The sequence below is a fragment of the Humulus lupulus genome, chromosome X (genome assembly GCF_963169125.1).
Source record: "Humulus lupulus chromosome X, drHumLupu1.1, whole genome shotgun sequence".
Lineage (NCBI taxonomy): Eukaryota > Viridiplantae > Streptophyta > Magnoliopsida > Rosales > Cannabaceae > Humulus > Humulus lupulus.
Genome location: NC_084802.1, coordinates 76137525 through 76258120, shown reverse-complemented (window position 1 = coordinate 76258120; position 120596 = coordinate 76137525). Strand labels below are relative to the sequence as shown.

The window sequence follows — 120596 nt, the reverse complement described above, 5'->3', positions numbered from 1 at the left end:
TCATTTTTGTTTCTAAAAAACCACCAACATCTATTTTATTCCTACTACATATATCTATAATTGTTGTATGCTTATTTGAACTATTCAATCCTCTCAAGTTCCAGCTAAAAATATTGTAATTATCCATAAGAAGAAGTAGAAGCAGATATACCTCCTTTCTCACCATTCACCTGCTCTTGAAGCACCTCAAACGAATTCATCTGTTTCTGTCCCTGCCCAGTAGGAAAAGTAGCAGAAAGAGAACTAATTACTTCGACCATCCCTTGTTTGGACAGAGTAGCCACTTTCTTTGGAGTTTTCCATTTAGCTTTACTGTCATTTGGACCCTTAGCATCAGTAGTGTTAGAGGAAACCTTAAGCATAACACACTCAGTTTTGCTATCATTTGGACCCTCAGCATCAATAGTGTTAGCCAAAACCTTAGGCATATCATGTTCAGTTTCAATAGTGCCCTTATCCCTCCCCTCCTTTAACTCTTCTTTAGACATAGCATCCTTTTTGACTCAGTGGGTTTTCATTTCCTTACGACAATCCACCATGGAATGACCATATCCAGAGCAAACTTTTCATTTAATAGGCAACCATTCATAATCCACCCCCTGTTCCACAATATGTCCATTCTCATTAAGAAACTTTATACTTCTAGGGGGGCTATCTGTTATATCCATCTCCACAAGAACTCTAGCAAATTGAACTCTTGAGCGCTCCTGAGTGAATTTGTTAACCATGATCGGTTTACCAAGTGTACTCACAAGTGCACTAAGACATTTACTTCCCCAGTACTGAAGCCCTAAGTCATGTAATCGAATCCACAGTGGAACTGAATGAATTAGACAAACTGCACTAAGAACGGCAGTCCATGGTCGTATGATAACAGGTTTCCTATCAAATTGAAGTATACCATTTTCCAGAACATGATCTCGTATAGCATCATCATTAAATTTTACCATGGTCAGCCCCATTGTCATTCTTGCAATCTGAGCAATCCCTAAATGGCCCCAAACTCTTTTAATGAAACCTTCAAAAATAGCCATTGGAGGATTAGCACCAAGGACCATACAAATTACTACCAAACTCCAATTGGCAGATTGATATTTGACCTCTTCAACATCAACCCTAGCAATTTTCCTACCATCTCTAATCAAAGGTTCAGCAAACTCAAGTTTCTGGTCACAAAAGGAGAGCTTACTTGCCGTGAACTGCTGCCATTGATTGTGAGCTGAAGTTTGATAGTCCCCTTCATCCACCTTATCCGCCCAACTAGTAGAGTTCGACACTGGAGTGGCCATCCCAACACCCCTAATATCAGCTTCCTGGTTTCCCCTAACTTCTGTCACTCGTTCCTCTTCAGCAGCAAGATTCAAACCCTTAGATCTATCCTCGTCTGCATTGTTCGTTGCACCAGCCACAGAGCCTTCAACAACCATAGCTTCAGCAACGGAGCTAATCTGATCCTTCTCATCCTGAGTCAACAGATTGTCTTGCTCACCTACACGAGTCACGGGCTTCCAAGTCAATTTCTTCTTCTTCGCCATGGAAGAGAGCAAACCGAGTCACAGCCCCATTTTTTTTGTAATGTGAATTGTGTTTATTATTTTTTTATTTATTACCAACATTTTTTTCTTTTTTCTTTTCAAAACCTGGGTAAGGTAACCAGTTAATTAATTTATTTTTCAAAGTTATGTAAAAAAAAAAAATCCTACAGCTAGGTTAAATAACATTTATCCAGAGGGGTAATCAGTTACTTGTTTAATTTTTCACAGTTATGTAAAAATTAGTCTTAGAGGTTAAATAACATGTATCAGGAGGGGTAACCAGTTACAGTGAGATTAGTAACTTACTGCCATAAGAGGGGTAACCAATTACCATAAGAGGGGTGACGAGTCATAGAAATGAAAAGAAACATCACATTTGACAGAAAAAAAAATGGAAGAGTAAGTATGATTTAGTAATCTAGGTAACCAGTTACCATAAAGAACCCACAAATATACACACACATCAGAATGTGAAGGTAACCAATTACCTCCTGAAATATACACACAAAGAACGTGAAGGTAACCAGTTACCACAGATCTGAAGATAGGAAAAAAAAAAACAGATCTGACCACGAACCAACCTTCTCCCTCGCCTCCGACCACCACCAGAAACCCCCATCCCCTGTGCGCAAAACCCCGTCGCAAACCCAACCATCCCTATCATTTTGCGCAGCTCCGAGCACCACGAATCGCACTCAGCCCAGGCGCCACCCTTCTTCCTCGCCTTCGACCACCACCAGCACATCCCTCTCCTCAGCCTATCCCCGTCGTTTTGGATTTGGGGGCTCGCAAATGGAATCACGTAGAGATGCACAGATTAAGGTTGTGTTCGTCGATGGTGCGGCTGGGGTGTTCTTGGCTGGGTTTCACAGAGGTGCGCTCCTAAGGTGGTGAGGGTGGCTGGGTTTCACTGAGGTGCGGCTGGGATGTTCTTGGCAGGTGGTGAGGATGGGTGGCCGGAGATGATGGTGGAGATGGTGAGGCAGGCGAGTGGAGGACAGGGAGGTGGCGGCTAGGGCAAAATGAAAGAGAAGAAGTGGCTTGGCTGAAGGAGTTTTGGCTATGTTAATTACCATAGTACCCCTCATTTTTCTGATTTTTTTTGTTTAATTTTGATTTCCAATATGGGATTAGTTTTCCCATAAACTAAGTTTTTGTTAATTAAATTTTCCCATACAAATTAAGGAAAGATTAACTCCCATATTTTTGCACATTAATGGCTAAAAAGCCATATTTTTAAAAAATTCCCTATAATTAAATGAGAAATTTGACGGGCCTAAAGCCCATGATAATTTCGACCTAATGGCTGATATTACCTATTATTTTATTTATTTTTAATTAAAATAAGTGACCTAATTGAGCTTGTAAAAGGAATGTTAAGTGAGAGTTGAAAACAGATGAACAGATGATCAGAAGATCTAGTTTTGATGATTTAGGGTTTTAGACTCTCTCTACAGCAAAAGTCTTTTTCTAAGCCTCAATATTCTCTTTTCTTCTTCTCTTTGTATCTATCTCATGTGTTGAGAATTGTCCACTCTAGTCTAGGTGATTCTAAGGATACTTTGGAAGGCTGTGAAGAAATTTAAAGATTGGTTCAGTTTCTTGGTGATACCCTGCGACAGAAAGGATACAAGAGTTAGAGAAACTGGAGGAATGACTTATTCACTCCGCTGCATATAATGTAAGTGTTCTTATCATTATGTCTGTTTAAATTCAATTATAGAAACATGTTCTAGGTTTTCTTATATTAATTTTTTTTAATATATGATTTACATAAAAATAAATAAGATTCTGTATAAGTATTCCCAACTTTGGCAACCAACGCAAACTAGACCAGTTGACTCGGTTCATTATGATGAGAAATATGGCCTAATCACCCCATGGAGGTCACCAAGTGTCACCTCACTCATTTTGGACGTTGCCAGATCAGTCAATGGCGAGGTCATGGTTAAATGACGCTCGAGTTGCTTTTGCTCACAGACTTTCATATTCCGAGGTTACAGCCTCCTTCTCTGATTATGTGTGTGATAACTCTATGAAAATAGAGTTATTTATCCCTTTTTGTGCATTGAATTAGCTTTTTTCTCAAAAAAAATTTAGTTTATTTTAGTGACTTTTAATTAGTTTTAAATTAGTTTTTAATAAATATTTATTTTAATATTTTCATATTAGTTTTAATTAATTTTGAGATTATTTTTATTTAGTTTCCCATTAAGTTATTAATTTACCTCAAATATGTGTAATTTTGAAGATAGATAAATTGATCTCAAATGTTAATTTTTGGTGCAAGAATTTCACGAATGCTGCAAAAAAAATTGTAACAAAATACATAGCAAAATTACAATGACTAATTTGGGATGGTTTTAAGTGGTTCAAATGAGGGGAATGGGTCTTGCACTTGATAACAAAAGAAATTAGGCAAAAATATGGTAGTTTCCCTAATTTGTGGTGCCCTAGCTTTATACAAAAGAGAATCTAGCCATTTGAAGGGAAAGCTGACATTATAGAGAGAAAAACACACAGAAAATGAAGAAAAATAAGAGGAAAAAATGGAGAAGAAAACATAGCAACAAGGAGAATGACAAGAAGGAAGAAAGACCACTAGAGACACTATTTTTGGGCTTGATTTCTTCTACCCTTTTCTCATTTGCATTTGGATTTTGATTTTTGTATTGTGATTGAAACCATGGCTGAGTTTATTGTTGTTATTTTATTGGTTTTAATCATGAGCTAAACACTCTTTGAGTTAGAATTATTAAGGAACCCTTATATGTAATTTTTGGAGAAATTGTGGCAAGCATGTTTTAGCAATTTGATGTTTGGTTCAATCGAGAGTTATATTATTGAATGCTTGCTTTTTGTTTGGCCATATTGAGTGAGTAATTGAACTGGTATTAATTCTAGAAAGGTTATTATCAATTTACACAAACTTGATTGATGCAAGTTCTTAATCTTTAGAGTTTGATATGTGATAATATAGGAATATATAATCACCTTGTATGACTTAGAGGAATTAGGCTTAATTGGGTATTCTTGAAATTAGTTGGGCATAGGAATATGTTAATTAATTAGAGAATCGAACCATAAATACTTTGGAAAAATGATTATGAAATGTTAAATTCCTAGTTGACTAAACTCATAATTGCTATAGCATTTCTCTGCAGTATTGTTACCATAATTGCATTTTTAGGTCAATTAATAATTCTAGTTTGTTTCTTCTCTTAGTTTTTGTTTGTTAATTTATTTTCTTTTCATTAATTTAGTTTTATCTCCTTATTTTATTTTCATTGAAACCAAATTGTGAGTAATTAGTTTTGTAAATTTATTTTCAATTTTCAATCCATGCGGGGACAATACTTAACCTATCACTTTATTACTTGTTTGATGACTGTGTACACTTGCACACACTAATGAATTTCGCAACAAGTTTTTGGCAGGAACATTGCCAAATTAGGTAACTGTGGTGTCAAAAACATCCTCACTCTTTTAGAAATTATACCATATCGGGAATGGAGTTGTCATATCAAGCCCAACCACCATTTTCCACCTATAAATACTAGAGTCTGAAACCACAAATGTGTCAGAAAACATTTCTCCTTAGTGTGCAGTGGAATGTGATATATGTAGGAACTTGGAATTTAAATCTAGACGCATGTTTCCTATTATTTTTCCAAACACATAATTGAAACATAAAATAATATGACATACATATGAACATTAGATTCATAAATTAACACAAACGCGAAGATGTAGAAACTTACGAATACGCATCGGAACTGGAATAACTCCATCCTTCAATCTCTGTAACTCTTGATTCCTTTCTGTAGCAGAGTATTATCAAGTGATTGAACTAGATCAGCAACACAATCTTCCTCGCCAAGCATTTGATCTAGTGTGGGTTGGTTCTCAACACATGAGATAGAGATCTAGAAGAGAAGAAGAAGAGAGAGTGGCCAAGAAAGGTTAGACTGTCTAGGTTTTCACTTCCCCAATGAATCAACTGAGACTGACTTATGAAAACCCTAGATATCATATTCATTATATAGACAACTTAATGAGTTTTATTTAAATTTAAATTAATTAAAATAATAAACAAAAAAGATAAAAGCCTTGAGCTCCCACAAATGGACTTGGGCCAATACCTTTATTTTGAATTTAAATCCCAATTAGGCATAAATTCAAAACATTTATTTTTTTTAATCAATTAATTAAATCCTTATTCAAATTAACTAATTATAATTTGAAACTTGATTTAATTTTATTTATTTATATTGACATCAATTTATCAATATTAATAAATTTACCCAAAGATTCTCTTTTATTCTCTAAATCTCACATCTTTGTAAATTTTCCAAAGTTGACCTAGTCAACTTTAAAAATTCCTAATTGATAATTTAATCAATTAATTGAGACATTCTAGATGATTTACTCAAAAGTGATGCAGGGACCATGGATCTATGAAATCAAGCTCCAATAAGTTACAGTGAATTTATTTACGAATAATTTCACTATCTTTTTAATTCCTCGTGACTCCACTATAGACTCGGAATTCAACTCTTGAATTCATAGAACGTATTTTCCAAACCATAAATACGTTATCCATTGTTATAACCATTACAATTAGTCAATCCTCTATCGATGACTTACTAACGAGCTAGGTGAAAATTACCGTTTTACCTCTCATCAGTATTTTATCATTAACTCCCACTAAGTTCCTTGTAAATGATATTTCCGTGAACTTAATCACAAAAATGAGATCCCAATCATTTAACCTTTTGAACAAAGCAATTAAGGAAATCATCTTTTCAATTCTCAAACAGAAGTTATAGATTTCATATCTATGAATAATACTCCCACTCAATTACACTACTAAATCTCCAAGATGTAAGTAAGGGCTAGACCGTAGGGTAAGCTGATAACGAACAAGTCAAAAGATTTAAATAATATAATTAGCATAATATTATCATTCAGAATTAAGATCGATTTAACTTATGGTCAACATTGTGACATTGATTAGATTCGATAACAATGATACTTATTTATCAATCAATAATCAATATCGGTCCTAGTCCGATGTAACCAAATACATCCGATCATATCTACTTGGTCAATGCCTTGGACAAGACATCACACCCCTAATGTGTAAGTAGATCATATCGTAGATTTCCTAATCAGTGAAAATCCAATGCACTGATCTAATCTTAGGACTCGTTCTTTTGAATATATAATTACAATTATAATCCACTGTGACCTAGTCACTATAATTGTAACTATCCATATATTCGGAATTTTATGAATGTTTGTATTAATTGAATAAACATGTAATAAAATAAGCGAACAATGCTATTGAATAAACAAAATGATTTCTACTTCTTTTTATTGATAATAATAACATATTACATAAGAAATATGATTTTATTAAGGGCATAAAACCCAACAATATATGGCGTAGTTAATTACAAAATTTTTTATATATAAAACTATTATATATACGATCCTATGATTTATATATATTAATCTAAATAGAAGATTTACCTCTTGAAGTCTATCAAGTGTTCTTGTTATCTTCTAGTATAATAAATTATCATTCTATCCAAGCATATATGAAAGACTCACACCAAAGTTTTCCAAATTGTAATCTCAACACAACAGGGCATGTGTGTGCATGTAGAAATTCAGTAGGACAATTTAGGACTCCATTGATATTTTCAACACATGAGATCATTGGAGTTTGGGTAAAGAGAAGGGTTGGGGCAATTTTTTTTTTCTCTCTTAGAAAATCCCTCTTTCCGTCAAAAACAAAATACCATGTCATATGTGTTGTAGAGAGAAAGATAATAATAATATATATATATATGGAAGACTTCTCAATTGTTACTGCATATAAATGGGTATTAACAATTATGATGATGTGACAATATAGTGACTTGGTATGACAAGTTGCCAAGAGGTAAATATTTTTTTTCTACATTAATTTTGAATTTAGTTATTTTTTTGTCATAATTAATGTTGTTTCCAACCAATGAGAAACGCTAGCTATATTTAGAAATTGACATGCATTTGAAAAATGAAAAATTTACAATATTATATTTTCATAATAAATACACGTTTTTCATTAGTTGACCCTTCCAAAAATTTGAAAAAATTAAAATTTATTTTTAGAAATATTAACAACTATAGATATGGACCGTTGATCTTAATCTAATGATTAATATTAAAGTAACCATCCATGGGTAATAACCATTAAAAGTGCACCCATATATATATTTATATTAATCATCTATGATTTTATTAATTAAAATATTTTTAATTAAATAATTCAATTAAAATAGATCTTATCTATATATTTATATATTCAAAATATATTTAATTGAATTCAAATTGAATAAAAATCAATCTAACAACCTAGATAAAGTATCTAATTGATTCAAAATTAGTTTTCTGACTTTAAATTTCCAAAATTTAAATATTAAATTAATTTATCAAACTAATTTAAAATAAGATGACATAATTAATTCAAAACTAATTGTTTTATTTAATTAATTAATGATTAATAATTACAAAAAATTACAATTAATTAAATAATAAATATAGATTTTCATAATTTTATCATAATTATGTATTTTCCTAGAAACTAATTTTCTTGACAAATATACCCATACATGTTCTATTGTTATTCTTACCCTATACAATATTTATATAGCCGATTCAAGGACATATGAACCTATAATTCCTAGCTCTAATAAATTTATATTATTAATTAAACTCTTTAATATAATAATCTTATTTATAAATCTTAATATTATTCTACTAAAAATATGAGATTGCACTATTGTAATTATAAATTATATTTACTAGGTACTTTATTAAGTGTCCATTGATATAATCACTTCATGCAATTCAATCCTCCAATAATTGGTTCATAATTAGAGCTAAGTTAAATTACATTTTTACCCTACTAATTACCTCTTTATCCTAAAGTATCATTAATTCACTAGCGAATAATTAATTTATTAATTAGAGGCTTCAAACTGTTCAATTCCAAAATTAACACTTAAGGAATCATTATTCAATCTTCTTATGAAAAAGGCTTGGATTCCATATCTATAAATGATGTCCTCAGCCATCTACATCAATGAGTCTCCAAAAGAAAAGTTTTTAGCCTGATCACTCTGACAGACTCTAACGAGTGAATCAAAGGACCCAAATAACATAAGCAAGAGTTCTTGATACCTTCGAGATTTAGATTGATTTGCATATGATTATAACTCTTTATGGTATACATATCGGGTCTAATCTTGTACAATCTTATTATATAAAATACTTCCACTAAGATGTCTATCTACATCAGTGATCCAGATCTAGATCACATGTATTAATAATACCAATGGACTGTACTAACAGTGTTTGATTAAAGATTCCATAACTTTAATATAAATTGTCACTACAAGAAAAAATGCTTTTAATAACACCGAAAATGTGTTATCAAAACATACGATAACACTTTCTGATGTGTTAAGACCGACTATGTTATCGTAGGTCAGGGTACTTTACATAACACTTTATCAGTGTTATACAGATGTGTTATTGTGCTGTCAACGATAACACACCTTCTGTGTTATTTTAATATATAGATAAGTGTTTAATTATGTTATTTATAGTCGATTATATAACACATTTCAATACTTATAAATTTGTGTTATAATACACTTTAGTATAACACTTTTTTTGTGTTATACTACACTTTAGTATAACACTTTTTTTGTGTTATACTACACTTTAGTATAATACATTATTTGTGTTATATAATAAAGTATGCATAACAAAATTCTTTACTTATAAAAAATGTTATTGTAATAGATATTATAACACATTTTTTATATTATTTTAATATTTAGATAAGTTTAAATTCTCATTATATATTCATTTATATAACACTAATTTATTCTATTATATTTTTATTTTTTATTTATATAATTAAAATTAGCTTTCTAATATACACTAGCATCATCAAATAAACTTGATTTTCAAATAACAAAAAATAAAAACATTCAACATTATATTAACAATCCACAAATTAGTTTAAAATATTCAACATTGTCATCAACAACAAAATGTTCTTTAAGTATTCAAGTATTCTTAAATATTCAACATATTGAAAAGTTACTATAACAAGAAACTTGGAGAGTATTTTCTACTATAACATCCTCCAACTCTCACTCTTGCTTTGGCTCGTTCTCTCCATTTCCCATTCCAACTGTTTCATATAGCTTCACAGTTTCTGCATAGGAAATAAGCAGCCACAAAAGTCTTTTTTAAAAAATACTTCAAGAAACTATGCTACAAAAAAAAAAAAAAAAAGTTATGCAAAATAATACAACTTCACATATATTCCTGGTGAAAAACCCACCAATTATTCTGATGGTTGAACTCCAAAACTCTAGTAGTGATTCAACAGCCCTAGATAGAGTATCTTGTAATTTACAATCTGAAGTGAAGTTTTCAGGCAAGCCATCTGGCAGAGCAGATTCTACAGTGTCCAAAATAACTTTGCACGATTGAGCAGCTTCTGCAAGAAGTACAGGAAGAAAGATTGGGAGTTTGTGTGGATCATAAAAGTTTGCTATTTTAATAATCTTAAACTTTTTAGATATCTAAGAAATGAAAATCAACAAGTAATAATCCAATCATCTTTTCTATCATTTTACTAAATACAATAAAAATATCAGGAAAAGAAAAAATACTTTGACTAGTACTAGACAGCAGCAACAATAATGTGAAACAGAATTCCAAAGCTATGAACTAAGAATGAAATTATAGTTAGGTAAAGGAAATACCTTCATATCGTCCAAGGCCTTGCTATATTTGATGACTGTCATAAACACAGTTTTAGAAAGACCACAGTACATTCCATGATGTTAGTAGCTAATGTAATTCCTCTAGACTGTTGTAAGAGTGAACTTTAGAATTGAGTGCTCTATATGTCAAAAACTCTTAAAAGATTACACTATGTATATAAATAGATTCAACAAGGGGAAAGAAGGAGTAATTTAGCAGCATTGGACTGAGCTTAAATTTATATATAGGATATGTAGAATGTGGTTTCACAAATTCTCAATCTCATGCTTCTTTGGCCTAACCACATCATATATCTGAAACAATTGTTGCTTTAGGCCTTTTCCAAAATATGAAAGGCAATATTTGAACAACTATTATTTGAACAACTATTAGTAACCAATTAGTAAGTCGCACAAATACCTCTGGTATCAAGCATATATCGATTTGTCCACTAGCCAGGGATGCATGCATAGCAATAAATCCACTGCTACGACCCATCAACTTTACAATTCCTATACCATGGTATGCACTATGTGCCTGTAATAAGGATTGAGAAGTTAACAAAGACTGTTTTTCCCACTGAATTCTTTAACAATGATATTATAATGCATGAAACTTAAGCAATCAAAATGAAATCGAACAAATCACAAAATATAATGAAAATTTGTACCTCGATGTAAGCTGAATTAATGGCTCGTTGTGCATATGAGTTAATGCAGAATTAAAAGAAGTCAAAGAATTAGAAGAGAGGAGGAAGACACTTGATGCTCTGGCAAAAACAACAATTAGTTACTCCTATTGCCACTGCTAACAAACTTATGTGTGAGATATGAATATGAGAGAAGGCATAGCTCCATACCTAGGGAATCTGTAGAGTGCCAGAGGTGTTGTTGCCGGAAGTCTTAACTTTAAAGTGAATAACAAGATTACTGTAGTAGATTGTTGCTGCAGAGTTTTATATGTTTTTTTCTTTCTGATTCTTTGATCCCTGAAAGTTTAAGATCCTCAACTCAGTTGATTAGTAAGAATGACCATAACCAATTAACCAACCAAATCAGAATGCATATGAGACAAAAAAGCACAGAAGAAAATCTTACTATCAATGAATATCAGCTTTACCATTCTTCGTAATAGAATAGGAAACAGACCTATCATGTTTTGACCCAATAAAGCTCCATGACTTAATCGATTTTTAATGAACACATCTTCTCACCAATTTCCAAATAAACAATAATCCTATTAATTCAAGCAAAAACTTGCAGTCAAAGCCTACAAGTAAACACAGAAAAAAATACCTTACCTTCAACACATAGTGAGCAATTTCCTTCACTGTCTTATAGTCACCTTTAGACATATAACTTGCAGTCAAAGCCTACAAGTAAACAACTCATAAATCAACAGAGACAAATCATGTGCAGACGCTGACTATGCAGAGAGAAATTTCAACAGATTTAAAACTAAAGTATCCCTCTATTATTGACCAGTATGAGCAAAAAAAAAACAATAATAATAAGCAGAACTTTGCCAAAACTAGTGGTCCAAAACTTGGGCAACTTTAGTAGGATCAAAACATTATAGCAAGCAATATAAGTCAAAGAAAGAGATAATACCTGTGCAGATGCACCTAGGGCATCAACCAGAAGCGAAACAGCCAACCATACTTGTATGCATATCTGATGAGCAACCATTGCAACCGGGCCTTGACGAGCAGCCATTGATGTCCCCAAAGTCATGGTTGTTAGAACATCAAGAGTTCTTCCAAGAAGAAAACCACCTATAACATCCCAAAATATATGAAAGAATCAAATAAAAATATAACACCTTAGTTATAACAGGCAAAGAAAAAGGTCAACATGTCTAAAACAGAGAAACATGTAATATTTTTGCTAAAGAAAAGTAAACTAAAAAATAGAACATACTATATATCAACTGACTGGTTATGCTTCAGTCAAATTGTAAGACAAGAAAGCATCTTCATACAAAAGAGGGAAGTTCAACAACATAAGGATTATTTTTATTTTTTAATATTTTAAGAAAAAAAATGAAAAACAAAACCAAATTTACCAGATTTTATGATATTTAGAAACAAGCCAGATCCCAAAGACAAGGCTAAAGCCTCAAAAGTACCAATCATAACAGCTAGCAGTAAAGCTGTAGACACGGATGGTAATTGTTCTCTTTCTGCTATTACATCAAAAGGTCTACTACCATTGCTAACCAGGCTAAAAAAATTCTATTGATAGCAACATGATAGTTACAAGAAAATATGACTAAGGTACTTTTAGATTAAACATTTTCAAATATGTTAAAAACTTTAAAAACATAAATATAAATAGGAATACAATACATCATAAACATAAAGAATAAATAAATTGTGATTTTAGATCATAAAAAAACAATAATGCTAGCTACACATGTCTATGAAAACTGGAAAAATGAGGATTAATACATAAAAAAAACAATAATGTGAGTACAAGCACTAACGAAATGACGTGCATAATCATATGTATGAAAACTGGAAAAATGAGGATTAATACATAAATTACATGTTCAAAAATTCATATAGTCCAAACACTTAAAATGAAGAAAGTAATATAGAGTCAAATTACCAAATAACATTATATTTAATCAAACTACTACTTAAACCAACAGCATTCAAATAGAAGATGTTGAGTGGAAAATAATAACACTTTATTAATATTGAAGGGCATCACAAGATGTTTAGGTTAGAGCACTCATGACAAAAGAACTCTCTAAGGCACTTTTACAACTGACACACATGCTATTTTCCAATTGCCCTCTAAGCACACACCACTCTGCTATTAGGCTACAATGAAGAAATCTAAAACTTTCTAGAATTTTCCAAGTCATTAACTAGTTTCTACTATTCTCTAAATAATTCTATAATAATCTATATCATGTCTAATTAATTCTAGGTTTCTCCTAGAACACTCTAGAATACTTTTAACAGAAGAACATCATAATAAGTGAAGCACGTTTGCATATGAGAACATCCAAACAATTTTAGAAAGGGGACCAAAAACACATTCAAAGCTTTAGTTTATTTCTTGCAATTAAGGAAAGAAATTTAAACAGCCAAAAAAAGAAAGAAAAAAAGAAAATCCAGGAAAGAATAAAGAAAATGATTAAAAGGGGTGTGAATTATTTGTAAAACGATAGAATAAAAAAAAATTAGATTGTCTCTCAATAAAACTGTTATCTTTCTCTCTAGTTCTTTGTCATTTCTGTCAATGTCTATTTCTCTCCCTAAATTATCCTCTTCTATTGCTCATTCTTTTTTCTTTCTTGGTTCTGCATCAGTAAAGAGGTTTAATTCCAATGTCAAATTCAATTAAAATGTTCAAAAAAACTAATCTATGGTTTATTACTTGATATTTTATATAGGAAATTCTAGAATGTGCTCATAGAATCAAGCATACAAAAGCTTGTGCTAGTAACAGGAAAATAAAACCCAGCCAATTTATACAGAAAGAAAGCACTTTAAAAAAAAATCGACATGTCCTCCATAAGAAATCAAAAAACATTTTACAAGTCCTCTAAAGCAAACCACAGAGACATACCTACTAGCACAAACATAGATGACATACATTTTAAAAGAAATCATAAACAAAATCAAAATTTGGGGTGTGGGCAACACAGGGAAGGTCACTCTTCTAAAGTAACATATCAACAAAAAAAACCAAAACTTACCTTAATAATAATGCGGTAAGCTCTGATACATTCCACTAGAGTAAGAACATTGCCAATGTACTCTAATAGTGAGAAATATATAGAAGAAATGGCTTACCTCACCAAGGTGTTGCAAAATACCATAAAGTCCACCAAATATTGTATAGAATACCATATCTGTGTGTCCATGAAATATACCTGTAAAGTAGAAATAAAATAATGTGTCAAGCATTTATGCTAGACCAGGTTGATCTATAAACTAAGCTTCTAACTTCTTCCCTAATTCTTTGTTCAAGATATTTTACAGTGTTCGTCATTAATAAATTTAAACTAAGATGGGCTTCCATAACTAGTGCAGATATTATCAAGAAGCGAGTATGACAAACAACACTCACAACTACTATAGGAGCCCATACTGCAATTATTACACCAGCGTTATTCTGTACTGCAAGAGAAGCAATTTTTTTGGGGGTTAGATTTAGTAGCTATACCAGGTTTCTGATTAATTTTTTTGGACAAACTATATACAAAGGAATAGAGAAAACCTTTTGGGAAAAGCTCATGCCAGTCATAACTTTTCACACCAATTTTCATGATCTGCTTTGTTGGTCCTATGAGAGGCTTTATCTGCATTATTCCACTGGCTGCAGTTAACAGTAATGTTTACCGAGTTTTTCGGAAACGAATACAAACAGAATAATAAAAAGATAAGAACTGTAGAAATGCTGAAATGTAACTAAACAAACAGTGTTTTTACGTGGTTCAGGCGTTAACAAGCCCTAGTCCACGAGTCGATGTTATTATACTTGGAAAAGGTTACAGTAGATGGCTGGTGCACAAGAACTTCACACACTCACAGTGTTTCTCTCGGGTTCTCTTGAAGAAGATGAAGCTAGAGAGATTTTAGTAGAGTTTTTGCTATGTGATTTGTTGGTCGTCCCTCTTCTTGTAAAATGAAGGGGTCTTTATAGCTAGGGTTTCGGATTAGGGTTTTTCTCTACGTACATGAGTCTTAATTACACCAGCCATAAATAGGGATACAATTACTGTAGTAGCATGGCTACAAGACTCTATGTGGGTATATTTACGTGAAAGTATGGGGAACACACAAAGTCAGCCGTCTTTTCCAAGTTGTCAGCGGAACAGTAGGCGAAAAGGTACCCTTAGGCGTGCTGGGATGTGTGCGGCTTTGACCTGACGGGCGTGTCAGGCGGGATCCTGTGTCAGGCGGATATCATTCCAAATATGCCTCCTCCAGGACTCGACCGTTTGGCTTTGTTTCGTGCGAGGCACGGAACTGTTTCCGCGGAGACCACTCGAAGAGCTTCTCCTGGAAAGGGCTTCCCCGAAGGATACCCCTTCGGGAGTCCGGGAGGGTTGACGAGTTTCCGTGTTGTGTTTGCTTGGAAGAGTAATCCGGACACTAAACGGGAGAGGCGAAGCCTTTCTGTTCATCCGCGAGCTCTGGTCACCTACCGTGAAAGACATCGATAATTCTGCTTCCCCGAGGACATCAATCTAAACGCTATCCGGAAATCTGGATAACAAGTAAGTATGCTTTCATGTTTATATTTAACTAGCATAAGAATCAGAAAGATTACAATGAACATAAATGCTAAGAATTAATTAGCTCTGATTTTATATTTAACTAAAATCTGTTTCTTGTCAAGAAAGCGAAATAATAGCAAAAATATGAATTCTAGTATATTTCTTAAACCTTCAAAGTAATGCTAGTTTCTAAATTCAACATCTAAGAAAAAACTTGGTGCAAGATTGATCTAGAACTTTTAAAAGAAGAAAAAATGCCTTTGTGATGAACTTACCTGTGTCCAAGCAAGTAGAGTGAATATTCTCGAATTCAAAGAAAAACAAAGAGATAACTCAAGTGATAGTGCAAATTGGGTGGCAGAAGTAGTCATAAGATTCTCTGCCATTCAAGAGCCACAAGTTCACAGCTAAAGTAACAATTAACACCAACTAAAGTTTTACTAGTCTTAAAAATACACATGGAAAACTTTTTAAAACATGAAAACACATCTTAATTTCTTTAGTGTTAATTGAAGATATAGAGGACAAGGTGATTGTTCTTTCTTCTTCATCAAATTAATAAAAGAAACATAGGAATAGGATAAGTACATGGCATATTCAAATTGCAAAGAATAAACACAAATTCATTATAGAAGTAACAAAAGCAACCCATTAAATGTAACAAATGTATTATTAGAGAGCCCTCGGATCTCATAGCAATATCAGATCATTAACAATATTAACCACAGATTATTTTCAAAGCCCATTTACATCTTCACCCACCTCGTAAGAGATAGAGAGAGTAGTAGTAAAGAAGGAATGAAAGAGAGATAGATAGATAGATATGATGGTGGTGGTGGCAATAATGAGGCAGCAAAGATGTAAAGGGCAATTATGAAAAACCAAGGAGAATTTGTTTCCAATAATGAGTTTTTCCATCACAGGGAAGAAATACTATTATACATGATATAATCATCACTAGAAGTCAATTGAAAAGATCAGTGAACAATACAATGCAGAAATAAACACAAAAATGAAGTGAAAGTTCCTTCCTTTAAGTGGGTAGGTTCATATAAAGCTTTCTAGGCTGCATGTCCATCAATTAACGCAGCAAAAAAACTACTCATAAACATTTGCCATCATCTATTAAAGAACCCATTAACATACCAAACCAGAACAACAAAATAAACATTGAGTGAGAAAAATGCAAAGAAAAAAGCTCAAACTAGAGCCATAATCATAGAGATTGAGTTCAGTTGGAAATTAAATATGATTTTTCAAGAGAATGCGAATGAGGACGAGAGCTTAAGGATTGCAAAACATAGGTAGAGCGAGAGTATGAGAGACAATTAAATTTGCAATACATGAATGTTGATAATGGTGGGAGCAGAAAGATAAAACCAAACCGAAGACTCGTGTGTAAAACTATCATCATCAGGCCAAAAAAAAAAGTTCATAATCTAAGAAACAAAGATGGGCCAAAATAGATATTGACAAAATCAAATCCAATGTAAACAAGAATGCACTGCAAACAGGTTCAAGTTACTTGATACAAAAGCATCAAAGGCATTGTCAAGTAGTGTTCAAAAACATGCATTATAAAACAGATTAATAATAAAGGTAATCTTTAAATAATTCTTCCTCTAATCTATTAATAGGTGATAAAGCAAATAAAGCATTATAAAACAGAGAATAACAAACTTAGATATTCAAAAGCCCTCAGATCTCATAAGCTAATATGGTCATTAACAGTGTACATGAGAATTTTCATTATAAGCCTTAAGAGCACTCACAATAGATTCTGTAAAATAGACTTTTTCTGGTGAAAAAGTAGAGAGAGAGAGAGAGAGAGAGAGAGCAATATATATGTATGTATGTATGTATGTATAGAGAGAGAGAGAGAGAGAGAGACAAGGCTTATAATGCAAAACCATGAAACTGCTTCTGAAAATTAGATTTTCCATCACAGGGCAAATAAGCATGCAAAGAAAGTGAAAACTAACAAAAAAAAAAAAAATGACAATATCTTCATATTATTACATAAGGCAATAAAATATATATTTTGTAGCTATAAAAAGAGACCATTTTAATATATAAATGCCCTCAAAGATTAATGCTAGAAATTTCATGAACATTGAAAATTCATTAAGAACCAATCACATCTTCAAGGTTTAAACACCACCACTTCAACCATCACCTTTGGCATTCACCACCACCAACAGCAAACACAGATCATCATCACCACAGCCAACATGAGAAAATAGTAATAAATAAATAAAATAAAATAAAATAATGGATCATGGTGAGTACCAAAGATGGTGAGAGCAGAAAAGATGGAGGCTCAAAATGAAATCAATGCACATCTCAATACAAAAATAAAAGTTTTCATCATCAGGCACAAAGTAATCTAGAAACAAACTAAAGACTTCTATAATACCACTTCACGATTGAGACCTCCACACATCCTCAACCCTGAGCCAAACACAAAAACAGAGAAGAGAGAGAAAGAAAAAAAACAAAAGCAGAATGAGAAGAGATACATACTGCTGTGCCTACCTTCGTTGAGCCCTTCGGCTATGCTGAGCTCTGCCACGGTCGAACCCCACTGATGCACCCGCCCTAACGAGCCCCCAAGCCTCCATGTCCTGCCCAGCCCCTGCGCCGTCGAGCCCAGACCCGAGACCCCCCCACCCACCGTCGAGCCCAGCCCTCGAGCCACCAGTCGTTGCTGTCGAGCCCAGCCCCGAGCCCCCTGCCACCGAACAGCCCGACCCCGACCCCCTTGCCGCCGTCGACCACCATTCCCCGAGCCCCTGTCGTCGCGTCGTTCGGGCCTAGCAGAAAAAATGCGATAGAGAGAGGGAGAAAGGAAAGTATAGGGATCGGGTGGGAGAAAGGGTTTCTTTCTTCTATATTTTATTTTATTTTACATGTGAAATTTTTTTAGAGAGTATATATTATTTAGCAGGAGTCCTAAAGGTGCCGCCTTTTTTACATTTGGTTTTGTACTTTACCACTTTTTAACCATCCTTACTATAATACTTTTTAAATAGTCTTATCTTCTTGTGTTATGGAAAGAGGTGTTTGGTGTAGTGTGTGGGCTATTTAATTCATTATCTATAATCTTAATCCTCTCGTATACATACAAGATTATAAATACATTAATGAAATATGAATTTTCTCATATTTATATAATTATTATTCAATAATAATAAACATTAATTATATAAAAAATATTTCTTTTATCAATTTCATAAGTAACGAACTACTTTCATTTCTTTAAATGCACCATGCCCAACAAAATGGTTACTCAAAATTCGAACTTTTAAAGAGAGATGTAATACTATTAGACTATGCATGATCATCATGTTTCATTTATATGCACATAAATTGCAGTGCAATTTTTTGTCTTCGTCGACCGGTTATATTAGAGATATAGGCTTTTTCTTTTATTTTTTTAAGAAAATGAACATAGCATTTAAAAGAAAGAAAAAAAAAAGACTTATTTGCAGCAAAAATCCCCAACCAAATCCACCATTTGCATATAAGTTCCCAACAAACTGCCATCAATTATGTGTAATTAAGTAATTACATTTGAATTTGGATAGGGAAATTTCATGTTCTATGCATGATAACTTAGTGAAATTTTGTAATATGCCAACATAAGTTACTATCCCAAATATATAACAATTTCAATTTTTTAGACAAAAATACCCCTAAACATTCAAACACTTATTTTCTCTCTCAGTCTGAACTCTTTCTCTCTCTAACATCTCTCATTCTCTCACTCTCTCACACTCTCTCTCATTCTTATCTTGTAGATCTCGAAAAAATACCAAAATTTAACAAAAAAAATAATTTGAAATGGACATTTGAGTGAAAAAATATGAATTCCCAAAGTTTTCGTCAAATTTCAGTGCAGAACATCGAAATTGCATCGAAAAAGCATCGTTTTGGCCAAAAATAAAGTTTTCATGATTACATCGTAAAAGCATTGAAACACCATTGATTTTGCATCGAAAAGCATCGTTTTGGCCAAAAAACAAGTTTTCATGATTGCATTGCAAAATCATTGAACACACCATCGATTTTGCATCGAAACACCATCAATTTTCCGTCGAAAAGGCATTGTTTTGGCCAAAAATCAAGTTTCATGATTGCATCATAAGAGCATCAAAATTTTAGTGATTTTGCATTGAAAAACATCATTTTGGCCAAAAATCAACTTTTCATTATTGCATCGCAAGAGCATCGAAATACCATCAATTTTGCATAGATGGTGTTTCGATGCTCTTGCGATACAATCATGAACACTTGATTTTTTTTTGCCAAAACGATGCTTTTTCGATGCAAAAATCGATGATCTTGTGATGCAATCATGAAACTTGATTTTTGGCAAAAACGATGCTTTGTCGATGCAATTTTGATGCAAAAATTGATAGTGTTCGATACTGTTGCGATGCAATCATGAAACTTGATTTTTGGCCAAAACGATGTCTTTTCGATGCAAAATCGATGGTGCTCAATGCTTTTGCGATGCAGTCATGAAAACTTGTTTTTTTTTTTCTGCCAAAACGATGCTTTTTCGATGCAAAATCGATGTTTTTTTGATGCAAAATCGATGATGTTTCAATGCTTTTACGATGCAATCATGAAACTTGATTTATGGGAAAAATGATGCTTTTTCGATGCAATTTCGATGCTCTGCATTGAAATTTGACGAAAACTTTGGAGATTCATTTTTTTTCACCCAAATGTCTGTTTCAAATGATTTTTTTTTGTTAAATTTTGGTATGTTTTCGAGATCTACAAAATAAGAATGAGAGAGAGTGAGAGAATGAAAGATGTTAGAGAGAGAGTTCAGAATGAGAGAGAAAATAAGTGTTTGAATGTTAGGGGTATTTTTGTCCAAAAAATTGAAATTGTCATATATTTGGGATAGTAACTTTGACATATTAAAAAAATTCACTAAATTATCATGTATAGAACATGAAATTTTTCTTTGGATATTATATAATTGAACAGTTTTAATAAATTAGTAAAATTTAATTAAGTTTAAGATAATAAAAGTTGAAAATATAAAATATTAAATAAGTATTACTCAGTCAAAGAAAAAATATTATTGTATACGTACGGTAAAAATCATTCTTTACAAAAAAAAAAATCAGTTAACACGTAAAAAAAAAATAACATTGAGATGGGGCTGATTGCAGCCAAAAAGAAATAAATAAAATACTGCAAATTTTCTGGCAGGGCGGTTACATTCGCTAAAACATAGAACAATGGCATGCTTTCTTTTTCTTCACTCGATCACTTTTCCTATCATCGCTTCTGCTTCCTCCATTACTAAACCTGATTGCCATTACTTATGTACATATACAATATATTTATCATCAGGTTTTCCTCCACCTAATTGCCTAACTCTGCAAGTTTCGCGTTTTGTTCGAAGCCCAGAAGCGAATCGAGAGCAGTGCCACTCAAAATTATGCAAAATCCGGACTCTTTATCGTATCTAACACAGCGTCAAGCTTTGGAGATCGACGAGACCCTTATGGCGGTTCTATTAATTGTCAGTCTTTTCTATTTTTCTTCAAGAAGTTTCTCTTTTTCATTTGCGTTCTTAATTTGAAATGGGTTTGTTCTTGTTCACTCTCCATTGTAGGAATTGGTTGGTTTGAGTGTGGCTGCTGCCATAGCGGAGGTAATATATTGTTCTCTTTTTGTTTCCGATTGAGTTAGATTAGACTATGAAAAATTCCTATCAAGGGGTTTTAAGAATTGGGTTTTCTTTTGAAAATCCATACTTGTGGATAATCGTGAACGGCAACCAAATCCAAAGTTAGTTGAATGTAGTCTTATACTTTTATTGTATGAACGGAGAATTAAATTCTGATCGTGCGTAGAATTGAATTGTGTAAAATTTTATTGCCTTATAGTTTATATTTTGTGGGGAAGATGTGATTGGATGGTATTCATTTATCATACCTTGCAACACGCCTACTTACGGTGACGGAACATGAATTATTTTTGGGGCTATTGGCTTTTTCAACTTTTTGTGCGCAAGCAGAAGACTAAGAGAAGAAATAAAAATATGAGATGCTAGAAATGAACTGGTCCCAAAAAATTTTATATAAATTTAAGGGGCTTCATTGCCTTTATTTATTTATTTATTTTAGCTTAGAAAATTATAAAAGAAAAAAAAGAGGGGCTACCAAGTGGCTCCGTTACTATCTTCTTAGGCCTTTTAATTCTGTGAGAACTCAGTTGTGGAAATTCTATGCTTTCCACTTAAGAAGCATTACGTATTTGTTTGGAAGGTCTACAAATAAAGTGATCATAGTCGTGTGCTTGCTATTTGTGGCCCTGGGAACAATGGTGGTGGTGGTCTTGTTGGTGCTCGTCATCTGGATCACTTTGGATATAAACCTGTTATTTGTTATATGAAAAGAACTCCCAAGGCTCTGTATGATGGGCTTGTTACTCAGCTATGTTCCACATGGAGTAAACATTTTATTGTTGAAGGGTTTAACTTTCACATTTATGGATTGATAATCTTCAGCTTCTTTTATATGTTTTTCTTTAGATTCTTATCTGATTACTATCTTTATAGTTGGATCACTCTGTCTCCCATTCATCTCTGTTGAAGTTTTGCCTTTAGACTTGTTGTAGGACTCATATTGCAATGTGAATTTGATGATTCGAGAAAGACTTGGCAAAGCCGCTTGCCAGAGGCAATTTATCATGCATCGGTAACCTTTTTTTGAAGATCTATTTATTAGGTATTCTTTCTTTAAATTTGTATTATACAGTGTTGTAGAAGAACGAAAAGGATAAAAAAGTTAGAGAAATTTTGGTACGAGTTTTTCGTCTCATGGCCTCAATGGCCATGGAACGTATGCAAGAGTCAATCATGATCCCAATGGTCATGATGGTGAAAAACTCCATAACCCCACTGGTTATGGACATACTGGAGTCTTAGAACAAAGCACAAAGTCATTATGTTGTTAACCTTGTCTAAAGATGGTACATCAGTTAGACTCACTGAGAGAACGAGGTTGTCGGGATACAAGATTTCAGTTACTGTGGACATTGCTTCCTGGTTAATGGAGTCTACAGGAACACTATAAGTTTCAAGAAGCAATATAGAAATATGTACCTTAGTCAAGCTTTCAAGTTTCAAGAAGCAATATAGAAATAGGGAGATGAGCCTGTAGTGGGAATGCTTCCAAATCAAGAAAGGGGGCTTTTGAAGATTTTTTTTTTGAAAAAGAGATGAAGACCACATGTACATGAGTGATCTACTCCCACAATTTATTAAGAGCCTCACTTTTGGCGGAGGAATACCATGATTACAAGTGAAAAACTACAAAAAACTACAAAAATAGAAAAACCAAGGACAATAACTGCGAACCAAGACACAATAAAAACATTACAGAATAAAGTTCCAATCTCTAAGAAAACAAGAGAAAGGAAACTCTTTGAAACCCTTAACTTCGTTTAACCACCAAGCAACCCATAGCCTGATCTTGTCCCACAAACCATTTATATCACTGCTCTGTTCCTCAAAAATCCTTCTATTCCTCTCTAGCCAAACACCCCAGAATACTGCGGCCACCGCGGTAGTCCAAAGAATGTCCTTCCTTGCTTCTACCGACATAGAATAGGAGTAATTTTGCGCAAGAGTGAGGTATTTCCCAACTCAGCCTAAACTCATCGAGGAGTCCATGCCACCGACGGAAAGGATGGCGCCCAACTTTCGGCAACCACAGAAGGAAATAGAGGAAATCAACCGTCATCGAACACTCAGCCTTAAGCTCCAAACGTAATCGTGCCTCAGTTTGGAAGCACACTAAACCAGCCTTTTGCTTTAAAGCTGGACAGAAACAATTACACGCTTTGGAAGACTATGGTCTCAGCCATAGTGCGTGGATATCGGCTCGACGGCTACCTCAAAGGCACCCTACCACGACCACAGGAGTTTCTCGTTGAAGATGGAGGCGAGAACTCAGTTTCTCAAATAAACCCGGCGTTCGAACAGTGGATCATGAATGACCAGCTTCTTCTTGGATGGCTGTATGGTTCTATGACAGAGGGGATAGCTTCGGAGGTTTGGGGTGTGAAACTTCTGTATCTCTTTGGCGTGCTCTTGAAGCCCTTTACGACGCTCATTCGAAGTCCAAGATGGACGAATTCCGCATTAAGATTCAGACCTCACACAAGGGGGATCTCACCATGGCTGATTGTCTTCGGCAATGGGCGGACCATCTGGCTATTGCAGGTGACCCATATCCTGAATCTCAACTTGTAGCTAATGTTTTATCTGGTTTAGACCTAAACTACTTGCCTATATTGTTCTCATTGAGGCCAGGCAGTCCACTTCCTGGCAAGAGCTTCAGGATATACTCCTAAGCAATGACAGTTAAATGGAGAGACTTAGCGCAATCGTAGGTTTTAGCAAACTTGCTTCAAACCCCTCAGCTCATGTTGCAAACAAGAGTAACACTCCTGGTAGTGGTTGTGGCACTGGAAATAATAGAGGAACAGGACAAAATAATGACAGAGGTGGTGGTAATCGATCTCGTGGACATGGAGGAAGGATGAAACCTATGTGGGAACTGCACCTGGAAGAAATACTACTCAAGGTGAAAACAGTGCTGGAGCTTCAGCATATATTGCTTCATCTGATTCCTTGGACCATGATGCTTGGTATGCGAACAGCGACGCAACCAATCATATCACTGTCGAGACCAGCAAAATGAATCAGAAGGAGTATAATGGTAAGGAAACACTAACAATTGGGAATGGTAATCAATTAACCATTCACCACATTGGTATTGGCTCTCTAAAAACTTGGCATCTGTAATTCTGAAAGAAATTCTTCATGTTCCCAATATAACCAAAAATCTCATTAGCATTTCTAAACTTACAGCTGATAACAATGTGTTGAATTTTTTTCTGATTTGTGTTTTGTGAGGACAAGGTGACAAGGTAGGTGGTGCTCCAAGGGAGATTTAAAGATGGACTCTATCAACTTGAGATTCCTCACACTCATTCATCCACTCAATCACGATTACCTTGTAGTTTTTTCTCTGATTCAGTTTGTTTGAATGTTGTTTTAGTATGAATTAGCTTTGTCCACAATATAGTAAGGTGTCTTCATTAGATTGTGAGTCGTGTCAATTTACCAAACGCCATCGTCCTAGTTTGAGTCCTAGAGTCGATAAACGTGCTAGTGTTTCTTTTGAATTAGTTTATTATGATGTTTGGGGTCCACCTATTTTGTCTAAACTTGGATTCATGTATTTTATTATTTTTGTGGATGATTATTCTCGTGTAACTTGGCTATTTTTAATGAAAAATCGTTCTGAGTTGTTTTTTATATTTTGTACATTTTGTGCTGGGATTAAAACTCAATTTAATGTTTCTATTCGTATTTTGCAAAGTGATAATGCCAAAGAATATATATATCTGTTTTATTTCACTCTTATATGGTTCAAAATGACATACTTCATGAAACTTTTAGTGTTGATACTGCATCCCAAAATGGTGTAGCAAAATGTAAAAACAAACATCTTTTTGAAACTGCACGTGCCCTTTTGTTTCAAATGCATGTTCCAAAACCTTTTTGGGTCGATGCAGTTTCTATAGCACATTTTCTCATTAATCGCATGCCATCCTCTGTTCATAATGGTGAGATTCGTTATAAAGCTTTTTTTCTCGACAAGTCATTATTTCCAATTGATCCGAGGATATTTGGTAGTACTTGTTTTGTTTGGGATGTTCATCCACATGTCAGTAAGATCTCAAATCATGTTTTTCTTGGCTATTCTCGTCTTCAGAAGGTTACAGACGTTATTGTCCTAGTCTTAATAAATATCTTGTCTCAATTGATCTTACCTTCATGAAAGATACACCATACTTTCTGTCCTTGTCTCTTATTACTCGTCAGGGGGAGAATGATGATTTGTTGGTCTATTCTATCACGTCCTCTGCACCTATCCCTACACTAGCTCTTGCTAAGCCTCCTATCATTCAAGTCTACTCTAGATGTCCACCTCCTGATTCTTGTCCTGCACCTGCTCCTTCATCATCAGATCCAGATCCGAGCGATGATCTTCTTATTGCATTTCGTAAAGGTAAACGCCAATGTACTTATCTTAATTCTTTTTTTTTTTCGTATAATGGCTTGTCGTCTTCTTCTTGTTCTTTTATTGCTTCCCTTGATTCTATATCTATTCCTAAAACTATTTGTGAAGTCATCTCTCATCTTGGTTGGCATAATGAAATGATAGAAGAGATGAATGCTTTAGATGACAATGATACTTGGGACTTGGTAGATTTACCTTCGGGGAAACGAGCTATAGGATGCAAATGGGTGTTCGCAGTTAAAGTCAATCCGGATGGATCAGTGGCTCGATTGAAGGCTCGTCTTGTCGCTAAAAGCTATTGTCAAACCTATGGTGTGGACTATTCAGATACTTTTTCTCTTGTTGCGAAATTGACATTTGTTGGGTTATTTATTTCGATGGCAGCTACTCAAAACTGGCATTTGCATCAACTTTACATTAAAAATGTTTTTCTTCATGGTGATCTTCAGGAGGAGGTGTATATGGAGCAACCCCTGGTTTTCTTCAGGAGGAGGTTATATGGAGCAACCTCCTGGTTTTGTTGCTAGGGGGAGTATGGACGGGTGTCGTCTTTGAAAATCTTTATATGGTTTGAAATAGAGTCCTTGTGCTTGGTTTGTAAAATTTAGTCAAGCTGTTGAGAAATTTGGTATGATGAAAAACAAGTTGATCGGTAAAAATATAATGTGCAAGTATACACAATCGATTCAAGTAATATAGATTAATAAGAATACTATCAATCAAATACCAATAATCAATTCTATCTTTCTATTTGACTGTTGAAAATAGAGTTATTTTTAAACTAAGACTTAAAATTGAAATAAACTTTGCAATAATAAAGATTGATTCAGTAATTAAAACCTAAGGTATTAACTTCATCAACTTTTCATTCTATTAATTTTACTAATCAATTCTAAATTTATTTTTTCTATTCTAATAGCAGATTAACAAAAATCGATTCCTATTCCTTTTCAAGATATAAGATCTCAACCTATATGCAAGTTTTCTACATCTTTGTGATAAACTTAAGCACATAGCATACATTAAGAATGGTAACTTAATTGCTACACAATTCATATAGGTACTCTCGTCCAATATGTAACCAATGTCTATCTAACGATAGCATATTCAATTCGCATTTTTCGAATTTTGAATCAAAATCATAAATCAAGCAAATATTGATAAAGTATTTAATATCATTAGACAAACATTATATAAATTATAATACAGAAGTATCAATAAAACATCATAATAAAATTAAATAAAAATTCTGGCGACTACGTTAACGCCTAGATAGAGAGTTCATATCAGACATAACTAAAATCATAAAATGATTATCCATACTCATACAATTCAAAAGCTTTAAGAAAAGAATAAAAATATGAAATTGCAGAAAAATAATGTGTCGGAATCAGAATTGCTCTCAAAATTCGTAGTAAAAATTTGACCTAATTCTCTTTTTAAAACCTTAAGCTTGAATTTATATATATAAAAAAAAACGAATTCCTCTACTTTGGCAAAGGCAGGTCGCGTTTCTTAAGTCACGGCCCGTGTCTTTTTTAAGGCACTTCAGCATTCATCAGGATCTTCAGGCGCTGCGGCCCTCTTCACCCAGGTTGCGGCTCGTGTCTCCATGCCCCTCCTGGAATTGCCTCTGTTTCTTCTAGCGCCGCGACTCTCTTGACCAAGTCGCGACCCTAATTCCTCTCAGCAGGTTATGCAGCCTTTGAATTTGACCAATTGCAATCCTTCCTTCATCAACTTTATCAAAAACTTCTTGTAACTCCTCTTTAATGCCAATTTGGCTCGAACAACCACCAAAAGCTTCATTTTTCCATAATTTCATCTTCTTTTCGCATGTAGCTCATAATTCATAGCACCGACCTACAACAAAGACAAACACAAGCGTAATCTTACACAAAACAAACAAAAAGACTCAAGATTACCATAAAAACACATCCTAAAATGACACTAAAAGGGAGTTATCACAAGTCTGACCATTCGGTGTTTTACAAACAATCAGAGGCTGGTATTATTCTGTTAGTTGTGTATGTGGATGACATTGTTATTACTGGAAGTGATGATACAGGAATCTCATCTCTCAAGTCTTTCATTCATACTCAGTTTCACACGAAGGATTTGGGGGCTGAAATATTTCTTGGGTGTTGAAGTTACGAGAAGTAAAAAAAGTATATTTCTATATGTAGAAATAATTTGAATTATTACTTAGTATTTTACAGCTAAGGTGTAATTAATGTAAATTAGTTTATACTAAAGAATATTTCTTTGTACTCAGCCTATTTAAAGGCTATTCCTTTAGAAGTAAAAATAACAATCAAGAATATATTTGCACATGGTATTAGAGCTTAAAAATTGAGTTTTTTTTTCCAAAGTAGGCTTATTTTTCTGCCTTTTCTTCAAAAATTAGCATTTGGTATTCTTGAGGTTCAACCTTAGAAAACTATTTTGGAGTTGCTTTCTCTTCTCACCTCCACCATAGAGAGATTGCTCAGCCTCTGATCAACAAAAACCCAGCATCCACCTTCCAGATCACTGGCGAATACTGTTCACGCTCGTCACTATTCACGCGCGGTACTGTTCACGGATTTTTTTTTTCTTCCCAACCGGCACCTTTCCTCTGATTTTCAATGGTTCTGGGCTCTATTAGTTGATTTCTCTGCTGCACCACTTCCCAATCCTCTCCTCATCGTCTCATCATCTTCTTGCACTTCTGTTTTTTTTTTTTTTGGGTTTGTTCAGTTGTTTTTATTTCCTTTCTGACCATTGAAAATCAACCATGGTCACTTCTCCAACTGATCTCAACACCACTTGTGATAATTCCACCATCACTGAAATCTCAAAAACGCTCTCAAAAGTTGTTACCCATCACTTTGAATAGCCTAATCTTCACCACTCAGTTGCTGAAAACAATTTTAAAGGGCGCGCTATGCTCAGCGTGATACATTCCCTTTCACCACAGATCATATTGTTCCACTTCATAGGTTGCTCAAGTCAACTTCTGCACCAGATCTGAACTCTCCGAGATTTTTCTCCACTCCAAACACTTCTGCTGCGTTTAATGCTCAAACTTCGTCGTGGATCGTCGACTTTGGTGCATCTGACCACATGATTTGTCAATCTCATCAGTTCATTACTTACAGTCCTTGTCCAGGTACTAGTAAAATAAAAATTGCTGATGGCTCTCTATCAACTGTGACTGGTAAAGGTTCCGTTTATCTATCTTCTCTCTTTACTCTTAAAGATGTCCTCCATGTGCCAAATCTATCTTGTAATCTCCTTTCAATTAGCAAACTTACCCTTCATCAAGGTTGCATTGTAAAATTCTTACCCATACATTGTGATTTCCAGGAATTGTCCTCGGGGAAGACGATTGGAAGTGCGAGAGAATGTAGCAGGCTGTACTACTTTGATGTTGACCCTTCATCTGCTCAAGGTAATAAAAGGTTGCATTCTGGTTGTACTGCTTCTAATATTGATATTATGAGATGGCATTATCGATTAAGACATCCTAGTTTTCCCTATCTGAAACATTTGTTTCCTGGTCTGTTTAAAAACAAACACTTGAACATGTTCCAATGTGAAGTGTGTCAATTTGCAAAATATACTCGAAGTGTCTTTCGTTCTCACCCCTATAAGGCATCTCATCCTTTCACTCTCATTCATAGTGACATGTGGGGGCCATCCAGGGTTACAAATATCTCTAATACTCGCTAGTTTATATCCTTTATAGATGATCATACTTGTTTAACTTGGGTGTTTCTTTTAAAAGACAAATCTAATGTCGCTGCTACCTTCAAAAAATTTCATTCAATGATTGAAAATCAATTTCAAGCTAATCTCCAAGTTCTGCACACTGATAATGGTACAAAATATTTTAATTCCATCCTAGGTGATTATCTTATCGCTAATGGCATTATCTATCAAAGCTCATGTGTTCGTACTCCCCAACAAAATGGGATTGTTGAAAGGAAAAATCAACATCTGTTAGAAGTTACTAGGACTCTCATGTTTACTACTGTTTTTTGGGGAGAAGCTATTTTGACAGCAGCTTATTTAATCAATAGAATGCCTTCTCGTGTCTTACACTATCAAACTCCAATATCTTCTCTTCTTAAGATTTATCCTTGGACTCACCTACTCTCTGATATTCCACTAAAAACGTTTGGTTGTATAGCCTATGTTCATGTTTTAGGACCTAATCATACCAAACTTGACCCTCGTTCTCAAAAGTGTATTTTCCTTGGGTATTCTTCCACCAAAAAGGGCTACAAATGTTACAACCCTCTCACTTGTTGCCTTAGTGTCTCATCAGATGTCACATTCATTGAAGAACAACCTTTTATTCCAACACTTCGCTTCAGGGAGGGATTGTTAAGAATACTCACTGCTGGGATACCTGTTTACCAATGATAGGACCTGAATTCAATCCACCCATTGAATCTAATCCACCAACTGAGTCCAGTCCGCTAAATTCTGAACAAAACACTTTTGAAATGGAAAAGACAGACCAAATAAATTCAGAAAAAGAGTTGTTGGTTTATACTAGATGATAGGATAAACATCAAGTAATATCGCCAGCTATGGATCTCGTCTCCCATGAGTTTGAACCAGTGACAAATCCCAAAGTAAGTGATTCTGAGTCCAATTTCATTTGATTCTAATCCTAGTTTGAATGTGATAGAATCAAATTTGCCCATTGCAAAAAGGAAGGGAGTGAGGAATTGTACTTTACATCTTAGTATATCTAAGTAAATGTACTACAACAGACTCACCAAAATTAAGAGCTTTTGCTACCAAAATTGACTAGACAATAATTCCGAAGAATATTGATGAAGCCTTGTCCATTCTTGAGTGGAAGAAAGCGGTTGAAGAAGAAATAGGGGCGTTGGGAAAAAAAAGTGCTACCTAGAAAGTAGTTGTTGAGCCAAAAGACAAACATGTTGTAGGATGCAAGTGGGTATTCACAGTGAAATACAAAGCTGATGGTACTATAGAAAGATACAAGACGAGACTGATTGCAAAGGGGTTCACTCAAACTTATGGAGTGGACTACACAGACATTTGCACCAGTGGCAAAACTAAACACAGTAAGAATTCTCCTATCAATAGCTGCTAATCTTGATTGGCCATTGCAGCAACTTGATATTAAGAATGCCTTTCTAAACAAAAATTTAGAGGAAGAGGTCTATATGAAGATTCCTCCTGGTCTCGAAGGAAAATATGGAAAAGAAACCGCATGTCACTTAAAGAAATCTCTCTATGGCTTGAAATAATCACCACGAGCATGGTTTGAGAGGTTCAATCAAGTGATCAAGAAGCATAGGTACAAACAAGGTCAGTCGGATCATACTCTATTTTTCAAACAATCACAAGATGGTAAGATTGTAATTCTTATTATCTATGTTAATGATATGATTCTAACTGGAAATGACCTTAATGGAATGGAGGAGCTTAAAAGACTACTAGCCCAAGAATTTGAGGTAAAAGATCTTGGTCAGATGAGATACTTCTTGGGTATGGAGTTTGCAAGAACCAAGCAGGGGATTTCAGTCTCTCAACGTAAGTATGTTATTGATCTACTCAAAGAGATTGGTATGCTCAGATGTAAACTAGCAGCAACTTCAGTGGAACCCAAAGGGAAGTACAAGAAGAAAGAAAATGAGAAACCTGTAGGCATAGGGATGTATCAACGACTAGTGGAAAAATTGATCTATTTATCTCACACCAAACCTGATATTGCATTTGCAGTTAGCTTGGTCAGTCAGTATATGCACAACCCTTTTGAAGAACACTTGGAGGCAGTTTACATGATATTACGGTATCTAAAGAAGACACCTGGAAAAGGTCTACTGCTCAGAAAAAATGGAGAAAAAGGCATAGAAGCTTTCACTGATGCAGACTGGGCAGGTTCAATTGAGGACAGAAGATCAACATCTGGATATTGTACCAAGGTATGGGGAAATCTTGTTACTTGGAGAAGCAAGAAACAACCTGTTGTTGCAAGAAGAAGTGCTGAAGCTGAGCTTAGAGCTCTTGCTCAAGGAGTATGTGAATTGATCTGGATTAAACAAGTTCTTGAAGAACTACAACTTCAAAGAGCGAATCCTTTGAAACTATACAGTGACAATAAATCAGCTATTAATATAGCACACAATCTGGTTCATCGTGATAGAACCAAACATGTGGAGGTGGACAGTCATTTCAAAAAAGAAAAAATTGAAGAAAAAGAACTGTGTCGTTTATGTGCCAAGCAAACAAGTTGCTGATTTGCGAACAAAATGATTATCAAAAGAAAGCTTTGATGAGCAAGTGCTCAAGCTGGGCATGCGGGACTTGTATGCACCAGCTTGAGGGAGGGTGTAGAAATAATTTGAATTATTACATAGTATTTTACAATTAAGGTGTAATTAATGTAAATTAGTTTATACCTAGCATATTCCTTTATACTCTGCCTATTTAAAGGCTATCCATGTAGAAGTAGTATATTTTTCCACACTATCTCAGAGAAAATACGTCCTTGATTTGTTAACTGAGATAGGAAAACTGGAAGCAAAGCCTTAGTACTCCAATGACTTCGAACATGCACCTTACAGGAGATGGGGAACTATTTGAAAATCCTGAGAGATATCAAAGATTGGTTGGAAAGTTGACTTACCTTACTGTGACTCGTCCAGATATTTCATATTCAGTCAGCGTTGTAAGTCAGTTTATGTCACCTCCAACAATTTATCATTGGGCAGTGTTAGAGCAAATTTTGTGTTATTTGAAAGGAGCACCTGGACGTGGTATTATACAAATCATGGACACACTCATATTGAATGTTTTTCGGATGTAGATTGGACATGTTCCAAAATGGATAGAAGATCCACTTCGAGTTATTGTGTTTTTGTTGAAGGGAATTTGGTCTCATGGAAGAGTAAGAAGCAAAACGTTATGTCACAATCCAGTTCAGAGTCAAAATATCGAGCTATGACACAGTCGGTGTGTGAGATAATATGAATATATCAGCTCTTGACTGAAGTAGGACTTAAAACTTCAGTACCAACAAATTTGTGGTGTGAAAACCAAGCTGCACTTCGAGTTATTGTGTTTTTGTTGAAGGGAATTTGGTCTCATGGAAGAGTAAGAAGCAAAACGTTATGTCACAATCCAGTTCAAAGTCAAAATATCGAGCTATGACACAGTCGGTGTGTGAGATAATATGGATATATCAGCTCTTGACTGAAGTAGGACTTAAAACTTCAGTACCAGCAAATTTGTGGTGTGAAAACCAAGCTGCTCTTCACATTGCATCTAATCTTGTATTTCATGAGCGAACTAAACACATTGAAATTGATTGTCATTTTGTTCGCGAGAAAATTCAGCAAGGCTTGATCTCTAAAGAATATGTGAAGACGGGAGAACAACTAGGGGACATCTTCACAAAAGCTTTAAATGGGGTTCGGGTTGACTATCTTTGTAACAAGCTGGGTATAATTAACATTTATGCTCCAGCTTGAGGGGGAGTGTTATAGTATGAATTAGTTATCAAATTAGTATTAATTGTATTTATTTAGTATCCCTTATTTTCCTATAGTTTCCTAGAATAACTCTTTAGTTTGTATATAAATATATGTTCAATACAATACAAAATATACAATTCTCTTCACCATTTTGTACAAATGTAAACCAGCATTTGGCTGTCAGGTCTTTTATTTCAATAAAGGATAAATGGCATGGGAGGTTAGACCACCCATCCAATCGAGTCCTAGAGTCTGTTTTACGAAAATTAAATTTTAGGAATGTTTCAAATGAAGGAATTTTTTGTGACGCTTGTCAACTTGGGAAATCTCACTCTCTAGCTTTCAAAACCAATCATAGCCGAGCACTTTTTCCCCTTGATCTTGTGCATACTGACATTTGGGGGCCAGCCCCCATCATGTCAAACACCAATTTTCGCTTTTATATTCACTTCATTGATGATTGTAGCATGTACACCTGGATATATCCCTTAAAGGCCAAATTTGATGCACTCACTACTTTTATTCAGTTCAAAAAATTGGTGGAAAAACAATTTGATCGAAAGATTAAAAAGCTCCAAACGGATTTGGGAGGCGAGTATCAAACTTTCACACGCTTTGTAACTGACAGTGGCATAGCATTTCAGCATCCATATCCTCATACCTCAGCTCAAAAAGGTCGAGTCGAGCGCAAACATAGACATATCGTGGAGATGGGCCTTATTCTACTTGCTCAGGCAGGGATTCCCCAAAAATATTGGTGGGATGTCTTCCATACTTTTGTCTATCTCATAAACCGTTTGCCTTCATCAGTTCTTGATAACAAAACTCCATTTGAACTCATACACTCAAAGCAACCCGACTATCAATTCCTTAAAGTGTTCGGGTTTGCTTGTTTTCCTTGCCTTCGACCTTATCAATCTTACAAATTTCAATTCCATTCCACTAAATGTGTCCACCTTAGTTACAGTGAAAGTCATAAAAGTTATAAATGTCTCAGTAGTACTAGTCGGTTGTATATCTATCGAAATGTCATTTTTAATGAGAATGAATTCCCCTTCCAAAATGGCGTTCTAAACACTCATCGACCTGAGTCTCCTATTCCTATTTTGGTCTACATCTTTACAACCTCAAACAACTTCTACTAACCCTTCAACTGCAGGATCTCAAGTTGATCGTGTTTATCCAGGGGAAACCAGAGCATCATCAGAGTCGTCACCTTCATCTCACCACAAGCATCAGGTAAATGACAATGAACACCCTGTTACTAGTTTTGAAATGTTTGATACTGCTGGTAGTTCAGTTTCTGTGCATGACCAGCCAGGTTTGTTCCAACAAGAAGCTGATATTGAGGCCCCCAGTTCAGGTCCCAATGATGGTGACACCACTCGGCCAACTCACCCTATGATCACACGTTCTAAAGTTGAGATTTACAAGCCTAAAGTGTACATGGGAAAATCAAAGTGGCATTCGGTGAAGGAAGCTCTTCTTCATACTGGCTGGAAAGGAGCTATGTAGGAAGAGTTTGATGCATTGATCAAAAACAATACATGGAAACTGGTTCCTAGAACACCTCAAATGAATATTGTTGGAAGCAAATGGGTTTTCAAGGTCAATAAAAATTCGGATGGGACATTTCAAAGGTTCAAAGCACGATTTGTCGCAAAAGGTTTTAACCAAAGGTTGGGTGTTGATTTTGGTGAGATATTCAGCCCAGTGATTAAGGCCCCAACTATTCAGATTGTGCTTACAATTGTTGTAGCAAAGTCTTGGGAGGTGAGACAACTAGATATCAATAATATCTTCTTAAATGGGCATCTTAAAGAGAATGTCTATATGAATCAACCTCAAGGCTTCGAAGACAATACTGTTAGAATGTATTAGCTGTATATTAGTTGTAGAAATTTGAGTTAATTGTATTTAGTTAGTTTCCTATTTAGCCTCTTTAATTTTGTATATAAATACATATTATTCTATTGAATATATACACAATTCATTCACCATATTTTACATGGTATCAGAGCTGATTTTGGAATTGGGAATTCGAAATTCGAAATTAAGGTTCATTACAAATTAGGGTTTTTTAATTAGGGTTCATCACAAATTAGGGTTTTTCAATTAGGGTTCATCACAAATTAGGGTTTTTCAATTAGGGTTCTTTTTCAGCAACAATCTTTAGAGTGATCATTTGTTCTCATCGCCCACTCAGAAAGATTGCCCAGTCGCCGATCTGCCAAACCCCAAAGTCCGGTCGCCGGATTCCTCGCGCGTGTGGCTCACACGCCGCTTGTTCCTTCTGCCACCTACCCCACGCGTCGGCGCGTGGAGGCGCGTGTGACGGGGATTTCGACGGCGAATCATCTCTGGTTCGTTTCTCGGCTCCTCTTGAGCCTACTCGCATCTGTCTCAGGTTGTAGTTTGGTATTTCTCACTTCTTCGTATCTGGGTGTTCTTTACTTGTTCTTCGTTGTTCGATTCTGTCTTGTCTCTTCCGATATTTGTTTTTGAGGTTATGGCAGAGATGAAATCAAATCCAAAACCACTAGTTATTTCTTATGTGGTTCCCGTGATGTCTAAAATCACAGACCATAAATTGATTGGTTCGAATTATTTGGAATGGAGTAAGACGATTTGACTTTATCTAAGGAGTATTGATAAAGATGATCACTTGACTGATGATCCTCCTAAAGAAAAAGACGATTCAAGAAAAGTGTGGCTACGTGAGGGTGCTCGCTTGTTTCTTCAAATTCGAAATTCTATTGATAATGAGGTAATTAGTTTAATTAATCATTGTGAATTGGTTAAAGAACTAATGGATTACTTTGAGTTTTTGTATTCTGGAAAAGACAATCTATCGCGTATGTATGATGTTTGCAAAGCCTTTTATCGCGCGGAGAAACAAGATCAGTCTCTTATGAACTACCTTATGACATTTAAGAGGACATACGAAGAGCTTAATGTGTTGTTGCTATTTAGTCCTGATGTGAAGGTTCATTAGCGCTAGCGAGAGCAAATGGCTATCATGAGCTTTCTAGCAGGACTCTCATCTGACTTTGACTCTGCAAAGTCACAGGTTTTTTCTGGGTCTGATGTCTCCTCTTTACAAGATGTCTTTAGCCGTGTTCTTCGTACAAAAACTACTCCATCTGTTTCTCTTAATAGTGCTTTGGTTGGTCATAATAATCATGCACCATGGAGAAACTCTACTCCAAGTGGTTCCAAATGAGGCAATTCACAAAAGCCTGACAATCGAACACCGGAATCCGGGAGCATTATGTGCAACTATTGTAAGAAACCAGGCCATACCAAGTTCGAGTGTAAGAAGCTACAGTTTAAAAATCAGCAAAAACACTATGCTAATGTTGCAAGCACTAGTGATGCACCTGACAAATCGGTCATTATTTCTGCGAATGAATTTGCCAAGTTCTCAAGGTACCAAGAATCACTCCAGTCTTCATCTCCTTCTGTCACTGCAATTGCTGATTCAGGTAAATCTAATGCATGCCTTCTTTCCACATCCTCGAAATGGATCATTGATTCTGGTGCCACAGATCACATGACAGGTAATTCCAGTCTCTTTTCCACTCTTCAGTCTTATAGTCCCACTTCTTCTGTTACCTTAGCTGATGGATCACCATCTTCTGTTCTTGGATCTGGCACTGTTACTCCTACACCTTTGCTTACTTTGTCATCAGTCTTACATTTATCTAATTTATCCTTTAATTTGCTTTCTGTTAGTCAACTCACTCGTAATTTGAATTGTTGCATCTCTTTCTTTCCCGATCATTGTTTATTTTAGGATCTTATGACGAAGAAGATTATTGGTAAAGGACATGAATCTGGCGGCCTGTATGTTCTTGATCCACTGTCCTCGACTCCTATTGCTTGTCCGAGTGTCTCTTCCGCTTTTGAGGCTCATTGTCGCTTGGGCCATCCATCCCTTCTTTTGCTCAAGAAGCTTTGTCCCCAATATAGTAAGGTGTCTTTATTAGATTGTGAGTCATGTCAGTTTGCCAAACATCATCGTGTTAGTTCGAGTCCTCGAGTCAATAAACGTGCTAGTGTTTCTTTTGAGTTAGTTCATTCTGATGTTTGGGGTCCTTCTCCTATTTTGTCTAAACCTAGATTTAGGTATTTTGTTACTTTTATGGATGATTATTCTCGTGTAACTTGGTTATATTTAATAAAAAATCGTTCTCAGTTGTTTTCTATATTTAGTGCTGAGATTCAAAATCAATTTAATGTGCCTGTTCGTACTTTGCGAAGTGATAATGCCAAGGAATACATATCTGCTCAATTTCAATCTTATATGATCTCTAATGGCATGCTTCATGAAACTTCTTGCGTTGATACTGCACCCCAAAATGGTGTAGCAGAACGTAAAAACAGACACCTTCTTGAAACTTTACGTGCCCTCTTGTTTCAAATGAAAGTTCCTAAACCTTTTTGGGCCGATGCAGTTTCCACAGCTTGCTTTCTTATTAATCGCATGCCATCCTCAGTACTTAATGGTGAGATCCCATTTAAAATTCTTAATATGGTAAGTCATTGTTTCCAGTTGCTCCTCGAGTATTTGGCAGTGTTTGTTTTGCTCGAGATGTCCGTTCACATGTCACCAAATTAGATCCTAAGTCATTAAAGTGTGTATTTCTTGGTTATTCTCGTCTTTAGAAAGGGTATAGGTGTTATTGTCCTGATCTTAACAAATATCTTGTGTCTATTGATGTTACTTTTGTGGAAAATACACCTTATTTTTCATCTTCACCTACTCCTACTCGTCGGGAGAGGATGATGATTTGTTGGTATATTCTGTCACATCCTCTGTGCCTGATACATGTTCTGACGAGTCTCTTGTTCCTTCACCTGCCTCAGTCATAGCTCCCGCAATGCCTACACCTCCTAAGCCTCCTATTATAGTGTACTCCAGGCGTCCACCTCCTCCACCTCCCGTTTCATGTCCTGCACCTGCATCTTCGTCATCAGATTTGGAACTCAACGATGATCTTCCCATTGCACTACGTAATGGTAAACGTCAATGTACATATCCTATTTCTTCTTTTGTTTCTTATAATCATCTGTCCTCTTCTTTGTGCTCTTTTATTGCTTCTCTTGATTCTATCACTATTCCTAAAACTATTCGTGAAGCCATGTCTCATCCTGGTTGGCTTGCTGCAATGATAGAAGAGATGAATGCTTTAGTTGCGAATGGTACTTGGGACTTGGTTAATTTACCTTTAGGAAAACGGGCCATAGGGTGCAAATGGTTGTTTACGGTTAAAGTCAATCCAGATGGAACAATTGCTCGCTTAAAGGCCCGTCTTGTTGCTAAGGGTTATGCTCAAACCTATGGAGTGGACTATTGTGATACTTTTTCTCCTGTTGTTAAACTAAACTCACATCTGTTCGACTGTTCATTTCTATGGCATCTACTCATCATTGGCCTTTGCACCAGCTTGATGTTAAAAACGATTTTCTTCATAGGGATCTTGAGGAAGAAGTGTATATGGAGCAACCTCCTGGGTTTGTTGCTCAGGGGGAGTTAGGGCGAGTTTGTCGTCTTCGCAAATCTTTATATGGGTTGAAACAAAATCCTCGTGCTTGGTTTGGTAAATTTAGTTAGGCTGTTGAGAAATTTGGTTTGTTGAAAAGTAAGTCAGATCATTCTGTGTTCTATAAAAGATCAACTGCTGGTATCATTTTGTTAGTTGTGTATGTGAATGACATCGTTATTACTGGAAATGATATTGGAGGCATCTCATCCCTTAAATCTTTCATTCATACCCAGTTTCACACGAAGGATTTAGGGGTGCTCAAGTATTTCTTGGGAGTTGAAGTTACTCGGAGTAAACAAGGTATTTTTCTGTCTCAAAGAAAGTATGTACTTGATTTGTTAATTGAGACAGGAAAATTGGTAGCAAAACCTTGTAGTACTCCAATGAATCTAGCTGTGCATCTTACACGTGATGGGGAACCATTTGAAGATCCTAAGAAATATCGCAGATTGGTTGGAAAGTTAAATTATCTAACTGTGACTCGTCCAGATATTGTATTCTCAATTAGTGTTGTTAGTCAGTTTATGTCTTCTCCAACAATTCATCATTGGGTAGCATTAGAGAAAATTTTGTGTTACTTGAAAGGAGCACCAGGACGAGGTATTGTTTACAAGGATCATGGACACACCCAGATTAAGTGTTTCTCTGATGCAGATTGGGCAGGCTCCAAGGTAGATAGACGATCCACTTCAGGTTATTGTGTCTTTGTTAGGGGCAATCTAATCTCTTGAAGGAGTAAGAAGCAAAATGTTGTGTCTAGATCCAGTGCAGAATCAGAATATAGAGCTATGGCACAGTCTGTGTGTGAGATAGTATGGATTTATCAGCTTTTGACTGAATTCGGGTTTAAGACTTCAGTTCCAGCAAAATTGTGGTGTGATAATCAAGCTGCTCTTCATATTGCCTCAAATCCTGTGTTCCACGAGCGAACTAAGCACATTGAGATTGATTGTCATTTTGTTCGTGAGAAAATTCAATAAGGCCTGATCTCCACAGGATATGTGAAAACTGGAGAACAATTAGGAGATATTTTTACAAAGGCTTTGAATGGGGTGCGGATTGATTATCTTTGTAACAAGCTGGGCATGATTAACATTTCTGCAACAGCTTGAGGGGGAGTGTTGGAATATATTAGCTGTATTAGCTGTATATTAGCTGTAGAAATTAAAGTTAATTGTATTTAGTTAGTTTCCTATTTAGTCTCTCTAATTTTGTATATAAATACATACTATTCTATTGAATATATACACAATTTATTCACCATATTTTACATAAACCTGATTTTGTGTGCAAACTCACTAAGTCACTCTATGGTCTTCATCAGGCACCAAGGGCCTGGTTTGAAAGTCTCAGAACAACTCTATTTGGCTGGAACTTCAAGAATTCTAAGGCTGACTCCTCTCTATTTTTCTACATCTCGACTGCTCAAATCATCTTGATCCTTATATACGTGGATGATATAATTGTGACAGACTACTGAGTAGCTGAAACAGTTCATAACAAAACTAAATCAGATCTTTGCTCTAAAAGATCTCGGTCCCTTGCACTACTTTCTTGTTATAGAAGTGCACCGAGATGACACTGGGATGTATTTGAGTCAACCAAAATACATTGCGGAGCTATTGAGAAAGACTGGCATGCTGAATTTAAAGTCATGCCTGACTCCTATGACTGTTGTAAAGATGATCTCTATATCAGATGGTGAGTTGCTATCTAATCCTACGGTTTATAGAAGCATAATCGGAGGTCCCATTAGTATTGTATTTCTTTCGAAATACTCACCCGCAATCAATTGACTTTGATTCTTGTGGTAGATCAATAATCTCCCAAGTGTGGTTACACATAATTGAATCTATCTCATCATTTATTGTCTCTTTCCAAAAATTAGAGTCCCTTGAGGACATAGCTTCTTGGAAAGTTTTAAGATCATCCTCCATTTGAAGTATTATAGGATACTTTCAAGTAACTCCTTTTTGGTTTCCCTATACTAGGTAAATTGTCTCCACTTGAGAAGTTTCATTTTGTGATCTACTCTCTTTAAGCATTTGGCTTCTTCTGGGCAATATTAGTTGCTCTACAACCCTTGATGGTAGTTCTTTTTGAGTTCTTTCTAATTAGATCAGTTCTTGAGGTTTATTGTCTCTATACAATAAACTCTCAAAGAACTTCACTTCTCTTGATTCAATTATCACATTAGACTCCAAGTCTAATAGCCCATAGACTTTGCTATTTGAGGCATAACCTACAAACACACATTTGATGGCCCTTGGACTCAACTTGGTCTTTTTAGGCTTCGTGCTCTTGCAATAAGCAAGACACCCCACACTTTGAGATACCCTAAGTTGAATCTCTTTTCTTTTCATATCTCATATGGTGAAATTTTATTCTTCTTTAGAGGAATTCGGTTTAGAATATGACAAATAGTAAGCAAGACTTCTCCCCATAACGCAAAACTCAAATTCGCATGTAATAACATAACATTAATCATTTTAACATAGATTCTATTCATTCTTTCTGCTGTACCATTTTGTTGGGGAGTACAAGGGGTTGTACATTTATGTATTATACTATGCATCTCACAAAACACATTAAACTCATTGGATAAATATTCAACGTCTCTATCACTTCTAATTACTTTTAATATATTTTCCAATTGATTTTTCAACTTTGGCTTTATAAATTTTAAACATGCTAAATGTCTTATCCTTATTCTTAAGCAAGTATACATATGTGAATCTAGAACAATCATCAATAAACGGAACAAAATACCTATGTCTTCCTCTAGTAATTATTTCATTCAATTCACACAAATCACTATTTAACAAATTTAACAAGTTAGTTCCTTTCAACATTAGGAAAAAATCTCTTTACTATTTTAAATTTAACACATAATTCACATTTATCATATTCAACATCATTGCATACAGTTAAACCACTTTTTATAACCATTTTAATTGTACTAAATCCTATGAACAAGTCTATTATGTCACAAAATGATAGAATCAAAATCAAGCACATAAGAGGAAGATGAGGAGGTCTAGAGAGTTATTGTTTTTTTGATAGAATTAGCTTGTCGGACTCGAACACCGCTTTGATGCATGGTCTGCTCAATAAATGTCCACTCACAAGATTCCTACTCATATCTAGAACATACAACACATTGGTCAATAGAAACTTCTTTCCAGATGTGAAGTAAATATCAATATTCCCCTTGCCCAACACCTTGGACCTTTGCTCATTCCCCATTTGGATCTCATGTCCATCCTTTGATTGCTCACAGGTCTTGAAAACCCCTCTATCATAAGCTACATGAATGGTGACACAACTTCCATACTCTTATCTCTTCATTCTTATGGAGAATCTTTTTCTTATATCTTCTCCAAGATGGAGGTAGTTTGGCTATAATCTCGCCCACAATGAAGAATTCTGGCCATGTTAACTTAAGAGTAGACAACTTATTCACAATAACTTGGAGCTCATGTACTTGGGGAAGTAAGGGTTTAACATCAAAGAATTTAAATTCCATGTATTGAGTGATAAGGAATTTATTAGTACCTTCTTCAGTTTTGTATTTCTTCTCAAGAGCTTCCTATATCTCCTTTGCCGATGTAGTGTTTGTGTAGAAATCATAGAGGCGACCCGACAAAACATTTAGTATGTGGCATCTACAAATAAGTTTATCTTCTTCCTTTTTCTTTCTTTCTTTGATCACTTCTTGAGAATCACCTTCCTTTGGAGGCTCCAAAGTCTTTAAGTCTTTGTCAAGAATGTAGTGAGCTTTTAATGTTGCGAGGAGAAACTTGATCTTGTCTTGCCCATCTTATAAAGTTTGAGCCATCAAACCTATCTAATCTAACTAGATCTTGAAACATGAACTTGAAAGTTGAGATTGATGAGCTTTCTTCCATGACTTTAACTAGCACAAAAACATTTAGAAATATACAAACCTTGACACAAAACATAGGTTAGAGATAGAGATTTTTTATTGTTGGGGATTAGGTTATAGATAACATTTGGTTTGTGATACAACTCAAGACTAAACATGCAAGTAATTCATTATTTGAGAATTGTTAAACTCAAATTACATAAACACAATGAGATAAGAGTTTAGAGTGGACCTTCCTTGATAAACAAACCCTAGGAACATAAATCACAAACTATGATTTTATGTGAAACACAAAAGTTGCAAGGCTTGACACAAATAAAGATTTGTTGTCAAAAAATCTCTATTCCTAGCCTTCTCTATGGAAATGCTTGAAGCTACAACAATGGAATGAGATTGGGATACACAAGTCTTGATCCTTCATACAAGTCAAGCTTTCTTGATGATGATCTGGGAAAAAATTAGTAATCTTGGAGCTAGAGAGTTCTTCTTTTAGAGAGAGAGAGAGGTGAGTGATCAATTCACCAATTAACTCATATAAACCTCGTAAACAGTATAGGACCCTCATTAGACTCAACCAATGAGATTAGAGCATTTAAATTTAAGTTTTGGAGTTAAATTACGTTACCGTACGGACATCCCGTAATGGTCCAGGCAACACATCGCCTGGCACAAAGCGATGCGTCGCCTGGCACAAAGCGATGCGTCGCCTGACAGTATCGCCTATAACCAAGCAACATCGCCTGGTCCGTTTAGTCTAGGATTTCAAAGCTTCGGGCGACCACTCCAAGACTTGTCTCAAAACACCTCTAAATGCTCCCAAATTTCTTGGATACTCTTATATACTCCTGTGAGTTTTTTTGAATATCTGTCTTATTTTATTATCATTAATGAGGGAATATATATACAGTCTAAATGGAAAAACTAAATCTAAACAAATATACATACGATCAGCTAATTTTAGAAAAAATAAAATTATATTCCCCTATTTCTAGAAAGAAAAGTTATACATAATATTTGGTATTAACACCAAATTGATGATCCTGATTTAGGAAATAAATCCACACTCCCCCTCAAGCTGGGTTGTGTATATCAAACATCCCAAGCTTGCACATTAATTCTTCAAAACTGGTTCTTGGGAGAGCTTTGGTGAGGATGTCTGCTGTTTGAAATCTTGATGGAGTATAAATGGTTTGAACAATGGCGTTCTCAATTTTCTCAGTGATGAAGTGTATCTATCTCAATATACTTAGTCCTATCGGGACGAACCAGATTTTTCGCAATACTAATGGTAGCTTGACTTTCACAAAACATTTGTATAGACTCTTCTGTAAATACTCCCAGTTCACCAAGTAATTTTTTCAGCTAAATCCCTTAACAAATGCCAAGAGCTAGAGCTCTAAATTCGGCTTCAGCTGAGCTTCTAGAAACAACTAACTGTTTCTTACTCCTCAATGTTACTAGATTACCCCAAACATAAAAATAATAAGCTGAAGTACTCCTATCCGTTACATCTCCTGCCCAGTCTGTGTTTGTGTAGACTCTGATTTCTTTATTATCATTCTTCCTGAAAAGAAGTCTTTTTCCTGGAGTCATCTTGAGGTCTCTAAGAATTCTAGTAACAGCTTCCATGTGTTCCTTAGTTGGATTATTCATGTATTGACTCACCACACTAACAGGAAAACCAATATCAAGTCTAGTGTGAGATAAATAAATAAATAAGGCGTCCAACTAGTCTTTGATATCTCCACTGTCCACAGGTGTCTTATCTTCCCTGAGCCAATTTTCTTGCTAGAATTCATTGGAGTTGAGGCCAGTTTACACCCAAGCATTCCTATTTCCTTGAGTGAGTCTAGAACATACTTACGTTGAGAAGCAAAAATACCATGTCTTGATCGTGCAATTTCCATGCCAAAAAAATATTTGAGATACTCAAGATCTTTAATCTCGAATTCCTTTGATAAAAAACTTTTCAACCTTTCAACCTTTCTAGTTTTTCCTTATAATCGCCTGTTAGTATTATATCATCAACATAAACTATTAGGATAGCAATCCTTTTATCTGATGAGAGTTTGACAAACAATATGTGATCTGCTTGACATTGAGTATAGCCATTCTGAATGATGGATTTAGTGAGTTTTCCAAACCATGCCGTGGAGATTGCTTAAGGCCATATAGAAATTTTTTGAGTCTACATACTTTGTCCTGGTTGGATGAATTCTCAAAGTCAGATGGAATATCCATATAGACTTCTTCTTCAAGATCACCATTCAAGAAAACATTCTTAACATCTAGTTGGTGCAGTGGCCAGTCCTAATTTGCAGCAAGAGAGAATATAACACGGATGGTGTTGAGTTTAGCCACAGGCGCAAAGGTCTCTTGATAATCTATTCCATAAGACTGAGTGAAACCCTTAGCAACCAGGCGAGCTTTAAACCTCTCAATGTTACCATCTGCTTTATGTTTAATGGTGAATACCCATTTGCATCCCACGGGCCTCTTTCCATTTGGTAATTTTGTAATTTCCCAAGTACCATTCTTTACCAAAGCGTTGATCTCATCTTGTACAACCTTTTTCCAACTAGGATCAGTCAATGCCTCTTGGATTGTATGAGGAATCTTGTACACTATCAAGAACAGAGACAAATGCCTAATAGGATGGAGATAAGATGTTATAGGACACAAAGTTGCCAATGGGATGTTTAGTACAAGCACGAACTCCCTTTCTCAAAGCAATAGGCAGATCATTATTTATATGAGTAACATTATCATGACTAGGCAAACCTGAAATGTATTTCTGGAGGATGTGGTTCCAGTTCTGATTCATGGTGGTCCTCGAGATGTGTTTGGTCTTCTAATTCTTTCTCAGAATTTTTTCTTCTTTGGTAGACACGCAGCTCTTTAGGTTCTGGTTGAGAATCAACAGTCATTGGTGGGCCAGATGAATTTCAGATTGATTTTCTATAACTTGGGAAGGACTAGATGGATCCATTGGCTGTGTTTTGGAAGATTGAACAGAACGTGGAGTATAAGTACGAGTACTTGGAATAATTTCAGTATGGGTACCTAGAATAATATCCCAAAGATGAGATTCACTTACATTCTCCCCCTGAATCTCAGACTTGTAATAAGCATGGTTTTCAAAAAAGGTGACATCCATAGCGGTATAGGTTTTTTTAGTAGTAGGAGAATAACACTAAGCTAATGAACCTTGTATAAGGGAATAGTTGCAAGAGAGTTTGACACGGAGTTTTAAATCTGAGAACTTTAGATGGCATCTGATTGATGAGATAGGCAGCAGTAAGAGTTGCGTCACTCCAAAAAAATTTGGGAACGTGAGTCCCAAACATGAGAGATCGAGCAATTTCAAGAAGATGTCAATTTTTGCGCTGAGCAATTCCATTTTGCTGAGGAGTGTCAACACAAGAACTTAAGTGAATGATGCCCTGCTGTATCATATAGGGACCCAGAACAGAATTAAAAGATTCTTTGGCATTATCAGTTTTGAGAATTTGAATCTTAGTTTGAATCATAGAATGAAAATGCTGAAAAATCTCACTCACTTCTGATTTATTTTTCATAATAAATACCTAAGTTAATCTAGTGTGATCATCTATAAATGATATAAACCATCTTTTTTTAGTTACAGTGGTTACACGTGAAGGTCCCCATACATCACTATGAATGAATGAAAAAGGTTTGGATAGTTTATATGATAATCTAGAATAACTATTGCGAGTGTGTTTTACAAATTGACAGATTTACAGCAAAAAGAATTTGGATTTTTATTATAATAAATAACAAAGGAAACACTTTTCACATATACAAAAAATTCGGATGACCAAGATGATAGTGCCATAACATAATATCACTATCTTTATTAGAATAAGAAATAGATTGATTATTCAAAGAAAACAAACTGAACTTTTGGACTGCGCTAGTGGATGGAATTTCATTCTGTAGAACATAAAGACCAAAACACATCTCAGCACTGCCAATCCTCTTCCCCGAATCCAAGTCCTCAAATACACAAAGATTTGCGAAAAATTTAGTCACACAATGGTGGTCATGAGTAAATTTACTAATAGAAAGCAAATTACAGTCCAATTTAGGCACATAAAGTACAAATGTGGAGTTAGGTCCTTATTTATTGTGACTGAACCCGAACACTCAACTTGAGAGAGTGTGTCACCAGCAATTTTCACTGTATGATTTCTTGTACTCGTGTGAAACTCAGAAAAAATTGATGCAACTCCGGTCATGTGATCTGATGTGCCAGAGTCAAGAATCCAAGATTTAGTAATTCTTTTATTGACAAAACAAGCTATTGACTTATTACCTCTCATGGCCAACATTCCAGTACCCTGAGTAGCATGTGGCTGATTGGAGGACTGACTTAGAAGCTTTTGAAGGGCCTTAAGCTGAGCTTTAGTAAATGGAGCTGATTCAGATGCATCTGTATTCCCTTCAACAGTAGAACTAGTAGTGGCAGCAACATTCCCTTGACTTTCACGATCGCCCCATGACTTGGCCATGGATTTTCCAGCATGTTTCTCTGTAGTGTCCAGGTTTTCGGCAATGGTCACACCAAGGACGTCCCTTATTCTGACGATTACCAGGATTTGCACCATGAGACTGTCCTCGGGCAGCAAGGGCAGATGATTCCTGATCTGAAAGTAGAGTTGGAGAGCCCATCATAACTTTTTTCCTACTTTCTTCAAGACGGACTTCAGAGAGTGCCTCTGACCTTGGGAAGGGGCTTGGTGCTCATGATTCGACTCCGGACTGCATCGAGATTTTTGTTAAGGCCATGAAGAAATTTGAAAGTTATCTTTTTCTCCACAATGGTAAGGTAGAGGGTAGTATCATCAGTACACTTCCAGACATATTCTTCAAATAGATCCAGTTGCTGCCAATAGCGTGTGAGAGTGTTGAGGTATTGAGTGACAGAGGTATCATCTTGGCGGAGATCATACAAGGCAACTTCAATAGCAAAGAGTTCTGAGGTATTTTCAGAACTTGAATAAGACTCTTTGACAGCATCCCATAATTCCTTTGTCGTGGCATATAAGAGAAAATTTTCTCTAAAATCATTATTAATAGAACTTTTCAGCCATGATTTAATCATATGATTGTCAGATTTCCAAGTTTTGAACGTAGGATCATCTTGCTTTGGAGCAGAAATTTCTCCAGTGAGATATTCCTCCTTGCTTTTTCCGCCAATATACATCAGCACAGATTGGGACCATTGGAGATAGTTGTGTCCATTGAATTTGTGGCTGGTAACCAGAGAGATAGATGCATTGCTGTGTGGGAGAGCTGGAGTAGAGAGGGACTGATCTGATGAGGACGTCTTGGAATGGACACACAGAGAAAGAGAAGAAGAAAGGAAAAAGAAAAATATTGAAACCCTAGTAAAGTTACGACTCTGATACCATGTGAGTTTTTTGAATATTTGTTTTATTTTATTATCTCCAATGAGGGGATATATATACAACTTAGAAGGAAAAAATAAATCTAAACAAATAAATATACAATCAGCTAATTCTAGGAAAAACAAAATTATAATCCCCTATTTCTAAAAAGAAAAGATATACATAATATTTGGTATTAACACCAAATTGACCCCTAAATACAGCTGTGATCAATTTCCTGATTTATGAAATAAATCCACAACTCCAAATAAACATTTTGGACCCAAAAAGTTGATTTATAAATGTCTATATCGATAGTCAACTTTCACTTGTTGACTTTTGTAAAATCATTATTGTTTTAGCACCTCTTGCCTAAACAATTTCACCATGTATTTAACCAATCTCAATAGCTCACAGTCAATAACACTTCAATGCAATTTACAAATCATGAGGTACCTAAAAGGTACTCTAGAAAAAGGGCTGCTATTTGAGATGCACTCTCATATGCAAGTGGAGGCATGCATGGATGAAGATTGGGCTGGTAGTGTGATTGATAGAAGGTTTATTTCTAGTTATTGCATGTTTGTTGGAGCAGATTTAGTTATTTGGCCCAGCAAGAAACAAAGTGTGGTGGCTAGAAGTAGTGTAGAAGCTGAGTACAAGACAATTGTAGTTGGTATTTGTGAAATTCTGTGGGTAAGAGGCTACTAGAGGAACTGAGGGTGAAGAATGCACTACCTTTGACGGTATATTGTGATAACAAAGTTGTTATTACAATTGCTCATAATCTAATGTTTCGTGACAAAACAAAACATGTTGAAGTTGATAAACATTTTAAATAGGAAAATTTGGTTAATGATCTTATTTGTATGCCCTATGTTCCTACTGATGAAGTTGCAGATATTCTTACAAAAGTACTATCGAAGAAGCAACTTGAAAAATTAAGTTGCATGCTGGCTATGGAAGACATATTCAAACCAACTTAAGGGGAGTGTTGAAGACATATTCATTCCCGATCCTCTTTATGATATAGTCAAAAATCATAATTGACCAAATCTCTAAGATTTTGTCAAATATCGTTCTGTTTTTTAGTGTATATTTGGTGTAAATATAGGCTGATTTCATGCTTTGAAATTAGATTATACTTTCTATGTTTTGTCTCCCTATTGTTTGTATATATGAGAATCATACAACTTTGATTCCTAATATTTAGACTACTAGTGTAAATAACTTTGCTGAGTTGTGTTCTTTTCTTTTCTTTGAGCAATAAGGTTCCTCCACTGTTAAGGAAATGTTTACCTACCTGTAAAGGAAAATGTTTGAAAGAGGATTGGGAATGAATAAAATTGAACCATCCCTTCTCTATTTTAATAATCATGTGAAGGATTCCTCACAACTGGTGACTTAAAGCAAAAAGTACGCACATCAATAGATATGGGAAACACCCAAATTTTTTACTTCCATTCCAGTCCACATTACTGATTATTAAACATGCCTTGGTGTTTTGCTATCAAAGCAAAATGATTACCATTTCACTATGATCTTATCCAGTGATAACACTCCTAGATGAAGAACATGTCTTATATTAACTTTTGATTCGTAGGTAAGATTGGAAGGATCTGTTCAGAAAGTTTTTGACAAGGAATCTGAACAATACTTCCATACACTACAAAAAACTTGAATTTTAGTCACAAAAAAAGTTGTGACTAAAAGTTTTAGTCACTAAAAAATATTATCACCACGTTATCACTAAAAAGTCCGTGGCTAAAAGTTTTAGCCATTCTAAAAATATCGTTGTGACTAAAAGTCACTTTTAGTGACAACAATTATTTGTAACTAATAGTCATCACAATTAGTGACAACTTTCTTTAAGCCACAACACATTTATTTTTAGTGATAATTTTAATTATCACTAATATTTCTTTAGTGACAACAAAAAGGTATCACTGATACTTCTTTAGTGATAATTTGTTGTTGTCACTAATAATCCTTTAATCACAAAAAAAAAAAATTCATGAATATATTTAATTAAAATGGATAAAAAGATAAAAGGATGACCAATCAATGCAATTTTTTACACAACTAGAGAAAAAACCTGAATATAATAGCAAGTAGCCACATTCATTAGCATCAAGAAAGTTAAGCATATTGTTATACTACTAATATCTAAAGTATTACAGCCAAATCAAGTATGAGACCAGCTGAGAAAAGCTAGAAACAAGCTGAAAGTTCAATCACAGATAATGTATTTTATTGGGAACCAAAAAAAGATTAAAATCCACAAACAACAAAGCCCATTAATAAAAAGAAAAACGAAATCCATTGGATTAGTCATCCTTCTCTTGAGCTTCCTCTCATCTTTATCACCCTTCTTCTTTACCTGAAACATCTTAGTATTGTTATACTTAGAGACAAAATAGTTCATATTACATTTTGCCTCAAAATTATTTTGAACTTACCACCACTTTAGCACAAGTACTCAATATCATTCTCAAAAGACTTTGGTGAGTGAATGTGGGATTGCGATGATGAACAATTCATTTGTCTCATAACTTTTAGTCTAACTAATTTAGAGAAAGACTTGGACAAAATCATATAAACCCATACTACTCAAAAAAGAAAAGTATCAGCCCCAAAAATATATAATATTATACAAAGTTATATAAATGTGTCTATTAATGACAGTTTTCAAAGTTAAGTTTAGCTAACATTTCTGGCATCTTTATTTATTTAAGGAAGTAAAATAAACAAACAGAAGCTATGACACTAAAAATATACACTAAAATGATGACATCTCTTTTATTCCTAAAGATACAGACACAGACACAGTACACTCAAACATACCTCCTTCTATATTTATCTTATTTTAGCAGATTCTTGTATGCACTCTGTTGTTCTTATTCACATGTTCTTCTAAAAGAATGAACGCAGCAGAAATGATTATGGTATATAACCAGATCCTGACATATATGTTTTTTCTCTTATTTCTTTTATTTTTTTTCTTATTCTAATTTAATAATACATAAAACATATATGCACAAAAACGTACACAAAAACAATCCCTAAATAAGTAAAAATATAGAGATATGCCTACGTTGAGAGACTCTAACGAGTTGAGTGCATATATGTAAGACTTGGTAAAAAAACAATGCTCAATGTTCTAAAACTCACTATCTTGGTATACAGAAGCTCTTAAATTGATCCATGTGTCACAAAAAGAGATACAAACACAAAAACATATATCAGTGAATTGCTAAACATCACATACAAGAACAGAGGAAACACTAATCCCAAAATTATTTTTTTCAGAGGAAAGCATTTTGGAGCCAATTACGAGCTTGGGGAAGAAATGGGACGAGGGCATTTTAGGTATACTCGCTCAGCGAAAGCAAAGAAAGGGAGTATGAAGGGCCAAGATGTGGCTGTCAAGGTTATTCCAAAATCAAAGGTTTGTCGGTTTGTTTGTTTAAAATTTTATTTTATTTTATTTTGTTCATACATATTTTTTGTGAATCTAGTTCGTTTGGTTAGTTGCATGTTTTGTAATTCTTATGGAAGTTTGATTAGAATTGAGTGAAGAAAATTTGACTTTAATATCCTTTCAAAATATATAGTTTTTTCCACCTAGTACTTGCTGCATTTTCCTGGTAGTTTTGCATTGTAGACTCTGTATTGAGTGGTTCTACTTAATTGTGTAATATGCATATCATGTTGTAGAGGTCTTAAGTAAAAAGTAGTGTTTATGATTATATTTGCTAGAGCATATGCATGGTCACCATGATTATCATATTATAAATAGTTCAATTTCATAAAAAGCATCTGTAAATTAATTTAGGATCAGGATGGCTTAGTTTTGTGAAACTATTGTTATATCAACAAAAAAAATTGGTGGATATATGTTGATTTTGTTTGATATATATAGTAATGACTGTTTCATTGCCTCCTAACTTCAAGATAGACAAATACACTGTAATCATCTTTACCTTGCTAATGTCATTTTCTTTCAATGGTCTTTATAACTAGAAGACTTATTCTCCTCCAGTCACTGGGATTTTAGTATTAAGAGTTAAAGTAAAATTAGTAATATATTAGTTAACTTTTTATTTGTCAATGGACCTTAAATCCATCAAAGTGCTTTGTTCTGTTCTCATGAGAGATGATTTTGCAGATGACAACAACAATTGCCATAGAGGATGTAAGGAGAGAAGTGAAGATACTTCTCTCCTTAAAATAGCGATTTTAGAATCCAAAACACTTGCATCGACAACACTAGAATTAAATTAGACCAACAAGTTAAAGCAACTTACTGATGAAATTTGATGTCTTCCAAATTAATAGCTTTTCCCTTTGTTGCTCTGCCTTGTGCCTCTAGCAACACTCGATCGTTAAGGCCAAGCTTGCATTCTGGCATACCACTGCAACCAGTTTCATTTCAGCTATGTACCACGAGTAAAAACAGATAACTCAATGATAAAAATAAAATAAAAATGCTAATGCAATCATATTACATTGACTCAAGTACATAATAGTGTCTCGTCTGAGAACTGAGAAATAGTGAAAGTTTAGGTTCCTAAGTCTAGATTTGTTGACTAGATGGAAAGTCAGGCAGAACTAGATGGAAGGTCTGTCTCGCAGATCAAGGGGAATGATAGGCCTCCAATCACATACGTGTATACAAGGAAGGGAAAAGGGGCTGCCAGCTCAGTAAGTGGCTAGAATGTTAGTTAGAGGAGTGTTTTTCCTCTGTGTGAGGGTGCACGGGTTTGGGGTAAGCTTGAGTAGTAAATAAAGGGGTAGTAACTAAATGTATTTTCTTATGCTGATATTGTAGTCTGTTTGGACTGAGGAGAGACCTTGGCTCTCGAACTCCAGGAAATTCCATTAATGCAAAGCTGAGTTTATTCATTCTGTTGTCTGTGTTAGTTTGTTTGCTGAATTTACAGGTTGGTCCCTATCATAGTGGTATCAGAGCCTCTACGTTCCATGGCGCCTAAGAAAGACCTTCCGTTGGAAGCCATTGACGAGAAATTGGAGAATTTACAGCTGGGTTTTCGTTCGGAGTTGATGGGGGTGCGATCAGATTTCCAACATCTGCCTCAGGAATTGGATTCGTTGAAGTCGAATGTGTCGACTATGCAGAAGAAGATCGACTTCCTAGTTGACCATATGACCAAGATGTTTTCGACGTCAGGCCACCACCTCACTGAACCCACAGCCGCCGATAATGATCGCTAGAGGAAAGCGGTGGATGCGGAGGGGTCGTCTTCGTCGGGTCAACTTCCGCCTGAGTTGCGGCTGTCGCAACCACCCCATTCGCGGACGGAGGAACCTTGGGCGGCCACCGACCATTGCCCAGGTCGCGATTATCGCCCCCCTAGAATGGATCTTCCATTGTTTTCAGGGAGTAATCCGGAGGGATGGATTTTTCGAGTTGAACGGTATTTCCTCCTGAACAGATTGACGGAGGCACACATGCTAGAAGCTGCAATTATCAGTCTAGAGGGAGATGCTCTATCATGGTTCCAATGGGAAAATCAGAGGAGACCCATCACTTCCTGGATGGGGTTGAAGACGTTGCTCCTGCGTTTCAGAACGGTGCCGGTGGGGTCCTCGGCCGAAGAGTGGTTATCCATTACTCAGGATACCACTGTTAGAGAATATCGTGTGAAGTGGGAGGCTCTGGCATCCCGTGTTTCCGGTGTACCGGAACACATTCTGGAAGGCAGCTTCGTGAAGGGCCTGAAAGAAGATATCAAAGGGGCACTGCATATTTTGCAATCAGTGGGCTTTGCCCAAATCATGGACACGGCCCAAAAGAAGACGTTGTTGCTCCTGCGTTTCAGAACGGTGCCGGTGGGGTCCTCGGCCGAAGAGTGGTTATCCATTACTCAGGATACCACTGTTAGAGAATATCGTGTGAAGTGGGAGGCTCTGGCATCCCGTGTTTCCGGTGTACCGGAACACATTCTGGAAGGCAGCTTCGTGAAGGGCCTGAAAGAAGATATCAAAGGGACACTGCATATTTTGAAGAAACCCATTCCATGTTTCAATCGGGCTACCCTACTCCATTCCCTGGCCCAAAAGTTGCTCCAAGCCCGTTGGCCATACCCAGGCGCCCGTTTCCCCCTTTCTCAGCCAAGGGATTTGTCGCTCCGTCTTCTTCGACTTCTCCTGGCGTGGCTCCGGCGAACGCAGCTATGAGCAGACCTGTTGACGCGGTTCTTCGGCAACAGGTAATTAAGAGAAGAAGAGAAAGAGATTAGTACTAAAAATAGAACCGTCGCAGATATGAAATCTTTGTGCCAGAACTAGGTGACTCAAGACACGTTTTTAAGTGGTTCGAAGGTCAAAATCCTTCTACTCCACTAGTCAGTATTATTGATATTCTCTGGGTATTTGGTTTACAAAGTATATAGTTCTTCAAAGACTATTTTTTCCAACCCCTATCAACTCCCAGGGTCTCCTTATTTATAGGAGAAGGCACCTGGAAGTTGGTAGGGAGGTCATCCCGTGACCTTACCATTTGTCATATCAACTCTGTGACATTCATGATTAATTCCTAAACCTGACACACAAGTGTGGTCTAATCAGTATGGAAGGAGATAATGGGCCGCACGGCCCAACCCGTCCGTGGGTGTCTGAATACGCACGTTCCTGCTGCGTGTCCGAGAAGTCAGGGGGATATCGGACACGTGATGGCAGGAATATGCACGTTTATCTTGCGTGTTGACTTCCCATAGGGTCGGAGCTTCCTGAGAAGCTCGCGACCGGAGCAGTTCATAACCCGAGCTGCTCCGTCCGTGGCCTTCGGATGTCATTCTCAGCTCCTGGGGCAACAAATGCGAGCTGGAAACAGGACCCACTCGAGCTGACAAGGGCCCGTCCTGGAAATAGAGCCTCCGGCCTGCGGGAGCCTCGGACTAAATCAGGTTTAGTCCGAGGCTCGCCCTGCTAAACAGCCCGTGGGAAAACCAGGGCGTACAAGACCCATAACCACGGTGACTTCGTCGTTCACCAGGCGTCTCACAGAGGCCGAATATCAGGACAAGAGGGCTCGCGGAATTTGTTTTAAATGTGACAAGAAGTACCACAAGGGGCATGAATGTGAACAGAAAAGCTTGCAAATAATGTTAATTTTGGATGAAGAGACACCACTGGGGTTCGACTCACCACCTCTCACACCGGACTCGTCGGAAGAAACCCCAGAAGAAACCTTGGCCACTTTATCGTTGAACTCGCTAGTGGGCATTACATCGGCCCATACGATGAAGTTAGCCGGCCAGATAGGCCTTCAGCAGGTTACTGTGTTGATTGACAGTGGTGCTACGCATAATTTCATCTCCACGGATGTGGTGAAGGCGGCGAAGATACCGATTTCCGCTACAAATTGTTATGGCGTTCTGTTGGGTACAGGAAGTAAAGTACGAACGGAGGGTATTTGTTCTCAAGTTAATCTCGATTTGGGTACACTGCGAGTAGTCACAGATTTTTTACCGTTGGATTTAGGGGGGGCTGATGTGATTCTCGGCATTCAATGGCTAGAAACCCTTGGCAACATGGAGGTAAATTGGCGGGAAATGACTATGCGATTTCAGGTGGCAGGGACTCGGGTTTCGTTACAAGGAGATCCACAACTGTGTAAGTCACAGATTTCACTCAAGACTATGATTCGGGTGGTGCAGCAAGAGGGGCATGGGCATTGGGTACATTTTGGGCTTTTGTCGACGGAAATGGAGCCACCATTGCAGCAAGTTCCACCCATTATTTCACAGTTGCTGGCCAGATTTGCTTCGGTTTTTGACATGCCAGTGGGATTGCCGCCAAAGCGAGCTAAGGAGCATTCTATTATTTTGCGTGACGGAGCTGGTCCTGTTTCGGTACGCCCATACAGATACGCCCAGGTCCAAAAGGATGAAATCGAACGGTTGGTTGCTGAAATGTTGCAGTCAGGAATAGTGCGCCCAAGTATGAGTCCATTTTCAAGTCCGGTCTTGCTCGTTAAAAAGAAAGATGGCAGCTGGCGGTTTTGTGTTGACTACCGAGCCTTGAATCGTGAGACAGTGGCGGATAAATTTCCCATACCAGTAATCGATGAGTTATTGGATGAACTTCATGGTGCGGCTATCTTTTCCAAGTTAGATCTCAAGTCCGGTTACCATCAAATTCGGGTTGCTGAAAATGATGTGCGCAAGACGGCATTCCGCACTCACGAGGGGCATTATGAATTTTTGGTGATGCCTTTTGGCCTAACCAATGCACCCGCCACCTTCCAAGCCCTTATGAATGAGGTATTCCGCGACTTTCTACGCAAGTTCGTTTTAGTATTTTTTGACGATATTTTGGTGTATAGCCCATCTTTGGCAGCGCACAAGGATCATTTGGAGCAGGTTTTACAGCGACTACAGCAGCACCAGTTGTATGCCAATGCAAAAAAATGTCATTTCGGCAAGGCTAGAATTGATTACTTGGGTCATGTGATTACTGCAGAAGGCGTGGAGGCAGATCCTGCTAAAATAGTGGCTATGACGAGCTGGCCAGTCCCAAAAACACTCAAAGAGCTGCGGGGTTTCCTTGGTCTTACGGGCTACTACCGTAAATTTGTGAAGGGATACGGTTCGATAGCTAAGGCCTTGACTGACCAGCTGCGTAAGGAGTCTTTTGGCTGGAACATTGAAGCACAGGAAGCATTTGAACATCTCAAGACAGCCATGTGTTCGGTACCTGTTCTTGCTTTGCCGAATTTCCTTGCCCCTTTTATTGTTGAAACTGACGCTTCAGGTGAAGGATTAGGGGCTGTTTTATCGCAAAATCAGCGCCCCATAGCATATTTCAGTCAGGTTTTGACCCCCACAGCAAAGACCAAATCAGTGTACGAACGTGAGCTCATGGCGATAGTGCTGGCCATTCAGAAATGGCGACCTTATTTGTTGGGCAGGAAGTTTATAGTTCGCACAGATCAACGCAGTCTTAAGTATTTGTTGGAGCAGCGATTGGTAGCTTCGGAACATCAAAAATGGTTGACAAAGCTACTGGGTTATGACTTTGAGATTCAATATCGTCCCGGGCTCGAAAATAAAGCGGCGGATGCACTATCAAGGGTAGATCACTCGGCTGAGTTAGTGGCCATTTCGGTACCTTCAGTCCTCTCCATTCCTGATTTGCAAGCCCATGTTTCAACCGACCCCTTGCTGTCAAAAATTATTCAGGAAGTGCAGATGGGCCTCGCAAATTCTGGATACACTTATAATCATGGCTGCCTGAAATTTAAAGGGAAATTGGTGCTGCCTTCATCATCACCGTTCATTCCGCTGATTTTACAAGAGTATCACAGCAGCAAAGTTGGGGGCCATTCTGGGGCGTTCAAGACTTTACAGCGGCTAGCGGCTGACTTTCATTGGCTGGGTATGCGGAAATCTGTTCAGGAGTTTGTGGCAAAATGCACAGTTTGCCAGCAGCACAAATACTTAGCACAGTCGCCAGCGGGACTTCTGCAACCTTTACCGATTCCGAATAGAGTTTGGGAGGATATTTCAATGGACTTCATTGAGGGGCTGCCGCATTCGAATGGGTTCGATTCAATTTTTGTTGTGGTGGATAGGCTCACTAAATATGGGCATTTCATTGCTTTACGTCATCCTTTTTCCGCAACCACGGTCGCCGCTGTTTTTGTGCGAGAAGTAGTGCACCTCCATGGAATCCCACGATCCATCGTCTCTGACAGAGATAAAGTTTTCTTGAGCATTTTTTGGAAGGAGTTATTTCGTTTACAAGGCACCAGTTTACAGCAAAGTTCGGCATATCACCCACAGTCGGATGGCCAGACGGAAGTTGTTAATCGCTGCCTTGAGACTTATTTGAGGTGCTTTGTTAGTGAGAAACCATCACAGTGGGCGAAATGGCTGTCTTGGGCCGAATACTGGTACAATTCTGCCTTCCATTCAGCAGCTGGAATGACTCCCTTCAAAGCTGTTTATGGCCGTGATCCCCCTCCGCTCTTGCGCTTTGAACCAGCCAGCACAAAGGTCTCGGCGGTAGACCAGTTTTTACAGTCGCGTGATGAGATTTTAGCACTCCTAAAAGCTAACTTACACCGTGCCCAACAAAAAATGAAAGCTCAGGCTGATAAGAAACGAAGGGATGTTCAGTTCGCGGTAGGTGATTTGGTTTATATTAAACTTCGCCCGTATAGACAGCGTTCCATCGCCAAGAGAAAGAATGAGAAACTCAGTCCTCGCTTCTTCGGGCCGTTTCCTGTAATAGCTCGGGTTGGTGCAGTGGCTTACAAGCTCCAATTGCCTCCGGGGTCTCGCATTCACTCCGTCTTTCATGTGTCCATGCTTCGTGCTGCCTTGGGACCCCAACAAACAGCCACCACTCTTCCCAAAGACCTCTCGCCAGATCTGGAATGGACACTTGAACCAGCCAAGGTCCTGGACGTGCGGCCAGGTACACAAAAACAGCAACCACAAGCCTTGATTCAATGGGTCGGTCTACCTGAGTTTGATGCCACTTGGGAAGATTTTAATGTGCTTCAACAGAACTATCCTGCATTCCACCTTGAGGACAAGGTGAGACTTTGGGCAGGGGGTATTGATAGGCCTCCAATCACATACGTGTATACAAGGAAGGGAAAAGGGGCTGCCAGCTCAGTAAGTGGCTAGAATGTTAGTTAGAGGAGTGTTTTTCCTCTGTGTGAGGGTGCACGGGTTTGGGGTAAGCTTGAGTAGTAAATAAAGGGGTAGTAACTAAATGTATTTTCTTATGCTGATATTGTAGTCTGTTTGGACTGAGGAGAGACCTTGGCTCTCGAACTCCAGGAAATTCCATTAATGCAAAGCTGAGTTTATTCATTCTGTTGTCTGTGTTAGTTTGTTTGCTGAATTTACAGGTTGGTCCCTATCAGGGAACCAATTTTATCTTTTCCTGCAATCCCTGTACCCAAAAATGGATTGAGGAACAATGTGTGAGAATTCTGTCCCAAAGCAACCTTCATTGATACAGCAAAATACAACAAACAAATTAGAGTTGGGACAAAAATAATGATAGTAACACAAAATCTTGAAAATGATATAGAAAAATAGTAATAGAGAACTAGTATCCTACAATAACTCAATAGTGTAAACTCTTGACAATTAAGAGTTGGAAAATCAAATTACGAACCCTAATTTGAACACCTAACACAAAAATATATTGAAGGTGAGACAAAAAATTAGGTTATAAGAGAAAACAAACCTTTAGAAGCAGCTGAAATAGGCCAAGTGAAGATGATCTTAGAAGCAACTTCGGTCCTTGTTCGTAATCCTTGCGAAAGCCTCTGTTGATGGGAAAGCACAAAAGATAGAAGACACAAATCTGTGTTGTAACTGAGAAAGAAGAGAGATTTGATCGGCAATGAATTCAGCCAACAAGAAGATTTTGAGAGCCAGTAAGATCGAACATGGAGGTGAGAGAGAGCGAAGGAGAGAGAGAGAGCGAGAAGAAGATAAAGTGTATTCTGTGTTTACTGTTTTAATTAATAATTTAGAAATACTTTTTTATTTTACTTTTGGATATTTTAGTCACAGATAAAGTTATAGTTGTGACTAAAAATCAATTATTGGTCACAACAAATTATCGTTATAACTAAATATAAATTAGTGACATATTTTAGTGATAAACGTTTATTAGTTGTCACTAAATGTACTATTAGTCTCAATAGTTTATCGTGGCCTTCTAAAATTTAAAAAATTAAAAAATTAAATATTGTCATAAAATATTTGTTGTCACTAAAATATTTTTTGCCACAAATTATGACTAAAAAATACATTTAGTCACATATTATTTTTGTTGTCACTAAATAGCTGTGACTAAAAGTTAAGTTTTTTGTAGTGATAGCCGTCCTTGAGGAAGTCAGATCGGAGCAATAGTTAGCAAGTAGGCTCTATTTTTGTCAGCCCTCTTTATTTATTCAAGTGTAAAGCACATCCCCTTCAATCTAAAACAAGATTGCTTATTAGGTTTTGCGTTTATTATGAAGACTACAAAATAAATTGTGCTACATTTTGTGAAAGCTGTATGTGAGAAAATTATATATAACCTTGAAAAGAGAATCCAAAAACTGCTCTAGTAATTTACATCTTTCATTGATTTTCTTTATTGGCCAATCTCTTCTACTTTTATTTTATTATTATTGTTGTTTTGACTTTTTTTTTTCCTTCCACTTTGCAATGAATTTATTTTAGATATGATGCGAGGAAGATGACGCTTGAATAATTATCAAAACTCTACAATAAGTTGTACTTTGTTTCTTTTAGAGTACAGCACACTACTAAAAAACAACTTTTTGCATGAATCTATAACTGACGCAAAAAAAATTATGGCAACTGACGCTTATACTAGTGGTGCCAAAAGTCTTAGGTTAATCAATAACTGACGTGACTGACTCCTAAAGGTATTGGCGTGAGCTTTAAACTGACGCTAAATACTATATATACAAATTACAATAATAAAAATCATGTGAAGGCTTCTCAAAAACTCGTGACTTATAGGGGTAAATACGCACATCAATAGATATGGGAAACACCCTAATTTGTATTTCCATTTCAGTCCACAATACTGATTATTAGACATGCCAAGTGCCTTGCCATCAAAGCAAAATAATTACCATTTCACTTGATGATCTTATCCATTGATAACACTCCTAGGTGAAGATCTTGTCTTACATTAACTTTTGATTCGTAGGTAAGATTGGAAGGATCCGTTCAGAAAGTTCTCAACGAGGACTTTGAACAACACTTCCATAGCCATCCTCAAGGAAGTCTTAGAGCAATAGTTAGCAAGCAAGTTCTATTTTTCTGAGTCTTTATTTATTCAAGTGTAAAGCACATTCCCCTCAATCTAAAACAAGATTGCTTATTAGGTTTTGTGTTTATAATGAAGGCTACAAAATCAATTGTGCTACATTTTGTGAAAGCTGTATGTGAGAAAATTAAACACAACCTTACTTGAAAAGAGAATCCAAAAACTGTTCTAGTAATTTACATCTTTCACTGATATTCCTCATTGGCCAATCTCTTCTATTTTTTTATTATTGTTGTTGTCGTAGTTCTTGTTTTGACTTGTTTCTCCTTTCACTTTGCAATGAATTTTTTAAGATATGCTGCCTGGAAGATGATGCTTGAAATTTATCAAAACTCTAAGTTGTACTTTGTTTCTTTCAGAGACAGCAGTTCTCGGAAGGAACGTTCTATACGAACTATACTAAAGAATTAGAGGAAAAATACTGTGATGGGTGAGTCGTTCAATGTTTTATTTTGATATTAGTTGTTCAAGTAATGTACAAATTCTTTAAGGCTTTGTTTGGTTGGGATAGAATAGTACTGGATTGAATTGAGAAAAAAAAAAAGCAAATAAGAATTGAGTGATTTAGCAATTCGTCAACAACTATTGAGAAAATCAAATTGGAAAGAAGGATGTAATTTTGTCTTATCATTGATATAGATATGTATGAAGATGGAGGATTGGATATGACAAAATTATTCCAAGTTTCTCAATTGGAATAAATTATCCCATAGTAGGAGAATTAATTAGGTTCTTAGATTAATATTTCAATATGCTTTCCAATTACTTGCCACATTAAATATAAAGTTATCCAATCATTTGCTTCTTACTTTCCCAGCATTGTCCTAGCTTCTTGGTCCATCACTGCCTTTTGCATATGCTGTGGGCTGCATGCAGTTGCTTACATTTTTTTTAACTTTTCTATCAAAACGATCTTGAATTACACCCGAGGCCAATAAGGTTTTGTTCTACATGAACACTTGCATGATTTTCTTACGTATTCTCCATTCTGTAAGTTTTTTTTTTTTTTATTGTCTGGCTGTTTCGTTAGTTAAAATGAAGGAAAACAATTTAATACTTTTGATGAATCTGGAATAATATAATTTTTTATATCTCAAGACTACAGTTCCTAACCACACTCTAATTTTTTGTGTGCAACCTGGAATAATATAATTTTTTGTGTGATTCCAAAGCCTAAACACTAGGGAGGATACCAACTTTAGCCTGAGCTATTTGAGTTTTAGCAAGGAAGAAAGTCTCAATTCCACGACAGGAAGTTTCTATCCTATTTATGACTATGAGAGATGGTCCATTTTCATTCTTTGTGCTATAATATGGTGTATGCATATCAAGTTGGCTTGTTACAGACATGATTAATGCAATTAATATACACTTGTTAAAAATTAAATGAGAGGAAAATTATTCTGTTTAAAATTCAGCCTTACATAGTGCAGAAGTTACATTGGTAATCCCAGGAAGACAAATAATAGCAATAGGCAGCAAAATAGAGAATTAGAGTGTGGTTTAATTGGTAATCCCAGGTATTTCAAGAGACCTGGTTCTCTCCAACACACACACTTGCATTGCATCCCTTTTATTCTTCGAACTTCCCATATAAATTTGTGAAAATGGTGAGGGAAAAACACCTTTCTTATAGTATATTTTCTTTTTCTGTTAAAAAGATTTACAACCTAGGGATATATATATATAGGCTATACAAGACTTAATACTATTAATTACAACCTATGGAACTCGAAGATCAAACTTTAAGATCTTTAATTTCATAACTGTCAACAAAATTGATTTTAGGACCTAGGACAATTACAATCAGATTCTAAGACAATTAAACCCTTCCCATAATTATCCTATTTCCCAAAAAATACTCACCAACTACACTTTCCTACTTCGAGCATAGGTGTAGCGGATTGAAGGTCTGTCATACTTATGTGCCTTTTTCTTTTTTGGAATCGTGTCTTTAATTACTCTTATTATCTAGGTGGTTAAAACTTCATATATTCATATATCATTTATTGGTCAGGAACTGTAGTCTTGAGATATTGTTAACAGTCATTAAATAAACATTACAAGCATCAAAACGTTTCACATAATTGTTTCAGTTTTATAGTCTATAGGAATTTTTCTTTAGTGTATTTATTTTGTATTAAATGAGGTATGTGATGAATTACTGCATATATACACTGTTACTGTATTGTAAATTTTATCAGAACAAATAAAAACATTTTTCTCTCTATTTCGTTATGGTATCAGAGCCATAAGGCTCATTTTTTCTTTTTTCCGGTAACCTGCACTTCATCTTCTTCGGCGGGATCCTCTGCAAGTCCGGCGTGCTCTTCTGTCCAGTCGCACCTCTGTCAAAACTAGGTGCATGTTCCAGTGGTCGCTGCTCCATTCGTTTCTGCTTATCCCATGTCCGGCGGCTCCTCCGATCTTCTTCTTCTCCGACTAAACCGGGTTCCCATCCTCTAAAGAACAGTTCTCGGCTACGTCCCCTTCCGAATCAGTTTGGCCCTTTTTTTTTTTTTTTTCTGATCTTGGTTCAATTTTTGTCTCTTTCGAAGTTTGTGGCATGAGCACATAACGTCCCCTTTAGAATCAGTTCTCAACACGTTTTTCGAAATCTTTTGGCACGTCTTGTTTTGTGCAATTCTTTTTTGGTGTTCCATATTTTCTGACACGTTTCTTGGAATATTTTTTTCTTGTTACTACATCTTAAGTGCTTCTGGCCCCCTTTTTTCACAATGGTCACCACTAATGAGGTATCCTCTCAAACAGGTGGCACTCTTCAGCCAGCCCACTCAACCTCTCCAGCCCATTCCATTGGTTCTATTGGGTCCATCTATAGTCATGACAACAACTTTCTTCATATCACTGACCATGAACTTGATGGCAAAAATTATTTGTAGTGTGCCCAGTCAATCAAGCTTGTTATTTGTGGTCGTGGGAAACTTGGATATATCACTAGTGATCTCCCTGCACCACCTTCAACTGATTCCAAGTACGCGATATGGCAAGCTGAAAATTCTATAGTTCTTGCGTGGCTAATCCACTCTATGATCCCAAAATCAGGCGCAAATATATATTATTTAAGACCGCTAAAGAAGTGTGGGAGGCTGCTCGAAAGATGTATTTTATTATTGGCAACGCTTATCAAATTTTCGAAATTTGCACCAAACTCAAAGAAATCAAGTAAGGTACTCGAACTGTTGCCTAATATTTTTCGGATTTACAAGACTTATGACAAGAACTCGATCTTTATCTAGATACCACACAAAATGTAGATACCACACCTTTGTGTGCTACCTACACTACGATACGTCTCGGAGGTACGTCGCGAAGAAGCATGACGTCATGCTATGCTTAATGATCCTAACTTGCAGCGCATAGAAGGCTCTGCCCTTGTCTCAAAATCAGGCCCACCTCCACATGGCAGACACAATCCTGACCCACGGCCTAATCGCAAGGGTGACAGACCTTGGTGTGATCATTACCAACGTCACGACCACACACGATCTACTTGTTGGGAACTTCATAGAAAACCGCCAAACTGGACTCCTCGTCGCCAGAATGACAGAAAGTCCTACCAAACTCAGTTTGAGAATAAAACTAATCAGTGCAATACTGTTGTCCCTTCCTTCAGTAACAAACAACTCGAACAGTTGTATACTCTCCATAATTGATCTTCCATGGCACCAAAAATTGGAGCCGAATCTCATAGTGCTTCAGTAGCACACTCTGGTAATTTTTCTTCCGTTGCCCAAACTCCATGGATAATCGATTCAAGGGCAACTGATCACATGACAGGTTTACCTCATTTGTTTGATTCTTATTCTCCCTACTCTACTACTTCTAGTGTTAAGATCGCAGATGGTACTCACTTACCTATTGTAGGAATTGGCACCATAAAATTGTCTGCTGATTTATTTCTTAAATCAGTTCTCTATGTTCCTTCTTTATAATGCAACTTAATCTCCGTTCAAAAATTAACCTCTGATAATCACTGTCTTGCAAAATTTATGTCTGATTCTTGTCAATTTGAGGATCTATCACTGGGGAGGACGATTAGCAGTGCTAGGATTCGTGACAGACTTTATTTCTTTTAGCACCCGAACAAAGAAGGTTCTTTGCACTATTTAACTTCAAGTTCTATTTCTAATGTTTTTTATTCAACTTCTCAAAAATTATGTTGTGGCATTGTCGACTTGGACATCCAAGTTTTTTATACTTAAAACATTTGCTTCCTTCTTTGTTTATCAATAAAAATGTTGCTGATTTTCAATGTGATATTTGCCAAATTGCTAAACATACTCGTGTTTCTTTTCCTCACAAACTATACACACCCTCTAGCCCTTTCTTTTGTTCATAGTGATGTATGGGGACCATCCAAGGTCACTACCTCTTCTGGAAAGCGTTGGTTTATTACATTCATTGATGACCATACACGAATCACTTGGGTTTATCTCCTTAAGCATAAATCCAAAGCCTGTCAGGTCTTCCGAAACTTCCACAAAATGATCCAAATACAGTACCAGACATCTATTCGGACACTTCGTACCGATAACAGTACTGAATACTTCAATACCACTCTCGGTCCCTATCTTCTACATAATGGGATTGTTCACCAGAGTTCGTGTGTGGATACTCCGCAATAGAATGGAGTAGCCGAAAGAAAAAATCGTCACCTCTTAGAAGTAGTTCGTGTCATTATGTTCAACATGCATGTTCCAAAATATCTTTGGGGCGATGCTGTACTCATTGCTACTTATCTAATCAATCGTCTTCCCAGCAGGCATCTTCAATTCAAGACACCATACTCGATTCTTCAGTCTCTCTATCCTCACATCTCTACAAATACTTTGCCAATCAAAGTCTTTAGCTGCACCACCTTTGTCCACGTGTACTCCCAACACCGGAGTAAACTTGATCCCAGAGCCATAAAAACAGTTTTCCTAGGATATTCTCCTACGTGGAAAGGCTATCGTAGTTACTGTCCCCTCACCAAGAAATTCTACATCTCCAATGATGTCACATTTTTCGAAAATTCTCCATAATTCACTCCCACCTCGCTTCAGGGGGAGCACATTCATCACAAGCAAGAAGCTCAGTGGTCGTAGGGTCTAGAATTACCTCTAGACGTGTCCTTTCATCCCGAGCACATTCCTGAACCAGAAAATCATCCATCTTCTCCTCCATCTTCTCATCCATATTCTCTTCCTCAAGATCAAAACATTCAGAAAGAAATTCGGGTATATACCATAAGAGAAAGAAATAAACAAGTAACGAATCAACAGTTGGCTGATATTCTCACAAAGGGGTTATCTGAGCAAGCATTTGATTTACTAGTAAACAAGTTTGGACTTATCAATATCTAGTCCAGCTTGAGGGGGAGTGTTAAATGTCAATAAATAAACGTTACAAGCATCAAAACGTTTCACATAATTGTTTCAGTTTCATAGTCTATAGGAATTCCTCTTTAGTGTATTTATTTTGTATTAAATGAGGTCTGTGATGAAATACTGTATATATACACTGTTACTATATTGTAAATTGTATCAGAAAAAATAAAAACATTTTCTTCTCTCTATTTCGTTAGATATAAATTAAATCGTGCATTTGCTTCTTGAACTGGTTTTGTTAGTTTGTAGGATGTTTTGGTTTGTTGCAACTCTACATCATTCTGTTTACTGTTTAGTGCCTAAATTTCGTTTGGGGTGAAATATAGATTGCACATTGAGAATGATCATGTATCTCTTCTGATCTTATAATTGTCGCCAAAGGTTCATGTCCATATACTTTCTTACATTGACAACGATACTCTTTCAATTTGTTTATGTTCTGGTACAGATTGAGGTACTCCCCTGAGAAAACCAATGGAGAGCGAGTACGGAAAGTTGAACGAATATTAGCTCCTGACTATTATTTTCTGCTTCATTGTTGTGAAGTTCGCCGCTAGCAGTATAGAAAGCAATTTATATCTCTACATTATAATGTGCAATACTTTCCTCGTTGCGTTTGAATGGTGTATGACGAAATGATAGTTGATTGCTTTGTAACTATACAATGGTGTTGGAGGCATTTTAATATTGCTTTGTATGACCTACGAAGAATGAATGCATATATTTGGAGTTCCTAAACACCAAAATAAGAGTTAATAATGGGGGTACTAGGTATCTCGTTATTCATATATTACTTTCTTTGATATATGTCCTTTTTAAGTTGTTGAACTAAAAGTATTCAACTTTGTATATATCATCTGATGAGGTATTAGATTACTATTAATAACAACATTTACTATCAAGCTTTGTTCTATATAGAATCAACTTGAAAATTTGAGATTATTTATTTACCTTCTTAAGAATCTCTTCCGGAGAAGTAACAAGAAAAGCATTCCAAGTTCAGAGATCAAAATTCTGGATTTGAGTTCAAAAGTATTATTATTATTATTATTTTGAGAAAATGTCTAGTTGGGGCCTTATTTTAGTAGGTAAAATTGGTTAATTGTTGCCACAAATGGTGCATCGACATGGAGGAAAACATTTGCGCTAATATCTTCATGCGCGAGTAATAACTTTTACATATGCAGCGATTTTTTGCCGTGTTGTGACGACTTTTGTGGCTGTAAATGGTGTAGATATTTTTTGAAAAATTAGCATAAATTTTAGGGAAATATTCCTAGGTAACTTATTAAAACTAATTGCACCTACATTTTGTAGCTTATTGCGGTGACTTTTGTCGCGACAAATACTGTAGGGCTTTAATTGATTTAGTAGAATGACATTGTTTTGCTTGTTGCGGTGACCAAACACCCTAATTCTGTGACACATGTGGGTGTGTCCGCAATTGCTTGCTTGAACCAACTCCTCTCTCATTTTGCCAACTCCCCCACTGCCTGTGCGAGGTTGGCCTCCCCCTAGCGAAGCCCCAGCCTCTATCCTCTTCTTTCTCTTAGAAATATGTTAGTTTTTTGTTTATTAATTTTTCTAATAAATCAGATTTTTAACATTTTTATTATGAGTATGTTATTTGGGTTTGTTTTTACGTATTGTACAGATAAGTTTATGATTTGTTAATTTTTTTGAACTTCTATGCATTGATTCATTGTATAATTTTGTTTTGTGTATGTTTTTTTATCACCAAAGCTGCCACCGTCCCTGTCGCCTGGCAACCTATCCAGCGAAGCCCCAATCACCCTCCTCTCTCTCTCTCTGAGATACATGTTAGTTTTTTCTTTTTCAATAAACCTGTTTTTGTATTTTTATTATGTTTATGCTTTTGTACAAAATAGGTTTTCATTTATTAATTTTTTACTATTATTTTTATTTCTCCACTGCCTACAAAGATGACAACAACGCTGCTGTTAACGTCGTCCACCGCCACTCTAAGGTAAAGTATGTTTATTAAAAAAATCATACTATTTTTTTATGTGATTGTTGCCTTTGATTATTATGTGATTTTTTTTCATATTATTTTATTATTGCTGTTGATTTTGTATTTGATATATATTTTGATAAGTTGTATTAAAAAATAAGTTTGTATAATTTGGATGAGATGTATGTTATTTTGATATGTTAAATTATTAGACTAAAAATTATATTTAAGTTAGTGTAGGTTAGATTATATGTTAGGTATTACGTTATATTTGGTTTTATGATTTAGTGAGAATTGTGTATAATTTAGTATATTTATACAAATATTTGCATAATAATTGTTACGAATATTCTAAATGTTTTGGGAGTATTTGTTGAATGTTATTTGCAGGTTTAAATTTTGAGATAAGTTAAAATATAATTAAGGTAAATTAAAATTTATAATACAACAATACTTTTATAATTTTAATGTTTTTTTTAAATAAACAAGGTAAATTAAAATAAACTTTAAGTCAATAATTTTATAAAATTAACGATGTATAGTGAAATAAAAGTTATATAATAATAATTGTATATTATGTAATTTAGATAAATAAAAGTGGCGTTTAAATTTTAAGAATGATTTTTTATAAATATTTTAAAAAGTAAATGAATAAATAAATAAAAGGAAATAAAAAATATTAATAATAATTAGCTATGAATTAATTGAAAGAATAATTATACATGAATTTCTTTTTTATAAATAATAGTATAAAATATGAAAATATTAGATGAGAATAAGATAATATAATTTATTTATAATATAATATAATGTATATAAAATACATATATAATTTGTATACATTTGGCGATGATACAGTCTTATTATGGTCAAAGATAATATACTGTTATCACATTGTGATGATTAGAAATGCAGTCGTGAAATGAATGACTATAATTTTGTTTTATTGAAATACCACGAGGTCACGTATCAGAACCTGGACTGGGAAGGTGTCAGGAACCTTCCTCTTCTGCTCACTGGGGCCTCCACCCCTATTTGAACCCACAAAAGGAGAACCTGTCCTCCTAAACTTCTTTCTAGCTGCATTGTCTCGCCAGATCTTGTTCTCTGCACTCTCAGCTGTGAGTGCCTTCTCAACCACCTATGCATAGGTAGTAACCCCAGCCACAGTGGTAATGCGAACATCTTGGGCTAATCTAGGTTGTAGCCCCTGGAGAAACCTCTCCCTTCTAGTCCCGTTAGTGGGTACCAGCTCCATGGCAAACTTTGCAAATCGATCAAACTTCAGGGCATACTCAGTCACTGACAAACTTCCCTGAAGTAACCTGATAAAATCCTCAGCTTTTGTCGCCCTGATGGCATCATTATAGTACTTCTCGTTAAACTGAGTCTGAAACTCTTCCCAACTCAGGGCATTGATGTTTCTGGTCTGAGATATAACCTCCCACCAAATTCTGGCATCCTCCTGAAACATATATGTGGCACAGGCCACTCTCTCATTACCAGTCACCCTTATGAAATCCAGGATGGTGGTAATCATGCTCATCTATTGTTCAGCTTTAGCAGGATCTACACTGCCCTCAAAAATTGGAGGCTGCTGTTTTCTGAACCTTTCATAGAGAGGCTCCCATTTATTACCAACCTCTGGCAGTTGCTCAACTGCTGGCACCAATACAGGAGGTGCCTCAGGTACACTGACTACTGCAAGAACCTACTGTTGTCTCAGGAGGTAGAGTTCTTCTCCCTGCCTCAATATTGTAGCCTGCAGCTCATTGAATAATTGCTGCCAGTTCTCAGGAGCTGGCTGTGGAATCTGGCTCTGGTCATTCTCTTGACCCTAATTATTATTCTGGCCTTGATCACCCTGGCCAGCTGATGAATCTGTCTGTCTTGGAATCATTCTTATCAACTTATACTGTGCTACAATAGTCAATACGGCCAGTCAGGTAGTGATAACTAAACCTCTTGCCGCCTCACGGTCCAAGAACAAGCAGATAATTACCCATTCCACAATCATACAGATATATAGATGGATACATGATTATAGCATTCACCATTTAACATGTATCAAACAATAATTCACAATGAACAATACTAATGAGTATGTTCCAGCAATATCAGTACTAACTAGCACATTGTTGCTGAAGATGCAGTAGTTAAGGCATAGCCTTATCAAGGTATCTCATGTAAACAGGTAAAACATTTATACCATATTTAAGCAGTTAAATATGTAACCACATAAATAGTTACCAAACCACCAATCGAACTTGTCTTCAGTGGTGAATGTACATGCCCAGCCAGTCTACAGGAACCCTAAACATTGGCATGCTCTGATACTAAGTTGTAACGCCCTAGTTACTCCAAGACCGTTACTGTGAACTTTGAACCGTGCTTAACTCGCTAATCGAGTTCTTTGGTTATAAACGTGCATCTAGGTGTTATTAGTAGGTTAAGGTGAAATAACCAATAAAAGAGGAAATGATATATTTTATTTAAAACATAAAACTGGTCATGGGCACATAAAAACGTTTACAAGTTATTTACAATCCAAAATGGTCATTACAGTTTAAAATTTACGACCCGCCGACCTAAGCGGCAAAAATAGGGTAAACCCCTTAGTTCCTCTGAGAAACTCCTTGGCCGTGGTGGTCAAGTGGCCACATATGTACACATTACCACCTAAGCTCTCCACTCAAGGTTGGGTGAGCTTTTCTTTCCCATTACCTGCACCACATAGCACCCATGAGCCAAAGCCTAGCAAGAAAACTCATTACTGCATATAAATATTATCAAATGATGATCATTATAATCATACAGAGCTTATAGCCCTGAACAGATGAGTGAATATCATGTTGACCCAAACTCTTAAGTCTCCTTGTTTTGATGATTAACAAATATTTGATTATTATTTGTTACTAATGATTTGTTGATTTTGTAGCAAAAACCAAAGTGAATTAGCATTTCAAAGTCAAACTTATGACCAAGGGCAAAATGATCATTTTACCAAATTTTCCGGAAATGACCCGAAATGGACTTCAAGACTCAAGAAACTCAAGATAAAGGTTTAATTTTATTTCTTAGTCTTGTAAAGTGATTGCAAGTTTACTTTAAGTCATAAGTATAAAATTTGGCTCATTCACGTACTAAAAATGGTGATTTTTCAAAATGAGAACTAGACATCCTAAATTCACTTTTAAGAAAATACATCCCGATACGGTCGTAACGCAATTGGAATTTTTGAAATCGGATAAACGAGCTAAAAGTTATAAAGAATTGGAAAACGGGAAAATAAGCTTTTTTGAACTTTTGCTCTCTGTCTGCCATCCGGAATTCCGGTTGCTCCCAGACCGGAATTCCGGTTCCCCATCCGGACTTTCGGTTCGCGGCAGGCAGCTTCAATAAATAACCCCCAACGGCTATAAACGGCTAGTTTTTTCCCAAACTCTATATAAACTCGTTTTTCACTCAAAATAGGTGGTTGGCTGAGCATTTATTACATATATCAAACCTAATCCATTGATTTCAAAGAGCTCTCAAAGTTTAAATCATCCAAACACATATTCACACACTTGAGCCAAAATTTGTATTTATTTCTTCTAAGTGTGCTTGCTATTCACTCTAGGTTTCTCATTGTATCATCATACTTCTAGAGTGATTTTTGCTTGTAATATCAAACACATTCCCATATTGTGATTGAGGTGAGGTTGGCACCGGTTTTGTAAACAACCCGGTTAGAGTGAGATTGGCACTTCAACAATCCGAAAAAGAAGTTGATAGTCCTTGGTGGTGGAAAACTATTGTAAGAGGTTTGGAAATACCTTGGTGAAAAATTCCCGGTTGTAAGGGTTAGTCAAGCCCGTTAACTTGGCTCGATAGTGGAACTCAAAGCTAGGTCCATAGCTTTGAAGACCAAGGACGTAGGTGGCTTAGTTCTACCGAACCTTGTAAAATTCGAGAGTTTGCAATTTCTTAACCTTAAACTCTTTACATTACAAGTTTGATTATTTGCTATATCTATTTGATTGCCGTATTATTGGCTTTTACTTGATAAATTTGATTTATTGCATAATTTGGCATATTAAGTTTTAAATTTCCGAAATTAGTTTAAATTTCCAATTCACCCCCCCCCCCCCCCCCCTCTTGGAAACATATCTTGGGTTAACATATCACTTTGTGGTTACGTTAACCATGAAGGAGCGTATAGCTCTAATCAGATGAATGATTTAACACTTGAGGTTTTGTTAAACCATAATGAGTGACTGACGAGCAAGTCACTACGGGACTCAGCACCCATAGCCATGTGACTAAACAATCACTGGAGCTTCTGGCCCTGACTCCAATCAAATGAGTGATTGTTGGGTAAGTCACTTCGGGCTCGGCACCCACAGCCATGTGACGAAGCAGTCACCTAGGCTCTCTAGCCCTAGCTCTAAGTGACTAGCCATAGGCTAGGCAAGCGCTTTTTAGTTTTCATCGAACTTGAGGTCGATCCGGCATTAATGCTCATTTGAGTCATTCAATGCAGATTTCGATTCGATCTAATCTTTGTCGGCTTGCGTTAAACACGCTAAGACTGTTCTTGACTTATTAGTCAATACCATGTGACCAGTGCTCATTACTACTGCCGAACTTGACTAATGAGTCACAGCTTCACAATTAATACTGACACCATTGTCAATTCTGACTATTTAGCCAGTGTCATGCACAAGTGAGCAAGATTTGCTAAGCATTTGATATGCAATCAATGTCCACATTTAAACATTCAACATGCCTCATGAATAACCATGCATGTCACATATAGGGTGTAGTTTTCTTACCTCTGGTTCGAGCGAAAATTAATAAAAGAACGATCCTTGAGAACGATCAACATTTTTGTTCTTTGACGGTCACTTGGTCATAACCAATTATAGGATTCCATCAATAAAATGAATAACAAAGGTTCCCGGACCAAAACCTAGCCTCCGAGACATCGAATCCTACTAAACTGGGTAGTAGGATCGATCCCGAGGCCTAAGGTTTGAATCCCCAAGCCAAAAACCTACTTTTGGCCAAAATGCCACTAAGGGTTGCGGCCCTCCCTCACTATGTCGCGGCCCGCCTCCTCAACCAGAAGCGGCCGAACTTCCTTTCCCCAACACGGGTCGCGGCCCTCCTTCTCCATGTCGCGGTCCAACGACCCAACAGCTTCTCCCTTCCTCTTCCTCAAGTTTGGGCCGCAACGCTCTAGAACAGAGCTGCGGACCCACCTGAAACCTAGCCAAAAACCCATGTTTTTCCCCTTCGAACTCATTTCAAAACCTCATTAAAACTCTCCCAAAATGACAAACACAAAGCCACCAACTATTACCACAACTTATCCACCATACAAGCATCAAAACCTAAGCCTTACACCAATCAAAACTTCATCAAATTCTCCATTTTAATTATCAAAACTCCAAACCTTAAAACCAGCACAAAAACAGGGCAAGGCACTATAAAATGGAACTAAAAACTTACCTTAAGCTTAGGTTGAATCCTCTTCAATGGTTGAACACTAGTCTAAGACCTCAAGCTTGAATCTCCAAGCTTGAATCCCTAAACTTGCTTCAAAGTTCAAAGGAAGGTGAAGAGAAAGAAGATGATCGTGAGGAAGGAAACAAGGCTCTGTTTTTCGTTCTGTTTCTATAGCCTTCAACTTTTATATTTCCTAGGTCAAATGACCAAAATACCCTCCATGCTTAAATCACTTCTTATCAACCCCCAAGGGCAAAACCGTCATTTTCCACCTATCTCGTTAATCATAATTAACGCTCTCCAATTCCCGCTATTCTCAAATACTAATAAAATCGTATCCAATTACCATTTAATTCCCGGTAATGCTCTAATCATTAAACCACCCCGAGACTCACCCCGAGCCCCGGACTTAAACCTGTTATGACCAAATTGCTAACTTGTTACTCAAATATCGTCTCATGTCGAATGGCTCGAACAAATCCACATTATTATGTGGCCTCAACAATAGTTCATCAACATGCATGAAAATACACAATTACGCCCTCAACAGGCCAAATTACCAAAATGCCCCTATGATGAAATGTGGACCTACATGCATGCATTTAACATCATATTATAATATAATTCAGATAAACATGCATATAATCATTTAATGGCATAATAAATCAATTATGGCCCTCCCGACCTACTAATCCAATCATTAAACCGCATTAGGGATTTTAGGGCATTACAAAAATGATATGACAAATGACATGCTTGGCTTTATTAATTATTTATCAAACTGGATGATGATGACACAAAGGGACCATATACTGTGGGCGGTAGTGGAGTGGGTAATTGTTATGACGAGTTGCTTGAAGAGATTGAAGCGAAGTTATATCTCGATTGTGTGTAGATTTCTTTGTTGAACTTTTAGCTAAGTTGGTGCATTTGAAAGTGAATGACAAATGGTCGTACAACACGTTTGAAGAACTATTAAAGTTGTTGAAGTTGGCATTTCCCAAAGCAATCAAAATTCCTCCTACATTTTATGATGCCAAAAAAAAAAAACAGTTAAGCAAATTAGGATTGAAATACAAATCAATTCATGTGTGTAAGTATAATTGTTATTTATTTTATGACAAACATGCTTATAAGTAATTTTGATTGATTTGTAGCGTTAGATAGATGTGTTTATGAAAATATCAAAGCAAAAAGTTCTGCATAAGGTGATTTGTTATTTTTCGTTAACTCTCATATCGAAATGTATGTATAGTTCAAGTAATACAATAAAAGACATGACATGGCATAGTATTGGGAGATCAAAAGAAGACAGTGTCATGCGTCATTCGGTTGATGAGACTACTTGGAATGACTTCAATGCTAGATATCCAGAGTTTGCAAAAGATCCCAAAAAAATTTGTTTGGGCTTTGGTTGTTGATGCCTCGACCATGATCAACCATAGAGCAATCATAAAAGAATGTGCTGGGTGAATGCGTGGCTATGAGCAAGGACACAAACACATATTGAATGGGACCTCCACCACTAGTCTAAGATGCCTTCTTATATGCAATCTCAGGCACCTCTTTATATGCAAAGTGTGCCTCCTCAAGAGCCATTGGTTTCACTAAACACATTCAACGTAATTAATGGTGGGGAAAATGCTCCATCTCATGTAGTTTTATGAAAAAGAACTTAAGTGCGTAACTGGAAGAGCTCAACTTCCACCTGAAGTATCTGCTTCTTAACCTTTAGAAGTATGTGATTATGCAAGAACTAATGAAGATGCTCAATGTCAGCCGGCCACAACCTATGCCTACCGATGAGTCTATATGCGAGGATGATGATGACGGTGTTACTGACATGATAGAATAAGATAGTTTTTTTTTTTTTTACAATATTAGGGATCAGTAAAAATTATTAAAATTTAGTATTATAATTTTCAAATATTAGTAATTAATTTTGTAATTTGTGGATATCATTATTTAAATATGATCAATATTATTTATTAATTAAATTTTAAATTATTTTCTTATTTTTTATTTTTTATTAAAAATGTCAATTGCAACAACATAAGCAAAAAGGCAAACCAAAATAAATAATTTTTTAATTTAAATTAACAACAGCAACAATTTTATTTGAATTTGTCACCACAATAAATACTTACATACGATAAATTGGTGATCATTTTGCGACAACTTTAGGCATAATTGTAGCGACAATATCGTTGCAAAAGCCTTACCTTATTGTGGGCCTTTCAGCAACAATAACCCCTGTAGTGACGAAGTAATTGCGACATGTTTTTTTGCAGTAACATATCACCGCAATAGGATCTTCAGGACCTATTGCAATGACAAATTTCGTGATAATAGACTTAGTTTCTCGTAATGTTCTCTTATTGAAATAATGTGTATCTTTATATATGAAAAGATAATTGGGCTATGAATCATAACTGGTAAGTGCTTTTCTTTTTCTTTTCCTTTATTATTGGTGCAATAATCATTTATCTTTACTAATCAAGTCACGTCAATATGAACTCCCCCAAATTACTTGATAAGTTGTAATCAAATTTTGCATCAATGGAAAAAAAGATGGATTGATATTGGAGACATATGCATCCAAGCTCAACTAACGAAGCTTGTCCTCGGTCTACTCAATTTTGTGAGTGCCATCTTACTTTCTAAGAACATAATGAATTTTCATTTGTTTCCTCTTGTCCCTTATGCATTTTTTAATGATCATTTTTTAAAGCCTTTATGTTATCAAAGTTTTGGAAGTTTTGTCTGGTAAGAAATACGGAGAGTGACAAAAATACTTGTAATTATTTTTAAAATATTTACAAAACTATGCTAGACAACACTCAAATTGGACACACTTTTTACAAAATTAAGCATTATAAATATAAAATATAATCTTATAACTAATAGTTATAGAAATAATCTATAAATTAATTTATACGATTTAAAATTAATAGTTACAAAAATGATTAAATTATGAAACTAAATACTTAAAAAAAATGCATATTGTTCCAAGAAATTTAGATTTCTAATAATGTTTATGGTAACGATGAATGATTGAGTCTTAGTCTCTTCAATAACAGAAACTCAACTGTGTATTTAATTTTATCGGAGGTTGTTCGTTGGCAATTCTACCATTGAAAACTGAGGGAGAAAAATTCAAACAGAAAGAAAGAGAGAGGGGTGAAGAGAGAGATCAAGGTTTCTTTTTGCTCGCGGTGGTGAGTTTCTAGGTTGGGTGCACCGAGATGTGGGCGGGATAATCTTTGACAATGTAGGCATAGTTATGTTCCTAGGTTAGGTACGACGAATGACATCACATCTAATGTTAAGCTTTCGAGGTTGAGATCATCGACATACGACTGCAAACTCGTATGACAGAGAAATGTGGAGAAACAAAGATTGTCAAAAGTTATGATGGAGAAACAATTTTGGCAGGGAAAAGAGAGGGAGCAGTAGTTTTTATATTATTTTTACAACACAAGTTAAATTTTTTTAGAAAGATTCTTGATTAGTGTTAATTTTCTTAAGCATTATTGCTCAACCACCCTTTTGTGGGCTTGGAATTTGACATATATATGTGCTTTGACAAAGGTTCTATGGAACTTCATTTATTAATTGATCATAGAGTTCACTCTCTGTATTATATTTCAATTATAAGATTTGGCCATTATCTTGCTTAATTTATGGTAAGATCCAACTTTCAAGCCAAATTAGTGTGATTAAGTACTTCTTTAGAAGGGGAATATTGTTGTGTTTAACTTGTACCATCTACATCTTTGCTTTTAGATATTCAGAATGACAAGTAGGGGACCAGGGACAATTTAAAATTGCTAATCTATAATCGATTAAAGAAAGGTTTTTAATGTAATACATAAAAATGCAGAAAAGTTTATTAAGAAAGGAGAAATAAAGAAATAAAACAACAAAACGTAAACAAAGGAGAAAGACAATCTTGGTTATAAAAGTGAATCTCCTTTGCTTTTGAAAATAGAATAAGGGTATTTATAAAGTTTGGAGGTTTCTTTTATCATTTTATGGCTGCTGCTTCTCCTTGAGAATAACATTGATTAGATTCAAGAAGCTCATGTCGATCATCACCAAAATGGGCTCCACCTAATTCTTTTATCTTTTTTCTCTTTTATTTATTTTACATTTTATTTTATTAATAAAAAAATAATCTTTCAAACATCTTTTGACTAGTTGAAACTGAAAGCTGAGACTACTTTATTGAAAGGCCATTTTAATTGCAAGGGCGAGCACCACTTTCTTTTAAAAGTTGTGGCTTTCTTTATGAATGGGAATGTGAAGGTTGCAGAGATATTTTTTATATATTATAATAAATGACCAAGAAATATTATAAGACACTGTGCCCTCATGTTGTTACACATCAACCATTTAATTATTTATTATGCCAAAAATAAATTTAAAAAAATGAAAAATCTAAATTGAATTCCAGAGGTGGGGAAATTTATATTAAGAGTTCTAAAGGAGAAATGATTAGAAGATTCCCTCCTCTGTCTTTTAAATCATGAAACTAAAAAGTTGTATGGACCTCTCTTGTAGATTTTCCCCCAAGTGGGCAAAGCTGTTTGATCAAACCCATGAGTTGTATATGCATTTTCATTTTGGAAAAGAGATTTATAGATGGATCTATGTACATATATTTATACCATAACTTCTTGTCAATGGATGTATTTTAAGACCATATTGACCCTTTATAGTAGTACTGTTTTGAGAACCTCTCTGAGGTACCACTAATGAAGGTTGACCCAACTTATTGTCTATTCGAGGATGCAGAGTGGCCACGTTCTGAATAGTCTCTCGGGAGCTTTTGGGATACTTCTTTAAATTGCTATGATATTTCTTAAAGTAATAATAACAATGATAAATAAAGAAAAATAAATGAATAAAAACTTGTTCCTAGTTTACTCATTTAGAGATACAGTTTTATATATACAGGAATCATTATTGTAGTGATTATTTTTAATAATTATCTATGATTATTTTTAGTATTTTTAATATATAAATAAGTTGCAATTATAATTTGTTTTTACATAATAATGTATAATGTAGTTACAATATACTTTCCACAAATTTTAAAAAAAAATGAATAATTTAGGATGTCAAAATCAAGGTTCAAACAGTTTGTTGCACACGTGCTTATTTCAATATTTATACGCGCATGTAATAAGTTGTTTAAATCATAATTTCAGCATCTTAAATTATTTGAAATTTCTTAAAAATTTGTGAGAAATCTATTATAACTACATTATACACTGTCATATAAAAAAAATAGAGTTACAACTTATCCATATACCGAAAATACTAAAAATATGTGTCTCAAAAAATTTCCATATATATTAAAGGCATTTGAGATTCTTAATCTTTATAAAGTTCCTTTTTTCTTGATTAAACTAATCTAAACATGTATTACTATTTACCAGAAACGGGAGATTTTTTTCTTCTTCTTTTATTTCAATACAAAGATATCTGGGAAGGGATATTATTATTATAATAGGGAATATTGATTTATTTTTATTATTTGGATTTGGAAAGTAGAGAGTTAGTGCCCAAATAGCTTAAATCATGATTAGGCATTGGTACAATTAATTCTTGAGGTTTCAAAGGGGGTGCTTTATTTTTTTTAATTTGTAATTGTAAAATGTTGAAAAACAAAAACATTGAAAGTGGGGCTCCATCTTTTCTTCAATAGCAAATCATCATGGTGTTCCTCAACAAACAGAAAAAATGAAGAGAGGAAATAGGACCCCCCCAACATGTGAAGGGCACGTAGACTCCTTCCCCAATCGGCACTTGTTACAAACATATGCCCTTTGCATCTTATTAATTAATCTTTTGTTCTCTCTATATATCTCTTCTATTTAATGTTTATCCCCCCTTTTGGATAGACTTGACATCTTCATCAATCTTCTTCTTCTTATTATTATTACTTATGTCGTTGGTGTTTATGGCAACGGTGGATTGTGCTTATGTCACACATTGGAAGTAAGTAATTCATCTAAAAAAACTGAACAACAAGTTCCAAATAATCCTTGATTTTTCACACATTCCATATAAGTCATACTTTGTAATAATTGCATATATATATATATATATCCATACTATATATATATATATATCCGGAGTTTTGAGTCATTCTTCTTTTTTGTTTTTTCTTTAATTTGTTTTTCCTGTTAAATAATATATATATATATATATAATATATACGGATTATAATATATTATTTATAATTGTATATGCACAATATATATTATATTGTATTAAGTATATGGGATCATTTTTGCGTGAATGCGTAAGCCATTCTTCTTTTTTGTTTTTTTCTTAATTTGTTTTTTATGTTAAATAGTATATATATATATATAATGTAAACTGATTTATATTATGTTTTTCGTAATTGTATATGCATAATATACATTATATTGTATTAAGTATACGATGTTATTTTTATTTTTTATTTTTTTCGTAATTTATTTTTTCTATTAACCAATATATATAATATACACTAATTATATGATGTTCATTCGTAGTTGTATATGCACAATATACAATATAGTATCTATATATATAAATTTAATATGTATGATTATATTGTATTTATTCCATTGCATTTAAATAGTAATATAATTAAATGCTATCATCATTTATTGAATATTAATACATACGAATGCAACGTGGTTTAATGCATGTGAAAGTTACACGTATTGATAGGCTTGTTGCTCGAGTCATACGATGCTGGTGTGTTGATCACACATATACGGTCATCCTTTTTTTTATAAACAAAAAATAAATTATTAACTGTGAACTATTTATTTATATTATTATTTAATTTTTTCACAAATTCAAAACAAAAATATATTATTTTTATAAAGAGTAAAACGTAAGAAAAAAAGTAACACTGGTACTGGGTTGCTCGTGCCTTTGGCACGAGCCACTCTCACTAGTATATATATATATATATATATCAAAGTTTTTAATGGGAATTACCGCATAGATGATTTAGTACATCAAATTACGAATAAGTAAATATTCTTTTTTTTTTTTGTATAGATTTTTTTTTTTGACATTAATTTCAATTTTTTTTTTGTCATTAGGAATAGTGATTTTATCCACTAAAAGGTAAACTCTCTTTTCAAGTTTTGAATTAATTTAAAATTTTAAAAATTAATGTTTCATAATAAATACACACTCATTTCTTAAACTCTCTCTCTTCTTCTTCTTCTTCTTCTTCTTCATTCAAAGTAAAAAAAATTAACATAAAAAATCAGAATTGCACCCATAATTTCGTGAGCATGTGAAGGAGAGAAAGAAAAAAAAAATCGTGTGGGAAAAAAATAGAGAGGAGAGAGAAAATGCATGGGAGTAGAGGGGAAGGGGGATGAAGAACAAAAGAAGTAGATCTAAGAATTTAGGAGGAAGGGTTGGAAAGAAGAGATAATTTTTTTATGAGAACTCATTGTCTCCTAATCGAATCAGGTCCAAATTACTTTTAGATCGTGCTCGTCGGTATAGATCTCATATGAAAAGTTTGGAGTCACCATTTTCAATGTTCGAAAGTAGAACTTGACGTTGTCTTCATAGTGAGTCTTATTGTTCTTTTTGTAAGGTAATATCTTCATATCTATATATGTGTCTATGATTGATGTCTGAGATTGAGAAAGGATGAGAGAAATATATGTGTATTGTATTGTATTTCTATATATTGTGTTCTGTACAAAGAGAAAGAGCAGAGCTCTATATATATATACACAGAGATAGGACCCTGTACCATTGGATAATAACAAGAGGGTACCTAAATATACAATAATTACATATACTACTTATCAATTGAGATCTCATTTTATGTTTATGTTAGAACAGTTGGATTATTATTTTTCTAAAATATTTTTTCTTTTTTCTATTTAAAAAATAAGAATATGAAAAACCATGTATGTGTAGATGAGGTAGACCGTGATGTTCTTATCCCACCATGGAGTTTTGTCATACCTGATGAGGATGGTGATGCAATGACCATTAATATATCATCAGATGTATACAAAGGGAACCTTCAAATTCCAGACCATGTAAAATGTGTATGTATTTATTATTATTATTATTATTTTAATTATTTTCGAAATTTTATATTAATTTATTTTTTATATGTTGGGGTGACAAAAGTAAATGCTTTGCTCACAATGGTTGTTGGTTTGCAAAACATTCTGGTTACAAAGATCCTTGAATCTAGAGATAGGTTAAATGGTTCAAATAATATTATCCATCAACTTCGTCATCGTCTGGTTGGTGTATCTTAATTAATTTTACAGTATGAAACATTATCTGGTTGGTATATGTTTATCTAAATAATTTTTTTTAATTTATTGTTTTGTACAGTGACTATGTGAAGCATTTCAAAGATCTGAAGACAAAAATGAGGATATCATTGTTAGTAGTAATGTAATAAATAATTAGAGAGATGTGGAGTAGTAACTTGATTTACTTTTGTATTTTTATATTGTTGATCGAAATAAGTTTGTTTAACTTCTAATGTAGTATTTTAAATATTATTTGGTGCAAGTTTATGTAATTTCCAATATACTAATTGAAATATTTTTTTTTGAAATATTTTTTTAATTTCTTTAATGTATTAAATTTTAATTTCAAAATTATTTTTTCAAATTTGAGATTTTATTATTTAAATTTTATATTGGAAATCACAACTAATTAATGGATTTTTATGTACCCTAAAATAATAGATGACTATTGGTTTTTCTAACAATAAATGAACATCAAAACAAAAATAAGAAATAAAACTTAAAAATTTAAAATACAAATTTAAATTTGTATTACATTATAAAATACAAATTTTCAATTTTAAAAATTAAAAAAAAAACAACTTTGATTTGCCAAACTACTTTGATTACAGGTAAAATGAATCAACACAACTCTTCATTTTTTCCCATAAAATGTCAACTTAATTAATTTCATTTTTTCCATAAACTACAAAACAATACAACTTTTCAAATTTTCTATTATCAATAAATGAGCATTTATTGATAAGATTACATCATAACCAATAAGTATTGATATTCTTTACCTTAAAAATAGAGAATTAATTGAAACTTTTTTAAAGCATTAATTTCAGCATGCATGTGTTATTAAAAAGAAATTAAGTTTGGCGTGCATTAAAATATTATTTTGATTTTTGAAAAAGAAGCATCTCTTTCTATTCTCTTGGGAAAATTAAATTATTGTTGTTGTAAAATTAGATATTTATTCATTAGTCCTATATTTCCCAATAAGGAAATATATTCATTTAATATAATTGGTTAGGTAATTTATAAAGTCCATTAATTTAGAGATTGTTTAACGGTCAATTGTTAATTATTAATTAAAATTAAACTATAATTTTTGTAAATGTGGAAATTTTTCCTTGTGAATTCTATTCACGAGTGAAGCTCTATACTACGAGACATCCTAAAAGGGCGTCACATGATGGTGATAAGGGCGTCACATGATGGTGAGGGAGTTGGGATAAGAGAGTCACCCTCACTAGGCGAGGGCCTTCAGCCGCTTGCCAATCCAAACGTCACCCTCGCTATGCGAGGGTCCCCAGCTGGCCGTCCGCGTGCGCCCCGTTCCATCATGCATCGAGCCTCGCCTGCACTCGGGAGAAGAAGGTCAGCCTCGCTACACGAGGCACCCTCGCTATGCGAGGGTGAGGCTTTGTTGTGGCATCCGTGCCCCTAGCCTCGCGACGTCTACTCCCGGGGAGAGGAGAGGCAGCCTCGCTATGCGAGGGTGTTGCCTTGTTGCGGCGCCCGTACCCCGAGCCATGCCTACACCCGAGGGAAAAGGGGCAGCCTCGCTACGCGAGGTACCCTCGCTATGCGAGGGTGTGGCCTTGCTACGGCGCCCATGCTGCGAGCCTCATGTCCATGTGACCTGCATAAGCCAGCCCTGACCCCTGGCGCCTTGGCTTCCCAGGACACGCATAGGTTGAAGCCTCCTTGACATAGGCACGGGGACCACTCGGAGGAACCTTATTGATATGCCAAACGAACATGGGGCATTGAACGGGGATTGATGAGGATGACCGAGTATGGAACATGTGCGCTGACACGGGGCGTACGGTTGTGAAGAACAGACAGGTACTACGTGCGCTGACACGGGGCGTACGGACCTATACGAAGGGTAGTGGTACTACTTGGACATCCCCGACCATACGCCAGAACCGACAGTACTATGTCCTAGACCACGACTCTGACACCGTCAGGGTAAACACCACTATGCCCTGAGCCACTACACTATCAGAGTACCTGTGTACATCCCTGTCGTTTGGGACTTATTTGTATCCAAGGCCAATAGAGCCCCCTTATAAATAGGCCCTAACCCCTCAAGCTAAGGGGTTGGAAAACTGAGTGTATGAAAGAGACTTAAGAAATATATGTTTCTGGTTTTCATTGTTGCCTGAGTTTTCTTCTCTTGATTAGAGTTCTTTCTATCTGATTCAAAGCTTCCTGTAGTATAGAGATTGAAGTTTTCTAACCATCAATCGTTGACGAGTTCTTACCGTCAACAATTTTAAATTGAAAACTGAAAATTAATATACAATTTCGGCATTAATTTTAAAAAAATTGGACAATTTCACTTCAACAAAATAACATTATTAATAACTAAATAATAATAAGATTTTATTTGAAGATCCAAAAAGAAATAAAAGTTTCTATTCATAACAAATCCTAATAAGAAAATGTCCATAAAAAAATTAAAACATAAGAGAATAAAAATATTATAGTAAGACCTAAAGAAACACATAGAAACATTAAATAAATAAAAAAACACACTTGAAGCATTTTCGATATTATCATTCTTCTTTGTCATCTTCTTTTCCTTCTCCTTCAAATATTTCTCCCACACGTTTTTTTTTCCTCTCTGCATCAAAATAGTTGGTCATTGATCCATGCAGAGTTTGCATCACAAAGATGCATCTTGTCATCTCTCGAACAAATTCATCTATGTTGTTCTTCAATTCAAGTAGACGACTGAAATTTTCATCAAACTTTTGGAACATAATATCGAAATATATTCTATTTGGATTGTACTCTAGTGGAGCATAAAGTGGATTCACATCTTTCTCATCATCGCTAAACTTCTCAGTCTTGATATTCTTCAATGGAGACTTTACGTCATTGTCAAACTTCTCAACCTTGATCTTCTTCAATGGAGAATCTACTCCATCATCTTTGGAATGAAAGGTTGAAGAGTTATCTTCATTCTTTGAATAGGTTGAATCTGATATGTTGATGATAGACATGGTAGTTGAATGTGTGTAAAACTTGATTTTTTTTTTTTTAAAATAGCACAATCGGTTTAGGCTATATAGTATTATATTTATAGTGTGTGTTATGAAGAAACAATGCAACCTTTCACATTATTGATAAAATATTTTGGATTCCTTTAAAATAAATAATAAAATATTATTGACAGAATAAATAATTAACACATGGCAACTTCCCAATGTAATCACTAATCATGCATTCACATTAATTAAATATTATTTTTATTTTATAAAAAACACCCATTAATTTCGGCCACCTATTTTTTAATAACCAATTTCACAAATTAAATCCATTTAACAAAAAACGAAAAAAATTCAAAAACTGAAAATATAAATAACAATATTAAACTATGTCATTTAATACAAGAACCTCACTTTCTTAATTTAATGAATAAATAATTAATATGTTATTACTTCCCAAATATAATCAGTAATCATGTAGCTACATTTAATTTAATATTGTTTTTTTTAAATCATTTATTCATTAATTTCGGCAACTGCCCATTTTTATAATTTAATAATATATTTTTAATAAAAATCACCTATTAATTTTAGCCAGCATAATTTTAATTACAAATTTGACCAATTAAATGCATTTAATAAAATAAATAGAAAATAACAATAATAATTTTAGCCATTTAATACAACTACCACAATTTTTTGATTTAATGAATTTTAAAAAAATTAAATAAAATACAAATTTGATCAGGTAAAACTCTATAATTTTATTATTGGTAGATATTTAAAAGTTTAATTAATTCTTATCGTAAACTAAAAAAAATTAAAGAATTTAATAAAGCAACCAAATTATAGTATTGATTTGATTTTATTAATAATGAGAATTATTTTGATAATAAAAAACTAAATTAAAATAAAAAAATCCTTAATTGAAATTTTTAAAAATAAAATTTGTTTTTTTGTTTCAAAATAAAATTTTATATCTGTATATTAGGGACATTATATTTTCACTCCAATAATATATAAAGACACCTCATTAATTAAACAAAAAATTAATTTTATATTCATTTCTAACACTTTTTTTCTCAATATTTTTTATTGAAATTCTTTCATTTCTTTTTTTGTTAATTTTAAAAAATTTATTTTATATTATTCTCATCATTATTTTTTAAAAATAATGTTTTTTTAAGGAAAAAGCCTTTTATTTCAACAAGTTTTTTTTATATTTTTTTTGTTTTAATTTTATTTTATTTAAATATTTACAAAAAATATATTATTTATATGTATTATTTAAATTATGAAAAGAAAAAAATTAGAAAAATATAAGCACAAGTTGAAAAAAATATATAATGCACGGGATATTATTACATGTAGTATAGATTATCTCGGTGACTAGTTAATGTTGTAACGACTCATCATGTAATAATTAGGTCTGCTTAGTGCAATGTCATGTAGTAATTTTTTTTTGGGGTAAGATCCCCTTCTAAATTCACTACTCTATCTTACTCAACATGACAATTATCTAAGACTATAGCGGTAGTATTGGTTTACTAGGACACGTTGGAACGGTTCATTATATCATAATTAGGTCTGCTTAGTATAATATTATCTATTAATAATTTTTCGGGATTGGATCCCCTTCTAAATTCACTACTATATCTTAGTGCAATGTTATCTAGTAATATTTTTCCGGACTAGATCTCATTCTAAATTCACTACTCTATCTTACTCAGCATGATAACTATCTAAGACTGGATAGGAAGATCGTTGTTTTATACAAAAAGACTCAAGGACACTTGATAGGCTACAAGAGGTCATCCCTGATCTATTTGTATGTGATTTAATATTTATATATGTATATAATCTTGGCTGGTATTAATATTTATTAAAACGTGTCCATATATTCCACTGCGTAACTTTGATTTGATCATTTAATACCAACATAAGGTACGTTGGAACGGTTCCTTATGTCATAATTTGTTATGCTTAGTAGAATGGTATCTAGTAATATTAGCTCAAGACTGGATCCCTTTCTAAATTATCTATCATATCAACTAAAAGCCTATTGTACAACTATCTGAGACTCTGCGATACAATTTCTGTTCTAGGTGAATAGAGATGTGAGAACTTTTCCTTATGTCATGATTAGGTATGTTTGGTGCAATGTTATTTACTAATTAAGATCATTAGTAATATAAGATCGGGATTGGATCACCTTCTAAAGTCACAACTCTGTATTACTCTATAGGATAACTATTTGAGACTCTAGCCGTAGTATTGGTTATCATGGTGACTAAGGTAGGTTGGAATGGTTCTCTAGGTCATAATTAGGTCTGCTTAGTGCAATGTTATCTAGTAATATTTTTTCGGGATCGAATCCCCTTCTGAATTCTCTACTATGCCTTACTCTCTAGGGCAACCATCTAAGACTGTTGCGGTAGTATTGTTTGACTAGTGTACGTTGGAACAGTTCTTTATGTCATAATTAGGTATGCTTAGTGCAATGTTATCTAATAATATTAGCTTGGGACCAGATCCCCTTCAAAATTATATATTGTATCAACTGAAAACCTATTGTACAACTATCCGAGACTCTGCAATATTATTTCTGTTCTAGGTGAATAAGGACGTGAGAACTTTTCCTTATGTCATGATTGGTTATGCTTGATGCAATGTTATTTAATAATTAAGATCTTTAGTAATATAAGATCGGGATTGGATCACCTTCTAAAGTCACAACTTTGTATTACTCTATAGGATAATTATTTGAGACTCTAGCGGTAGTATTTGTTAGCACGGTGACTACAGTAGGTTGGAATGGTTTTCTGGGTCATAATTAGGTCTCCTTAGTGCAATGTTATCTAGTAATATTTTTTCAGGATCGGATCCCCTTCTAAAAACACTACTATGCCTTACTCTCTAGGGCAACTATCCGAGACTGTTGCAGTAGTATTGTTTGACTAGTGTATGTTGGAACGGTTCATTATGTCATAATTAGGTATGCTTAGTGCAATGTTATCTAGTAATATTAGCTCGGGATCGGATCCCCTTCTAAAGTCTCTATAATATCAACTGAAAACCTATTGTACAACTATTCGAGACTCTGTGATATTATATGAATCTCAAAATTTCAATCCAAGATTTCCCTAAAAAATGAAACTAACCATAGATTAATTACCCTCAACGAAAACTAAATTTTTTATGCATATACACGTATGTTTGGCCTTTTTATTTTTAAAATCAGAAAAAAATAACAATAATAATTTATGTAATTTAATACAATTACCACAATTTTTTAATTAAATGAATTTAAATAAATTGAAATTAAGTACAAATTTGATAATATAAAACTTTCTAATTTTATGATTGGAAGATATTTAAAAATTTAATTAATTTTTCTTAAAAACCAAATAAATTTTGAGAATTTAATAAAACAACCAAAATATAATATTAATTTTAATTTATTAATTAAAAAAATTAAAATTAAAAATTTCCGGTTACCTTTTTTAAATCTAAAAAAATAATAAAAAAATTAAATAATCATGTTGATGAAAATTAAGATTGGTAGCTTATCCATGTCACTAAGTGACCACTACTTTTCTTCCCTATATTTTTATCACGTAACAAATTTCTACCACTATTATTAATTGTACATATAATATATATATATATATATTTAAACACAATAACTTCATTGATGTCTTTTATTCTCTCTATTTTATTTGAACACACAAATTGTTTCTATATACTTTATAGATCTCCTCCTCTTATATTCTCTACATATCTCATCTTTTACTTATGGTTATAACGCAAAAGTAATCATTCTAGTTCTGGATTATGGCTCATCCTGAAATTCTAGGTGATTCATACTACCAAATAGTAACAAGTGATATTAATAACACCACCAGACTAGGTGAAGGTTCCGATTCTTTCTTTATTATTCACATTTCAGCAAAATTTTCACGACATCCACTGACTAGTAGGGAACCAAATTTTACAGATTGGATGGTCAATAATAGCATGGAAGACTCTGTTTGTTGCGATAATATTGTATTTCTTTCACGACAAACGTTGATGGCCAATGAGAATAATCATGCCAAATTTATCATTGACGAGATGCTAGGTGAGGCTCATCTCCATCATTCTATATTTTTTCTTTCTGATAAAATTATTGATTGCGCTAGAAAGATGTGGAACGAAGAGGATTTTAATTTCTGTGTAAAAGTGGATGTTCATCTTTTTTTTTTTTATGATCTTCCTCCACAACACAATTCTGACATTGATGCTGACTTTGATAGTGAAGATTATATGGATAATATGACTATTAATTTCGTGGCAGCAAGCGAGCAATCCATTGAAAGATTGGAGAAAGTTTTGATTAAAGATGATCAAATTGTATGTTCTATTTGCTTTGAGAATGTTCATGTTGGTTTGGAAGCTACAAAGTTACCTTGGACACACATATATCATGAAAAATGTGTGACTACAAACTAGTAAATTTGTCAAATATGTCGATTTGAGATTGTTGACCCTCGAATTAGCCAACAACACGGAGTCAAGAATACGACAGGATATAGAACGACACTTGAAACGATAATCTAATGGAAAGGAAAAAACACCAAGGAATTATAGTGGTTTGGCCCCAGTGATTGGTAATGACCTACGTCCACTTAGTGATATTGTTATTATTGAATCTTAAAGTCGTGATCAAAGAACTAGGGTTCTTGAGTTTCACAAACCTTAGACGTAATACAATTAGATGGTAACAACTCACTTTAGCTCTTTTTCTCTCAATCTTAAGCCAAAAAAGCTCATGAATCAAAAGTCCCTTCCTTGAGCTATTTCATGCATATTTATAGGCTCAAGGATGGTTACACATGCTAACGTGTCCTATCTTTCCTTAACAATCGCGTATCAAGGATCATTATGAGGAAATATTCAAATGCAGTTAATATTAGATTACAACTTAAGAAGGAAATAAATCGGGCTTCACGACCAGCCTGGTCGTACCAAAAATTAGCACTGATGATGAGGCGCGCTTCTGGTCGATAGTCGAACAGCACCTTTGCCCTTTAATTCCGCCACGTGTCAATCCATGTGTAAATAATCTTTGCCACGTCATCAAAACCATTTTTGGGTAAACATTTTTCCCCCAAGTTTACTTATTGTGACCAGCAATAAGTAAACTTAGGAAACCAACTCTTCGAATACCCCACAAAATCTGTCAGAACCGCCCATGCCTTCTCAAAAAACGTGACCAATCATGTCTAATCAGGTCCTTTCAGTTTCCTAAGAATGTGTCCGACGACTATCACGCTTCCCCACTCCTTGAAAAATTACCTTTAATGATTATCTTGGTAACTGCTCCTCGGCTAGTATAAATGACCCTTCAGAATCATTTTTCACATTTTACATACTAGTACCTTCTTGAAGAACATTGAAGAACTCGTGTTCCAGAGCCCAAAATTTTTCAAACATCTACACGCGGACGTTTAAAGCTTTCACCTTCGGACTTTACTCTTTACCTGAGTAAGTTTTATGAACTTTCTTGTTTTTTAAGTTACCATATTTAACCACTTCATGCTTGCCTTCATCTCTGAACCCTTTCGTGTTCTTGGCTGAAAATGTATGGGGAATGTTTGCATGCTGACAGATGATTAATAAGGTAGTGAAATAATGTTCCGTAGGAGTTAGGAGCAAGTTTGGTAGTCGAGATTGTAGATTTAGGGCGTAAAATCGAAGTAAAAATTCGATTTTTAAGCTAGGTGAAAAACTGGGTTTTCCCGCCCCTTCGGAGTCGAAAAAGCTTTTTCCCAAAAACTTTTTACTTCCGCTTTTCAATCTGCTTTTCAAACTGCTCGTATAGAACTTAGTGTTTCTGTTAGAATGTTGCTGGTCGTGTACGCGAGCAACGTTATTCCAACTTTCAACACAAGTTTTTAAGCTTTACGTCTTATCTCCCCCTTTCTCTGGTCGCAGCTTTCATGCAAGATCCGCGGGGAGGAGAAAGACCCATCGACGACGACTTATTGGCTCAGCTGCTTGAGGATGAGGAGAAACCATCATCACTAATACCTGACATCCCTTTTTCTCGTGCCACTACAAACACTCCATATACTCTTATTCAAAATATGGCTCGAGAAAAAACTACAGCCCAGAAAAAGAAAACTCACAATCCTTCAAATCAGCCTGCTCCTCGGGCTGAAATTCCCTCGACCAGTGGTCGAGCAGAATATACTCCTGACCCCAATATCCAAACTCATGCTCAGCCTCGAAATTCCATTCAACCAAATGTTGAATGGTATGTTGTCCCTGAAAGCCGGTTGACGATCAGGATGATCGCCAACTACATTAGGAAATATGGACTCCCGGGGGTGACATTAGTTCGACCCAACCAAGACCAATGGGCGAACTTGCCCGGAGGCGCCTTCAGTGCCTGGTTGAGATACCATATTGAGGTAGGGGCTACCTTGCCTCTTCATCGATTCTTCCAAGGGGTAGTCAACTTCTTTGGGGTCGCCCCTTTCCAAATAACCCCCAACAGGTATAGAATGCTCGCCGCACTCTATATCCTATATAGCCACAAAAAATGGCCTGTGCCAACACCCCATAAGGTTAATTACTTGTTTGACCTCAAGTCTAACCCCAACCAAGAAGGTACGAGGTTCTTTCATTTCTGTCATCAGGAAATTGGGCGCACCTTCCTGACTGACACCACCCATATATCGAATGTGGGGAGGTACTACCAGGAGTACTTCCTCACGACCGACATGGTCGCGAACAACATGGCCTTCACGCAAGAAGGTAATGCCTTTGTACCACTGGTTGTCAGTTTTTCTTTAATTTTTTCTCTACATTTTCTTAGATTTATAGTGCCTTTCGGGCCCATGGTTGCGACCAGACCCCACTCCAGACATGGAGTTAAGATCAGCCATCTTGGCCAGTATGACTGACGTGGAAAAAAGCGTCAAGCATCTGGTCACAGAGGCTAACCTTAGGCTGGTCGGCCTTTTGGCCCCTCATCAGGATGTGAGGGAGTCAACAGCGGGGAGTGCTACTGGCGGAGAGGTTCCCGAGCAGCACCCAGCCATGGAACAACCTCTTCCGAGGAGGGCCACTGGAGTAACAATCAGGGAACCTTCCAGCACTCTACGGGCTGCTGCTCCCCCCGCCCCAAAGGGAAAAGGAAAAAAGAAGGCCACTAAACCCCACGCTCCCATCGACGAGTCTTCCGATGAGAACAGTAATGATCTTTTGCTTTTAGATAGTTTTCCAATTCCCTGTCATCTATTTGACGGGGACGAAAACTTTAAGTATACTCCAATCTTAAGTTCAGATTTCTTCCAGGCAGTAAGTAGTTCAGTAAGTAATGTAGCGACCAGTAGTTGTAGCACGAGTACTTTACTTATAATCTCTTCACTTTTATTTTTAGGCCCATATAAATACCTTGTCTCACTGCTCGTGTTGTTTCCTTTTGTGCAGATATGGACCCTGAGGACGTGTTCAAGCATTATAAAGTTGATGCCACATCTTCTGGCAAGAAAAAGGATAGCAAGAGGGCTCGAGGGGAGAGCAGTAAAACCGCCTCAAAGAAGGCCCGAACCGATGACCCTCCAGCCACCATCCCTTCGAAGGAGAACACACCACCTCCATCACCACTCGAGCAGCCGGCCTCAACTCCTCTGGTCGACCAACATTCCAATCCTCCAACACCCATCGACCAGCAGCCTACTCCTCAGGCCCCTAGCAACCAAATGCAGCATAATCAGCCCGAAGGCGAGAGGATATACAAGCTCTCCAAACATAAACGCAGTCAGGAGGCTATTACTGAAACCATTTCCATGGAGCCTGACCAAATACTCAACTGAGGGCTGAACGAGATAGTTAGCGTAAGTCACTTCCTGATGCTGGATAATTTATTTTCGATTCTCTGCCATCACTTTATCCTTTTTTATCTGATTACAGGGACTACTGACCATGACCACTGGTTGGTGCCGTACTGGAGCGATGGTGTCCCGGGCCAAAAATTTCGACACCAGGCTTGCCAAGGCTAAGAAAGCACTCGAAGAGAAAAATGCTGAGTTGCTCAAGAGGTACAACGAGCTAACTAAACAGAACAGCGAGTTGCTTGAGAAGAATACGGAGCTGTCTAAAAAGAAAGAGGAACTGCTCGAGCAAAAACCCACTCTGACCGAGGAGCTGCTGGAGGTTCGAGATGGCCTAAAGAAATCCAACGAAGACAAAGAAAAGTTCAGGGAAAGTGCCAAACTCAACTACCAGCAGTCCGTACAGCTCGAGCTTGATTTAATTGCGAGCAGGCAGGAGACGGAGGAGCTGGAGAAGCGCATGAAGGAGCTTGAGGAAGCTGAAGCCAAGAACTTGGAGAAGTACAAGGAAGCCACTCATCTTTGCTTCTACGAGTTCTGGAAGCATAATCGGGAGGCTAACTTCAACTATCTGTCAGAACGCCTGAGGTGGACTCTAATGTCTCGGTGTGCCATTCGCCTGGAGGAAGAAGAGAGGGCTAAAGTACCTGCTTCCCTGGAGATTTCTCTGGCACCAGGGATAGATGGTGCAGACAATGAAGTTGGCGCAGCTGTCGACCAGGACGTTCCTCAAGATCCTCCAGCCCCTTATTCTTTTTCCCTTTTTTCTTTTGATAGTTTAATTACACGACCTCCTGGTCGTGATGTAAAGACACTAATTTTTTTATTGCTGCGCGGGCAACTATTTTCCTTTTAATCAGACAATTACATCCGAGCAATACTACTCGTGGTGTAAAGTAATTCGTTTTTTATATTATAACATCTTTTTATTTTATTATAATATCTTGTTCGCATGACTAAACTTAGCATAGCACTTTGGTTTGATTTAACAAAATTTTGAAAAATACTCTAAGTACCCTAGCATGCTTTCACTTATTTTGCTCATGTGTTTGCATACGTTTTAACGATATGCTTTGCTTACTTGTACCTTATATTCCCCCCAAGTGATCGAGGAGCTTTAGGTCCTTGGTCACTTGCCTTGACCAGAACCTGTTCGAACATAACTGCTCGTAGCAATATAATTAGAATTATAATACAGCAAAACAATACACGTAATGAGCAAATACTTGTAATAAATACAATAATTGGCAAGAAATGACTGGCTGTGCACAGTCCCTTATATTTCTCGTAATAAATGGATGAAACATGTCTGTACCAGTGATCAATAAGATCTTACACTTATAAACGATCGGTCACATAAAATGACCAACCCTTTTTCAAAACTTGTAAAAAGTAAAATTAATACAAGCCAATTCTTTAAGAAGAATTGTTTATTGGTAATACTTGTGCAGGTGTTCTCCATTCCAATAGTGAGGAACGAGATCTCCATTTAAGCGTGTAAGTTTATAGGTGCCCGGGTGAAGGACTTCTTCAATCTGTTATGGCCCTTCCCAATTAGGTCCGAGTACTCCAGCAGCTCGGTCACGGGTGTTTAGAAAAACTCTTCGGAGTACAAGATCTCCAACGCTGAACTTTCTTTCTCGCACATTAGAGTTGAAATACCGGGCGACTTTTTGCTGGTACGCAGTTACTCGGAGTTGGGCTTGTTCACATTTCTCATCGATTGAGTCAAGGGATTCCATCAATAGCTGGCTGTTCAAATCTTGATCGTACGTTATTCTGCGATGCGAAGGCGGATCTAACTCAACAGGCAACATAGCTTCATATCCATAAGCCAAAGAGAATGGAGTATGACCCGTTCCTGTTCGGTGGGAAGTTCTGTACGACCAAAGTACTTCAGGCAATTGTTCTGGCCACGCCCCCTTAGCTTCTTCTAGCCTTTTCTTCAGTGTATCCTTCAGCGTTTTGTTGACTGCTTCAACTTGTCCATTCTCTTGGGGATGAGCAACTGAAGAGAAGCTCTTGATAATACCATGTCGCTCGCAGAAATCCGTGAATAAATCACTGTCAAACAGGGTGCCATTATCCGAGACGATCTTCCTTGGAAATCCATAGCGACAAATGATGTTTTTGATCACAAAATCCAGCACCTTCTTGGTCGTTATGGTTGCAAGTGGCTCAGCTTCGGCCCATTTGGTGAAGTAGTCGACAGCAACCACAACATATTTGACACCGCCTTTTCCCGTGGGCAAAGATCCGATTAGGTCGATACCCCAAACTGCAAACGGCCATGGGCTTTGCATCTGTTTAAGCTCATTAGGGGCTGCTCGTGGGATTTTGGAGAATCTCTGGCATTTATCACACTTCCGCACGAATTCCATCGAGTCTTCATTCATCGTTGGCCAGAAATATCCTTGCCTTAGGATCTTTCTTGACAAACTCTACCCCCCAGCGTGGTCTCCACAAAAACCTTCGTGTACCTCTTTCATCAATTATTTGGCCTTCTCCCTTGTAATACATCTGAGGAGTGGCATTGAGTATCCCCTTCGGTACAAAATTCCATCGACTAGGATATACCTAGCAGCTCGCCGCTGAAGGGTCCTGGCTTTGTTTCTGTTCGTTGGTAACACACCTTGCGTCAGATACTCTACATAAGGCGCCATCCACGTATCTGCCATCTGGATTACCAGAGCGGTCTCCTTTGCTTGGATGCTTGGTACAAATAGTCGCTCAACTGGTACTACGTTCAGAGTATCAGCATCCTTCGCACTTGCTAATTTGGCCAAAGCGTCCGCATTGGAATTCTGATCGCGAGGTACTTGCTGGAGACAGTATTTGTCGAACTGAGCTAATAGATTCTTTGTTTTGTTCAGATAGGCAACCATCTTTAAACCTCGCGCCTGGTACTCTCACATAACTTGATTTACCACCAGCTGAGAATCACTGTAGATGTCGAGCACTTTTATATTCATATCCTTGGCTAACCGTAATCCAGCGAGTAGTGCTTCATACTCGGCCTCATTATTAGAAGCAGTGAAGTCAAATCTGATTGCACAGTGAAATCGATGCCCTTCCGGCATTATCAATATCACTCATGCCCCAGCGTGGCACTCATTAGAATAACCGTCTGTAAATAATTTCCACGTGGGTTCTTGGATTTGACATTCAGGTTCGTTGGGCTCTTCAATCTGCTCGCCATTCGTAAGTTCAGTGAATTCTGCAATGAAGTCAGCCAAGGCTTGTCCTTTTATCGCTGCTCGCGGTAAGTAAGATATGTCGAACTACCCGAGTTTGACTGCCCATTTTAGTAATCTACCTGCAGCCTCTGGTTTTTGCAAGACTTGTCGAAGAGGCTGGTCGGTCAAGACCGTAATTGGATGAGCTTAAAAGTAAGGTCGTAGCTTCCTATAGGCCAAAACTAGGCAATAGGCTAGTTTCTCGATGGGTGGGTACCGCTGTTCTGCTCCAATCAGCCTTTTGCTTACGTAGTAGACAGCCTTCTGCACGCCTTCTTCTTCTCTTACTAAAACAGCACTAGCAGCGCATTCCGTGATTGACTGGCTTTGACAAGATGGGCGGTTGCACCATATGTGTTTTTAGTGCTTGAAAGGCCCGTTCGCACTCCTTTGTCCATTCGAACTTCTTATTGCCTCTAAGTAGATTGAAGAATGGGACACACTTATCTGTTGACTTTGAAATAAATCTACTAAGAGCGGCAATTCTTCCGGTTAAGCTTTGAACATCCTTGACCTTTGCTGGTGACTTCATATCGATCAGAGCTTTAATTTTCTCGAGATTGGCTTCAATTCCTCTCGAGTTAACTATAAATCCCAAGAATTTCCTTGATCCCACTCTGAAGGAGCATTTTAGGGGATTTAACTTCATCCGATATTTATTCAAGACGTTGAAGCATTCCTGCAAATCCCTTACATGCCGTTCGGCTTTCTTCGACTTGACTAGCATGTCGTCAACATAGACCTCCATGTTTGTGCCGATCAACTCCTTAAACATGTTGTTGACGAGTCTCTGGTAAGTCGCACCAGCGTTTTTCAAACCAAAGGGCATCACTTTGTAATAGTAGAGCCCTGTATCAGTCCAAAAGCTAGTGTGATCTTCATTAGGGGGATTGTTGCGTAAATTTAAGCAATTAAAATGTGCAAGTATACACAGTCGGCAACGAGTAATATAGTAGTAAATGAGTATCGTCTCCACAGGGATTTCAAATTAAGCAAATGCAAAACCAACTAAATAACAATTTAAAAGTAAAAGAAAAAGGAATTATGAGAATGAATGTAATATGGATCTGAAATTAAATGGTTGCAATTAATTCTAATTAAAATATAGCTAAGATCTCAGAAGAATTTAATTCAGGAAAAATATATGTGAATAAGTAGATCTGGATGGCTATTTCCCCCTATGTTAATCTGCCCAGTTGTTATAGCAATCGTTCAACAATTATGCACAGAGTTAACAGATTTCACAATACGCCAGTAAGCTTTTTCCAAAACCCACTGATATAATTCCACAACTTAATTCAACACATTCCTATATTAAATCAGGTTGTAAAACACGCATTTAATCACCAAATCTCAGGTTATACAAGGTAGCAAAATATTCCTATTTCACTACTCAGAACTACCTAAACATGGCATTTCTCTTGCATCATTCAAGTTGATTCCACTAGATAGATTCTTTCCAAAATCAGATCTAGCTAGTTTAATTGTTAGTTATGGCCAGTAATCAACAATCATTAGACATTAATTTCACTTGAATGAACAAAGGCAAATTACTAAACTCATGCATTGCATTAATACTTCATCACATAGGATTCATAGCCACCCAAATCTCAAGGTGATTAGTTCATGTCTAAAATCAAGGTTACAAACCCAGGTAAAATTAATTCATCCATAGTAACACAGTTCATAGATTAGACAAACAAGTGTATACACTACAAAATGAGGAGTGTAGAAGAAAGAGATAGTAGCAAGTCTTGTGCTAAGTCCTCTTCCTAGCCGTGAGCTTCTTGTCCTTCCTCTTCTGTGTATATCTCTCTGTTTTTCACTATTTTTCTCTGTACTCTCCTCCTGAATTTTCTGGTCAGATGATAAAAATGGTACTCCCCTTCTATTTCGGCTGTCTCCCTTCTTAGGGTACTTTCCTTTACCCTAATTAGAAAGCCCATTTCCATCTTTGGTCCATTTCTTCTTGCCACCTCAGCCAGCTGACTTCATTCATTAAAATGGGTGCCACATAGGCGCTGAGGTAATTACTTAAGTGCAGCTGGCTTTTGTCCACATCATCCTTCTTTTCCCAGAATTGCTACGAGTCTGGCCTACAGCATCCGAGCAGCAATGCTCCCTTTTTGTCCCCATTGTCTTTTGATTCCTTTAATTCCCCTTGGCGCTTTGAAGGCTCCTTTCCTGAATGACAAAACACACAAATTTACATAAATATTTATAATTACTAACAACAACTCACAGACTCTTAAATGGACTCACTACTTAAAACACAAAGGTTAAAGTTGAACAAATTTACAATTAACACACTTTCATTACTCTTTTCAACCTAAAACAAGTTCAAAGATCACAAAAATAACTCTAAATCATAGAGTTATCAACACCCCAAACTTGGCATATTGCTCATCCTCGAGTAATGAAGAAAACAGAAATAAAACAACACCACAAAAACTCAGATAGCAACAACACAGATTTGTACATGAGAGAGTCCTGAATAATCAAATGTGGCTTAGTGAAGAAATTTTGCTCTCAGGAGTGTGTGGAATGGAATGATGTGCTGGTAGTGATTATGCCCTGACTTTATATGTCTCATTTCCCATTTTCAGTGCTAAAGATATCATTAATGCCTCCCTAAAGTCACCCAGTCAATAGTGTGTACAAATGCTTCCCACCAACACCTTGAATTCCTCTAACAACTACTCTTGATCCTCAAGTTTAACTATCTGCTCCCATAGGTTGAATTAGTGCACTCCTCTCCACTAATGTAGTCTAGTTTTACCCCCTAGATCAAAAGGACTTTACTCGGCTTATAATGTGGGGCTTAGGTTAGGGTAGGGTAAAAGATAATATTTCTACTAGCTTATAACCTAACCACCTCACTTATCAAGAACCTTTCTTATTATTATTATTATTATGTTTCTCAAGCTCTCACCCCAAAATGTATGTGTAACTCACAATGACTCATTGCTCTACTCTAATTCCCTTGCTACTATTATTTACATTTCTTTACTATTACTTTTTTTTTATACTTTTTTCTGTTTTTTTTTTCAGTATTTTTTTCTACACAAAACAGTATCATTGAAACAGATAACAATATATATATATATATGTATAGCAAGAGAATTTTGTTTATGTGCTGACTTGTGAGCTAATTCCCCCACCCCAAACTTACATCCCATCATTGTCCCCAATGTGGCTAATATATGAATCTCGGAATAGCTCACCACATGGCTAACACTCACCCCCACTCACCCCAATCTTACTGCAAAGAGTCGGTTCTGGATAAGTTTCAGCAGTTAGGTTAGGGAATGAAAGTTAAAAACATCAATTGAAGCAAAGGGTAGCATTAATGACAGGTATTAAGAAAAAGAAATAGGCTCATTAGCTCAAACTAAGGGTGACTAAGGGAATTAATATTATGGGGAAAGCTTGAAAGGCCCAAACGTCCAAAGATGGCTAAATCATTTCTAAAGGGCAAAACTAGCTAGGATTTCGCCTCGAGGGGTGCACTAAACAATTCTAGAAGCTTAAAATTTCACAAGAAGTTTGTTATTCGAAAAACTCAAAGTGTGGTGGGATAACACAAGTACACATCTATTGACAAGGCACTAAAAGAGGGCATTAAGGATAGCACTAGCACCTACACGAGCACATTTAACATATAAAATCCGGGCAACACACAAATGGAATGAGGTGGAATATCTCATCATCGAGCAGGACACTAAGCCAAATTAAATCACAATATCTCTCATGCACAAATACAACTAACACAGCAACACAACTAAAACAATTAAAAGTTAAAACAGAAACTAAACAACTGAGACAATCAACATACTAAAAACAGTCACAGAAACAATAATTAACAGACATTAATAGAAAACAAAACAAAAGGGAAAGGAAACCCCCTTTACTCGGAGTCCTCGCCATGGAACTCCTCTTTGTCGCCAACATTGTCAGTCCAGGTATGCAAAATTTGATCAGGGAACGCGGGGAATTGCGGACCAGATTTTGGCATAGCCTTTTGCAGCACATTCCTCATTGCTGCATCCCTGTGCTGCTCATAATTCCACAAAGTCTGCAGACGCTCACAGATTTTCTCCTGCCGCATATGCATTTGCTGCTGCATTTGGCCAAACTGGGTCAATCTCTCCAGGATGGGGTCACCGGAGGTAGAAGAGGACGCTACAGTGGCCTTAGGTGCTCGGGCAGGGCCAAAACTAATGAGCCCTTTTGGTAAGATCAGCCCTTCTTCAGGCCACACAGGGACACCCGCATCACGGCATATGGCAGTAACCGTGGATGGCAAGAAGAGCTTGCCCTTTGATCTATGGGCAGAGTCAAAGATCTCTTGAGCCATGACGGACCCGACATCAATGGACATCCCTTTCATGAGGTAGTAGAGCATCCATACACGCTCCCTACCGACGGTGGAATCATGGGACGTTGGGCACAGAGTAGATTAAACGAAGTTGTAAAGGCATTTTATCTCGTGTTGCAGATCTGTGCGGCGGAAACGAAATACGCCCTGCTCATCGATGTCCCACTCAGCCTCGGGTTTGGCTAGTTCTGGCATAATATCTTGAATTAATTCATCGGACACTTGCCCCCGGCCCTTAGCAAACTGGCATTCGACTGGCTCTAATAAGAAAGTGCCATTAGTGACCTCAGCGGAGAAAGGAACTGCCACACCTCGAACAATGATCTCTGCAGGCCATTGATCGGCCAAGAAATTGCTGTAGAATTCCTTCACTAATTCTGAGACAGCAGGCTCGGGCTGTGTACAGAAATGCTCCCAACGTCTTTCTTGTATAGTATATGCTAACCGGTCGGGTAAATCACTGAAGTTTGTATTTTTGGCGATCAGCCCTCTTTCCATGTAAAAGTCTTTTGGGGAGATGGAGGCATAATATTTTACCTCTGCTGCCTGGGATGCAAATTTCGGCACTTCAGTAAAATCCTTTTTATTGGGTTTTCGAGCAATGTGCTTGACTTTAGGCATTTTTCAAAGCAGAAGAAATGACAATGGTGGCTTGGCTGGGCTTGGAGAAGTCGGCGAAGGACGGTGGTGATGATTATATGGGCGCTGATGGGAGGCTCGGCTAGCTTGCAATTCGAAGATGGTGGCGCAGCTGTGAATATGTGGTTCAGGGGGGAGTCGATGGGTGAAATGCCGCGGGTCGACGGGTTGTGATGGAGTGATGAGCCTTGGTCCGGTTTGGGTCGCAGGTGGTGGGTGCGTCGGTGTGGTGAGGATGGTTCGGAGGATGGGTTAATGGGCCGTGGATGTGATGGGTTCGTGATGGTATGGATTGGAGTTCTGGGTCGAGGGACGGAGAAAGAAGGGGGAGGCGACTGGGTCGAGGTGATTGCAGTGGGTCGATGGGGTGGCTCGGGGTCGTGGCTGGTTACGTGGCTGGTTCTCAGCTTGGGGTCGCCGTGGGGTCGGTGGCTGGGTGGATCGGCTACGTTGATGGCAGGGAGGTGGCTCGGCGGCGGCTGAGGGATTTCTGGGAGGGTTTCAGGGGCTGGGGTCGACGAGGGGTCTGGGTATTGTGTGAGAATATACAAACTTAATATATATAAAATAAAAGCAATATACTAATATATATATATAATAAAAGTAAAATACTAATATATATATTAAACTGATGTATATAATTTTTCCTCTTCCCTGTCTTTTTTTTTTTTTTATAAAAGGCTTCAAAATTTCTCAGAATAAAATGCTCCCAGTTGATATAGCAAAGCTCATAGCATAGCATTTTTCCTCCTGCGACCTTGGTAAATGCTGAAGCAATGCTATAACAACTGGGACTTCCAGTTTCTTTTTTTTTTTTTTGAAAATTTTCTGCCTTTCACCAAACTTGCCCAGCTTCCCATATTACAGCTTCCTTTCTTCTACCTGCAATAAATCATTACAAACACCAGCAAACACACTTAGTAACCTCAAGAAAACACAAGTCTATCTATATAGTATATATTTTTCTCTATTTTTTTTTCTCTTTTTTTTTTCTCTTTATATATATATATATATATTTCTTTAAAAAGGGTGATACACCCCCAACTTAGTTACATATATTATTTATTTACAATCTGCCTTTTACTCCTGGGTTGCCCAAATGTGTTACATTAAATACATGGCAACCCATAATTCCTCTCCTTCAAGCATCCTTCAAACTGATGGAAGTCTTTTCTCTGTCGACCTCCCCACCCCAGTAATGTTTCAGTCTCTGCCCATTCACTTTAAACTCCCTTCCGAACTGATCTTCACGAACTGTAACAGCTCCGAAAGGGTAGACTTCCACCACTGTAAATGGGCCAAACTAGCGGGACTTCAGCTTCCCAGGAAACAGCTTCAAACGCGAGTTGAACAGCAAAACTTTCTGACCTTTCTCAAACACTCGCTCATGAATTTTCTGGTCATGCCACCGCTTAGTTTTTTCTTTGTACAACTTGGAATTTTCATAGGAGAATAGCCTCATCTCCTCCAGCTCATTGAGCTGCATTTTTCTAGCTTCTCCAGCAGCTTGGAGATCCATATTCAACTCTTTCAACGCCCAAAAGGCCTTGTGCTCCAATTCCACGGGAAGGTGACAAGCTTTCCCAAAAACTAGGCGATAGGGTGACATGCCCAAAGGGGTTTTGAAGGCCGTTCGATAAGCCCAAAGAGCATCATCCAGTTGCTGTGACCAGTCTTTTCGACTAGGATTCACCACCTTCTCCAAAATCCCCTTGATCTCTCTGTTAGAGATTTCCGCTTGCCCGTTTGTTTGAGGGTGGTAAGCGGTGGCAACCTTGTGCGTGACACTGTATTTGGCTAACAAAGCAGCCAATATCTTGTTGACGAAATGGGTTCCTTCGTCACTAATAAGAGCCCTTGGGGTCCCAAAACGTGTGAACACATGTTTATGTAAAAATTTCATTACCACTTTTGTGACAGTTAGAATCCCGTGATCCGTAAAGGGAAAGACCGGGTAAGCTGTGCAATCCCACACCGCCTGGGGAAGGTCAAGTGTAATGATTCTAAAACTGTGTAGGTATGGGACTACACAGTTGAAGAGGGCTTAAATGGATTGATGGGTACTACCTATATCAGGAAGGTGCATCTTCTTTTGCGTGCTTGGCCTGGAGTAATCTAGGGTTGGGTGACCTCTTGGGAAGTTTTCCCAGGAAGTGTGCGAGTGAGGACAAAGCACGCTGGAAAGACTTGTCTTGGTTTGTAGGGCTAGTCGTCATTCTAGAAAGCAGTCATAGTGATGTGGGGCGTCACAACTTTAGAATCATTGGTAGGACTCGCCACTGCCTCCACCCATTTAGACACATAGTCTACTGCCACCAAGATATACAGATTTCCAAATGACTGTGGAAATGGCCCCATAAAGTCAATTCCTCATACATCAAACAACTCAACTTCCAGGATGCAGTTAAGAGGCATTTCGTTTCTTGCTGAAATGTTTCCCACACGCTGGCAGCGATCACACTTCTTAGCAAACTCATGGGTGTCTTTAAAAATAGATGGCCAATAATATCCGGATTGAAACACTTTAGCTGCTGTCCGCTGTCCACCGAAATGGCCACCATATGGAGCTGAGTGGCAGTGTTCTAAGATGCTGGACACTTCATTTTCAGGCACACAACGCCTCATTATCCGGTCGAGACATTGTTTATACAGGTATGGCTCATCCCAATAATAAAATCTGACATCGTGAAAGAACTTTTTTAGCTGCTGCTTGTTTAAATCTGGGGGTTGTAATCCACTCACCAAATAGTTCACCACATCAGCGTACCATGGAATATTCTCCTGGGTTATAACCAGCAGTTGTTCGTCTGGGAATGAGTCTTGAATTTGCATTTCTTCCTTGCTGTCAACACTTGTTTCCAGCCGAGACAAGTGATCAGCCACTTGGTTCTCGGTGCCCTTGCGGTCGCGGATTTCGAGATCAAATTCTTGCAGCAACAATACCCAGCGAATGAGTCTTGGTTTGGAATCTTTCTTTGCTATGAGGTACTTAATTGCTGAATGGTCAGTGTACACGATCACCTTTGTTCCCACTAGATAAGATCTGAATTTTTCAAATGCAAATACCACAGCCAGAAGCTCCTTTTAAGTGGTGGAGTAGTTTATTTGAGCATCAATCAACGTCTTACTCGCATAATAAATTGAATGGAAAATATTTCCTCTTCGCTGCCCAAGGACTGCCCCAATGGCAAAATCACTCGCGTCACACATGAGTTCAAATGGTAAAGACCAGTCGGGAGCCACAATCACTGGAGCAGTTATTAATGCCTTTTTCAACTTCACAAATGCCTCATGACAATCATCATTAAACTCAAACTGGCAGTTTTGTTCCATCAGTGAACAAAGAGGCTTTGAGACCTTTGCAAAATCCTTAATAAACCACCTATAGAACCCCGCGTGTCCCAAAAAGCTTCTAATGCCTTTAATAGTTGTCGGTGGTGGAAATTTTTCAATTACTTCCAGCTTCGCTTTGTCTACCTCAATGCCTTTATTAGAGACTTTATGACCCAACACTATGCCCTCTTTCACCATAAAATGGCATTTTTTCCAATTGAGGACTAAGTGGGTCTCTTCACACCTCGATAAAACCTGCTCCAAATTGGCCAAGCAACTGTCAAAAGATTCCCCATAAACTGAGAAGTCGTCCATAAAAATTTCCAGTATACTTTCTGCCATGTCTGAGAAGATCGCCATCATACACCTTTGAAAGGTGGCTGGGGCGTTGCATAAGCCAAACGACATCCTCCTAAAGGCAAAGGTGCCGTAGGGACACGTAAATGTTGTTTTCTCCTGGTCTTCCGGTGCTATAGAAATCTGGTTGTAACCGGAATATCCGTCAAGAAAACAGAAAAATTCTTTTCCAGCCAGCCGATCTAACATTTGGTCAATAAATGGCAGAGGGAAATGGTCCTTCCGTGTGGTTTTGTTAAGCTTCCTGTAATCCATACACACTCTCCAACCAGTCACCGTTCTTGTGGGAATCAACTCGTTGTTGTCATTGGTCACAACTGTAACTCCTCCTTTTTTAGGCACACACTGAACTGGGCTAACCCACGAACTGTCTGAAATAGGATAGACAATGCCGTAATCCAGCCACTTTATCACCTCCTTTCGAACAACTTCCTTCATAACTGGATTCAGCCTCCTTTGCTGCTCAACAGAATTGCTACAACCAGACTCCAGCAGAATTTTATGCATACATAGTGTTGGGCTAATACCTTGTATATCAGCCATAGTCCAGCCGATTACTTTCTTGTATTTCTTCAATAATTCCAACAATGAACCTTCAGCTTCAGCCTCTAAATATGCAGAAATAATTACCGGTAGCGTTTCATTGTCCCCCAAATAAGCATATTTTAAATGGCTGGGCAGCGGCTTCAATTCCAGCTTTGGTGGTTCTTGAATGGACGGCTTTGGAGGCTTAATGTTTCCTTCAGACAGATTTAAAGACTCAGAATACTTGCTGAAATTCCTGGCTGGTTTATGTGACTCTACCCAAGTAACTTGAGACTCCTCTTCACTGCTAGAATCTTCATCATCTTCAAAAATCTTCACCCCCAAATCAGCTGTGCAAATTTCCTTGTTGAAAGTTTCAGCCACAAGTGTCTCAATTACACTTAAACTAGAGCATTCTTCAATTTCATCCGGAAACTTCATGGCTTTGAACACACTAAATGCAACTTGTTGATCATTCACCCTCATGGTGAGTTCACCATTTTGCACATCAATCAACATCCGTCCTGTGGCAAGAAACGGCCTCCCCAAAATGATGGGTACTTCTCGATCCGCTTCATAATCAAGAATAATGAAGTCGGCTGGGAATATAAACTTGTCAACCTGTACTAACACATCCTCAATCTTCCCTTCCGGATCTGCCCGCTAACTGCAATGTAATTGTGGTTGGCCGAGCTTCACCAATACCCAGCTTCTTGAAAATAGACATAGGCATTAGATTAACACTAGTGCCCAAATCGCATAACGCTCTTCCCACATCTCTTCCACCAATAGAACATGGGATCGTAAAACTGCCTGGATCTTTTAATTTAGGAGGGATTTTACTTTTCAACATAGCACTGCAACCTTCTGTGAGAGCAACAGTTTCGAACTCACCCAGCCTCCTTTTCTTCGTCAAAATATCTTTCAAGAACTGAACGTAATTGGGCATTTGCTCCAATGCTTCCACCAAAGGCATATTGATATGGAGCTGTTTCAATACATCCAGAAACTTCCTGAACTGCCCATCTTGCTGCTGTTTTTTAAAACGTTGCGGAAATGGTGGAGGTGGCTTATGCAAAGTCTTTTCTGTAACAGAATGTTGACCCTATGCTGTATCAACTGGGCCAATTTCAACAGCTGAACTTGCTGATTTTTTACTCGTTTCCCCTTCAATTTGGATTGAAGTGGGCTCCCTGCTGCCTTTTGTTTTCTCATCATCATTTTCCAGAATTTTCCCACTTCGTAAATTAATTGTTTTGCAATGTTCTTTACCATCCCTCCTCGGATTCTCAGTGTCACTAGGCAAAGAACCTTGTGGCCTATTTTTCAGATCATTAGCCAGTTGCCCAAACTGAATTTCCAGATTACGAAGAGACGCTGCTTGGCTCTGAATCACAGCATCATTCTTTGCCATATAATCCCTCATTAAACTCTCCAAAGAACTAGATTGAGAGCCTTGAGATTGGTGAGGTTGCTGAGCCCTTGGCTGTTGAGAAAAACCTGGCGGAAATGACTGTTTCCCTTGTGCTGGCGCTCCACTTGAACTTGCTCCTTGACCCCCCCATGACAGATTCGGATGCTGCCTCCACGCTGGGTTATAAGAATTTGAGTATGGGTTGTTGTTGCGGTTTAAATTATGGTTACCCACATAACAAACCGCAGCTGGATTTGAAGGACAGTTCTCAAACGTGTGCCCATCTCCACAATAAACACATGAGATGTCTCCACTTTGAATGGCAGCAGCTGGCTGAATGTTTCCTCTCAAACTCATATTCTTTAAAATGTTGGTCATTGAGGCCATTTGAGCTGTTAAAGCCGTTAAGGCATCTACTTCAAGAACTCCCGCCACCTTTCTACTTGTAGGAGCTCTAGTGTTGGACCATTGATAATTGTTGCTTGCAATTCTTTCCAAAATCTCAAATCTTTCATTGTAAGACTTGGAAAGAATGGCACCATTGGCTGAGGCGTCTAATACCATCCAAAAGGTTGCATTGAGACCATTGTAGAACGTCTCCATTTGTATACAATGTGGTATGTCGTGGTGTGGACATTTTCTCAAAAGCTCTTTAAATCTTTCCCACGCATCACTAGTGGACTCGTCTTCAAGCTGCTGAAAAGGCATAATTTCGCTTCTGAACTTTGCATTTCTGGTGGGAGGGAAGTATTTTCTTAGAAATTTCTCAGCCAAGTCATTCCAATTTGTAACGGAATCGGGAGGAAGGGTGTTGAGCCATGATCTAGCTCGATCCCTTAAAGAGAACGGGAATAACTTCAGCCTTAACGCCTCTTCACTTACTCCTTGAAGCTTAAAAGAATCGCTCACCTCCAAAAATGAACGAAGGTGGAGATGAGGATCTTCCGTTGGCATCCCACTAAACTGCCCCATGGTTTGGAGCATTTGAAACATAACCGGCTTGAGCTCAAACTGAGGTGCTTGTATTTCGGGCCTCACAATGCCTGGATTGAGCTCATTAAACATGGGGGCAGCGTATTCCCGTATTGCTCTGGCTCTATCATCCGCCAAAACAATAGGATTAATTACATTTTGGGCATCCCCTTCGTCATCAACATGTTCAGCCATAGTGCCTCGGCTTTTAGCCTTTTGAGCCTTTCTCCTTTTTCTGAAAGTACGTTCAATCTCGGGGTCAATAGGAGCAAGTTCAAAGTCGTCTTGTTTGTTCATGCACTAGATGAAACTTGAAAGTATACAGCCAGAACAAAAAGATTTAAAAACAAACAGAAATAAATTGCAAAATAGCTGATAATACAAAATTTTAATTTTCAATCCCCGGCAACGGCGCCAAAAACTTGTTGCGTAAATTTAAGCAATTAAAATGTGCAAGTATACACAGTCGGCAATGAGTAATATAGTAGTAAATGAGTATCGTCTCCACAGGGATTTCAAATTAAGCAAATGCAAAACCAACTAAATAACAATTTAAAAGTAAAAGAAAAAGGAATTATGAGAATGAATGTAATATGGATCTAAAATTAAATGGTTGCAATTAATTCTAATTAAAATATAGCTAAGATCTCAGAAGAATTTAATTCAGGAAAAATATATGTGAATAAGTAGATCTGGATGGCTATTTCCCCCTATGTTAATCTGCCCAGTTGTTATAGCAATCGTTCAGCAATTATGCACAGAGTTAACAGATTTCACAATACGCCAGTAAGCTTTTTCCAAAACCCACTGATATAATTCCACAACTTAATTCAACACATTCCTATATTAAATCAGGTTGTAAAACACGCATTTAATCACCAAATCTCAGGTTATACAAGGTAGCAAAATATTCCTATTTCACTACTCAGAACTACCTAAACATGGCATTTCTCTTGCATCATTCAAGTTGATTCCACTAGATAGATTCTTTCCAAAATCAGATCTAGCTAGTTTAATTGTTAGTTATGGCCAGTAATCAACAATCATTAGACATTAATTTCACTTGAATGAACAAAGGCAAATTACTAAACTCATGCATTGCATTAATACTTCATCACATAGGATTCATAGCCACCCAAATCTCAAGGTGATTAGTTCATGTCTAAAATCAAGGTTACAAACCCAGGTAAAATTAATTCATCCATAGTAACACAGTTCACAGATTAGACAAACAAGTGTTTACACTACAAAATGAGGAGTGTAGAAGAAAGAGATAGTAGCAAGTCTTGTGCTAAGTCCTCTTCCTAGCCGTGAGCTTCGTGTCTTTCCTCTTCTGTGTATATCTCTCTGTTTTTCACTATTTTTCTCTGTACTCTCCTCCTGAATTTTCTGGTCAGATGATAAAAATGGTACTCCCCTTCTATTTCGGCTGTCTCCCTTCTTAGGGTACTTTCCCTTACCCTAATTAGAAAGCCCATTTCCATCTTTGGTCCATTTCTTCTTGCCACCTCAGCCAGCTGACTTCATTCATTAAAATGGGTGCCACATAGGCGCTGAGGTAATTACTTAAGTGCAGCTGGCTTTTGTCCACGTCATCCTTCTTTTCCCAGAATTGCTACGAGTTTGGCCTACAGCATCCGAGCAGCAATGCTCCCTTTCTATCCCCATTGTCTTTTGATTCCTTTAATTCCCCTTGGCGCTTTGAAGGCTCTTTTCCTGAATGACAAAACACACAAATTTACATAAATATTTATAATTACTAACAACAACTCACAGACTCTTAAATGGACTCACTACTTAAAACACAAAGGTTAAAGTTGAACAAATTTACAATTAACACACTTTCATTACTCTTTTCAACCTAAAAACAAGTTCAAAGATCACAAAAATAACTCTAAATCATAGAGTTATCAGGGATGCATACTAATTTGATTATACCCGGAGTACGCATCCATGAATGAGAGGATCTCATGCCCTGCAGTAGCATCGACCAGCTGGTCGATCCTTGGGAGTGGGAAACAGTCTTTGGGGCATGCTTTAGTTAGGTCTATAAAATCCATGCACGTACGCCATTTTCCATTCGGCTTGGGCACTAGTATTGGATTAGAGATCCACGATGGATAAAACGCCACCCTGATAAACCCATTCCCCTTCAGCTTCTCGACTTCCTCTTTTAAGGCCCTCGATCTATCTTTTTCGAGAAGCCTTCTTTTTTGTTGTACTGGTGGAAAACTCTTGTCGATGTTTAGGACATGGCTGATGACTGCAGGATCTATCCCGACCATGTGTTTGTGAGACCAGGCAAAGACCTCCTGGTTTCTCCTTAAAAACTCCACCAGTGCTTGTTTTGTTGTTGTCTCTAAGCTTTTACTGACTTTCACAACTCTGGTCGGATTTTCTTCATTGAGTTGGACCTCTTCAAGGTCCTCGATGGGTCCCACTTCTTCTTCAAAATCCCCAAAGCGAGGATCTAAGTCCCTATCCTCACTTTGGGCAACGCCCTATTTGGTGACATTATCACCCGAGTGGGCCTAGACATCAGTCGCCACTTGCAACTCCTTTACAGTGGTGTCTCTCGATACACCCTTCTTTGCCTTGGTGATTGAGGCATTGTAGCACTCCCTCGCTTCCCTTTGGTTTCCCAATATGCATCCTATCCCTGCGTCTGTTGGGAATTTCATGGCGAGGTGCCATATCGAGGTGACGGCTCGTAGGTCGACCAAAATTGGTCTCCCGATTACAGCGTTGTATGCCGAAGGAAAATCAACTACTATAAAAGTAGTGAGTAATGTCCTATTAGCAGGTGCAGTGCCTGCTGTAATTGGGAGTCTAATCGACCCTGTTGGGGCGAGCCCTTCTCCGGAGAAACCATAAATGGTTTGGTTGCAAGGTTCCAGGTCCTTCACGGACAACTTCATCCTTTCCAGCGAAGACTTGTATAGGATGTTGACCGAACTTCCTGTATCGACCAACACCCTTTTCACCATCATGTTTGCAATCTGTACGTCCACGACCAGCGGATTAGAGTGTGGGAATCGCACGTGCTGGGCGTCGTCGTCAGAGAAGGTTATCAGTTCCTCATCTGTTCAAGCCTTTTGGTGCTCGATCCTCGACACTCATCATCTCGATGTTCTGGTCGTGGCGCAGGGTTCGAGCGTATCGTTCCCTTGCCTTTCCACTATCCCCTGCAAGATGTGGGCCTCCGCAGATGGTGAGTAGAGTGCCTGCCACAGGAGCTGGCTGTAAAGGTGACGAGCGTTGGCGTGCAGGCGCCGACTCGTTTCCACCTTGAGCCTCTCACTAAGAACCTCTCGCAGCTCGCACATTTCTTCTTAAATGTCCCTGCCTTATTAGGAACTCAATTTCGTCCTTCAGCTGGTTACATTCGTTAGTGTCGTGCCCGTAGTCGTAGTGAAAATGACAGAACTTCGTGGTATCTCTCTTGGAGATATCTTTCCTTATAGGTGCGGGTCGTTTGTAGGGCACGCTTGAGCTAGTCGCCTGGTAGACCTCAGCTCAGCTTTCAACAAGGGTAGTGTAGTTGGTGAATCTTGGTTCATACCGATTGCCTTTGGGGTTCTTACTCTCGGAGGTCGAGGGTTCACTGTTCGCCCGTTTTCCACCATTTCTACCATTGCCATTCCTGATGCCCTTGTCGTTGCCATTGGGTTTTTCCGACCCATTGGCGGCTTTGGCAGGTTCTTCCTTGGGCCCTTTGTCCTTTGTTGGCAATTTCCCTTCGTTGGCAATTGCGTCTTCGAGCTTGATGTACCGATCAGCTTGATCTAAGAACTCTTGGGTGCTCCTTACCCCATTCTTTCTGAGGCTACTCCAGAGGGGTGAATGGCATCTAACCCCAGCAGTTAGGGCCATCATCTTACCTTCATCGCCCACAGTCTTGGCTCCAGCTGCAGCTCGCATGAAGCGATGAACATACTCCTTCAAGGGCTCTCCCTCTTTCTGGTGTATCTCGACCAGTTGGTTTGCCTTAGTGGGGTGCACGCATCCCGCATAGAACTGTCTGTAAAACTCCTTTAAGAACATTTCCCATGATACTATACTAGCAGTAAGGAACTTAAAGAACCACTCCTGGGCGGTGTCAGACAGTGTTGTCGGGAAGATGCGGTAGCGGGCATCTTCTGACACCTTTTGTATATCCATTTGTATCTCAAACTTATTAACGTGAGATACTGGGTCTCCATACCCATCGAAATTTAGCAGTGTTGGCATCTTGAATTTACTGGGGGTTTCAGCCACAGCAATCCTCTGTATGAAGGGGGTGCCTCTCCTCCGATCGTACTCAATGTGGGATGTTCGCCCACCGACCAGCTGTTGCACCGCCTGGTTCAGGGCATTGATTTGAGCCTGAATAGCTTCTGGGATTGTTGGGGCCACTGGTGCTGGGGGAACGTACTCATCGTGCCTTTCACGATGGTCGTTAAGCACGTCCCTCAGATCATCATCTCTTCGTCGCTGCTCGCTGGCTCCCAGCCGACTAAAGACGTTTTGCTGCCTGGCTGCCCCCCAGCATTATGGCCTGCTGGCCGGTTTTCCCTAGGTGGGGGGCTCCTGCCTCCACCTCTTTCTTCGTTCCTCTGACCAGCATTTCTTATGCCAGAATCAGCTTCATTGTAGTCGTGGCCATCTCTGAATTGTGGCTGACTATGGTGTGACCGGCTATTCACTTTGTTGCCTCCTCGGGCTGGCATTTCCCGGGCGTCAGGGGGAGGCCTGCGCTGGTCGATGGGTCCCCGTGCATTGTCATGCCGTGGGGGGCCCTTGACCGTATAGGCTATCTCAGAGTTCCTTCTGTTGGCAGAAGGACGCTGCCCCCTGCTCGGTGGATGCGGCTCTTCTTCCCCTGGGCGTCTAGGGCTACGGGGTGGTTTCCCGGCCTTATTCTGCCTCGAGCGCTGGTGATTGCCTTGACTAGCCTGAGATGGAGGCTGCTGCTCAGGATCCCTAGGCAGGACATCATCCTGAGCCACAGGAGGCTACTCCGGCCTTTGTGGGCTTACAGGCTGGAGCGGAGGACTAGGATTGGGACCCCTTTGAGGCGGCCCGTTTGGTGGCTGATCTAGCTGGGAGGCTGGCGCAGCCTGATTCCTAGCCAGTTTGATGGCTGCTTCAAGGGCGGCCATGGCATCCCTCTGCCGATGATCCATCTCAGCCTGCCGCTCGCTCAGCTCCTGACGCTGGCGCTCTATTTCTCTTTGCTGCGACACCATTATCTCTGGAGCATTCTCTTGATTGGCCCTCAGATTGGCCAACTCATCCTACAACACCCCCAGCGTTGCCTTCAAGGTTTCAGAATCTAACTCTTCCTCATCAAATTCCAAGTGTGGTTTGTCCTCAGCCTCATTTGGAGGATGAGGCTAGGATGATGCAGCGCCAGCAACCTGTCCTGTCCTCTTGGATGTTTTCGCCATTAGATTCTTTCACAAGCTCTCAATGAAAATACCAGAATGTTGACCCTCAAATTAGCCAATGACACGGAATCAAGAATACGACAGGATATAGAACGACACTTGAAAAGATAATCTAATGGAAAGGAAAAAACACCAAGGAATTATAGTGGTTCGGCCCCAGTGATTGGTAATGACCTACGTCCACTTAGTGATATTGTTATTATTGAATCTTAAAGTCGTGATCAAAGAACTAGGGTTCTTGAGTTTCACAAACCTTAGACGTAATACAATTAGATGGTAACAACTCACTTTAGCTCTTTTTCTCTCAATCTTAAGCCAAAAAAGCTCATGAATCAAAAGTCCCTTCCTTGAGCTATTTCATGCATATTTATAGGCTCAAGGATGGTTACACATGCTAACATGTCCTATCTTTCCTTAACAATCGTGTATCAAGGATCATTATGAGGAAATATTCAAATGCATTTAATATTAGATTACAACTTAAGAAGGAAATAAATCGGGCTTCACGACCAGCCTAGTTGTACCAAAAATTAACAATGACGATGAGGCACGCTTCTGGTCGATAGTCGAACAGCATCTTTGCCCTTTAATTCCGCCACATGTCAATCCACGTGTAAATAATCTTTGCCACGTCATCAAAACCATTTTTGGGTAAATATTTTTCCCCCAAGTTTACTTATTGCGACCAGCAATAAGTAAACTTAGGAAACCAACTCTTCGAATACCCCACAAAATCTGTCAGAACCGCCCATGCCTTCTCAAAAAACGTGACCAATCATGTCTAATCAGGTCCTTTCAGTTTCCTAAGAATGTGTCCGACGGCTATCACGCTTCCCCACTCCTTGAAAAATTACCTTTAATGATTATCTTGGTAAATAATATTTGCCACGTCATCAAAATCATTTTTGGGTAAACAGAGATAGTTAAAAAAAATCATTTTTTATATTTATTACACAAATTTCAGCCTGTATTAAATCCTATTATATACTAATAATCCGAATTTTATTTACAATTTGTAAATATAATTTAAAAAATGTGGGAACATTTGAATTTCAATATTCATAGAACAAAGCATTGCATATTTAATTAGAAAGACACTTATTCATTTGAAAGGCACATATTCATCTTCCCAATAAAATAATAAAAATAAATATAATGGTTATATATTTTTATAAATGAACTAATCAACATTTATTCTATCAACACAACTTTATGTATACTTATTAAATGACATATTCACATTAAAAGGCAAATGTTCATAAAACATATACATATTTTCGAAATATCCTATTTAATGCAAAAAAAAAATGCCAATAATATTTTGAAATTTATAATTTTTTACATCAAAGTAATTATTATGGGTGTTAATTGTTCAACTTCCCATATTAATTTATGATATTCTCTATTTTTTTATTAATTTTTAATTGTTATTATCTAAATCCTATTATCATTATCATGTTTATATATAATATAATATAATACTTTCAAATTTTCAACCACCCCACTAATGATATTAAATGCACATCTTCATATTCAAAGACTCTAACAAACTATCTATATACTAGCATTAAATAAAAAAAATATTAATATTGCACAATTGTGGTTCTCTAAACCCTAATTTCAAAAATTATAATGAAAATTTTGAAATATTATTTGATACATATTTTCAAAATTTCAAAATTATATTAAATGCTATTATAATTTTGAAATTTATAAGTATCAACTTTTCAACCACCTCATTGATTATATTAATTAATGTTATTTTAATTTCGAAATTTATAAGTATCTAATTTTCAACCACCCCACTAATTATATTAAATTCTCTTATAATTTCTACAAATTTAAATGTAGTTATATTGGTTAAACAGTCTGGTGATTCTTAATTACAAAGCAAAAGTTCATAGAACCTACACATATTTTCGAAATTACATATTATTATGCCAAAAATTATATATAATTATTAAAATTACAAATTTTTAACTTCCCTTCAAAACACAATGGTTTCAAAAATGATTTAATAATTTTTTTAAAAAATTATAACAATTATACTATTATACAATAATTAATTTCATTAATTCTCTGATTTTTTTTTTATGAATTTTGAAATTAAGTAATATATATTATTGTGTAATTCATATTGTCATGTGTATTTAATTAAAAGGCAAATGCTCATAGAACCTACACATATAGTATTTTTTTTTTTAAAATAAATATAGTTTTGAGAATTGGGAAACTTCAATTATTTTACATAATTAGGGTTTACACTAATTACTATTTTGAACAATTAATAATTGAATATATGTTAAATATTAAATGCACATCTTCATATTCAAATACTCTAACCAACTATTTATATCCTAGCATTAAATTAAAAATATATATATTACACAATTGTGGTTATCTAAACCCTAATTTAAAAACTTATAAAGAAAATTTCAAAAATTATAATGAAAATTTCGAAATATTATTGGATTTGTACATATTTTCTAAATTTCAAAATTATATTAAATGCTATTATAATTTCAAAATTTGTAAGTTTCAACTTTTCAACCACCCCACTAATTATATTAATTAATATAATTTCAAAATTATAAGCATCAACTTTTCAATCACCCCACTAATTATATTAATTAATGCAATTTTAATAATATAATCAGTTTAAATATAAAAAATATTGAATAATGCTACACACCATTCGAAAAAAAATCAGAAGGAATAGGTTGGAGAAATGACTAGTTACGAAAATGGTTTGGAAGCTGAACAAGAAGATACAAAATCCTTATCTTCTGAACATGAAGTAGACCTTGCTGGGGGAACACGTTTGAAAGAGACAAATGATGAATATGTACCAGAAGACAATGTTGAATGTGGCATTAACAAATAATGGACCGAACCTGATATTGCGCAATGGAGGAGCTTGCTTATTTTTGGATATTGACAAAGAACCAGAACATATACATTTTTCGAACTTCGAAGGGAAGGAGTTTGTAAGTATTGAACAAGCATAATCTTTTTATTTTTTGTATGTGAAAATGATGGGGTTTAGTGTTAGAAAAAAAACTGAAGAGGGAGGACAAAAAAGGTATTTTACACATTAGAAGTTGGGTGTGTTCAAACGAAGGTTTTAGAGAACAAAAATATTGTAATCTTTATAATAGGTGTAAAAAATCTTGTGCTCTAACAAGAACAAGTTGTAATGCATAGTTAGAATAAATTTAAATAGGGAAACTAACCGCTGGATTACTAAGTGTTTTAATAATCACCATAACCATAAGTTTGCCTTCTTCCGTGAAAAACCATTTCTTAGATCTAATATAATATTTAGGGACAAGATGAGGGAACAATTTACGTCAATGAAGAGAGCCGGAATTAAGACATCCCAAATTTGGAATTACATGGTAGAAGTTCATGATGGTTGGGAAAATGTGGGATGTATCAAAGATGACTTGTACAAGGGAATTTGTAAAAAATATTCAACTTGGGATGATTGTGACACGTCCACAGCAATGGGTTATCTTGAAGAAAAAAAGGGTCGGACAATACGTTTTTCTACAAGTATGGTGTAGATAAAGAAAATAGATTGACAAATTTATTCTGGCCTGACGGGACTTCCCAAGTTAATTACCAATTATTTAGTGATTGTTTGGCTTTTCATTCTACTTACAAAAGCAATAGGTATTTTAAAAAAAAAATTTACCTTATATTGATTTCTTAGTAAAATTACAAATATCATATTAATTTTTTGTTCAACAAGTACGGAAAGTTATTAGTAATACTACTTGGGTCTAATAATCATGACAAAACGTGTGAGTTTGGAGTTGCACTTCTTGATAATGAGAGTTTGACCACATATGATTGGGTATTGGAAATATTTTTAGAGTGCATGGGTGGTAAGATGCCTTCAGCAGTTTTGACGGACGGTTGCAAAGCAATGATCAAAGCACTGAATAATATTGTGCCCGGTGTTCCACGTCGTATTTGCTCATGGCACATACTCAAAAATGCAATGCACCATGTACACAATATAGCATTCCATCAAGAATTGAAATTTTTTATTTTCAGGTAATACAATAAATGGTGTTTTATCTTATTCTCTCAATTATAATATGAAAACATTTATATTTTTCTTTTTTTACAAAAATATAGGTATTACAAGGAGGAAGAAGGGGAGGATACTTGGAAAGTGATTGTGAATAAATATAGACAGGAAATGCATGGGTGGAAGCACAATATGGCACAAGAAAGCAGTGGGAAGATACTATTCTTCGTGGTATTTATTTTGGTGAAGCTACTGCTACCAGTAGATGCGAATCTATGAATGCATTCTTGAAAAGAGATTTGCAAAATAAAATACCATTGTGGATGTTTATACGAAACTTTGATCATGCTTTATCTATGTTACGTTACAATGAGATGAAAGAACACTACAAAACTAATTTGACTGAACCAGTTTTGAACCAAACAACTATGTTGTGTGTGGAGGATGAAATTTCTTCAATTTTCATAAGGGAAATTTTTACAAGGATAAGAAAGGAGATACGACGTGGCGATAATTATATTGTCCTGAAGGACGATAAGATACCATATTACACTCTTTGTTTGGTCAAAAAATATATTGGTTCTAGATTATAGCGCAAATTGTTAATCTCCAATGATGGGGATGATGTGCGATGTGATTGCTATTCTTTTGAGGCAAAAGGAATTCCATGTAGACATATTTTTATTTCATTGAAGATTTTGGAGAGAAGAAGTTTGCCAATTTGTTTGGTAAATAGAAGTTGGCTAAAGGATGCTAAAGAAGTTCAATTGTTGACTCAAGGTAATGAAAGAAAGTATCCTCATCCTGATGTTATTGAAAATTCTAGGTACGATGATGTAACCACACAAACTACTATCACATCGTACCATGCTACAAGATCGCAAGAAGCATTTCAAAAGCCTATGAAAGTTATATCAAAGTTGAATGCAGCATTGGAAAAAATACCACCAGATGAAGAGTTAAAACATCCTCAAAATGACGAAGGAGTGTTTCCTAATAATATTTTGGACTCTCAGATTAAAAAAAAACAAAAGGCAGACCAACTACGGCCAGTTTGTCGAAATCATTCCCTGGAGGTGCAAAGAAGAGAAAAAAAATTGCTATTATATTGCAAGTATTGTGGTGAGGTTGGACATGATTCAAGGAATCGTCCTATGCAGCCAAAGTCAACTACCAAGAAAAATGGTCATTCAAAGAAGAAGAAGAAGAAAATCAATCCATGACTAGTGATGTCTTTTGTATAATTGTTTGTAAACACTTTTTACATTGTAATTTTAATTTCGACTACAAAAAAATAGGGCTAATTGTTTTTTTTTTTAAATATAAATATTTTAAATATGGTATTGAGATTTGGGAAAGTTAATTCATTTTCATAATTAGGGTTTAAAGTCATTATTATTATTTTTAATAAATTTCGAAATAGGAGAGAAGTAGTTTAAATATGGTATTGAGAATTGGGAAAGTTAATTCATTTGCATAATTAGGGTTTAAAGTTGTGTATCTTAATTTCAGCACAAGTCTTTTGCTCAGATCGTGTGCATCTGGCAAGTAGATGCATGGAAGAAATAGTCAAGGAGTCCATGTATTTTCTTTATAGACAACACGATGTTCATGATGGTTGTACGAGCTAGGGATGCATAAATTGATAAGCGCGAGCTTATAGTATTTATAAGGCATAGCCTCCATGATATGAGCTCGGCGGTGTGTTTAGATCGGGGTGAATTGAATATATGGCATGTACGCGGATCCCCGAAGACCCGGATACTTTATACGATCATTTATGGCCAGCCTGTGATAGTTAATGCCCCAGATATTAGGAGTCTATTTATTTCATGATCTGATCATATCCTAGTTATAAATGGGAATATTCCATAATAAATGTAATAAATATGAAAATTCGTGATTGACTCACGGGGTTACCCAAACCTGTCCAAGGAATTTCTCTATAAATACTGAGAATATTGAACAGGAAAAGGGACGATTATTCTGTAATACCGAAACTCTGTCAAAATAAAATGAGAAAAGCAGTAATAATATAGACTCGTGAACTAGGTGGATTTTAACCACTGAACCACGTAAAAAGACCAGTGTTCTTGAGAGTTATTTTCTTATTTCGGTTTACCATCAAGCACTAATTCGACCTTGTTATTTTCTTAATTCACTGTTGGTGAAAAACCGCGTCAACAGTTTGGTACTTTCATTGAGAGGAAAATTAGTGCTTTCATCAAAATCCCAATCAAATCTCATCATGGTGGTCACTCGCTCAATGCACGACAATGAGATAGAACAGCCTAGTGGGCAGGGGGCCCACCATACCGCTGTTTCAAATGAGCATGGCCCTGAAGTTCAGCAACGACCGGGAAAGCAACTGGTGGGCCACGACGATACTGGGAGTTCGGCGTCATTGCCACCGAATCCAAACCCAGAATACTTAACTACAGTAGAATTGGAAAACATGCAGTTAAGGAGCCATCTTGCTAAGGCAAACAGGCAAATCGAGGAGGTTTTGGCCCAGTTACCCCCTCTTGCAACCGACATTAATGTCGGAAAGAGACAAAGTGGGTCTCATAAGTCCCACAAGAATAACCGATCCAAACCAAGTCGGTCATTCAGAACTGCCACCCCAAGTTCTGTGCCCACAGCGCGAGATCGCCAAAATGCTCAGCCTAGTGGCCCTCCCAGGGGTCATCGGCAGGTCAGTCGATCAGTTAGAACCGCGACCCCAAGTTCGGTACCACCATTGCATGCGCATGGGAATACCCATGGCAACCCACGAGGAGGAGCCGGAGCATGCTCACAGAGACAAAATGTTCTGACCAACCCTCTTGCGTCACGATCGGATCGTCAGGCGCAAAGAGCTAGAAATGGCGGGGTGGAGCAACCACATGCTAATTTAGTTCGCCTTGATGGGACAAGAATTGCCTCGCCAGTCTGGCGTCCCCCATCACCCATAAGACATTCGACACAACCTCGTTCTACACTGGACATTCTTGTCCATGGAAACAGCAGGAGAAATTCTCCTCCGTCTGTGCAGGACATTCCTACTTATGAGGACAACAGGAGAAATCCTCCTCCGTCAGCCCCTACTTATGTCCCGCGAACCCGAGTCAATAGTCCGGATCCTCAGCCTCAACCGCGAGCAGTGAGCTTCGCTAATGGAAGTTATTGGACTGTGTAATGCCCTACTACCTTAGAGCCGTTACTAAGTGAGTTTATAAAGTGCAATTAATTCGCTAAGCGAGGTTTTTAGAACAAAAGTACGACTAAACAATAAGTCAAGGCTGTAATCTTTAAAAGTACTCAATTTCATT

At 36.6% G+C, this 120596-nt stretch overlaps 2 protein-coding genes, 2 long non-coding RNA genes and 1 other non-coding gene across 6 annotated transcripts; 2 read left to right on the top strand and 3 right to left on the bottom strand.

Moving 5' to 3' along the window:
• Nucleotides 1–10858: 10858 nt before the first annotated feature.
• LOC133805115 (uncharacterized) lies at nucleotides 10859–11076 on the bottom strand. The gene is made up of 2 exons (XR_009878845.1): nucleotides 11044–11076; nucleotides 10859–10910 (listed from the first exon to the last, which is right to left on the bottom strand). It is a non-coding gene; the product is annotated as an uncharacterized LOC133805115 (long non-coding RNA).
• A 9674-nt stretch (nucleotides 11077–20750) lies between these two features.
• Nucleotides 20751–67210, top strand: LOC133807316 (uncharacterized). The gene is made up of 7 exons (XM_062245567.1): nucleotides 20751–20875; nucleotides 20988–21159; nucleotides 21253–21291; nucleotides 22260–22339; nucleotides 51396–51534; nucleotides 61286–61356; nucleotides 66768–67210. Exons 2-7 carry the CDS (start codon nucleotides 21076–21078, stop codon nucleotides 66874–66876), a joined length of 522 nt encoding a protein of 173 aa, XP_062101551.1. The 5' UTR covers nucleotides 20751–20875; nucleotides 20988–21075; the 3' UTR covers nucleotides 66877–67210.
• On the bottom strand, nucleotides 52150–59559 carry LOC133807317 (uncharacterized). Of its 2 annotated transcripts, none has more exons than XR_009879265.1 (2): nucleotides 59319–59559; nucleotides 52150–52501 (listed from the first exon to the last, which is right to left on the bottom strand). It is a non-coding gene; the product is annotated as an uncharacterized LOC133807317 (long non-coding RNA). The 2 variants fall into 2 exon arrangements; XR_009879266.1 differs by lacking the exon at nucleotides 59319–59559 and adding an exon at nucleotides 52595–53166.
• A 39326-nt stretch (nucleotides 67211–106536) lies between the features above and the next one.
• LOC133805973 (uncharacterized) lies at nucleotides 106537–108114 on the bottom strand. The gene is made up of 2 exons (XM_062244117.1): nucleotides 107369–108114; nucleotides 106537–107299 (listed from the first exon to the last, which is right to left on the bottom strand). The coding sequence occupies exons 1-2, from the start codon at nucleotides 108112–108114 to the stop codon at nucleotides 106537–106539; spliced, it is 1509 nt and encodes a 502-aa protein (XP_062100101.1).
• Nucleotides 107465–107571, top strand: LOC133807706 (small nucleolar RNA R71). The gene has a single exon (XR_009879605.1). It is a non-coding gene; the product is annotated as a small nucleolar RNA R71 (small nucleolar RNA).
• Nucleotides 108115–120596: the final 12482 nt, after the last annotated feature.

Coding starts and splice junctions, on each gene's coding strand:
- LOC133807316 (XM_062245567.1), top strand. CDS start 21,076: ATGCAAAATCCGGACTCTTTATCGTATCTAACACAGCGTCAAGCTTTG. Junction 21,160..21,252: donor TTATGGCGGTTCTATTAATT/GTCAGTCTTTTC, acceptor TCTCCATTGTAG/GAATTGGTTGGTTTGAGTGT. Junction 61,357..66,767: donor GAGGAAAAATACTGTGATGG/GTGAGTCGTTCA, acceptor GTTCTGGTACAG/ATTGAGGTACTCCCCTGAGA.
- LOC133805973 (XM_062244117.1), bottom strand. CDS start 108,114: ATGAACAAACAAGACGACTTTGAACTTGCTCCTATTGACCCCGAGATT. Junction 107,300..107,368: donor AATGGTGCCATTCTTTCCAA/GTCTTACAATGA, acceptor GTCCAACACTAG/AGCTCCTACAAGTAGAAAGG.